Here is a 130,054-nt window from a genome sequence, read left to right as displayed (position 1 = left end):
TGTTCTGTGAGCCAAGATGCCTCCCTTACTTTCCCAACCTGACAATGCTGTGTCCCTGGGACTGGAGCTAGTTCTGACCCTTGCCATCCTAAAGTCCCCTGGCTAAATGCTAGCCCACCATTTTCCTGTGCTCATGGAATCTGTGCCAGGCTTTGTTGTAGAAGAAACTGATAACTTAGAGCCACCCAGGGATTCTCTGACTGCCTCTGACATACTATGTGGATCTTTTTTTGGAGTCAGGGGGAGTGCCAGGTATTGAACTCTGGGGCACTCAACCATGGAACTTCATCCCCAGCCCTATTTTGTATTTTATTTAGAGACAGGGTCTCACTGAGTTGCTTAGAGCCTTACTTTTTGCTGAGGCTGGCTTTGAACTCACAATCCTCCTGCCTCAGCCTCCCCAGCTGCTGAGATTACAGGTGTGCGCCACCACACGGGGTTTATATTAATCTTAACAACAGCCTTTCTTAAGCCGCTTTGGACACAGCCCTGTAGGCCATGGCCACATGTGTCATGGAGTGAATCAGATTCAAAGTCTGGGCCTCTAGTCTCAGACATGTCCCCTTTCCCACCTAACCATACTCCTGAGATCCTGCATACCTCTCTGGCCAAGCTGCCCATTTAGAAAGTGATGGCCAAAAAAAGAGATAGAACGATGAGAGATGGACAGGGAGAGGGACAGGGAGACAGAAAACACAGAGGCTGCTACAGATTTGACATTTTTCTATCAGTCAGTCCCCTAAATCATAATGGAGTGCTGAATCTCTTTTTTTCGATTCCTGTCCAATAAGCTATTTTTTAAAATTATTTTTTAGAAGTAGCTGGACACAATACCTTTATTTTTTTAAAAGAGTGAGAGAGAGGGATAGAATTTTAATGTTTTATTATTATTTTTTTTTTAGTATTTAGTGGACACAACATCTTTGTCTGTATGTGGTGCTGAGGATCGAACCCGGGCCGCACGTATGCCAGGCGAGTGCGCTACCGCTTGAGCCACATCCCCAGCCCCAATACCTTTATTTTGTTTATTTATTTTTATGTGGTGCTGGGGATCGAACCCAGGGCCTCGCACATGCTAGATGAGAGCTCTACCACTAAGCCACGATCCCAGCCCCCAATAAGCTCTTTTTTGTTGTTGTTGTTGTCGTCATTGTTTTTGGTACTGGAGATAAAACCCAGAGATGCTTTGCCACTGAGTCACATCCCCTGCCATTTTTATTTTTTGAGACCAGACCTCGCTAAGTTGTGAGGCCAGCTTTGAACATGTCTGCGCCACTGGGATTATAGGCGTAAACCTCCACACCCAGGTCACTTGTTATTTCTTTAAAATTTTAAATTATTATTGAAAGGTAATACAGGTTTAAAACAAAACAAAGCAAAACAAAACTCAAGCAGTGTACAATAAAGTTTTCCCCCACCTTGGACCCTGACACTCCAATTCTCCCCTCTAGAAGCAACCACTGTTCAGAGTTTCTTGTTTCTTTTCAAAACATCCTATGTGTGTGTGTGGGGGGGCATTCTGACACGTGATTGGGTGACTCCCGTTAAGGGCCTGAGGCGCTTTGGCTGTGTCGAAGCTTTCCCGACCCTTTCCTGATGAGAGAGCCCATCCGTGTGGGGTGTGCCTGACCACTGACCCCGGGGGACCCAATCACTGACCCTGACCTTGGAGTGCAGCCCCCCTCAACCTTCATTGGATGGAATTCTCCCCTGAATCTCTTGTTCCCCAAATAAAAGGCTACTCCCAGGCGTGTTCGCTCTCTCTCTCTCCTGCTAGCCCAGAGTAATCCTCGCTGCCCTGCTGGGCGGCTAGAGGTGGGAACCAGGGAGGTGAGCCGTCTCGGACCTAGCAATATAAATAAGGTAACTGGTTTGTGTGTTTTATTTCGATCTCTTCTAACTAACTTTATGCCTAGAACCTCATTAATGAAACCACTGCGCAGGCCGCGTGGTAGACCTATGCACATAGAAGCATGTATGTATTTAATCCCTTTGTAAAACACAAATAGCAGCATACTTTGTTTCCCTACATTATATTGTTTCCACTTGATATATCTTTGATCTTATTTGTACATGTAGATATGTCTCATCCTATTTAGCAGTTGTATAGTATTCTCTTATGGATATGTCATAATTTGTTTAAAACTCCAGTGGCAAGATGATTAGGTTGTTTCTGGTCTGTATTGTCAGCTTTTTGTCACTGTGAACAAAATACCTACAGAACAACTTGGAGGAGGAGAAGTTTATTTTGAGCTCAGAGTTTTAGAGGTTTAGTCCATGGTTGGCTGATTCCATAGCTCTGAGCCTGAGGTCAGGTGGAGCATCATGGCAGAAAAGCATAGAAGAGGAAAACTGCTTACCTCATGGTAGCCAGGAAAAGGGGGTGGGGAGAATCCAGGGTGCCAAGATAAGAGCATGTCCCCAGTGATGCACCTCCTCCAGCCACACCCCATCTGCCTACAGTTACCAACCCGTTGGTCTGTTCAAACTAGGATGGACTGATTAGGTCACAGCTCTCATAATCTAATCATTTGACCTCTGAACACTCCTGCATTAACACAGGAGCTTCAGGGGGAAGGAGACACTTCATATCCAAACCATAACATGGTCTAGGATAAACAAGGCTGCAATTAATATCTTTGTAATATTTCTTGGAACACATAAAGAAGTTTGTCAGATAAACAAATAGAAGTAGAATTGCTAGGTCAAAGATTATGTTCCACTAGATAGTTATTTTTACTTTGTCCTTCACTGAGTTGAGATCATTTTATGCTCCCATAGACACTTATGAGTGGGCCTGTTTTCCCATATCCTCCCCAATAAGTATTATTTCCAGACTTTTAATCTTGGTGTCACTTAGATTATTCATCGAACTCATTGTACTTGTGTTAAGAAATGCAGAAACGAATCAGACAGGTCTGACTTTGCTCTTGTAATAATAATAAAAAAAAGCCACAGATTTCTGGATATATTTTCAAGGTATAGCTACAAAAATGGAAGAGGGATGAAAGAGAAAGAGAGGAATTAAGAATGACCTCAAGAATTCCTGCTTCTGAGCTTCTGATAAAATGGAGTTATCAGTATTGAGAAAGGAATACTGAAGAAATGGGAATTTTTAGGGGGACAGATCAAGAATTCAGTTTTGGATCTGTTAAGTTTCAGAGGTCTATTAGACATCTAAAGTGGAGATGTCAAGTAGCTAGTGAAATATATGAATCTGTTGTTTGAAACTAGAGGTATAAATTCAGCACATGGATGATGAGTAGGAGTTTGTCAGGGTGGGGAGCAACTTAGGTGAAGGGAGCCGTTGAGCACAGGCACAGGAATTGAAAACAGCAGTTTGTCTTTGGGGAACATAAGTATCCAGCTCTCGTTGGAGCTTGAAGTGCAAGAAGGATCACAGCAATGTGGCTGCTGCTGCAGAGGTAAGTAAGCAGGAGTAGGACCTCTGGGGGTCTCATGGAGCAAACCAGGAAACCAGCCTGACCTTGAAAGTGGTGGGCAATGAATGATCAAACTGATATTTTGGAATGATCATTCTGCCTCTGAGAGAAGCAATTCAGGGAAATAAATTTGGAGATAGTTTCAACAGTCCAAGCAACAGGCATGTTGGGGGCGCTGTGCAAAGGTAACGGCAGCAGAAAAAGAGAGAAAAGACTAGGCTGGGAATACCTGTATGGCAGGACAGATATTTCTGTGACAGATTGGGAACAAGGAGCTGAGGAATCAAGAGCGGTGAGGATGATTGTTAGGTTTTTATTTTGTTTTATTTTTGTACCTGGAATTGAACATAACACAAAACCACTAAGCCATATCCCCAGCCCTTTTTTGTATTTTATTTAGAGACAGGGTCTCGCTGAGCTGCTTAGGGCCTTGCTAAGTTGCTGAGACTGGCTTTGAACTTGTGATCCTCTTGCCTCAATCTCCTGAGTCACTGGGATTACAGGTGTATGCCACTGCACCCTGCTGATTCCTAGGGTTTTTTGTTTTTGTTTTTGTTTTTGGTACTGGAGATTCAACTTAGGGGTGCTTGACCACTGAGCCACATCCCCAGCCCTATTTTGTATTTTATTTAGAGACAGGGTCTCCCTGAGCTGCTTAGCACCTAGCTTTTGCTGAGGCTGGCTTTGAACTGGCGATCCTCTTGTCCCACAAGCTGCTGGCATTACCTGCATGTGCCATGTGCCCAGCCTGATTCCTAGGTTTTTGGCTTTTGAGAGTCCAAATGATGCAGCTGTCAAACACAAGGGACAGAGGATGCAGAAGGTGGGCTCTTATAAGTTGGAGACAGAACATGAGCTCATTATAAGTCCAATTTTGGGTATCTGAGTTGGAGATGACTGAGGAGCTGCCCACCATGTAGGTGGAAATTGCATATATTGGCCAAAAATTTGTGCTTGTGATGTTGGATTAGTATTCTTTTTTTTTTTTTTAATAAAGAGAGAGAGGGGGGAGGGAGAGAAAATTTTTTTTTAGTGTTTATTTTTTAGTTTTTTTTTGGCAGACACAACGTCTTTGTATGTGGTGCTGAGGATCAAACCCGGGCCGCACGCATGCCAGGCGAGCGCGCTACCACTTGAGCCACATCCCCAGCCCCTTGGATTAGTATTAGACCCCAGTTGCTAGTTAAAGTTATTAGAAAGGAATCTGGTTTCTCCTTTCCTCTCTGTCACCAAATCCTTTTGGCTCTGCCTCCACAATGTCTTAGTTCACCCACTTGTCTCTTAACTCCACTGTGATGCCCCTGTCTTTAGCTTGCCCTGTCTTCCCTGCATCCTAAGAATCATTCCTAACTGGTCTCCCATCTCCTACTCTGGTACCCTTTTAGACTGTTTTCCAATTAGAAGCTGAGCGAGCTTTTAAAAATGCATATTTTTTAAAAAAATTAAATTATTTAAATATCTTATATCATTTTCCTCCTTAAAAATCTCCCTTGGCAGTCAGGTATGGCACACACCTATAATCCCACCATCTCTAGAGGCTGAGGCAGGAGGATTCCAATTTTGAGGTCAGCCTTAGCAATTTAGCAAGACCCTATCTCAAAATAAAAAATAAAAAATAAAAAATGCTGGGGATGTAGATCAGTGGTAGAATGTCCCTGGGTTCAGTTCTTCATACAAAACACAAATAAGCAAACCTCCTTCACACAGCAAACATATCCACACCTTTAGGAATCAGCTCACATGTCACCTTCACAAAGAAACCTTCCTTGGTGGCTCAATCCTGAGAGTGGGGTAGAGCATTACCTAGGGGCACATAACCACTAAGCCACATCCCCAGCCCTTTTATTTTTTTATTTTGAGACAGAGTCTTGCTAAGTTGCTTAGAGCCTTGCTAAGTTGTTGAGGCTGGCTTTGAACTTGGGATCCTCCTGCCTCAGCTTCCCCAGTTGCTAGGATTGCAGGCCTGAGCCACTGGGCTCAACTGAGGCAGTCAGTAACTTTTAAGGTTGGTCTTGAAGAGAGAGTATAAAAAGCAGAAGTAAGTAAGAGCATCCCATGAAGAGAACCTAGTGCTACCCCAAAATATGGAGGTGTAGAATTTGTAGAATTGCAAGACATTTATGTAACTGGAGTGAAAAATGAGAGACGATGCAGGAAGTCCAGGCCAGGTTCTGAAGGATCTTGTCTGTATCCAAAGTTGGGACTTTCTCTTGAAGTCAGCAGAGGTCTTTAGGCACAGCAGCAGAATCTCGAGGTTACTCATTTGGGAAATGAAACCAGTAGGTAATGTGGAGGATGCATTGAAGGGAGGAGAACCTGGAGGCAGTGAGGATAGGAGGCAGCTGCAGTGGTTCTGATGTGAGCTAATAAGAACTTTAAGTAAGCAATGGCAGTAGAAATGGAGGGAGGGTGGATGATTTCAGGGATAATTTGATGATGGATGGGATGTGTGGGAGAAGGGCAGAGGGTGGAGTCAAGGCTGACTCAGAAATTTCTTGCTTGGGAGATGGTAATACTGTTACCTAAGATGGAGATATGATAAGAGGAGAATATTTAAGAGAAAGTCATAAACTCAGCTAGGTGCGGTGGCCCATGCCTATAATCCCAGAAGCTCAGGAGGCTGAGGCAGGGGGATCGTGAGTTCAAAGCTAGCCTCAGCAACTTAGTGAGGCCCTAAGCAACTCAGTGAGTGAGACCCTGTCTCTAGATAAAATATAAAAAATGGGCTGGGGATGTGTCTCAGTGGTTCAGTGCCCCTGGGTTCAAACTCCAGTACAAAAAAAAAATAAAGTTATAAACTCAATATTTTAAGCAAGTTTAGTAAATTATATATAACATGCAACTTACCATTTTACCCATTTTAAATAGGCACCAAATGACACAATTTAATGGCAGTAAGTACACTCATAGTGTTGTGTAATTGCCTCTATCTAGTTCTAAAACATTTCCATTACCTCAAAAGAAACCCCAACCCTATTAAGCAGCCATTTCCTGTTCCCTTCTCTGATTATAGTTTTGCCTATTTTGGATATTTCATTTAAATAGAATCATACAATATGTGACTCCTTGTGTCTGGCTTCTTTCACTTAGAATAATGTTTTCGAGGTTCATCTACACAGGATGCATCAGGATTTCATTCTTTTTCCATGTCTCCATGTTTTTTTATTGTGGTAAAATATGTACATAAAATTTATCACTTGCAACCATTTTTAAGTATGTGGTTCATTGACAGTACATATGTATATATTGTTATACAACCTTCACCACTATCAATCTCCAGATGTTTTTCATTTTCCCAAATTGAAACTCCATACCCACTAAACACTAACTTCCCATTCCCCTCCTTCTAACCCCATACAAGTACCATTCTGGTTTTTTATTCTGGGATTGACTCCTCTAGGTACACCACGGAAGTGGGATCATAAAGCATTTGTCTTTTCCTGATTGACATATCTCATTAAATAGTGTTCAGAAGAGCCGGGCGCGGTGGCACATGCCTGTAATCCCAGCAGCTTGGGAGGCTGAGATAGGAGGATCTCAAGTTCAAAGCCAGCTTCAGGGAAAATGAGGCGCTAAGCATCTCAGTGAAACTCTGTCTCCAAATAAAATACAAAATAGGGCTGGGGATGTGACTCAGTGGTTGAGGGCCCCTGAGTTCAATTCCCATATCTAAAATAATAATAATAATTTTAAAAAATAATAATGTTCAGGTTAATTCATATGATAGCATGTGCCAGAATATCCTTTCTTTTTAAAGCTGAACAATATTTCATTGTTTGTATACAACACATTTTGTTTATCCATTCATCTGGTGACAGACACATGGACTATTTCCACCATTTGACTATTGTGAATAGAGTTTCTGTAAACATTAATGTACATGTTTTTTATTTGAACACCTGTTTTCAAATTCTGGGAGCCTATGCTTAGGAGTGAAATTGCTGGATCATATGATATTTCTATATTTAATTTATCGAAGAACTGCCAAACTCTTTTCTCATAGCACCTGTAACATTTTACATTCCCGTCAGTCATATATGAATGCACCAATTTCTCCATTTCTTTGTGAACACCTGTTGTTTTCCTTTAAAAAATTAATTATGGCCATCCTAGTGGGTATGAAGTATTATCTAATTGTGCTTTTGACTGGCATTTCCCTAAGGACTAATGATGTTGAACTTTTAAAATATGATTGTTGGCCATTTGTATATCTTTTTGGAGAAATGTTTATTCAGACCATTTTCCCATTTTTACATTGGGTTATGGAGTTGTCAGAGTTATTTATATTTTCTAGATACAGACACTTTATAAGACATACGATTTAAAATATTTTCTCCCATTTGGGGGTTGTCTTTTTATTCATTGCTGGTATTCTTTGAAGCACAAAAGTATTTTATCAATTCATTTATTTCGAGGTGCTGGAAATTAAACCCAGATCTCATGCATGCCAGGAAATTTCTTTATCTTTAGCCCACAAAAAATTTGTTTTATTTTGATAAAGTTCAATTGGTCTATTTAAAAAAAATGTTTTAGTTGTAGATGGACACAATACCTTTATTTTGTTTATTTAGTTTGTTTATGTGGTGCTGGAGATTGAACCCAGTGCCTCATGCGTGCTAGGCAAGGGCTCTACCACTGAGACACAACCCCAGCCCCAATTTGTCTATTTTTTATTTTTATTGCCTATGCCTGCTTCATTTTCATGAAATCATCACCAAATACAGTATTATGAATATTTGCTCTTATGTGTTTTCTTCGAGGAGTTTTATAGTTTTAACATTTAAGTTTAGATATCTGACCTTTGAGTTTATTTATTTATTTTTTTTTTTTTGCGGAGGGTGGGTGGGTACCAGGGATGGAACTCAGGGGCACTCAACCACTGAGCCACATCCCCAGCCCTATTTTGTATTATATTTAGAGACAGGGTATCACTGAGTTGCTTAGCGCCTCACTTTTGCTGAGGCCAGCTTTGAACTCGCAATTCTCCTGTCTCAGCCTCCCTAGCCGCTGGGATTACAGCTCCCAGCTAAGTTGATTTTTTTATGTGAGTTAAATTTGGGGTTTGGTACTCATGTGATCTATCCTCATTATTTGGCATTCTTCCCCTACCACCATTTGTTGAAAAGATGAATCCTTTCCCCATTGAGTGGTCTTGACACCTTTGTTGAAGATCAAGTAACCATACAAATAAGGGTTTATTTCTGGGTTCTCTATTATATTCCATTGATTTATCTGTCTATCCTTGTGTAAGGACCAGACTGTATCTTTGAAAAAGTAAAATTTGAAATCAGTAAAGTGAGTCCTCCAACATTTTTTCTCTTTCAAAATTGTTTTGACTACACTGGATCCCCTGCAATGCTGTATGAATTTTAGGATGGATTTTTCAATTCCTTTTAAAAGTCACCATTGGAAGATTGAGGATATAGCTCAGTGGCAGAGCACTTCCCTAGCATGTGCAAGGCTTTGGGGTTGATCCCAAGCACTGCAAAACCAAACCAAACCAAATAAAAAATACAAACCAGTATTGGGATTTGATACAAATTTGCACTGAATCTGTAGCTCACTTTGGGTAGTACTTATCAATATTGAGTCTTCTAATCCATGAACATGGATATCTTTCCTTTTTTAGGTCTTTTAAAAATTCTTGGGGCTGGGGATATGGCTTAAGCGGTAGCACGCTTGCCTGGCATGTGTGTGGCCTGGGTTTGATCCTCAGCACCACATACAAATAAAGATATTGTGTCCGCCGAAAACTAAAAATAAATAAATAAATAAATAAATATTAAAAAATTCTTTCTCTCTTTAAAAAAAAAATCTTAGTATACATGTTTTTTGGCCATCTTGGTTAAATTTCTTCCTTCTTATTTTATTCTTTTGATGCTACTGTAAATTGAATTATTTTAAAAAGTCCCCTTTTAGCTGTTTATTGTAAATACATAGAAATACAGCTGATTTTTGTGTGATGATTTTATGTCCTGCAACTTTGCTGAATTTATTAGTTCTAAATTTATTTTGTAGATTTGTGATTTTTCTTCATGTGATCATGTTACCTGTGAAAAGAGATAATTTTACTACTCCCTTTCCAATTTGTCAGACTGTTATTTTTTCTTCTTGACTGACTGTTTTGGCTAGAGATTCCAGTACTATGTCATATAGAAGTGGAAAGAGCAGACATTTTATCTTGTTCCTGATCTTAAGGACAAAGCTTTCAGTCTTCACTATTAGATATTATGTTAGCTATGTATTTTTTTAAACCTATCTATGGCCTTTATTTTTCTGGAGAAGTTCTCTTTCACTTCTAGTTTATTGAGTACTTTTTATCATGAAGAGGTGTTGGTTTTGTCAAAGATTTCTCTGCATTTGTTGAAATGCTCATGGGTTTGTTCTCCTTCATTCTATTAATTTGGTGTATTATAAGAATCAATGTTAGGGGGCTGGGTGGTGGTTCAGTGCCTAGCATGTGTAAGGCATTGGATTCAATTCTCAGCACCACATATAAATAAATGAAATAAAGGTCCATTGACAACTAAAAAATATTTTTAAAAAGTTAATTTTTGTATGTTGAATCGTCCTTAGATAAATCCCAGTTGGTCTTGGTTTGCAATCCTTTTAATATGCTGCTGGATTTTGTTAGCTAGTATATTGCTCAGGATTTTTGTATCTATGTTCATAATTCTGTAGTTTCTGTTTTTTCCTGTGATGTCTCTATCTTTGATATCAGGGTAATGATGGCCTCATAGAATGAGCTAAGAAGTATCCTCTCTTTTTTTCTCTCTTTTTTTAAGGGGGGGGGGTATCAGAGATTGAATTCAGGGGCACTAAACCACTGAGCCACATCCCCAGACCTACCTATTGTTGTTGGGTAGAGTGTTCTCTAGAGTTGCTTAGCATCTCTCCCTTACTGAGGCTGGCTTTGAACTCATGATCCTCCTGTCTCAGCCTCTCAAGCTGCTGGGATTACAGACATGTGCCATCCCACCTGGCTCCTTTTCTCTTTTTGAAGAGTTTATGAAAGATTGGGTGATTCTTCCTTAAGTGTTTGGTAGAATTCACCAATAAAAACTTTTTGTGTAGGGAAGCTTCTTTTTAAATTATTATTACTAATGTAATTTCTTGTTATAAGATGGTTCAAAAATAAAAAGAAAAAAAAAGAAAAAAAAGATGGTTCAATTTTTTTTATTTCTTCTTGATTCAATTTTGGTATTTTATGTATTTCCAGACATAGACACTTATTCATTTCATCCAGGTTATCTAATTTGTTTGCGTACAATAGTTCATAGTATTCTCTGATAAAATTTTATTTCTGTAAGGTTAGGAGTAATGTCCCTCCCTTGTTTCTGATTTTTGCAACTTGAGTTTTCTCTCTCTCTCGTCAATCTAGCTAAAGGTTTGTAAATGTTCTTAGTGTTTTCAAAGAATTAACTATGATTTTGTTGGTTTTCTACTCTTTCTATTCTCTGTTTATCCCTACAATTCATTTTTTCCTTTTATTTACTAAATTTATAATATAGTTTTATATATAAATTCATATATAGTTTATTCATTTTTTAGTTTCTTCTGGTGTTATTAATTTTTCTTTTTAAATGTAGATGTTTACATCTATAAATGCCCCTCTGGGCACTGCTTTCTCTTCATCCTTTATATTTTTGTATGTGACTTTTTTCATTTTAATTTCTCTCAAAGTATTTGCTAATATCCCTGTGATTTCTTCTTTGAATCATTTGTTGTTTAAGAGTTTGGTATTTAATTTCCACTTTGTGAATTTTCCAGTTTTTGTCTAGTTATTGATTTCTAGTTTTACACCATTGTGGTTGGAGAATATACTTTGTATTTTTCTAATCTTTTAAATTTGAGATTTGATTTATGCCTCTTTTAACAGTCTATTCTAGAGACTCTTCCTTTGTATTTGAGGAGAATGTATTTTGCTAATGTTGAGTAGAATGTTCTCTAAAATCCTAGGTCTAATTGGTTTATAGCATTGTTCAAGTCCTTTATTTCCTTGTTGATCTTCCTTTTAGTTGTTCTATCCATTACTGAAGGTGAAGTATAGAAGTTTCCAAATTTTATTGCAGAACTGTCTCTCCCTTCAATTGTGTCAATTTTTGCTTCCTCTATTTTGGAGCTTTGTGCAAATGTTTATAATTCGTCATCTTGATGAAGTGACCCTTTCAAAAACATATGATATTCTTCTTTTGTACACCCCCCCCCCAAATTTTTAAACACTTGCGATCAAACACAGGACTTTGTACTTACTAAGCAAACATTCTACAACTGAGCTATATCCCCAGCCCTTCTAATTTCATTTTGAGACAGAGCCTCACTAAGTAGTCCAGGCTAGCCTAGAACTTGTTATTCTCCTACCTTGGCTTCCTGAGTAGTGGGGATTACAGGTATATGCCACTGTGCCTGGCTACTCTTTGAACAATTTTTTACTTAAAATCTATTTTGTCTGATATTAGCATAGCCTCCCCTGCTCTCTTTTGGATACAGTTTTCATGCAGCATTTTTTTCTATCCATTTACTTTAATTTTCTTTGTTTCTTTGAATCTAAAGTGAGTCTCTTCTAAACAGCATACTGATGAATCCTGTCTTCTTTTGTTTTTGAGTCATTCTGATATTCTTTGTCTTTTCTGTGTGCTTGTTTTGTTTGTTTTGTGTTGGGGATTGAACCTCAACATGTTAGGCAAGCACTCTACCACATTCTAACACTGAGCTACATACACAGTCATATATTTTGAGATGAGATCTTATTAAGTTGCCCAGTCTGTCCTGGAATTCATGATCCTTCTGCTTCAGCCTTCTGAGTAGTCGGTATTACAGACATGTACCACTAGAACTAGTTAATCTCTGCCTTTAAATTTTTTTTAGTTGTATATGGACATAATACCTTTATTTTTATTTATTTATTTTTATATGGTGCTGAGGATCAAACCTAGTGCCTCACATGTGTGAGGCAAGCGCTCTACCACTGAGCCACAACCCCAGCCCAAAACTTTGCCTTTTAATAGGAGAGTTTAATCCATTTACATTTAAAGCAATTATTGATAAGGATTCATTTGACCATTTTGTTGTTTTCTGTGAAACTCATGTCCTTTTTTTCCCTAAATTCCTCCATTATGTCCTTCTTTTGTGTTTGTTTTTTATAGTGTACATTTTTATTCTCTTATTTCCTTTTTGTATACTTTATAATTAATTTCTTAGCTGTTAATTTTAGAATTACAATTGACATCTTAAATTAAAATAACCTAGTTTAAATTACTATGAATATAGCTTAAATACTATTCAAAAACTGTCCTCCTGTGGCACATACTTGTCATCCCAGCAACACAGGAGGCTGAGGCAGGAAGATCGCAAGTTTGAGGTCAGTCTGGACAACTTAGCAAGACCCTGTCTCAAAATGAAAAATAAAAAGAGCTGAGGATACAGCTCAGTGTGGAATAACCCGATGCTCAATTCCCACTAGTGAAAAAAAACATCCAATTCTCCTCCTATATAGCTCTATCCTTCATCCTTTATATTGTTATTGTCATAAATTACTTCTTTATACACTGTATGCCCAAGAACATAGACATAATTATTTTATATGTGGAAGAAAGGAGATATTACAAACACAAAAACACAAAGATTCTGGCTTTTATATTTACCTATATAGTTGTCTTTTTTTTTTTTCCTGCTACTAGGGATCGAAGCCAGTGGTTCTCACTGAGATACATCTCCAGTTCCTTTTATTTTTTTATTTTGAGACAGGATCTCGCTATGTTGCCCAGGCTGCCTTGAACCTGTGATCTTCCTGTCTCAGTCTCCCAAATTTCTGGGATTATAGGCGTGTACCACCATGGCCAGCTACCTATGTGTTAGTTTTCATCCAACACCCACCACCTTCCCACCCCCCCCACCCCCTCATCTTTGAGTTACTTATCTAGTGTGCTTTCACATCACTTGAAGGACTTCCTTTAACATTCCCTGGAGGGCATGTTTACAAGTGACACACTCCGTTGTTAATATCTTAATTCCTCTTTCCTTCTTGAAGGACAGTTTTTCCAAATACAGAATTCATGATTGACAGTTTCTTTTGGCACTTTCAAGTATGTCACCCCATTGTCACTTTTCTGGTGAGAAATTGGCCACTAATCTTATTGAGGATCCTTTGTACATTAGAAGTTGCTTCTTCTTCTTCTTTTTTTTTCTGCTTTCAAGATTCTCTGTTTAGCTTTGACTTTTGATGATTTAATTATAATGTATCTCAGTGTGGACCTCTTGGCTTTACCCTAGTTGGAGTTAAGTTTATCGGATGTGTGAGTTCATATTTTGTTTGTTTGTTTGTTTCTTTGTTTTCTAAATCAAATTTGGGGAGTTTTCAAATATGATTTCTTCAGATTGTCAATCTCTCTCCTTTCCTGTTAAGATGCCAATTATGATAATATTGGTATGATTTATGATGTCTAGCAAGTCTCTCAGGCTCTGCTAATTTTTCTTCATTCTTTTTCCTTTCTAGTCCTAAGATTGGGTAATTTCATTTCATTTGACCTATCTCCAAGTTCACTGCTTCTTTTATAGGTCTGCTATTGAATATATCTTGTTCATTTTTCATTTTCTTACATTAATCCTGTTTTTTATTTTATGTATTTCCTGATATTTTTATATCTTGGGGCCTTGGTGATCTGGGACAGGCAATTCCTAGAAATGATAAATGACTCATCTGCAAGTGTGCCTTTCATATGCGAAACAAATGGTCCAAAACCCATACTCCAAACCAATTCCTTTATTGAACTTTTACATTCTAAGGCACAATACCCCTGTAATAGTCACACCCTGGCCAGATAACAGACAATTTGGGACAGTCCCTAATCCCAGGAGCATGCTGAAATTATTCAAATTTGCCAGTCCTAAATCTGTTTATCCCAGTTTGCCTAGTCCTTCCCATGGAAACTACAGTAGATGCTGGGTGTGGTGGTGCATAGCTGTAATCCCAGTGACTCAGGAGGCTGAGGCAAGAGGATCACAAGTTTGAGACTAGCCTCAGCAACTTGGTGAGGCCATATTTTATTTCAAAATAAAAAGGGGTTGGGGCTGTAGCCCAGTGGTTAAGCACCCCTGGGTTCAATTCCTAATACCAAAAAAGAAAGAAAGAATATAATAAAGAAAGAACATAATAAAGGCTCTTGCCCACATTGTCTTCCTCTTTCCTCTGCCTCATGAATGACGTGAGAACTTTCCCTATGTGCTCCTGCATGGTATTTGGTGCCTCCTGTTAAGGATCACTTGATCCCAGGAGTTTGAGACCCTCCTGGGCAACATACTTATTCCTTCTTCTTCTTTTATTTTTTAGCAGTGCTGAGGATTGAACCCAAGGTCTCACACACGTTAGGCAATCACTCTACCACTGTTACAGTCCCAGCCCTAGTTCTTCCTTCCTGACAGTCATTTCCATGTCTGTATATCTTAACTGATTAAAACAAATCTTATATAAATCTTATATGTATTTTGAATATCAGTTATTGTATTTTTTAGTTCCAAAATTTCTATTTGGTTCCTTTATTTTTTTTTAAAGAGAGAGTGAGAGAGGAGAGAGAGAGAGAGAGAGAATTTTTAATATTTATTTCTTAGTTCTCGGCGGACACAACATCTTTGTTGGTATGTGGTGCTGAGGATCTAACCCGGGCCGCACGCATGACAGGCGAGCGTGCTACCGCTTGAGCCACATCCCCAGCCCCCTATTTGGTTCCTTTTTATAACTTTTTTCTACTGATATTCTTATTCTATATTTGTCTTGACACTCTTCTCTTGGTTTCCCTGAGTTCTTTGTCTATGATTTCCTTTAGTTCTTTGAGCACATTATAAACAGTTGACTTGAAGTCTTTGTCTAGTAAGCCCCAAATCTCTGCTTCCTCAGGTACAGTTTCTACTTATTTTTTTTTTCTTGTATTCTTCCTGTATACTTCCTATTTTCCTCCCCAAACAGAATATTTTGAATATTATGAGGTGGGGAGAAAGAGAGAGCGGGAGGACGGGAGGGTTGAGGAGAGGGACATGTGGGAGAGGAAAGGACAAGGATTTTATCTATCTATCTATCATCTATCTATCTATCTATCTATCTATCTATCTATCTATCTATCTATATTAGGGATTGAACCCAGGGATGCTTAACCACCAAATCACATCCCCAGACCTTTTTAATATTTTATTAGAGACAGACTCTCACTAAGTTGCTTAGGGCCTCACTAAGTTGCTGAGGCTGGGTTTGAACTTGTGATCCTCCCGTCTCAGCCTCCCCAGGCACTAGGATTACAGAGTGCACCACCATACCTGGCTATTTTCTAAAATTTTTGAGACAGGGTCTTGCTGAGTTGCTTAGGGCCTTGCTAAGTGGCTGTGGCTTTCTTTGAATTCATGATCCTCTTGCCTCAGCCTCCCAAGGTATGTGCCACCATACCTGGCTATATCCCATCTTTTTTCACCAGGTTTTTTGGCAGTTCTAGGGAAAAATAGGCTATAAAAAGCCTCCACTCTGATTTAAATTTTTTTTAATTGTAGATAGACACATACTTTTATTTTATTATTTTTATACGGTGCTTAGGATCGAACTCAGTGCCTCACACATGCTAGGGAAGTGCTCTAGCCCAGAGCCACAATCCCAGCCCCTCTACTCCGACTTTTGCACTATTTTCAACCATATGAAATCGGGTGTCTCTACGACACAAAGTTAGCTCTTGAGGCTAACTATTATGCTTGCCTGCCTCAGTCTGGCTGGGCACAGAATCACGAACCAGTCAAGCAGGAACAAAATTTTATTTTTGAAAAAGCTGCCAATACTCCCTAGGCGCCGGCAAGCCAAAAACCGGTCCACCCCCGCGTCTACCAGAACCGGGGCCCAGGACCTCCCCTGGAATTCCCTCCTACTATCCTTCCCCAACCAATGGGAACTCTCCAGGAGTCCCATAACATGAGTCCCGTAGCAGGCCAAGGTGAACAGCAGGAGTCCAATTTCCAATGTAAATCTTAACATAATCATATCATCTCAATGGCTACCTGGCGTCACCTTACAACCGAAAGTGCCATGCATCATATTATTTGCTTGTGGCTCCTAGCATCTGCCCCCTTCTGTTTAATTAAGCAACAGGCAATGTGGCTAGGGACCGTGCCTGTTAGGTATGTCCAATTCAACGTATGGTTCTTACCCGTCATCGGAAAACTGACCTCTAGGCGTCAGCCTCCTGTCTTAGGTTGATACCACTGCAACTGAATCATATCCGTCACTGACTACCGGTCCAGTATATAGCCATACCTGTGGATAGGCCTATGCAACAGTGGGGGGGTGAAGTTCTTTGCCTCACCTCAGTTGGCCCCCAAAATTAGACCATCACTAGTAGAAGGGAGGAGGATATAGAAATGCCACGACATCAAGTCAATAGACGGCTCTTTAGGAAAAATTGCATCACTGGTGACACTACAGCAAAGATACGCCAGCACTACCATAATTCGCTGCATCAACAGATAGAGCACAATGCATACAAGTGATACATAGTCCAGGCAAGTTTTGTAAGCAGTTCAAAGTGGAGGAATCTATCAATATGTCCATTTCCTCCCAAAATAAATCGACTTAGTGATTGAGCATTACTTGTTGAGTTATTATTCATTGATGCATCAGTTTATACAGTTTGTTGTGATAATTATTGAAGAAGTTGTAGTTTGGTTTCATCTTTGTCTTCACCGGCACTGGGATGAAAATAGGGATTGACAATGATGTTAAGAAAAGAGAAGAAAAAAAATGTAACATTTCAACAGGTATTAAGAAAACAACTTTTAGAACAATTTACATTATCCTGAACAGAATTATTAAATATAATGAAAAGGAAAGGTGAAAGTAAACAAACAGATCTTTTAACCTGCTTATTTGTACACATATTAAAACAGTCTTCAACAGCTGTTTACCCAAATTAAATTAAACCATTAAAATCACGTGAATAATAAAAAAAATTTGGGATCCATATTTTTATGAGCGCTCCTCATATATGATATATGGACATACGCACATAGAGACATACAACACAAAACAGAAATGTGCACACGTAACATACAACATATAAGACAATAGTAAAGGCCTTGTAGATTACCTAGGTGAAATCTCCATTGCAATGTTTAAAAACTCCATAGTCAAAAAATAAAACTGATCAGAAAAACATTAATTTATGTCTGTATGAGCTCAAAATTAAAATGGAACTTTATGATGCGGGAAAAGCAATAATAAAATAGATACTGAAAAAAGCATCCTGGTTGATCACTGTCGAAGATGTAAGAATAGCCAAGCTGGAGTTCTGGATATCAGCTGTTATGGATTTGAGTCAAATCATATTTTTCTGTAGAAATTGTTTTGGTTAATCTCTCTGGAATCCAAATCGGCTGCTGTTCCTCCTGTGGAAAAACACAGACAGAGCCCCGACTCCAGACTATCACTGGATCCGGACCTTTCCATTGTCCTGTTAGAATATCTTTCCAAAGTACCTTAGGCTTATGTACATTTTTTGGATACAAATGTCTTTCCGCAGCACTAAGTCCCGATGAATCCAAATTTAAAAAGTTTAGAGTAAAAAGGGTTATTTTAAGTTTATCTTTGGGGGATATATACCCCTTTCCAATTCCCTCCTTTTGTTTTAATAAGTACATTTTAATAGTTTGATGAGCTCTTTCAACTATGCCTTGTCCTTGTGGATTGTATGGAATTCCTGTTATGTGAGTAATGCCAAATGATGAGCAAAATTGTTTAAAAGAGGAGGAAGTATAACCAGGACCATTGTCCGTTTTTAACTGTTTTGGAACGCCCACAGTGGCAAAATTTTGTAAGCAATGAGCTATAACATCTTTAGTTTTTTCTCCGGCATGAAGGGAGCCCATCAAAAATCTGGAAGAAGCATCAACTGTAACATGTAAATATTTTAATTTTCCAAATTCTGGCAAGTGTGTGACATCCATCTGCCAAATATGGTTAGGTATCAGTCCTCTAGGATTGACTCCAAGATTAACTTGTGGTAAAAATGTCACACAATTTTGACATTTTTTTATTATATGTCTGGCTTGTTCTTTAGTTATTTTAAAACGCTTTTGTAAAGTATTAGCATTGATATGGAACCTTTTATGAAAATTTATAGCTTCTTCTATTGTGGAGAAAATATGTATGTCATGTGTAGATTTATCTGCTAGTTCATTGCCCATACTAAGGGCTCCAGGCAATCCTGTATGTGCCCTGATATGACCTATAAAGAATGGATCTTTTTGGTCCCAGATTAGACTTTGTATAGCGGAAAACAAAGAGAAAACAGTAGAAGAAGGTGAAATCCTACCAGCATCTTCAAGGGATACTATAGCATTAACTACATACTGACTATCAGAAAATAAATTAAATACAGAATCTTTAAACATCATAAAAGCTTGTAATACTGCATTAAGCTCTACGTTTTGAGCTGATTGTTTGGGTACTAAAAATGTAAAAGTTTGATCAGGAGTAACTACTGCTGCTGTACCATTGTTTGACCTATCAGTGAATATATTTGGAGCATTTATGATAGGTGTTTTTCTTGTCATTCTTGGAAAAACTACAGGATGCTTAGACCAAAAAGACAACAAAGGATTAGATGGTAAGTGATTATCAAATGAAACACTAGTTTTACACATGATGATTGCCCAAGTATTTAACTCATTAGCTAACTCATCAATTTAATCCATAGTATATGGAGTAATAATTTTATTGGGAGAAATCCCAAACACTCCCTTTGCTGCTTTTATTCCTTTGAGTATTAATTGTCCTACAGCCTCAGGATATCTAGTAAGAATAGTGTTAGGAGAACAAGATAAATGTATCCACAATAATGGACCTTCTTGCCAAAATACTCCTGTAGGATTATTTTTTTGTTGGTAGTACAATAAATAATAAAGGCAAACTTACATCAATTCTATCCAAATGCATATTTTCCATATATGTTTCAATGATTTTTAATGCTTTTCTTGCTTCAGGCGTTAACATGCGGGGTGAATTTGGATCTGATGGACCTTTTAGAATATCAAATAAAGGTCCCAACTCTCCTGTTGGTATGCCTAGATAAGGCCTTATCCAATTTATGTCTCCCAATAACTTTTGAAAGTCATTAAGTGATTTGAGTTGATCTACTCGTATTTGAATTTTTGGTGGACGGACCATGGTTGAGGATAATAGAACTCCTAAATAATTAATTTGAAGATTTAATTGTACTTTATCTATTGCTATCTCTAGATTATAATTTTTCTATAAGTTTGTAAGTGTGGCATAACATTCTAGCAATGTGTTTTTATCTTTATGTGCCAATAACACATCATCCATACAGTGAAATATTTGTAGTTCAGGATTTTGATTTCTAAGTGGCTGGATTGCTTTATTAACATAAATTTGACACATAGTTGGGCTGTTAGCCATCCCTTGAGGGAGTACTTTCCATTCATATCTCTGATCAGGACCTTCATGGTTCAGTGCAGGGATAGTAAATGCAAAATGTGGACTATCCTCGGGATGAATTGGAATTGAAAAGAAACAATCTTTAATATCTATAGCTAAAACATACCAGGTTTTTGGTAAAGCAGACAATTGGGGAATCCCTGATTGAGCAGGTCCCATAATAACCATCTCATTATTAATGGCTCTTAAATCTTGTAATAATCTCCATTTACCAGATTTCTTTTTAATGACAAAAATGGGAGTATTATGGGGGGATATGGAAGGTTGTATATGTCCTTCTGCTAATTGTTGTCTGACCAAGTCATGGACTACTTGTATCTTTTCTTTAGTCAGGGGCCACTGAGGAACCCACACTGGTCTTTCTGATTTCCAAGTAATTTTGACTGTCTCAGTGGCCCTTTCTGAAAACCCAATCCATGTCTATTTATTTCTTGATCTATTTGAATAGGTGCTGTCATACCTTGTTCTTGTTCTCTCAATCTTTTTTCTTTCCTACGCCTTGTTTAGCCCTAGTAGTGGGCGCGTTAGGATTGATGTTATTTGTTAAAGTCAATCCTAATTCATCTAGGACATCTCGTCCCCATAAATTTACGGGAAGATGATCCAATACATAGGGCTGTATAGTTCCTTCACGTCCTTCAGGATCCCTCCAATCTAATACCATAGCACTTCTATGGGGATTTGTTGCCACTCCTAGGCCTCGAAGCGTTTGAGTGGCTTGTTGTAATGGCCAATGTTTTGGCCATTCTTGACGAGATATGATGCTGAGGTCAGCACCTGTGTCCAGCAGCCCATTAAAGTCATGTCCTTGAATATTTAATTTTAGCATTGGGCGAGAATCTAAATTTAAAGACAGCATAGCCCAATCTACACCTGTGGAGCCTAATCCCTTGGAACCTCTTTCTACATTATAACTGGAAAATTTATCATGCAGGCTGGGCATTATTAATAACTGTGCTATTCTATCTCCTGGTGAAATTACTGATATACCTCTTGGAGAACTAGCTATAATTTTTATTTCACCCTCATAATCAGGATCAATTACCCCAGGACTTATCATAAGTCCTTTTAGTGTAGAAGAACTGTGACCCAATAATAAGTCTACTGTTCCCTGGGGAAGAGGTCCTTTTACTCCTGTGGGAATGATTTGAACTCCCATCTCTGGAGTTAGTACTGCTCTGGCAGAGGCGCAGATGTCCAACCCTGCACTCCCTCTAGTTTGTCTGATGAGGGATTTAATGGATAATGAGTCCTGGGCACTACCTTGATGGTGCTGCTGGGTTCCTCCATTGCCCCGTATATTTGTGGTTTTGGGCCCCGGGGCATTGGGCCCTCTAGTCCGTTTTTTGGCAATGGAGCCTGATACCTTTCTCCACGATATCGTGGGTAAACACTTGGTCCTTGTCCATTTTTTGATAACGGAATACCCTCTATGGTGGTTTGAGAACGGCATTCATTAGCCCAATGTTTCCCTCTATGGCATCGTGGGCAAATACCCGGTATTCTATTCCTTTGATACCTAGTTTTGTTAAACCCTCCTCTTATGGGGCAACTCCTTTTAAAATGTCCTGTTTGATTACAATTATAGCATGTTTTTGGCCTGGCATCTAAAGCCTGTTGTACTGCTGCTAAGACTTGCCCTTGTTCATTAATGTCTCTACATAATTTAATATATGTGTTTAAATCTTCATGTCTCCATGGTCTAATGACCTCTCTGCAGCAACGATTTGCTTGGTCATAAGTCAGTTGTTTTATAAATGGCATTGCCTGTTCTGTATTTCCAAATATTCTAGAGGCTGTCTGAATAAGCCTATCTACAAATTCAGCGTAAGGTTCATTAGTTCCTTGTATTACCTTAGATAATTGACCTTGTAAATCTCCATGCCCCTGTAAAGTGTTCCATGCCCTAACTGCATCTACAGCAATTTGTGCATATACGCCAGGGTCATATTCAATTTGCTGTCTTTGACCCTCATAAGGTCCCTTTCCTAATAACATATCTAGATTTCTTTGAGGGTAACCGGCTTCTGCATTTCGCCTAGCTGTCTCCATGCAAAATTCCTCATTGGCAACCTTCCATAACAAATATTGTCCTCCATTTAGCAGAGATTGACACATGTTAGCCCAATCTGCTGGTGTCATGTCCAAGTTGGTAACAGATTCGACCATGCTTACCATGAAGGGAGCTTGCGGCCCATAGGTTGTTACAGCCTCCTTTAATTGCTTTACTGTTTTGAAATCTAAAGCACGGTGAATTCGTTGCCCTCCTGCCTGCTCAAGTACTGGGCATGCTAATCTTTGGGGTCCTGCCTCAGAATTCCGTCCATCAACTACGGGAGTTGAGGGCCGCTCAGCTGTAGATGGAGCTGTTGGTTGAATTACGCCCTCTGGTGATAGAACGGAGTTAGTAGCAGCCTCCTGTTGTAATTCTCCACCTGATGGCTGTTTTTCCTCTAAGCTTTCTTTCTTTAAATTTTCCTCTGTCTGACTAGCTTGAGAGACCTTCTCTTTTGCTTGACCTAGCGTTTTTTCTACCATAGTTTGGACCTCTAACAATTTACTTAACAGTTTTTCGGTTTGTTTTTTACTAGATTCTAATCTACTATAAAGGTAACGTAACCCAATAAGATAGGATAAAACAAAGCCGAAGCAGAATGAAACAAAAACGGAGCAGAGAATGGTTATATCAATTTTCTCTTTCTCAGGGCCGAATAACTTCAAACCTTGAGCCAACCATTTTTCCCAGTTTGCCTGAGAAAATTCTAGGGCTAGGGAGCTTGAAATAAAAACAAAATAAATCAAAACAAGAACACATTGTTTTTTGAAATGGTCACCCATTCTGTCGCCTTCCCTCAGGGGCGAGCAATTTTACTCACCTCTAAGTTTCAGGCGTTCCCCGTCCGGGCCACCAATTGCCTCAGTCTGGCTGGGCACAGAATCACGAGCCACTCAAGCAGGAACAAAACTTTATTTTTGAAAAAGCCGCCAATACTCCGTACGCGCCGGCAAGCCAAAAATCGGTCCACCCCCGCGCGCGTCTACCAGAACTGGGGCCCAGGACCTCCTCCGGAATTCCCTCCTACTATCCTTCCCCAACCAATGGGAACTCTCCAGGAGTCCCGTAACATGAGTCCCGTAGCAGGCCAAGGTGAACAGCAGGAGTCCAATTTCCATATGAATGTAAATCTTAACATAATCATATCATCTCAATGGCTACCTGGCGTCACCTTACAACTGAAAGTGCCATGCATCATATTATTTGCTTGTGGCTCCTAGCACTTGCCATTGGATCCCCCAGCACACAGGGACCCTCCAAAATGATTTGTTAAATAAATGGAGCTTTTCAGTAGCCATTTAAAAATATTAACCTTGACCTTGGCCTCAGTGTATGGCCACATTCTTAGCTCTTTTAAATTTTTTATGTAAAGACAGGGTCTCCCTGAGTTGCTTAGGGCCTCACTAAGTTGCTGAGGCTGGCTTTGAATTTGTGATCCTCCTGCCTCAGCCTCCCAAGCTGCTGGGGTTATAGGTGTGTGCCACCATACCTGAGGAGAAAGCAAAATTCTAACTCCTACCTGCCTCCTGAGCTTAATGACAGGAGCTGTGTGCCCTTCCAGACCCTCTTTCTCCTTCTCCATAACATATGCATATTATTCTTTTTTCCCATTTAATATGTATATTTTGGAGATCTATCCACATTAGCAAAGATTTATATCTAGTTTATTGATCTCCTTTACAATACACAAAGAATACAGAGTGAAGTAAAAAAGGGAAGAGGCTTCTAACAAAAAGACCTGACTTCATTTTTACATTTCACAATACAAATAAAACTGCACTTTTCCTTTCTAATTTATCTCCTCCAAAACTATTCTCTGTCTGATAAGAATGGGGAGCAAGTCTTTGTTGTCATGCTGTTAGAAAACTTCCCGAATCATAACCCTGTGATCTCCTAGTGAAGTAGAATACATAATATAAAGACGGTCCCCTTGCAGGGCACGGTGACCCACACCTGTAATCCCAGAGACTCTGGAGGCTGAAGCAGTTAGATCACAAGTTCTAGGACAGCCTGGGCAATTTCATAAGACCCACCCTTAAAACAGAGAAGGACTGGGTGCACACTTAAGCAGCATATAAACAAAAATTGGAACAATACAGAAAAGATTATCATGGCCCCTGGGCAAGAATGACAGGCAAATCCAAGAAAGATTCCATATTAAAAATAAATAAAAAAAAGGAGGTTGGACTGGGATGTATCTCAGTGGTAAAGTATCCCTGGATTTATTTATAAATAAATAAATAAGCTCCCCTCCCTCCATTGCTGTCTGATCATCATTCCTCGCTAAGTGGGCACCATCATGGGACAAGCAGAGGTCTCATCATTTGGAGGACAGGCATCAGTGGCATGTGACTCCCATGCATGCCTTCATTCCAGGAGCAGGTTCCATAAGCATCATCCCAGGAAGAGGAGGGCCCATCACTTACATCATGACAGGGTCTTCCATGTGGGGTGCTGGCATCTTACCAGGCTGAGGAGGACTGGTGGGAGGTGGGATCTACCAAAGGAATTGCAGAGAAATGAGTAGGAGAACGCTTCCTTGTTGTTGAATACAGCCGTTGCTGCATCAATCACGCTCTGAGCCTACTCTTCCACCCATTTCTTTTTCTTTTCCGTACTGGGGATTGAACCCACGGGCATTAACCACTAAACTCAATTCCCAGCCCTTTTTATTTTTAATTTTGGAACATGGTCTTTCTAAGTTGCTTAGGACCTGGGTAAGTTTCTGAGGCTGGCTTTGAACTTGTGATCCTCCTACCTCAGTCTCTCCAACCACTGGGATTACAGGCCTGCACCACCATGCCCAGCTTCCTCCATTCATTTCTGATAGGAGTCTCTCATATTCTCTTGTGTTTCCTATCATTGCCATGTTTCTTTCTCACAGAAGAGCATCATGGGTGAGGGATATATCACAGTAGTTGCAATAAAACTTGGGCCTGTTGCTCTACAGACCATTGGCCACTTGGTTCTGTGCTGCCTGGAAAATCTGAACCTAGATTTTATATTAAACATATTACCTGGACACAAATATTATAGAAACTAAGAGCATAGACTCTAGACTTAGATGACCTTTGTTTAAATACTTGCTCTGCCACTTATTAGACAGGAATTTTGCAAATTCCTCTCATTTTCTACATCTAAAAAGGGGTAGGAGGTGGGGATAATAATAGGAGGTTTTTCATGAGGTTTTCATTTGAGATGTAAATTAAATAATTCCTGAAAGGCATGTAGTTCTGTGTTTAGTATACAGTAGCTTTCATTAAAAGACCTATTTGGAACAGGAAATCCAAATAGAAAATTAAGAAAACAATGCCTTTTACAATAACATCAAAAAGAATAAAATAGGACTGGGGGTGTAGCTCAGTGGTAGAATGCTTGCTTGCCTAGCATGTGGGAGGCCCTGGGTTTGATCCCCAGCACTACAAAAAATAAAAATATAAAATAAAATACTTAGGAATAAGACAACTCATAAAATGAAAGTAAATATTTGAAAATTATATATCTGATAAGACTAATTTGCATGATACATAAAGATCCCTATAACGCAACAACAAAATTGCAAATAACCTAACTCAAAAATGGGCACAGGCAGACATGGTGGCACATGACTGTAATTCCAATGACATGAGAGGCTAAGGCAGGAGGATTGCAAATTCAAGGCCAGCCTCAGCAACTTAGCAAGGCCCTAAGCAAATTAGCAAGATCCTATATCAAAATAAAAAATAAAAATAAAAATTTTAAAAAGAGCTGGAGATGTGGATCAGTGGTAGAGTTCCCCTGGGTTCAATCTCCAGTAAAACACCCCCTATGCATACACACACACTACACACAAAGGGCACAGGATATAGATACTTCTCCAAAGGAACAGAAATAGATAATAGATATTGTGGGGAGCCATTCTAACACGTGATTGGGTGACTCCCGTTAAGGGTCTGAGGCGCTTTGGCTATGTTGAAGCTTTCCCGGCCCTTTCCTGATGAGAGAGCCCATCCGTGTGGGGGTGTGCCTGACCACTAACCCCGGGGACCCAATCACTGACCCTGACCTTGGAGTGCAGCCACCCCTCAACCTTCATTGGATGGAATTCTCCCCTGAATCTCTTGTTCCCCAATAAAAGGCTACTCCCCGGCGTGTTCACTCTCTCTCTCTCCTGCTAGCCCTGAATAATCCTTGCTGCCCTGCTGGGCGGCTAGAGGTGGGAACCAGAGAGGTGAGCCGTCACGGACCTAGCAATATAAATAAGGTAACTGAGTCTGTGTGTTTTATCTCGATCTCATCTAGCTAACTTTATGCCTAGAACCTCATTAATGAAACCATTGCGCAGGCCACGTGGTGAAATTGGCGCCCAACGTGGGGCATTCTAGATTAGTTAGATTGAGTGGGAGCGCGCTATAAAGATAAGGGTAAAAATAAAGATAAAGGAAGAGGTGACAATTGAGTCACAAAAGTACCTGGAGATATTGAAGGAAAGAGACGTTAAATTACTTAAAATGGGAAATTCAACTTCTACAGATAAGGAAATGTAGATACATTTTAGACAGTATAATTAATCAGAAAGGAAAACAGATAAAGAAAACTCAGTTATTACAATTCTTAAAGATTGTAGGTGAATATTGTCCTTGGTTTTGTGACCAAGGGTCTCCAAATTTACTTACTTGGGAGAAATTAGGAAGAAAGTTACAGAGTCTGTCTTTCTAATGAACTACCTGGAGGCATAGAAAATATTCAGAAAACTTGGACGGCTCTAGAAGTTTGTCTTTTTGAATATATGGGCCAGAGTTCGTGGCCCCCGAAGACCTTTTAAAAGGCATTCAAAGAGCTGTTAAGTCTATTCAAATGGAAAATCAGCCTGAAGCTAAGTTAATTCCCTTTCCCTTAAGCCGTTTAAAAACAAAGGCACTAGGGGCCAAGCCAAAGGTTAGAAATGTGAACTTAAACTCGCAGCCCCATGCGGAGGATTCAGATGGCACGGATCAGCCCGCCTTCTCGCCGCCATCATTTCCTCCTAGCAGGAGCCGAACAACAATACGGGGAATTCAACAAGAGATCGCACAGTGTGACGTCACTAACGCCGACCAGGACAGCCTGCGATTTTTACCAGGACAGGGACAGAGATCCCAGACAGTTTTCTTAGGACCTTCAAAGACAGTTGAATTAGATCCTGAAACGCGGCCAAAACAAATCCCTACTGGGATTTTCGGGCCACTTCCTGATAATACTATAGGTTTAATTTTGGGACGTAATAATTTAAAGGGAGCCATTGAGGTAATACCTGGTATGATAGATTCAAAATTTAAAAGACAGTTATATGTTACTGTAAAATACAAATCCAATTATGCCCTAAGGCTCACCCCAAAGGATACTTTTGCTCAATTAATATTACTGCCTTGTGTCTCAGAAAGGCACCTGCCGGTAGATTCAGTTTCTAAACCGCCGGACAGAGTATACTGGCCACAGTTAGTACAGCAAGAACGCCCTTTATTGAAACTTAGAATTAATAATAAAAACTTCCTAGGGATAATAGACACAGGGGCTGATATCTTGGTATTGTCCAGTAGATTCTGGCCTAGGAACTGGCCTTTACATGTAGCACCAACTAACCTAGAGGGAATAGGACAGGTTTCACAGCCTGCTCAAAGTGCCAACTATCTCTGTTGGGAAGATTCCAATGGGAACAGTGGAGTATTTAAGCCTTATGTGTTAGAGTCTTTACCAGCTAACCTATGGGGAAGAGATATTTTAGCCAAAATGGGATTGTTATTAGTTACTCCAAATTCTATAAGGTCAGTTGAGGAAATTAATCAGAAGTATTTTCCTGGAGATGATAAGGAGACCCTTCAGGAAGAGTATCTGTTTACAAGCCAGTCTCCACGACAAAGATTAGTAAATGCTCCAAGCCAAGATTTTTACTAGGGGCCCTGAGTACTTCCCCGATCCCTAAGACAGCTGAAAAAATCACATGGCTCACAGAGGAGCCTATATGGATTTCTCAGAGGCCCATCTCAGGGGAAAAGCTTAAAATAATCCATAGATTAGTTGAGGAACAACTTCAGGCTGGTCATATTGAACCAACGCTTAGTCCTTGGAACACACCTATTTTTGTTATTAAGAAAAAGTCAGGAAATTGGAGATTACTACAGGATTTAAGGGCGATAAATCATGTAATTCAGCCTATGGGATCATTACAGCCAGGACTTCCCTCCCCCACAGCCATCCCTTTAGATTATAGCTTGATGGTAATAGATTTAAAAGACTGTTTTTCTCTATAAGGTTACATCCTGAAGATTGTGAAAGATTTGCTTTCACTGTCCCAGCAATTAATTTTAAGGAACCTGTTAAAAGATATTGCTGGAAGGTACTCCCTCAGGGAATGCGTAATAGTCCTACACTGTGCCAAAAAATACGTTGATCAGGCAATAGATCCCATAAGAAATAGCTTTCCTGATGCATATATTATTCATTTTATGGATGATATATTATTGGCTCATGCTAATCCAGAAGTACTTTCAGAAATTTTTACTCAGTTAGAGACTTCACTTACAGCAATGGGTTTATGTATAGCTCCTCAAAAAATTTAAAAGGTGTCTCCTTTTCAATATCTAGGTAAGATAATTCAAGGACGTACAATCCGTCCTCAAAATCTTCAGATAAGAGTTAAGGAGTTACATACCCTTAATGATTTTCAAAAACTATTAGGAGATATTAATTGGCTGAGGCCATCCTTAAAACTAACTACTTCTGAGTTAAATCCTTTATTTCAGATATTACAAGGAAATCCTTCTCCAACCTCTCACGTCAGCTAACCCTGGAGGCCAAAACAGCTCTAAGGAAAGTGGAAAATGCAATTAAAAATGCACAGCTTACTAGAATAGATCCTAAAGAAATAGTGTATTTATTAATATTTCCAATTGAACATACCCCAACAGGAGCCATATGGCAAAGATTAGGAGTTATTGAGTGGATTTATTTATCCCACTCCCCTCAAAAAACATTAATTCCTTTTCATGATTCTATAGCTCAATTAGTAATTAAAGGTAAAACTAGGATTTTACAATTAATTTGATGTGAGCCTGATATCATAATTATTCCGTTTTCTGTTCAACAGACTAATTGGCTTTTTCAAACTTCTAACTCATGGCAGATAGCTTTTGCTGATTTTCCTGGCCAGATAGATATCCATTATCCTCGTGATAAGATTGTACAATTTGCATCATTAACGTCACTTATTTTTCCAAAAATTGTATGAGCTTATCCAATAGAGGAAGCTTTATCAGTGTTCACAGATGCTTCCAACTCAGGTAAGGCAGGTTTTTTCAGCTGTGTTCACACAGAGGTAATACAAACTTCTTATACTTCTGCCCAAAGAGCAGAGCTTCAAGCTCTGATTTGTGCCTTAGATTACTTTTCAAATGAGCCTATAAATATTTCTGACAGCTTGGGTTCAATCTCCAGTAAAACACCCCCTATACATACACACACACTACACACAAAGGGCACAGGATATAGATACTTCTCCAAAGGAACAGAAATAGATAATAGATATTTCTTCAAAGAAGATAAACAAATGATAAATAAACACATAAAACATGTTAAATATAATTAGTTATTTGGGAAATGCAAATTAAAACCACAATGAGATACTATTTCCAGTATACTAGAATGGATATTATCAAAAAGATGATAAGTGGGTTGGGGGTGTGGGTCAGTAGTAGAACACTTGCCTAGCAGACTGGAGGTCCTGGGTTCAATCCCCAGTGGAAACAAACAAACAAACAAACAAAAGGGGGTAGGGGAGAAAGGAAGGAAAATTGTTGGTAAAGATGGAGAATTTGGAATTCTTGTGCATTACTGAAAGGAATATAAAATTGTACTGCCATTTTAGAAAACACTTTGGTAGTTTCTCAAAAAACTAAACTTAGAATTAAACTATAATCCAGTAATTTTACTCCTAGGAATCTACCGAAAGGATTTGAAAACAGAGACTCAGATATACACTCGTATACAAATGTCCATAGCAACATAACTCACAATAGCCAAAAGGTGAAAATAATAGAAGTGCTCATAAACACTTAGATTACAGTCTATGTACATTTTTAGTGTAATAAAAAAATAAGAAAAAATAAATAAACTAGGCAGGTCCTTCTTAAAAACAAAACAAATTTTACCATCTAGTAAGGCTAGTAAGGGGATTTGGATGTTTAAAAAAAAATTACCTATTTGATGATAGAATAGTGTATTGCCACCAGTAGATCAAAGACACATCTGTACTCATATTTCTTTTTTTTTGTTGTTGTTTTTTGTTTTTTGTTTGTTTAGTCGAAGGTCCCTTACTGGTCCTGCTTCCATGAATGGTCAAAACCAAGAGAAGGGACTGGGATTGTGGCTCAGTGGTAGGGTGCTCACCTAGCACATGTGAAGCACTGGGTTCAAACCTCAGTACCACATAAAAATGAAATAAAGATATTATGTCTACCTACAACTAAAAAATAATAAATATTAAAAAAAATAAACAAAAGAAAAGGGAGGGGAACCAGCTGGCACAGGGAGAGATCATCTCCACAATATTCCATTTATACACAGAACTAAACAGACAAGCACAGAGTCACTATTAGGGTTAGAAGTTGGCAGCATGGGATGGGGAAGAACAGGTGAGAAATAGGGGTGTCATTAAAAATATACAGCCCCCCCCCAACTGGGTGCCTGGGAGAAGACTTGGTTTGTTTCAACCCAAGAGGAATAGAATATCAAAATCAGTTTGGGAAGGCAGAATCTCAGAGATGAAGGGAGGAGGAAGGCCCAGGGGATAAGGGGGCTGTTTGGCAACTGGGGTGAAGGAAATGCCTTTCCCTGCTGGGATTCCCCCAGGCCCTCCCAGCTGGCAGGAAGTGGGCAGCTGCAACCCCCTAGGGCAGGTCTGGGACTGCCAGATGCTCAAGGTAGGAGGCTGGAGGGGGCTCACAAAGGCTTGCCCTCCAGAGAGATGATGGCCCTGCCCCCCAGTTTTTCAGCCAGGGTGCAGCAATCCTTGACCGCCTTGTAATAGTTTTGCTTGTAACTCGAGCTTGATCCCTGTCAGCTTCTTCTTGTTGAAGCCCTTGGAAATGACAGATAATTTTGCTCTTAAGGGATGCAGATCCAGGGGCCCAGAAGATAAACACCAGGTCTTCCTTCTTGCTCTCCTTGGTCTCGTAGGCTGTGTCTCATACTTGCAGCACTCTTCCCAATAGCCAAGATATGGAACCAACCTAGGTGCCCACTGACACATGGATAATGAAAACATGATTATTTACATGATGGAATATTATTCAGCCATAAAAACATGAAATTCAGTCATTTGGAACAATATGAATGGAACTGGAGGACATTAAGATAAAAACCAAATGCTGCATGTTCCTACATATTTGTGGAAGCTACAAAATTGATGTCATAGAAGTACAGAATAGAATAGTGGTTATTAGCCAGGAGCAGTGGTATACGCCTGTAATACCAGCTACCTGTGGGGGCTGAGACAGGAGGATGGCAAGTTCGAAGTCAGCCTCACAACTTTGTGAGTCCCTGTCTCAAAGAGAGAGAGAGAGAGAGAGAGAGAGAGAGAGAGAGAGAGAGAGAGAGAAGAATAGAGGTTCATAGAGTCTGGGAAGAGTGTAGGGGAGGGGAAGGAGGGATAAAAGAGGATGGTTTGTGGATATAGGGATACAGTGGATAGGAAGAATAATTTTGATGTTCTATAGCACAGCAGGGTAATTATGATTAATAACAATTAGTTGTATGTTTCAAAATAGCTAGTAAAGAGGATTTTGAATGTTTCAAACACAAAGAAATGAGATATATTTATATCTATATATATCTATATATATAGATATATAGATATCTATCTAGATATCTCTATCTATCTATCTATCTATCTATCTATATATCTGAGGTGACGTGCAAATTACCTTGATCATTATACATTGTATACATATATTGAAATGTTACACCATACCCCTTAAATTTGTACAATTACTATGTGTCAATTAAGAATAAAAATATATTTTAAAAAAGAATTGGGGAATATAGCTCAGTTGGTAGAGTGCTTGCGTAGCAAACAAAAGGCCCTGGGTTCAATCCCCAGCACCACAAATAAATAAATAAAAAAGAATTAAAATAGTGGTTGCCTTTAGACCTGAGAGTTAGGAACTGAGTGGGAAAGGGAGTTAAGAAAGTTTCTGGGTGCAGAAAGTGACTAAGGTGTTAACATTACATTTTTTCAGAACTCTTTATACTGAACTTCTGTGAATTTCACTCAATATTAAGTTTTACCTCAGTAAAAAACAAAACATGATTAGTTACTACTAATCCTTTCATTTACTGTTCTTGACATGTTTGAATAAAGTAACATTTAAAGGCCATTAAATGAGTTGGCTGTGGTGATGCAGGCCTGTAATCCCAGCCATTTGGGAGGCTGAGGCAGGTGGATCACAAGTTGGAGGCCAACTGCAGCAATTTAGCATGGCCCTCAGCAACTTAATAAGACCTGGTTTCAAAATAAAAAGAGTTGGGGAAGTAGCTCAATGGTAAAGCACTCCTGTGTTCAAACTCCAGTACTGGAAAAAAATAAATTAATTAAATGTTATACCAATTTAAGCCTTAGCTAATTTAGTTATTTTTCTCCCTCTTCTCACTTGTCTGGGGTCTTTAATCATTAAATTTAAATTTAATTTAAATTGTTAAATTTAACAATTTTTGTTTTTATGTATTTTTTAAATTTTATGTCAGTTTTCTTAATTTATGGGTTTTGTTTTGGTACTGGGATTGAACTCAGGGGCACTGGACCACTGAGCCACATCCCCAGGCCTATTTTCTAGTTTATTTAGAGACGGGGTCTCACTGAGTTGCTTAATGCCTCGATTTTGCTGAGTCTGGCTTTGAATTCGCCATTCTCCTGCTTCAGCCTCCCCTGCTGCTGGGATTATAGGCCTGCACCACTGTGCCTCGCTTAATTTATGGGTCTATGTTTGTAAATCTTTTTCTTCTTTTTGGTAGTATGAATTGAATCCATGGATGCTTTACTCCTGAGCCATATCTCCAGACAATTTTATTCTTTTGAGACAGGGTCTCCCTAAATTTCTGTGCCTTGCTAAATTGCCGGGCTGGCCTTGACTATGTGACCCTCCTGCCTCAGCCTCCTGAGTCATTGGGATTACAGACATGTGCAAACATGCCCAGTTGTTTGTCTATTCCGAACATATCTCTTCTATTCCAGGTTTAGAAACATGATCTCATATTTGTTCCATTATTTTTATAGTTTGTGTGTGTGTGTGTGTGTGTGTGTGTGAGAGAGAGAGAGAGAGAGAGAGAGAGAGAGGGAGGGAGGGAGGAGAATTTAACTATTGATTAGCTGGAGATGGTGGGCAACTTTCTTAGTATTGCCAACTCTTAGTTTTCTTATCCATTAAGTAGGGATAATACTTTGTTCTTCATATGTTTGAATAGGCCATTAAATGTTTGACCTATTTATTTATTTTTTTCTTGTTATTTTATTTTATTTTTTATTAGTTGCTGGAGACAATACAATGATCTTTGTTTGACCTATTTAGAGGGTAACAATTGCTTTATTATTATAAATATTTTTTGCAGTACTTGAACTTTGGGGTGAACTACATCCCCGGTCCTGTTTAATTTTATTTCAATTCTGGGTCACATTAAATTGCCCATGCTGGCCTCAAACTTGTGATCCCCTCCTTCCTCAGCCTCCTGAGTCACTAGGATTACAGGTGTGTGCCACTGTGCCTGGCTTCCAGTGCTGGAGATTAAGCCCAGGGCCTCTTGTATGCTAGGCAAGTGCTCTAGCACTGATGTCCACCCCCACTCTATTATGTTATTAATTGTGTGTTATGGCATTTGACATTTTACCTTAATCCTTTGTGTATCTGGCTCTTTCATTAAGCCTGTCTTCAGTGATAGGAAATATGGTTTCCTCCAGTGCCTATCCAGGTGCTTGGCATTTAGCAAGTGTTTAAATGTTTGTTTAATGAATGGATTTGTTGGTTGAATGGATGAACAACATAGAATAAAAACCAAGTACAAGATGGGCACCGTGGTACATGCCTGTAATCCCAGCGGTTTGTGGGGCTGAGGCAGGAGGATTGAGAATTCAAAGCCAACCCCAGCAATGGCCAGGTGCTAAGCAAATCAGTGAGACCCTGTCTCTAAATAAAATACAAAATAGGGCTGGGGATGTGGCTCAGAGGTTGAGTACCCCTGAGTTCAATCCCTGGTAACAACAACGACAACAACAACAACAACAACAAAAGTATAAAAGGGGAAATGAATAAATATGAAGCAGTTTTTATATGAAATTAAACACAAAACTAAAGTAAAACTAGGGCAAAGAAAAAACTTAGATGTAACTATTTAATACCTATATGGGTTCTTGTTCAAGTATGGGCTCCAAAAGGACTGAGGTTCTACTGATTGAAATAGTAGAAGTTTAAGTGAGCAGGCATTTTTCTTCAGAGAGTCTATAGTCAGATTATAGTTCCAGGAGGCCAGGGATCAGAAATACTTTGCCCACCAATGTATTCCTAGCTTGCAACATAGAACCTGGTGGCCAAGAGATGTTTATGACTGGATGAAATGCTTTCATCAGATCTTCAAGGCTTTTTTTTTGGGGGGGTGGGGGCGGTGGGTGGGGGCAGGGGGCAGGTACTAGGGATTGAACTCAAAGGCACGCAGCCACTGAGCCACATCCCGAGCCCTATTTTGTATTCTATTTAGAGACAGGGTCTCACTGAGTTGCTTAGTGCCTCACCATTGCTGAGGCTGGCTTTGAACTTGTGATCTTCCTGCCTCAGTTTACAGAGCCGCTGGGATTACAGGTGTGTGCCATCACGCCCAGTTCAAGGCTTTTCTAAATTATTTATTTATTTATATGTGGTGCTAAGAATCAAACCCAGTTCCTCACACATGCTAAACAAGTGCCCTTCTACTGAGCCACAATCCCAGCCCCTCAAAGGGTTTTTTTTTTTTTTAATCCTTCAAATAACCTAGAAGGAAAAAATAAACCAAAAAAACAGATCTCTGGGAAAAGCTTTATGCAGGCCAGAGCTCTGGGAGGAATTTATCAACATGGAATGATCAAGAAACCCTCCCTCCATCTCCTTTAAGGGACTAAGTGATTCTCAACTGGCTTTCTGATTCTCACAGGTTAGGCTGTGCCAAGCTTGATTCATAAACCGACTTCTGTCACCTACCATCTGTGTGACCTTCATTAAATTATTTAGGCTAGAGAGCAGGTTTCCATAGTAACATTCACCTTGAAGGCCTGTAGGGTGGATTTCTTCAAAAGGGATGATATAGCATTGGAGTGTTAAGGTGTACAACTAACGTTATGTCTTCTGTTCCCCCTGCCGCACGTGCTTTTTTCCCTTTGTAAAATATCTGTTCACAGGGAGGGCCATGGGGCACACCTGTAATTCCAGTGACTCCAGAGGCTGAGGCAGGAGTTAACATGTTGGAGGTCAGCCTGAGCAACTTAGCAAGAACCTAAGCCACTTAATGAGATTCTGTTTCATAATAAACATAAAAGGTGGGCTCTCCTGTAGTCCCAGTGGCTCGGAAGTCTGAGGCAGAAGGATCCCAGGTTCAAAGCCAGCCTCAGCAACAGTGAGGTGCTAAGCAACATGGTGAGACCCTGTCTCTAAATAAAATACAAAATAGGGCTGGGGATGTGGTTCAGTAATTGAATGCCCCTGAGTTCAATCCCTAGTACCTTAAATAAATAAATAAGGCTGGGAATGTAACTCAGTGGTAAACGCCCCTGGGTTCAAACTCCAGTAACAAAACAAACAAAACAGCCATTTGTTCATGGCAGTAGATGAGAATTCTCTGGACTCAAGTCCATTCCTTGTTCTAATCAGTTTGCCTCTACTAGTCCACAGAATTACTTAGTTTAGCCACATAAAAATATCAATTATGATCATTTACAAAAACTCTGTCCAAGTATGCATAATGACTTCACAATACAAGAATAATGAGGGAAATTCACATTTGCTGCTCTCCTGTGGTGTATCAGTACTATACTGGGCACTTTGATGCCTATCTTACCCTGAAATTAGACTTCTCAGTATATAAAAGAATTGACAAAGATCTAGCCAGATGGGTATTAATTTTGTAACTGGATCATAGCACGCATTTAAAAAACTGTTAACTGAATAAACTGTTTGGGTTTTTAAACTAAATTTCAAAAATGGTTAAGCATGGGCAGATGTGCTCCTAGCTTTGTAATGGGACTAGAATTTGGTGAGTTCTCTGGGGAACCTCCCTGTACAACTCCAGCATGTTTTTCTATTTTTTATTTTGAGACAGGGTCTGGCTAAGTTACATAGGGACTCACTAACTTGCTGAGGCTGGCTTTGAACTTGAGATCCTCCTGCCTCAGCCTCCAGAACCACTGGGATTAGACCAAATCGTCTGCGGACCTCACCCAGTGAACCAGAATCTTGTGGGAAAGAAATTGGTATTAGGAAACTTGGGCTGAAGTTCTGGTTGAGGCTTAACTGGATTGAGTGACTTGGGGTAAGTCTCTAGCCTCTCTGGGCCTTAGCTTAGCATATGAAAAACAAAGGAGGGGGTTATTATTGAGCTTGTTCAGTTATTGAATATTTCCCAAACTTATATTCTAAGGTTCCCTATCAGTCATGTTTATTTTTCCTTTGAGATAAAAATACTTCCTGTGCTTGGAACTTCAATGAAATCAATCAATGACATTTATAAAGCACCTATTATATACGTTCTAGGAGACTTCAGCCTCAGCAACAATTTGAGACTGTCTAAAAATTAAAATGAATGAATGAATGAATGAATGAATGAATGGAGCTGGAGATGTAGTTCTGTATGGGACTGCCCCTGGATTCAATCCTCAGAAGACTTTTTGCCGCTCAATGATTATGGTACCCTTGGCAAAAATCATTTGACCATCTATGCAAAGGTTTTTGCGCCATAAAACTTTTGCAATTGGTGGTACAGAAACCATGTGGTATCTGCCTGAAGAAAGCTATGGTTAAGATCGGTTAAATGCTCAGTATTTGTCCACTGGCTGTGTGCTCAGTGGGCACGGGGCACATGTTTTTCCACGCTTTGCCTCCATGGAACCAGTGTGACAAGCTGTCCATTCCCAAAGGGGCATGGACAGAATCAGGACTTGAACCCAGAGTTCCTGGCTCCATGTGTCATGCTATTTCAGGTCAGAGAGTCTCATCTCTAAAATGTGCTCAGAAGTGAAATGAGAAGGTCGCTACCGTGCAGCCTGGCGGCTCCAGGCTCCTAGGCACTTAGGAGTCACTAAAAGCCAGCGGCTATACTTAAGGTGCAGACTTTAAGAATTCCGAAGGTGCCAGAGCAGCGGATCTCTAACTCTCCCAGTCCGGAAGGACCGAGTTCTGAAGCGGGAGCCCCACCCCACCGGGCGGACCCTAAGTCCTTCCCCGGAACCTGGGCGCGGCTGGCCCGTGCTATTGGCGCGGGTGGAGGACGAACAACAGAAAAATGCCTGCGACGAGATTTGCGCGGAAACTCTCCAGGGTCTTTCGGGACAGGGGCCTGGACGTTCTAAGATGGCTCTACCAGTAGTTCCCTCGCCTCTCTGGCGTTTCCTCGTCTCCCGCGGAGTTGTCCCCGCCCCTTGGTCCCTCGGTTAGGTTTCCTTTTGGTAGGCCCCCACCCTGACTTAGGCGAGACGGGCAACTGCGCATGCGAGCCCCGCTGCGGGGGCGGGATGGGCGGGGAGTGGGGGGGGGAGGGAAGCGCGGAGCCGACCCCGCCCCTTCGCGGCTCCACGCGTGACGTCGCGGGGGGCGCTGGCCTCCGCCCGGCTCCGAGCGGTGAGAGCTAGCGGCGGGCGGGCCGACTCGACACCGCCAGATCCGGAAGGGATGCGGGTGTCGAGATTCTTCCTAAGGGGGCTTTGGGGAGGAGGGGAGGCCCAGGTGCCCCACCAGCCCCTGACCCCAAGGCTCTGCCCTACCCCCTCCTGTTTTTCCCTTTCCAGAAATGCCTGAATGGGTGGCTGGGCAGGAGCTGAGCATTGGTGACACCTGCATTTCCGTGGCTCCCTCCTTCTTCCTCCACCCCATACATTTAACTCCTCGAGGCTGTCGCTTCTTGTGCTTCTTGTTCGGAACAGAGTACTTTACTTGGAAGCAGGAGACAGGAGACCAGTTACAGACGCTGGCTTTACCACTTCTATGTTAAAGTCCTAGAGCTTCAGTTTCTTTCAAAATATTCTAGCCTTGCCTCACCTGGTTTTTGAAGATCAGTATGGCAGAGAAAGGAAACAGACATCTGTTGAGTACCTGCGTGGCCAAGTGAAAGCAGATAACCTGTCTGCGACATTTAATCCTATGATTTGGTGTTCTTAAAACTCCGATTAAGTTCACAGAGGTTAACTGACTTGGTTTTACATAGCTAATGAGTAGCAGAGCTACCAGACCAAGTAGCTCCAAAGGTGGGACCTTCTAGTGAAATACTCTGGCTGGAGCTGTTCTTTCACCAAACACTATCCCAGAACAGTGGCTTTCCCTTTCTCTGGCTGAGAAATCTTCCTTTCATTCTCCTTTTTCCAGCATAGAATGCTCTGCTTTACTTCTGCCTTGATTGTTTCAAAAGTGAAATTCAGCAGATATTTATTAAGTGATACAGAGAGATGAATTTTTGGAGTCAAGACCCTTGGATTCTTGTCTGGGTCCTGTCATTTATTGGCTGTGTGGTTTAGGGCAAGTGCCTTGTCTTGTCTGAGCTTTAGCTTCCCTTTGTATAAAATGGGTGAGTGCCTCCTGACCAGTGGGCTCTTGTCCAGTTCTCCCCCATTGTCCTCCGCAGGCTCTCCGCAGAGGTCCATACCCCTCTGCTCCCCATGGGCAGCTGCCAGGCAGGGCACAACTTGCATCTCTTTCTGGTCCACCACCCACCTCTGGTTTGTGCCACTTTGATCCTGCTGCTTCTTGGCCTCTCGGGCCTGGGCCTTGGTGGCTACCTCCTTACCCACAGGACTGGCCTGCGCAGCCCTGACATCCCTCAGGTGAGTATCCTCCGGCTCACCCTTCCCCTGTAGACCTGCTCCTGCTGCTGATCTCATCTCACCTCTCTCCCATCCTCCTTTTGAACACAGGACTGGGTGTCCTTTTTGAGATCTTTTGGACAGATGACCCTGTGCCCCATGAATGGGACAGTCACAGGGAAGTGGCCAGGGTCTCACGTCGTGGGCTTACTGACCACCTTGAACTTCGGAGATGGTCCAGACAGGAACAAGACCCAGACATTCCAAACAAAGATTCCGGGTAGTCAGATAGGATTGAAAGGTGAGATTGGGAAGGATTGGGGGCCCAGCATTGGAACACTGAGGGCCAGGTCCTGCCTCTGACCTCACCAACCTGGTGACCTTGGGAACTTCTCTGCACTGTAGTCACTCCTACTAAATTAAGAACTCGATACTGGGGCCAGGGTTGTGGCTCAGTGGTAGAGTGCTTGCCTAGCATGTGTGAGGCACTAGGTTCAATCTCTGGCATCACATAAAAAATAAATAAGTAAATAAACAAATAAAATAAAGGTATTGTGTCCATCTACAACTAAAACCAAAAAATTTAAAAAAAAAAAAAAAAGAACTCAATACTTATAGTGAACATGCTGTCTACAGTGTAAGTTCTCCCTCTCTCTTTTTTGGTACAGGGGATTGGACCAAGGGGCCTTAACTACTGAGCCATATCCCCAGACCTTTTTTGAATTTTATTTAGAGACAGAGTCTTACTGAGTTGCTTAAGGCCTTGCTAAGATGCTGAGGCTGGTCTTGAACTTTCAATCCTCCTCCCTCAGCCTCCCAAGCTGCTGGGATTACAGGCATGCACCACCACATCTGACTTACAGTGTGGTTTCTCTGTTTTGTCTTTCTATTTCCAGTTCTGCAGTTCTTTGATTCCATCCTTGGAATTGTGATAATATGGGCTAGGTTTGACTCAAATGTTTTTTCTCATAATCATCTCTTCTTAGAGGCACCATTTTCCCTCAGGGATATCAGAGACTATGTTCTGTTCAATTAAACTAGTATCTTAAGTGCCTATTGTATGCTTAGCATAGCTCTGTGTGCAGAATAATATTAGACACCATTATTTACCAAACAGCTTATAATCTTTGGGGAAAATGATGAGATGAATGGTCTAGTAGGCGCCATCAATTTCTGGGTGACATCTGATCTCAGTTTTCTTATCTAAAAAAATGGGGAGATAAAGCCGGGTATGGTGGCACATGCCTATAATCCCAGCAACTCAGGAGGCTGAGGCAGGAGGATTGCAAGTTCAAGGCCAGTCTCATCAACTTAATGAGGCCCTAAACAACTTAGCAAGACTCTGTCTCAAAATAAAAACTAAAAGGTTGGGGATGTGGCTTAGTGGTTTAAGCACCCCTGGGTTCAATCCCTAGTACCAAAAAAAGAGAGAGACACAGAGGAGAGAAGGGTAAAATTTTCAGATTTCAATACTCTCATTCTAAGATTCTCCTATGAGTCACATGTGTCTGTGTATGTTCAAGTGTACACGTATGTGAACAAAGAATAAGAATAAGATCTGTTTTATGCCTATCAGAATGGAGAGGAACAGCCCTGAAGGAGACTGGGGAGAGGTGATGGTGGGCGGAGGGAGCTGGCAGGGATAAAGTCCAGGAGAGTTGGTGGAGAAGGGGGTTGGAAACAAATTGCTCAAAAGCCAGGGTTTTCTCCACTCCAGCTTGTATGTCTTTTGCAGCCATCCCCAAAGATATTGGTGAAGTTGCTTGTCCACATTCCCATTCCCAGCAGGGAGCCCCTTCCTGAGGGAGCTCCCTTCCTGAGGACCACTGGAGGGTTTTAGTGATGATGAATAGCACATTTTTTTTTTTTTACCTGTGTCATTGAAAATAGACCCATAGTGCTGCAGCTTCTGCAGGCCTTTCCTTCCCTGATCTCCATGAGCCTAGGGAGTCCTCTTCCTCTTTGTCATGTGTTTGGAACTTTGGAGAAAAAATAGAATAGGCTCATTAATGGGTCCTTGGGATCTCATTGAATAAATGTTGGGGGTAGGGAACGGGCTGAATAGAATTTGCAGATTAGAGGCTGGTAGGTGTGTAAGTGTGTGTGTGTGTGTGTGTTTGTGTGTGTGTGAATTATGTTAATTTCCATAATTTAAAAATTAGGAGGTTTCACAAAAGAATCCACATTTCCAGTTCTCTCTCTCTCTCTCTCTCTCTCTCTCTCTCTCTCTCTCTCTCTCTCTCTCTCGTACCAGGAATTGAGCCCAGGGATGCTTTACCACTGAGCTACATCCCCAGCCCATTTCATTTTTCTATTTTGAGACAAGGCCTTGCTAAACTGCTGAGGCTGGCCTCAAACTTGTGATCCTTTACCTCAGCCTCCCAGGTAGCTGGGATATAGGCGTGCACACCTGACCATTTCCAGCTTCTCTAACAAAACTCACAAAAGGTTACATGGTGGCCTTTTGCTGTTTTGTAATTGGCTGCTGAGGCTGGAAATGCTAATGATAGATTGAGATGGGGTGAAGTGGTAGGTTGTTGAGGGAAGCGAGAAAAAAAAAAGAAGAATAAGGAATGTATCAGATATTTACAGACTTGGGGCAGTTTTTCCTATTCTGCCTTTTTTTTGTGTGTGTACTGGGGATTGAACACCAGGGTACTCTACCATTGAGCTGCATCCTCAGCCCTTTTTATTTCAAATTTTGAGACAGGGTCTCACTAGGTGAAACCAGGCTGGCTTCAAACTTGGGATTCTTCTGCGTCAGCTCCCCCAAGTCGTGGAATTATAGGTGTGTGCCACCATGCCTGGTAATTCTTTCTACTTTTAAAAAAACATTTAACTGCTTTATTTATTTATTTTTTAGTTGTAGTTGGATACAATACCTTTATTTCACTTATTTCTTTTTATGTGGTGCTGAGGATTGAACCCAGGGTCTCGCACGTGCGAGGCAAGTGCTCTACCCCTGAGCCACAGCCTCAGCCCTTAACTGCATTATTGAGATTTGATTCACATACCATATAATTCACCTACTTAAAGTATACATTAAAATGACTTTGAATATATTCACACTAGTGTGTGATTATCACAATTCATTTTAGAACATTTTCATCAACCAGAGACTGTTCATCCATTAACAGTCATTCTCCTTCTCTCCCCCCACCCCAATCACCCAGCCCTGAGCAACCACTAATCTACTTTCTGTCTCTGTAGATTTGCCTATTCTGGACACTTAATATGATATGTGGTCTTTTGTGACTGGCTTCTTTCACTTAGAATAAAGTTTTTAAAGTTCAGCCATTTTATAGCACGTATCAGTATTTAATTTCTTTTTATGCTGAACAACATTGAATGAATATACCACATTTTCATTTATGTGTTCATCATTTCACATTTGGGTTGTTTGTAGGTTGGGTTAATATAAATGATGTTGCTATGAACACTGTAGGTTTTGTGTGGACATGTTCTCATTTCTCTTGAAATAAACATGAGTTGGGCATGGTGGTGCATGCCTCTAATCCCAGAGACTTGGGAGACTAAAGCAGTAGGATTGCAGGTTTGAAGCCAGCCTCAGCAACTTATTTGAGACTCTGTCTCACAAAGAATTGGGGATGTAGCTTAGTAGTAAAGCACCCTTGGCTTCAATCCCTAGTATTTACCTGCGTGTGTGTGTGTGTGTGTGTGTGTGTGTGTGTACTTACAAGTAGAACATAAGATAATGCTATGGTTAATCTTTTGAGGAACTTCCCAACTGTTTTCCACACAGCTATAGCATTTTCTATTTCCACCACTATGAGATTTCCATTTTCTCTACAACCTCACCAATACTTAGTTATTATCTGTCTGTCTTATTATAGTTGTCCTAACCAGTGTGATTCTGATTTGCATTTTCTTGATGGTTAACAAGATTGATAATGATATTTCATATGCTTTTGGCCATTTATATGTATCATTTGAAGAAATATATATTCAGAGTCTTTAACTGTATTTTAAATTGGGTGATTTGTCTTAATTATTGAGGTATGAGAGTTCTTTGTGTTTTCAGTGCCACTGCACCTAGCTCCCTGTATTTTCTTCTATAGTTTTTTAATTTTTGCGTTTAGGTCTATGATCCATCTTTAGTTCATTTTATGTATGAAGCTCAACTTCATTCTTTTTGCATGTGTCTATCTTTAATTGTATAACATCATTTTTTGGAAAGATTGTTCTTTTCCCCCACTGAATGGTCTTGGCACCATATTGAAAAATCAGTTGGCCCACTGTGGTGGTGCAGGCCTGTAATCCCAGCAATTTGGGAAGCTGACGCAGGAGGATTCCGAGTTCAAGGCCAGCCTCAGCAATTTGGCAAGACCCTGTCTCAAAATAAAAAAAAATAATAATAAAATAAAAGGACTTTGGAACTAACTAGCTTATTGGTAAAGTGCCCCTGGGTCCAATCCCCAGAACCAAGAAAAAGAAAATAAATTGACCAATTGACCATGGATACATTGTTTATTTTGAGAGTCTGTTGTATTCCACTGATCTATGTCTGTCCTTATGCTAGTGCCACACTGTTTTGATTTCTGTAGCTTCATAGGAAGTTTTGAAGTCAGGAAACGTGAGTCCTTCAACTCAGTTCTTTTTCAAGATTGTCTTAGCTATTCCAGATCCCCCGAGTTTTCGCATGAATTTTAGGAATAGCTTGTTAATTTCTGTTTCTGCAAGGAAGCCCTATTCTTTTTTTTATACCTTTATTTTATTTACTTATTTTTATGTGGTGCTGCAGATCGAAACTAGGGCCTTACACATACTAGGCAAATGGCTCTATCACTGAGCTACAAACCCAGCCCTACCCTATTCTTTTAATAATGGTTAGAAACAAAGATTTTTACGGGGGTAGGAAGAATCATCTGTGATTGTATCATCCATGTAACAATTATTGAGCACTTACTAATATCAGACATGGGAAATTCAGAGATCTGTAATACATGGGTCCTCCCCTAAAGTTGCTTACAGTCTTGCAAGGATAAAGATTCGAATAGAAATAAATACCTTTCAGTATGTGAGGCAGAACGTAAGGTACAGAGGGAGTACTGAGGGGCCCATGGAGCAGGGATAGCAAAAAAGGACTTTCCCAAAGATACAGTGCCTAGGCTAAAGCCTGAGGAATGCTTAGTCACATACAGTTCAGCCAGAGGAAATGGCAAACATAAGGACAGCATGGCATGTTTAGGAACTTCCAGAGGTTCAGTTTGGCTGGTATATACAGGAGAAGGAATGTTGAATGAGTAGTAGGAGATGGGTCTGAAGACAGAGGCAAGATCCCGTGGAGGATCTTGTGTGCAACCCAAGGTAATGGGGCTTTATCCAGCACATTGGGCATACTTAAAGATTTTGACCAGGAAAGCAGTAAAACTTTATTTTATTTATTTATTTTTTAAAGATCACACTCTGTTAGCTGACAGGAAGACCAGTTAGGAAGTGACTGCAATAAAGCAGTGATGAGAAAAGCTGAGCTAAGCCAGAGTGTGAGTTGAGAGAGACATTAGAAATCTGGGATTGGTAAGACTTGGTGACTGATTCCATCGGGGTGATGTAAAGAAAGGGGAAAAGTTTTTTACCAAATTTTATACATATATTTTTCAGTGGTAATTATGGTGTCTATACTGATTTGTGTTTGTCTTTTTTTCACTTACATGTAAGTGGTTTTTCATAATACTACATGATCTTCAACATTGTGATAATGACTATAAATTGATCCATTAAATGATCAGGCCCGCATTTGTTAATGCTTTCCTTAGTAAACATCTATTATTTCCCAATTCTTGATAAAATCACAATAAATATTTTGATATGCTTTGCATTTTTGTTTTAATCCTTTCCTTAGCATTTCCATAAGTAGAATTACATAGTCAAAGAATATGCCTCCCTTGCTTTTTTTTTTTTTTTTTTTGGTAGTGGGGATTGAACCCAACAGCATTTAAACTCTGAGGCAGCCCTTTTTTATATATTTTATTTAGAGAAAGGATCTCTCTAAGTTGCTTGGGCCTCACTAAGTTGCTGAGGCTGGCTTTGAATTTGTGCTCCTCCTGCCTCAGCCCTGCAAGCTGCTGAGATTACAGGTGGATGCGGTGCTGGCTTTTTTGGGGGGCGAGGGCGGTATAGGGATTAAACCCAGGGACACTACACCACTGAGCCCCATCCCCAGCCCTATTTTGGATTTTATTTAGAGACAGGGTCTCACTGAGTTGCTTAGCGCCTCACTTGTGCTGAGGCTGGCTTTGAACTCACTATCCTCCTGTCTCAGCCTCCTGAGCCAGATGTGCTGGCTTTTTAAAATTTTTTAAAAAGATTTTTTAGATGAACACAATATTCTTATTTATTTATTTTTATGTGATGCTGAGGATCAAACCCAGTGCCTCATACATTCAAGGCAAATATACTACCACTGAGCTACAACCCCAGCCCCGTGCTGGCTTTTATAAAACTCATTTTCTTGTGGGATGAGCACATACAGAAGTCTAGAAAACAAATGTAAAAGTGGTCCGCACTTGATGGACATATTCTGAGCCCACTTAAATTGCCATAGACACAGATAAATAATAATCTAAACAGTGCCTACCTCCTCACATCTTCAAAAATTCCTGTATTCATCTTTTTAATTTTTACTAATTTAATAGGCAAAGGAATTACCTGATTCTTTTAATTTATTTTCTCCTAATTGTTAGTGAGGTTGAGTTTCTTCTAATGGATTTATTGGACATTTTCAGGTCATTGGTTTACCTGTTTGTATTCTTTGCTCATTTTTTTTTTGTATCATATTTTCTGTTTCATTTAAAAAAAATACTTATTTTTTAGTTTTAGGTGGATACAATACCTTTATTTTACATTTATGTGGTGCTAAGGATCAAACCCAGTGCCTTGTGCATGCTAGGCAAGCACTCTACCACTGAGCCACAACCCCAGCCGACCTCCCATTTCATTTTTTGAGAAACTACCATACATTTTTCCACAGTGGCTATACCATTTTACATTCCCCTCATTTTTTTGTCTTTTTCTTCTTGATTTGTACATCTTTATTCTATTAGATTGTAAACTTTTCTGTTAATTAAGTGCATTATAGGTGTTTTCAGGCAATCTGTTAACTTGATTTTTTTGTTTTTAATTTATCTTTTGTTGTATGGAAGTCCTTAGCCCTTATGAAGATGGGTATATTGTTCTTGTCCTTTACTAAAGATTTTAGATTTTCTGTCCTTTGTTGGAAGGTCTTCCTTAAAATTAGGAAATAGTCTGTATTTTCTTTTAATAATTGCTTAAAATTTATTTTAGTTTTGTACGATTATTTAATATATCTGCATTTATTTTATAGTGCGAGATAACAATCTAAATCTATGTTCTTTTCAACATGGAAATTTTCCCCAAACCATTTACTTAAAAGGCTATCCTTTCCCCACTAATTTAAAATAGAGTAGGGGCTGGGGCTGAGACTGAGTGGCAGAGTGCTTGCCTAGCATGTGTGAGGCACTGGGTTCGATCCTCAGCACCACATACGAATAAACAAATAAAATAAAGGCATTCGAATGTCCATCTACAACTGCAAAAAAAAAAAAAAAAAGATTAAATAAAATAGAGTATAAACTTTTTTTTAATCTTTATTTATTTATTATGTGGTGCTGAGTATTAAATCCAGGGCCTCACACGTTCCCAGTCCTTTTTAAAATTTTTTTTTATTTTGAGACAGGGTCTCGCTAAGGCCAGCCTCAGACTTGTGATCCTCCTGTCTCAGTCTCCAGAGTCACTGGGATTACAAACATGAGCCACTGTGCCCATCAGGTGTGAATCTTTTAATGAATTTTGGCACCTAGTGGGAGTTGCTCTCTTAAAAAGGACAGGTTAATTTATACACAATGACACGGGCAGTGTGGGTCTGCCTGTCTCACTACGATCTCGTGAGGTAGTAGTATGATGGTTGAGTTGATTTTAAACTAATTTCAGCTAATTTGTGTTTATATTGATAGGCAGCCATTTTCATTTCTCAAAGATATAAATGGCATTGTGTACAGAGTACTTTATTGAATGAGATTAATGCCAAAACTCCTGGTCTTGTAGGAAGCTTTAGGAACAAACAGAAGTCTGAAGATAGCTTCTTTTTCCCCATCTGCTCTCCTGTGCCTCTCCCAGGATCTTCTGCGGGAGAGCTGATCCTCATCACAGCCAGAGTGACCACAGAGAGGACTCCAGGAACCTGTCTATATTTTAGCACTGTTCCAGGAATCCTGCCCTCCAGCCAGCCACCCATATCCTGCTCAGAAGAGGGAGCAGGAAATTCCACCCTGAGTCCTAAGATGGGTGAGGAGTGTGTCAGAGTCTGGAGCCACGAGGGCCTTGTGCTCACCAAGCTGCTCACCTCAGTAAGTGCCTCAGGTCCATCCTCAGGATTTTGTAGAATGGTGGGTTGCTGTGTCTTTGAGGTTTCAGAAGGCTATTTTACCTAGTAGAAAAAGTACAGGCTTTATAACCCTGCCTTAGAGGCTGTGTGACTTAGGTAAGTATCTGAACCTCTCTGAGTCTGAGCTTCCCATCTGTAAAACAAAACCATATACTATATCTTCATTCTATCAAACAAGGATTGAATGAGAATGACAGCAAAGTGCTCAGCACAGTGCCCCATACATAATAGAGATTTGATAAAGGACAACTATTTACTGTTGTCTTTAATAAGATAAAACATGATCTCTATCTCAGAGGAATTCAGAAGCTGTAATAAGAGGCAGAAGGGGCTAATTGCTATCATAGAAATGTGAGCAGAGTGTTATTCAAATACCAAGTATACAGCAATTTAACTTGAACATTTACTAAGAGCACTTCCCAGGGAAGGTGGCACTTACGAAAGACAATTGTGTATAGTTGTTTATAATATACAAAGTTTATAATGTACAGAATGCTTTCAGGTTCATTATCTCATTTGATCTTAAAACAGCCTTTTGAGGTAGGTGTCATTATCCCATTTTACAGATGAGGAAACAGGTTTAAAGAGAGGGAGTGAATTGCCTAAGGCCACATAACTAGTTAAGTAGCAGAGCCAGGATTGCAATCCATGTGTTGTGTTCCATCAGGACCTTTAAAGAATGAAGGTTTAGGGGCTGGGGATGTGGCTCAAGCAGTAGCGCACTCACCTGGCATGCGTGCGGCCTGGGTTCGATCATCAGCACCACATACAAACAAAGATGTTGTGCCCGCCGATAACTAAAAAATAAATATAAAAAAAAAAAAGAATGAAGGTTTGGCTGGGGGCCTGTAATCACAACCACTCAGGAGGCTGAGGCAAAAGGATCATAACTTCGAGGCCAGCCTCAGCAACTTAGCAAGCCCTTGTCTCAAAATAAAAAAAAATAAAAAGGGCTGGGGATGTAGTTCAGTGGTAAAGCAACCCTGAGTTCAATCCCCAGGATCAAAAAAAAAAAAAAAAAAAAAAAAGAAGAATGAAGGTTTGGACAGAGAATACAGTAGAGTTCCAGAGAGGGAAGGTACAGGAGCACAGTGTTCCAAGGGATCAAAAAGTGGTCCGTTTTCTGAGGGGCTCCAAAATGAGGGGCTTAGGTGACTTAGAAGAGGCAGGAGAGACCACAGTGGCTGATGAGGCTGTGAAAGCCAGGCTGGGATGCAACACCTAGCATCATAAAGGCCAGTAAAGGCTCTGAAGGAGAGAGAAGCCCACACTAATGCTGGGTAGAAGAAACTGGCTGAGAGATGGAGGGAGACAGTTTAGATGGCTGCAGTACCCTCTGCTGTCACATTTAAAGAGACCCTGGGCGGAGCAGAACCTGGCACTGCTTGCAATCTTTCAAATGTAGATAATTGTGAATTTTCCTATCTCTAGGAGTCATTTTGAGAGTTAAGGTTGGTGGCTAGGCAAGAAATTAGTTTGTAAACCATCCAAGACAAATGTTAACTTGCATCAAAGTAATGTCTTCCCTCTAACCGCTCCCTCCCTGGGTGCTGAGAGGCCTCCCCCTCTTGGGGGCTTCTCTCCACAGCTCTTGGGCTGGGGTCAAGATGTCTTCCAAAGGGACAAGTTCCCACTGTCCCCTCTCCATCATTTCTCCTTCCCACTTTGCTCCCTCCCCTAGGAAGAGCTGGCTCTGTGTGGCTCCAGGCTGCTGGTCTTGGGCTTCTTCCTGCTGCTTCTCTGTGGCCTTCTCTGCTGTGTCACTGCTGTGTGCTTCCACCCGCGCCGGGAGTCCCACTGGTCTAGAACCCGGCTCTGAGGGCACTGGCCTAGTTCCTGCCTTGTTCTCAGGTGAGGTTCTTTACTCTAGTCCTGTGGGAATATGAGAGGGCTGGGGGTGGCAACTGTAACTGGGGTAGAACAGATCCTTGGAATCTATCCATAAATATTGCTCTGTGTGAGTCCTCAAGAAGCTCCATCTATCCTCATAGGGAATGGGAATCATTTATACCATAAGCATGCAACCTTTTTATTATTTTTCCTTTTTTTTAATTACAAAATAGTTAACATTCCTGTAGAAAAGTCCCAAAACCTCAAAAGTACAGTGTGGTAAATTATTATAAAGTAGTTACTCTTAAAATACCTGTATCCTAGAAGCCCTTATCCTCTGGTCCCTTCCTTCCTGGTAATGACCTTCTTCTCCCTAGAAGGAAGTACTATTTTGCTTTATAGCTGATCACCAAGTATGCATTCCAACTATGCATGAGATTTGGTTTTATTTATTTTTGAAGATGGAATCATACATATTATTTGGTAACTGATTTCTTTCAAGTGACATTCTGATTTTAAGATTTACCCATGACTGTAGTTCATATCCATGATTTTTGGCAAGAATGGTGAGTTAAGAGGGTTCATCTTTTATGATTCCTCCTGGATATGCATGATGTTTGCCTTGCTTTTGTCCTGAAATTCTTTTTTTTTTTGGTGGGGGGCACTACTGAGGATTGAGCTCAGTGGCATTCAACCACTAAGCCACATCTCCAGCCCTATTTTGTATTTTATTTAGAGACAGTATCTCACTGAGCTACTTAGCACCTCGCTTTTGTTGAGGCTGGCTTTGAGAGATCCTCCTGCCTCAGCCTCCCAACCTGCTGGGATTATAGGTGTGCTCTACTGTTCCTGGCTTGTCCTAAAAATTTTTTAAAAATATTTATTTATTTATTTATATGTGGTGCTGAGGATCGAACCCAGTGCCTCATACATGCAAGGCAAGTGCTCTACCACCGAGCTACAGCCCCAGCTCCCGTCCTAAAATTTTAATACAAGTTTAATATAAGTTTTGTAAATTTGATTAGAACATCTGAAAAGAATCTAATTAATAATGCCCATTTACTAGGAACACACATTTTACATGCGCTCTTCCATTTATTCATCATTGCATTTATAAAAGGTTGATTCTACTAACAAGATATTTGGAGGGAATTAGATTTACAAAGATAGCAGGGGGTGGAGGACATATCTGCTAACTAGTTCTCATGTCAACTCATCAAAGGAAAAAAATATTTCTGCAAGAAATCTTCACCCTGTCAGGTCAGTCTCTTAATTTGAGAGCCATATGTTATGCATTCAGCTCTTAAACTGTTCTCAGCTCTAGCTGCTGCTGTGCCTTAGGAAATGACTGTAGGAGGAGTGGAAACAACCCAGCCAGAGGAACTGGAAGTTCAAGATCAATTTTGCAAATTTTGCTTGGGGCCAACCCTCACTGCCCCAGACACCTACCTGGGACAGGAAATGATGGAGCCTTCTCAGGCTTGGACTGGGAAAGAAGAGCTTTCTGGCCTGTGGCAGATGCTAGGGTCCTGAGGCTGCCCCAGTGGGATTGAGTCTATACCCGTCTGTCTCTAATTGTCACTCTGTCTGCTTCTTCATCAGTCTGTACTCACCCCACCTAAGGAGTCTCTGACCTGTCCTGTTTTGTTTTCCTTTCTCTCCAGGTGTGAATCAACTTCTTGGGCCTTGATTCTGAGTCAGAAGAGACCTTACAAAAAGTGAAGAGCTAGAATTTGGGAGAAAATAAAAGGCTTTTTTTTGTGTGTGGCCTAAATTGGGGATTGGAATTGAGGTAGGAATTTTAGAGTAAACAGGCATGGGAGGTTTGGAGGGACTTTTCCCTGTTGACTCCTGAGTTTGGGATACAGGTTCGCATAGAACATATACACAACTCTTTCCAGGTTGTGACTTGGCTTTGGAAAACACCTGATTTTGATCCTAGCTCTGCCATTTTATGCCTTTCTTCCATGAAATAAAATTGATAATTACAGCTGTTTTTTGGAGGGTCAGATAGTGGAAATGCCATCACATAAACGCACTGCGACTTTGAGTAAGTCATGCAATCCTGCAGTGCCTTAGTTTCCTTAAAAAATTCGACCAATAGAATTTACCCAATATTCATATGCAAAGATTCCTCACCCTTGGGGACCCATGTCCAGGCTGGATGCTTACTAACCTCTGGACGGTCCACTTTCCCGCCTTTTCCGCTCCCGGCAGCAGCTTTCCCTTACCCCTCCCAGCTTCTACGCTGCACGCAGGCGCAAATCACGGCCTCTTTCCTTCCATCCGCACCCCTCAAAGCTTCCCCTAGCAACAGGCTCAGGCACAGAGCTAAGGCGGGGCAAACGCATGCGCCTCAGCTTTCTCCACCACCAGTCGTCGGACCGCGCGCTGGGCTCCTCCCCCTGCAAGTCTACCCCTGCTCCCCTCCTCCTCCCACCCAGGGTCCGCGTGGCGGGGCGCGCGCGCATTCTGGCTGGGTGGCTGCCTGGCTCCCGGGCACCGGCCTTAAGGAAAGAGGGGCGGGGCTGCTTCTTTGGGACCCCGCCCTCCCTGGCCCTGCGTCTCTACCGCGCCTGCGCGCTCCCGCCCGGTCTCCATCTTGGAATTGGGAGGAAGAGGGAGAGGGAGACCGGGACGAGATCGGGGCTGTGGTGCCGAGAGAGGCTTGAGACGGAGAAGAGGAGAGGGAGAGAGGGCGCGGGGACCGTCATCAGCGCCTTAGCTACAGTCTTTCAGTAGTCCTCCGGAAAGAGGAGGGGGGAGGGAGGAGTCCAGGGCGGGAGTGGGGGCTGTCACTCTCGGACCCCGGCGTGAGTGGGGCCGTGCTGCCGGACGTCCTAGGGGTGGGCCCCCTGTAGGTGGCCGAAGACCTGGGGCTCAGGCCCTTGGGTCCCAAATTTCCGGGCTTGGCCCCTTGCTTCTCAGATACCCAGGTATCAGTTCTCATATTCCAGGTAGCTTGAACTCGAGTCCCAACCTCTTTAAACCTGGGTCTCTGTTTTATAGAATTTCAAATATCTTGGGGTTCAGGCCCCCGCGTGCACCACTATTCGGGGTTCATTCCCCAGGTGTTCAAATATCGGATTCATTTTATCCCCGTGCAAATATTCGGGGTTCATACCCCACAATCAAATCCGGGATTCAGCAACTGTCGCCCTCGAGTTGGGGGAGGACTGGACCGCGAGGTCAGATCAGGTTGTCACCCCCTCCCCTCCAGGGGAGGCTTCCCGGGTCCGCCCCTCAGGAAGGGCGAAAGCCGAGGAAGAGGTGGCAAGGGGAGAGGTCTCCTTGCCCCTCTCCCTGCTTGGCAGAGCCGCTGGAGGACTCCAGGCGGAAGCGGAGGCGCTGGGGCACCATAGTGACCCCTACCAGGTGAGACATGGGGTGCAGGGGCGCGGGTCCCTGTGTCTAGCACTGAAAAGAAAGGGTGATCCTTTCTGAGAAGCTGGGCCTGGATGGGCTCTCTCCTCAGGATGGGGAAGCCTGGCTGGTCAGTGGTCAGCCTCTGCCTAGCCTTGCCTTCTGTTGCCACCCTCTGCCACTTCCTCTTTCCTTCATTGTGCCTGGTTGATGGGGAACCCAGGTGGGTGACAGGGTCTTTGATGTCAGCAGGGGTCACGCCCTAAGGTGACTGAGCTAATCAGATGGGTTTGCAGCCTTCATGTCCTCTCACCCTGTTCACTTTGCCTCTCCCAGCCACCTCTTTTCCTCCATGATTCCCTTTTTTCCTGCTCTGGGGTGTTGATTCCTATGCCTCTGAATCCCGTGGTGGGTCTGCTTATCTGCTTTTCAGGCTTGGTCTGGTTGGGTTTCTCGTCCATGCAAAGAAGTGTGGGTGGGAGGGGGTGCTTGGCAATACTCCCCCAGCTACAGTTACCTTCTTTTCTACCTCTTATTATGGTATAATCTCATATATTTGTCAGTGGGTTTATCTTTACAAAGTATTTTTGCACCCATTCTCATGTGACACCACCACCATTCACCTTTATTGCTGTCTTCCCGTTTTACAGTTAAGAACATTGAGGCCCAGAGAGGTTGCCCAAGGTCACATAGTGTCAGAATGGGGATTTTTATCCAAGAACTCCATCAAGTCTTGCTCCCCTGATCTATACCTGTTTCTTGCTATCTCTTTTCTTCTGACCTGGACTTGGCCAGGGATCCATAGGAGAATGAATTGAGGTGAGATTTAAAAATGGGAATGAAATGAGCTTCCTTTCCAGGAGGGCTGTACTCAGGAGCTTTGCCTGATTGGAGGCTCTGGCTCCTGCCTCTGCCTTATGGATTTTTGTATCCACTGTGACCTTCATCTTTACCCTGATCCCAGTCTTTGGCTTGGATTTCTAAGAAGGCTCTCTGTTCTAATAAATGAGGGCCATAGTGGCTTCTCTTAACAGTTAAAGCCAAATCCCCCAAAGGATTAAAGCCTTGTGGCAACCCTGGGGGCAGAGAAGGAAAAATCCATATGTTGAGTGTCTGCATAGTGTTCCTAAGTATAAGATCTCATTAAAATCTCACAACAGTCCCATGCTGTAATCCATTTAATGTAAGAGAAGACCGAGAAGTATTAGGAACTTATTCAAAGCCCTGTTGCTGTACATTGCAGATGGGATGTGCTAGTGGTACAGCTTAAACACAGGCAGATTTGGGGTTCCTTGTCTGCAGGGCAGAGATAACGTTATTTGTCTTAAAGGGTGGTTGTGATTTAGCACAGATCTTGATGATTGCTCAAATGTTTGTTATTGTGAGGAAGAGGACCTGTGTGATGTTTTGCCAATGGCTGGCACCCCTTTCGTGTGGCCTGGGGTTTTGGATTGGCAGTCTTGGGCTCAGTGCTGGTAAAGAGGTCAGGAAGATTCCCTTGGCAAGTTGTGAGCACCTGCCTTTGCGTGTGGGTGTGCGGTGGGGTGAGAGATGCTTGGCACCATTGCTGGCAGAAGGGAGAAGGGGGCCTGCTTTGAGCAGCCTGGAAGCTGCTGAGGGCTGGGCTGAGGGCAATCAATCAATCTCCCAGGCTATTCTGAGCCCTCAGCACCCTGGGGGCCCACTGGAGAGTCAGGCTCCCTCCTTGCCCTCCAGCTTCCAGTTGGGCTGAGGAGACAAAATTAACAACACAACAGGAAACAATGCATGACAGAATATAATTACATGCTAAAATTGTTGGGTGCTTTTAAGTAACTAAAATTCTGCCCTGGGAGTCCAGCTCTGCTGAAGGCTTCTTTGTGCCTAAATCCTGATAAGTGTTTAGCTAGGAACTTCCCCTAGAAGCCCCTCTAAGGTCCTGGTTCTAATGCCCTTCAGGAACTCTCTTTGGGTGTTTGAGTACTCTGGGAACTTTCCCCAAAAGCTGGTCAGTGGAGGCTTCCTGCAGGAGGGTGGCTGAGCTTGGAGTGGCAAGCTGAGGAAATATTGAGCATGCAGGTCTGATAAGAGGAGAAGGTCCTATTCTCTGACCTTGGATAATTCTTTTTTCCTCTGTGCCTCAGTGACTTCACCTGGGAAATGGTGATCCTGATCCTGCCCTGCTGGTTTCATAGGGCTGTTCTGAAAGCCTGGTGGTGGTGGTGGTGGGGTGAGAGATGCTTGGCACCATTGCTGGCAGAAGTGAGAAGGGTGGTGGTGGTGGTAGACCAACTTTGGGCAAGTCCCTTAACCTTTCTGAGCCTGTTTCCTAATCTGTAAAAAAGGGGTAATGATAATACTTTCCTCATAAGGTTATGGCGAGGATTGAATGAGATGATGTGTGTGAGGCGTTTACTATCCATGCCCAGTAAATGTTGTTTGTACCCAGTAAATGCCTGTACTTGGGTGTGTTGCTCAAGCAGTTGGACTGGATAAGGGGGGCAATCCATTTATATTACTGTCTTTCCTGTTCTAGAACTCCTCCTTGCTGCAGTGTCTTCTACCCTTTTTTAAGAGTGAGTCTCTTGGCCCCCATGAGCCAGTCCCCACTTACAACAATGGCCGGATTTCCACCATCTCCGGCTTGGCTGTTTCCTGTTCTTTTTCAGGGTGTGAGAGGTTGAGGGAGGAGGGGGCCGCAACATCAAGGGGAAGAGGAAGGTACATGGAAATCAGTGGGGTTTGGGACTTGGGACAGGACATGTGGGGATCTGGCAGGGAGGCCTGTTTCTCTTTGAGGGAAAATAACAGGTATAGGGAAATGGAAACTTGTTGAGAGTGGTGAGAGGATGCTTAGCTTCCCAGAGTCTTCCTACCAGTTTTAGGGACTCCAGGGACCCGGCCCCCGTGATCTGGTTGCCAGGGCAACTTCATTTTTTTTGGAGCTTTGATGTTCTTCCTAATCTCCCCTTGCCCTTCCTCAGCAGTGCCTCCCCCTCATCAGTGAATGAGGGGAGGAGGAACTTGAGGGGGCTCCTTCCTCTTCCGGAAGGCCCCGTCCTTGCTCTAAGATTCCCATCTCTATTCTCTAGGCCAGGCCCCACTCTCAGGGGCCCCAGGGGCCACCATGCCAGCCGGGGGCCGGGCCGGGAGCCTGAAGGACCCAGATGTAGCTGAACTCTTCTTCAAGGATGACCCTGAAAAGCTCTTCTCTGACCTCCGGGAAATTGGCCATGGCAGCTTTGGAGCTGTGTACTTTGTGAGTGGGGTTTTGAGAGGGTAAAGCAGGGGAGAGGACTCTATTCTTAACTCTATAGATCTCTAGACAGCCTTCCTACGCCACTCTAACCTTCCCTGCCCTCTTCAACTCAGCCAGCAAGCCTTCTCTGCCTTGTGCTCAGTGGGGGTCTTCACTACCCTCTGGTCTGATTCTCTAGGCCCGGGATGTCCGGAATAGTGAGGTGGTGGCCATCAAGAAGATGTCCTATAGCGGAAAGCAATCAAATGAGGTGAGTCAGGCTCACTAAGACCATCTTGGTTAGGAGGGAACCCCAGTTGCAAGGTGCATACTGGGTGACCTCCTTCTACTCTGGCCTCTTCCTAGAAATGGCAGGACATCATCAAGGAGGTGCGGTTCTTACAGAAGCTCCGGCATCCCAATACCATTCAGTACCGGGGCTGTTACCTGAGGGAGCACACGGCTTGGGTGAGCTGGCTCTTGTACTCTGTCCTAATGTTTATCCCTACTCAGTCTTATCTTGTCCTGGTCCAGTCTAAGTGCGCCCTGTTCAAAGATCTTTGAAAGGAGAAAGTCTTTCCTGACTACTGTATTCTTAAGGCCAACCCTTGAGTAGCAGGATTGATCTAAAAGGAGAGGTTGGTCCAAGGAATGAAATAGACTGTTAGCAGCCAGAAAAGTGCATACGGGCTTGAGGAGGTAGAGATTGAATGGGGCTTTAAAGGGATCCAGATGGGAGTAGTGGTGAGTGTCTTGGGCTCTTTCTAGGAAAGGCCTGACTGTAGGATCTCTCCTACTACCATCTCATTTTCTCTGGTTGCCCTTCCTCATGGGGTATTGCCTAAGTCAGAGATAGGTAAGGAAGCTCTGTTTTGAATCTCTGCCTAAGGGAGCTGGGCCAGGAATGGTCAGGATTTTCTGATCTAATGCTTACCCCTTCCTTAGCTGGTGATGGAATATTGCCTGGGCTCAGCTTCAGACCTTCTAGAAGGTAAGTGACAAGATAGCCAATATATGGGGATCAAAAAGAACAGAGAAGCTATAGTGGAGGGACAAAGGGAGTTTATTCCAGTCCTAAATGTGAGCTTCCTTAACTTGATATTTTCCCTCCCTCCCTCCCCCCTCATTAGTGCACAAGAAGCCCCTTCAGGAGGTAGAAATTGCAGCTGTGACCCACGGAGCACTTCAGGGCCTGGCGTATCTGCACTCCCACAACATGATTCATAGGTATAGGAGTACTGACAGTGGCTGGGTACCATCATCTGACTGACACCACTCATTTTACTGGGTTATAGTCTTCTTCGAAACTGCTAAATCCCCTGCCTTGAGACACATATTTCATCCCTGAACTTTGCCTCTGGCAGGGATGTAAAAGCTGGAAACATCCTTCTCTCAGAGCCAGGCTTAGTGAAGCTGGGGGACTTTGGCTCCGCGTCCATCATGGCACCTGCCAACTCCTTTGTGGGCACCCCATACTGGTGAGTGAGAGTGGTGGTAAGTAGAGAAAGCTGGGGTGTTGGGAGTAGGTGTTGCTGGGGTGGTTTAAAGCCTTTCTCTCCTGACAATTCTCCCAGGATGGCTCCGGAGGTAATCCTGGCAATGGATGAGGGGCAGTATGATGGCAAAGTAGATGTCTGGTCCTTGGGGATAACCTGCATCGAGCTGGGTAAGGATGTCCTCCTGGCTGCTCCCTTATCCTCTTTCTTCTCCTTTGTGTTATTATCCCCATCCTAGGAGGATGGGATCCCAAGGCCTTCCAAGCTTCTGTACATTTTGATTCTACCATGGATTCCCAATTCAAGCAACTCTCAAATTCTGCCAGTTTTTTTACCTAAATATTTTGTAGTAGTCATCACTCCTTTGAGTGTCCGCTGTGTGGCATGCACTGTGCTAGGTTCTGAGGGCATGGTAGTGAATGAGGTTCCTGCCCTCATGGAACTTACATTTGAGTTGAGAAAGCCAGACATGTTTTCTCTTTGTGTGATGAAAGCTGAATAGTGAAGCTCCAGGAGTGGTACAGACATAAAACAATGGATTTGACCTAGTTTAGGGGCTGAGGAAGGCCTCCTTATAGCAGAGATGTTTAAACAGACCCACAAGACAAATAATAGCTGCTGGAAGGGTAGAGGGAAGAAGGTTCCAGAGCAGCATGTACAGATAAGAGCAAGCACGGGCCACTGAAACAATGTAATGCAGAAGAGTAAGAAGGCTCAAGAATTAGGCCCAAGTGAGTTCATGAGCACTTATTAAAGCCATGTCAGGGTTCTCATCCCTGCATCCCACATTACTAAAGCAACCATTAAATGAGGTAAAAACTTCCAACTTATTGCCAGTTGTCCAAGAGTTGCTGTTAGTTGCTCTTACCAATAATTTCCTGGAGTGCTCTTTTCTACTACTGGTTTCTTCTCCCTTTTAGTCTGTCTTGAATACTGGTGCCAGAGAGATTTGCCTAAGCTCAGTGCAGTCATTTCACTCCCTACTCAGCCATCAGTGACTCCTCATTGCCTGCAAGACTGAAGCCAGTGGGGATCATTGATGGGGTCCTTCCTTATACCAGACAAGGGGCTCTGCTCCTAGAAGCTGGCTCTCTCCTTCACAGGATCTATCCCCTGGTTGTGAAATTTCCCACTTTCTTGCCTTGGTTTATATCAAGCCCTGTGCCTGAGATCAGATATTTGGATGTGCCATTTCCCTCCATTTCCACAGTCCATTTACTATTTGTGGCCGGGGTCAGTGGGTCATAGAAACAGGTCACATAGAAGAAAAAGCTAGATCAATTCATTGTATTCCTACTTTTTGGTAGAGACATGGATCCAGAGAAATAGTTCTACTGTTGGTGGGGCGGGAACCACATCAAGCCTAATTATAAGTAGCATACTTAGTATCAGAGAAGCATTGTGGAAGAAGATATGGCACACTAGAAACTGGCATTCCCATAGGAGGGAGGCTTAGCTCCAGCTCATTGTTAATGTAGGAATGTAGACTCAGTTTCACCAGGTCAAATTTTTTAAGAGAAATTTAGATTATTATTGAGGTATTATTCGCAATTAATTTTTAAAAATCACTGTTAAGGCCAAAAGCATAAATAACAAAACATTTTTCTGGGTCACAATTTCTAATATAAAGTCTACCTCCCAACATCCCTTTTTCCAAAAGACATTCCCTGAATTCTCTTGGAAGGTACTAGCTCAAAGGCCCATTACACTGTCAACCTTCCAGGTGTTCACCTTTTCCTCCCTTACTCTAGTTAACACCTTTAACTCAGTGTTACTTGTTCAGTTCTAATTAATCTTTTTAGATTGGAAGTTCCTTGAAGGCAAGGAAGTTCCTTGAAGACCTGAATCTTGTATTTCCTTATCTTCCTGTACCATAATATTTAGCAAGTTTTTTGTTCTTATTTGGTACCCAGTAAGTATTAGTGGGCCAATAAGTGAATGGGCTCCCTTCTGCCTGTTTTTGGTGCTTTTGTGTAGGTTATTTTCTTTGATCCCTGCTCCACCCGTGTGCAACAGAGAGGATGAGTGTTGGATTTTACAGATGAAGGTATTGAGACTGAATAGGATTATGAGCATTGCTCAAGGTCATGTAGCAAGAGAACTGGGATTTGACCCCAAGTTCTCTGTGTTCTCCTTTGCTCACATGCCATCTCTCACCTTTTACCCCTTGACCTTTTTCTAGCGGAACGGAAACCACCACTGTTTAACATGAATGCGATGAGTGCCTTATACCACATTGCACAGAATGAATCCCCCGTGCTCCAGTCAGGACACTGGTGAGGACTGGGATTCCTGGGCCCAGGGGTTAACCATGGAGTTAGGCTGCCTGGCTTATGCCCTCCTTACCTGTCTTCCATTTTCTCTGACATCTAGGTCTGAGTACTTCAGGAATTTTGTTGACTCCTGTCTTCAGAAAATCCCTCAAGACAGACCAACCTCAGAGGTTCTTCTGAAGGTGAGTGTTTGCTGGCCTACAGTATCTAGAACTGTAGCTTGGTAGAGCCGTAGAAACCCTCAGTGAAACGAGAGGTTCCCAGTTCTTCCTCTGTCAAGGACTTTTTTTTATGAGTTTCCACTTCTAGCCCCTATACCTGATAGACTTTCTGTTTTGTAAGATTTTGTCTTCCTTAATTTATGAAGTAATAATTGTGCCTTAGTTTATTAACTAATACCTTAATTTATTAAATAATAATTTGTTTTCCCATCTTTTATTAATCAAAGATGTATATAATTGCCAACCAGAGCTTCAGGTCAGCATGCGATAACAAGGGTTACCACACTGATCTGTTCTAATTCAAACCCAAAGCCCGTGTAGCCTTATCATGGGTAAATGTATGATTTCCCTTAGGTTTTGAATTGGCAAAATTAGTGGGGCCTCTTTGCTTTCACAGATCTAGGGGAACCTTAGTAGCCCTACTTGGGAACTGACTTATACTATCTAGTTTGACCTTCTTGTTTTATAATTGTGAGAAACTTTATGAGGCCTAAAGAGACCTTGTCACATGTCTAAGGTTTCATAGCATTTTGATTATTGGAGCTGAACTAGAATCCAGATCTCTTGACTTACCTATCAGCTATTCCTGGAGGAACTTGAGACTGGAGAGTAGACTGGGTGGTGGAGAAAATTGTTGGAGGAGGAGCAGTTGAGACAAGGCCAGCATCATCCCTTAGTGGGTATGGGCCTCAGGGCAGAGGAAATGCCAAGAACCATGGCTTATGGGGGAGTTAGCAGCAGCCCTCAGTGTTCTCTTTCCCCAGCACCGCTTTGTGCTCCGGGAGCGGCCACCTACAGTCATCATGGACCTAATCCAGAGGACTAAGGATGCTGTGCGGGAACTGGACAACCTGCAGTACCGCAAGATGAAGAAGATACTGTTCCAAGAGGCACCTAATGGCCCTGGCACTGAGGCCCCAGAAGAAGAGGAGGTGACCCAGCTTGCCCTGCCACCTTCCTTAACCCCCATGCTGGGCTTAGCCCCACTTTCCCACCTCTCTTCAGACCCTCAGTCTCCTTGTGCTACCTCCATGCACACTCCCTTTGTCCTTCCCCTTCCCTGCCCAACAGCCCACGCCCTGTTCACAGGAAGCAGAGCCCTACATGCACCGGGCGGGGACACTGACCAGTCTAGAGAGTAGCCACTCAGTGCCTAGCATGTCCATCAGCGCCTCCAGCCAGAGCAGCTCAGTCAACAGCCTAGCAGATGCCTCAGACAATGAGGAGGATGAGGAAGAGGAGGAAGAAGAAGAGGAGGAAGAGGAAGGCCCTGAAGCCCGAGAGATGGCCATGATGCAGGAGGGGGAACACACAGTCACCTCCCACAGCTCCATCATCCACAGGTTGCCGGTATGTAGCAGGCCTGAGGGACAAGTGGCTGAGTTCCCAGCTCTTCCTCTCTCAGCCTGATTGCTCCTCCTTTCTAAGTCTGAACAAGTCCCCTCTGATAACTCCCTTTGGGCCCAGTGTCTTCTGAACCTCAGCTATCCTTTCCACCTTACACTACTCTAGGGCTCTGATAACCTGTATGATGACCCCTACCAGCCAGAGATAACCCCAGGCCCGCTCCAACCACCTGCAGCCCCTGCTCCCACCTCCACCACCTCTTCTGCCCGCCGCCGAGCCTATTGCCGCAACCGGGACCACTTTGCCACCATCCGTACTGCCTCCCTGGTAAGTGTGACCATCCTCACTCATCTGGTTCACTGTCCTTTTATCTAACACCTGGATGTTTCAAATTAAGCCCAGCAAGGGCTGCTCCTTGTGTCCCATGATTAAATCCAGATTCTACTCTCTATTACTGTCTCTTGCCTTCTCTCGTTGGCCCTTCTGCTCTCTTCTACCAGCACACTGTTTTGGTCCCATTACCCAGTCTGGGTATTCATAGCTTAGCAAACTCTTCTGTTTTTTGTGGCCTGGCTGAATTAACATCTGGGGGTGTTCCCAGGCTTTATTAGCCAGTCAAACGCTTCATGCCCTTGTTCACAGTCACATCCAACCTGCTGTGGTACTCCTGAAAGGTGTTAGGCTAGCTTGATGAATCTCTTGCCACAGAGGGAAGGTGGATCTGCTTCACTTCGGTCATTGGCTGCCAGGCCCACCCATACCCCTGCATTTAATGTTTCCTGCTGTCTTGGAGGGAGAGGGTCAGATCCCATTTGGGAAATGAGCCACTGTGGCTCAGAGGTGCTGCTTCCCTACGCACCTATGGTGGGTCTCAAGTCCTATTAGAAAAACCTTGGTCCTCTCCTAAAGTCAATTCATGGCAATCTTTTTCACAGTTCACAGGAAAAGGTGTTAGAGTTTTCATAAAACCTAGCTTTTCATTCATGCCTTTAATAAACCTTTAGATCACATTCCCTTGAAGCTTGATTTAAGTACTGATAATCCCCTTAGAGGCCAGCCAGTCGGTAGATCTGATATGTTCTTATATCCTCTCCCTGTGGCTAGTAATTCAGCTCCTGGAGTGCTTGTTGTTTTATGAGACCATACAGAGAGGTCTGTGACTTTCAAGGTCTTGGCCAACTAAAGAGCAGTTGAGGATGGGACCAGAGGTCAAACTTTGGAGAAGACATTCAGGACCAGTATTCCTGTTCCAGCATCTCAGGATCCATATCCCAGCTTAGCTCCTGGGACCATAGTTGGCTCCTTGTGTTGCTGAAGGTGAAGATGCCAATACTTCATATTCCCAAGTATTTGAGATGCTTTCCCTATGTATCAAATTTGTCTACACAGCCCCCTGTAAGGATGTGTTATTGCCCCATGTAGCAGATAAGGTAAGAATGCTTTGAGAAGTTAACCTGCTTGAGATCATATGGTTGATAAATGGCAGAACTGGGATTTGAGCCCGGGTCTGTGTTATTCTGTGTTGTTTTATTTTTAAGTTTTGAGAACAGGGTCTCACTAAGTTGCTGAGGCTGTCCTTTAATTTGCCATCCTCCTGCCCCAGCCTCCATACTCTACCTAGCTGTCTTATTCATTTTTTTGAACTATTTTTAATTGTTCATGTTTTTGTGGGAGGTCCTGTGCCTTTTATCATATGATCTCACTAACCCATGAGTTGATAATGTCTCCATTATCCTCTTGAGGAAACAGCTGAGAGAAGCTTAAGTGTGAGGAAGGTACTCAATGAGAACAAATCCAGTGAGTCTGAAATCCATGATCTTCCTGGGAGCATGAAGGTGATGGGGCCGGGGCTGGCCTCCACTTATTCTCTCTCCCACCCAGGTCAGCCGTCAGATCCAGGAGCATGAGCAGGACTCAGCCCTGCGGGAGCAGCTGAGTGGCTACAAGCGGATGCGGCGACAGCACCAGAAGCAGCTGTTGGCCCTGGAGTCCCGGCTGAGGGGTGAACGTGAGGAGCACAGTGCACGGCTGCAGAGGGAACTCGAGGCACAGCGGGCTGGCTTTGGAGCTGAGGCTGAAAAGCTGGCCCGGCGGCACCAGGCCATTGGTGAGAAGGAGGCACGAGCTGCCCAGGCTGAGGAACGAAAGTTCCAGCAGCACATCCTTGGACAGCAGAAGAAGGAGCTAGCTGCTCTGCTGGAGGCACAGAAGCGCACCTACAAGCTTCGGAAGGAACAGCTAAAGGAGGTGGGCTAGGACTGCCACAGTGGGCAGGCTGATGGCAGGCCAAGTGGGCAGGCAGGCCATCTGTGACCCTGCTCTCCAATTGATCTCACCCAGGAGCTCCAGGAGAACCCCAGCACACCCAAGCGGGAGAAGGCCGAGTGGCTGCTGCGGCAGAAGGAGCAGCTACAACAGTGCCAGGCAGAGGAGGAAGCAGGGCTGCTAAGGCGACAGCGCCAATACTTTGAGCTGCAGTGTCGACAGTACAAGCGCAAGATGCTACTGGCCCGTCACAGCCTGGACCAGGACCTGTTGCGAGAGGTAGGGTACCCCACCTGCCCTTCTTCTCTAGCCCAGTCACAATTCCCAGAACCTCTCCTTTTTCATTTGTCACTCTTGAGTCTTCTTCCCCCTCTGCCCTCATGGTGCTGTGGGTTAGCTTCTCTTTAGTACTCCTCTTGCTTTCCATCCCCACAGATCCTACTAGAATGTCCTTAGGTCTGTGTTCCCAGATCAGACAAGAGCTGACAGCCCTCATCTTTACCCTACTCCCATCTCCCTGTGCCAGGCAGTGCTGGGCTTTTACTTGCTAAACACCAGCAAGGTTCCTTGACCAGGCCCTGGGCCCTGCCTCCCTTCTGCCTCAGGACTTGAACAAGAAACAGACACAGAAGGACTTGGAGTGTGCACTGCTGCTGCGGCAGCATGAGGCCACCCGAGAGCTGGAGCTACGGCAGCTCCAAGCCGTCCAGCGCACACGGGCTGAGCTCACCCGCCTACAGCATCAGACAGAACTGGGCAACCAACTGGAGTATAACAAGCGACGTGAGCAAGAGTTGCGGCAGAAGCATGCAGCCCAGGTTCGCCAGCAACCCAAGAGCCTCAAAGTACGTGCAGGCCAGCGCCCCCCTGGCCTCCCCATTACTGGGGCTCTGGGACCACCCAGCACAGGCACCCCTAGTCAAGAGCAGCCCTGCTCATCTGGCCAGGAGGCAGTCCTGGACCAAAGGATTCTGGGAGAGGAGGAGGAAGCAGTGCCAGAGAGAAGGATTCTGGGAAAGGAAGGGGCCACCTTGGAGCCAGAGGAGCAGAGGATTTTGGGGGAAGAATCAGGAACCCTTAGTCCTAGTCAACAAAAACATAGGAGTCCAGTTAATGATGAATATTGGGATCTGCCTGAGGAGGAGATAGAGGAGCTTAGAGTCCCCTCACTGACATCCCAGGAGAGAAGCATTATTGGCCAGGAGGAGGCTGGGGCGTGGGGGCTGTGGGGGAAGGAGGATGGGAGCCTTCTGGATGAGGAGTTTGAGCTAGGCTGGGTCCAGGGCCCAGCACTCACTCCGGTCCCTGAGGAGGAGGAGGAGGAGGAAGAGGGGGCTCCAGTTGGAACCCCTAGGGATCCTGGAGATGGCTGTCCTTCCCCAGACATCCCTCCAGAGCCTCCTCCACCACACCTGAGGCCTGGCCCTGCTAGTCAGCTCCCTGGACTCCTGTCCCACGGCCTCCTGGCTGGCCTCTCCTTTGCAGTGGGCTCCTCCTCTGGCCTCTTGCCCTTACTGCTACTACTTCTACTCCCACTGTTGGCAGCCCAGGGGGGAGGTGGCCTGCAAGCAGCTCTGCTGGCCCTTGAGGTGGGCCTGGTGGGCCTAGGGGCCTCTTACCTGCTCCTTTGTACAGCCCTGCACCTGCCCCCCAGTCTGTTCCTACTCCTGGCCCAGGGAACTGCACTAGGGGCTGTTCTGGGCTTGAGCTGGCGCCGAGGCCTTATGGGTGTGCCTCTGGGCCTTGGGGCTGCCTGGCTCCTAGCTTGGCCAGGCCTGGCTCTACCTCTTGCAGCTTTGGCAGCTGGGGGCAAGTGGGTGCGGCAGCAGGGCCCCCGGATGCGCCGGGGCATCTCTCGTCTTTGGTTGCGGGTTCTGCTGCGCCTGTCGCCCATGGCCTTCCGGGCCCTACAGGGCTGTGGGGCTGTGGGGGACCGGGGCCTATTTGCACTCTACCCCAAGACCAACAAGGATGGCTTCCGCAGCCGTCTGCCTATCCCTGGGCCTCGGAAAGGCAATCCCCGCACTGCTCAGCACCCACTAGCACTGTTGGCAAAGGTCTGGGCTCTGTGCAAAGGCTGGAACTGGCGCCTAGCTCGGGCCAGCCAGGGTTTAGCCTCCCGCCTGCCTCCCTGGGCCATCCACACACTGGCCAGCTGGGGGCTACTTCGGGGTGAAAGGCCCAGTCGGATCCCTCGGCTGCTACCACGCAGCCAACGCAGATTTGGGCCCCCTCCCTCCCGCCAGCCACCTCCAAGCACTGTAGCTGGGCGGAGATCCCGGACCCGCCAGTTCCGGGCCCTGCCTCCTTGGAGGTAACCAACTGCAGCCCAAATCTAGAGCATCAAGCATCAAGCACTTTATCTCCCACAACTCAGTGACGTTTCTCCAGTTCCTAGTCCTTCCCTCCCTTCACCTCCTCCTTCAGTATGTTCCCTCCCTCCCCTAAGCCCAGCCCTTTGACCTCTAGACAGGCAGCCAGCCTCCACTGCAGAGTCCAGAAGTCACACTTTGTGTTCTGCCCCCCTAAGTTATTGCTGTGCTCCTGCTGTGTGTGTGCTCATCCTCACCCTCATCAACGCAGGCCTGGGGCCAGGGGTGGCGCTGGGTGGGAAGAGTCATGTTTTTGTTTTTGTTTTTTTTTTCTCCTCTTTGATTTTGTTTTTCTGTCTCCCTTCCAACCTGTCCCCTTCCCCCACCAAAAAAAAAAAAGAAGAAGAAAAAAAAGACAAACACAAATAAAATATCTGAGCGGAACTATACCTTTGGCCCAGGCTGCCTCTGTCTGCTTTGTCCTGCCGCCTAGCCTCCCTGGTTTGCCCCCAATCTGGACCCTTGGCCCCCAGCTCCATGACCTCTTCACCCCATCTACGTTATCTCAAACCCTTTCACTCCTCAGTCTCATCCTCTCTGCCTCATAGCTTCATTGCACCATGACCACCACCAGCCCTGGGCTCTGGGCCCCTGAGGAACTTCCACAGAACTTGTTGGTCCCATAGTTCTCCTGTTTGTGGGTCCCTTCCAGAGAGCCCTTAGGGTCTAGGTCCTTTGGTCATCTTGTTCCCTGCCTTTTCTCCCAATCCACTGCCTACATGTTCCCTTCTGTTCGGGAGCTGCATCTCTCTCCTACATCAGGCATTAGCCTAGAGGGTTGGGGGATGGTGCTGGAAACCCTCCACAGTTGAGGGTGGTGAGCCGAGGGGCCAGGCAGAGTTATGTGGGCTCTGGGACTGGGATTGGTTGTGGGCTTGGAACGGGACCTGAATGCATAGGGGCTGGGCTGGAATGTGGATCTGGTCAGGTGGCAGCTGCTGGCCTGTTGAACTTGTCAGGCCCTTTCTGGTAATCTCCCTTTCCCCTTTCCCTTCTGTGGCTCAAAACGGAGCAGTCCCAGTCCCTTCTATCCATTTCTCCGCTGAGTGCTTCTCTTTTCCTTCCTTCTCTCTTGAGGTGCTGGACCTGGGACCTCCTGTCTGTTCTTAGTTGTGTTGCTGCCTCCTGTGGGTGTTTTGTGTTAACTCAGTCTCCTCATTCCTTTGCACATTCTTGTATTTGCTCACAAGCTGTCCCAAAGTCATGTTTTCTCCCTCTGCATGGTCAAAGCTGCTTTTGTGCACTCAGTCCTCTAAAGATTCCCTGTCTGCGAACTCTGACATTCCTCTTGGTTTCCACCCAACTCTGGACGAGCTCTTGAAACCAGTCTTGTTTTCTCCACATCTCTTGCCCGTTGAGACCTTCCTGATTTCTCTCAATACAATCCCATCTCTCCATGTCTGTCTGTATACAGCTCCCCCCGCCCCCTCTGTCTAACATGTTTTCTGTTTCTCTCCCTCTCCCTGTCTCTGCTTCTGTCTCCTCTCCTCCTTCTCTTCTCCCCCTTTCCCCTGGTTATTCCTCCTTTTTCTCCTCCTCTCCCCTCTCCCTGCCCCCATTTCCCCTTGATCCATCCACTGCACAGTCTAAGGAGCTGCAGATCAAGAAGCAGTTCCAGGAGACGTGTAAGATCCAGACTCGGCAGTACAAGGCTCTGCGGGCACACTTGCTGGAGACTACGCCCAAAGCTCAGCACAAGAGCCTCCTTAAGCGGCTCAAGGAAGAACAGACCCGAAAGCTGGCGATCTTGGCCGAGCAGTATGACCAGTCCATCTCCGAGATGCTCAGCTCACAGGCGGTGAGGCCTGGGGGCCCGGGAGGGAGCACAGTAGAGGCTGGCCTGTTTCCAGCTTAGTTATGGGCAATGGAAGGTAGGAGGTGTGAACAGAGCTGGGGCTTTGTGTACATGGGAAACCTGGATACTCTTATGTTTGTAAGTTTACTGTTTGTAAACTCCACTAACAATGGTTTATGTTATTTCATATTCTTCTCAATGGTTTTATTTCTTTTAGTATTTTCTTAAGGTCTTAACAAAGCCATCCTGCCTACTCTACCAAGAACCACCAAGGAAAATGGCTCTGATTTTTTTCCTGGGCCTGAGTTAATTTAATGTGTACACAAGGAGCAATTTACCATGAGTGTGGCCCTCAGGCCAATTAGTCAAACTTCAGTTTTGGAAGGTTGCAGTTCTAAAAACTGACCCCACACAACACTGGAGTGGGCTGCTTAAAATGCACATGAAGTGCAAAGAATCGGTCCCCCATTCTGTCACCCAGTCCCACCTCTCAGAGATGACTTATTAATGATTAAGTGTATTTAGATTTTTTTCCAATGCATTTTTGGAAAATTATATAAATACTTTAACCAAATGGAATCAATTTACATACAGTTCTCTAACATCTTTTGTCCACTTAATATTTCTTGGACATCTTTCCATGTCAGTACACATCTCATTTTTTTTTTTTTTACAGTGTAGAATTTTCCATGGTATGGCTGTACCATAATTTGTTTAACCCATCCCTTATTGGTGGACATTTAGGTTGTTTCCAGTATTTTGCTATCACAACGCTTCCGTGAACATCTCGAGCACATGTGCAAGTATACCTGGGGGATAGATTCCTGCAAGTGTAATTGCTGTGCACAGGGTATGACCATCTTCCATTTTGATAGATGTTGAGACCGCTGCTTCTTGCAACCTTAGGGCCCAGGCCTACCTAGGGCAGGGGAGGATTTTGGGGGTGGGAGAGGAGGTCCCTAAAACTCGTTCTCCCTATCCTCCAGCTCCGGCTTGATGAGACCCAAGAGGCAGAGTTCCAGGCTCTTCGGCAGCAGCTTCAACAGGAGCTGGAGCTGCTCAATGCTTACCAGAGTAAGATCAAGATCCGCACAGACAGCCAGCATGAGAGGGAGCTGCGGGAACTGGAGCAGAGAGTAGCTCTGAGGCGGGCATTGCTGGAGCAACGGGTAAGGGGCTTGGCCTCCAGGATGCGGTAGGGAGGGCAGGCTCCCTACTCTGGGACTCTAACCCCTGTTCTGGGTGCCCCAGGTGGAAGAAGAGCTGCTAGCCCTGCAGACAGGGCGCTCCGAGCGAATCCGGAGTTTGCTTGAGCGGCAGGCCCGTGAGATCGAGGCCTTCGATGCTGAGAGCATGAGGCTGGGCTTCTCCAGTATGGCTCTGGGGGGCATCCCAGCTGAGGCTGCTGCCCAGGGCTATCCAGCTCCACCCCCTGCCCCTGCCTGGCCCTCCCGCCCAGTTCCTCGCTCAGGGGCACACTGGAGCCATGGCCCTCCTCCACCAGGCATGCCCCCGCCAGCCTGGCGTCAGCCGTCGTTACTGGCTCCTCCAGGTCCCCCAAACTGGCTGGGGCCCCCAACACAGAGTGGAACACCCCGTGGTGGAGCCCTGCTGCTGCTAAGAAACAGCCCCCAGCCCTTGCGGCGGGCAGCCTCAGGAGGCAGTGGCAGTGAGAACGTGGGCCCCCCTGCTGCGGCAGTGCCTGGTCCTCTGAGTCGCAGCACCAGTGTTGCTTCCCACATCCTCAATGGTTCCTCCCACTTCTACTCCTGAAGTGCAGAGTGAATGAGCAGAGGAGTGGGGCAAGGGCAGGGGTGGGCAGAGCCTGATCCTGGCAGGCAGTAAGCTTGAGGCCCACCCAAGGGTGGTGGGGACAGGATGTTGGCTCCAGCTCCCCTCAAACCTCCTCATCTCATGAGCTTCTTGGGGCTGGCCAGTGGCCCCAGGCCAGCTTGGGTATCGGTGCCCCAAGGCTGACTGGGAACCCTGCTTCCCCACCATGGTGCCAGGGTCTCCCTCCATCACCGCCTGGGAAAGGAGGGAGATGTGCGTGTCAAATATTCATCTAGTCCCCTGGGGGAGGGGAAGGGTGGGTCTAGATATATTATATTCAGAGAACTATACTAGCCTTGCAATGGGGCCATGGACTGGGGACGACAGGGCCCCCAGACCTGGGAAGTGGCAGAGCGGGTCTGGGACCCGAAGCAGGGAGAATAGGAGGCAAGGCCTTCCTTGGAAAGAAGGATCAAGATGGGGTCTTGGGGTCAGGATGCCTGGGTCTCTCCATTCCCCCGTTGCTGTCTGACGTCCTGTGCCGTCTTGTCCTGTTGGGTTTTTTTTTTTTTTTTTTTTTAATTGGGGTCAGGGCTGGGGCGGGGGAACAAGGGAAGGACCTTGAAAAGGGCTGCTCCTGGGCCTGGGGGCAGTCATGGGAGCCCCTCTCAGCTGTGGGGCTGGCACAGAGCCCCAGGGCAAGCTTTTAATAAACTGTTGGTTATTCTAACAGATCCCAGGACTCACCCTTTCTGTCTTAGTTTTGTGAGAAGGCCTATTCAGAGGCAACTGATAGTGTTAACTTGTAATTTATTTATTTTGATACCAGGAATTGAACCCAGTGGCACTTAACCACTGAGCCACATCCACAGCCCTTTTTATTTGAGACAGGGTCTTGATAAATTGCTTAAGGGCCTTGCTAAATTGCTGAGGCTGGCATTGAACTTGCAATTCTCCTGTCTCAGCCTCTTGAGTTCACACTGGGATTACAGGCATGTGCCGTCATGTCCACCAGTTAACTTATATTTAAAAAGAAAATTTATGGGCTGGGGATATAGCTCAGTTGGTAGATTACTTGCCTCACATGCACAAGGCCCTGGGTTCAATCCCCAGCACCAGACAGAAAATTTATTGGGCTGTGTAACTAAATCCCATTAATTAATTAATTGATTGATTGATTATGGTACTGAAGATTGAACCTAGGGGCACATCATCACTAAGCTACATCTCCAGACTTTTTAATTTTTTTATTTTGAAACAGGATCTCACTAAGTTGGTGAGACTGACCTGGAACTTGTGATCCTCCTACCTCAGCCTCCTGAGTCACTGGGATTACAGGTGTGCACCACTACGCCCAGCAAAATTCCAGTGATTTTAATGACTGGATCCAGGATTTCAAGGGATGTCACCATTCTCTGCTTTCCTTTGGCAAAAATTCTCAGAAAGCCCCACTTCACACATACCCCTGGCAGCTCACACTTTTATATTTTACTTAGCAGCCTCAACAAGGAGATTTCTGACAGATGCCTGCAGGGCCCTCACTGATCAGTCAGGTCTAAGTCCTGTACCCACCCCTTTAAGGCTGACAGAATCAGCTCCTGGAAAAAGTGCCTGTGAAGTGGAAGGCATAAACACCAACTGTCCCCAAATCCATTTGTGCTTCACATCCTTTTTTTTTGGGGGGGGTTGGGGTACTGGGGGTTGAAACCTGGGACACTGTACCTGAGCAATATCCTCAGCCCTTTTCATTTCTTTTTTTTTTTTTTTTTTGAGTCAGGATCTTGCCAAGTTATGGAGGCTGGCCTAGAACTTGCAATCCAACCTCAGCCTCCTGGGTTGTTGGAATTATAGGTGGGCCCTGCTGTGCCCAGCTGTGCTTTATATTCTTAAGGCCATCTTTCTCCCAAGTGGGCATTACCAGACCTAGCTAAAAGCAGGGTCACCAGAGGGGTCCACCAACAGGTTGGAGGAAGGCTAAGCCAAACACTTCTCAGATATGGCCTGGTAGCAGACTTCGGGTGAAAGAGTCTAGAGGCTGGGATGACTTTGGGGAACCTGGGAGAAATGAAAGGGAGCTAGACCCCTGGTTACTAACAGTACCAGCTTTCTGGTCCTAAGATATAGGGAGTGAGAGTGGGGGACAGGTTCTAATGGTAATTACAAATATTCCTTTATTGAGTCTTTTAAAAAATAAATCCCTGTAAACACTTTAAACCAAGAATGTGAAGCTGAGAAGTAGTGTCTGAATAACTTATGTCCATGGGGGCTGCAGTCTTCTCTGGTCCTGGTCTGTGCAGGTTTAGAGTAGGAGGTGCCACACACACTTTGTACACATAGAAAGGGAAGCTTAGTTACTCTCTGCATCACTGCTGATGATGCCACGCATATGTGACCAGTCTGGGGGTGCCTGACGGGGCCGCTCCTCCTCTGAGTCCAGTGTTCTGCGGTACAGCTCCCCTGGCGGGACTGCTTCTCCTGAAGGGTTCCATGCTGTACGTCTGCGTGGCCGGCCTGAAGGCCAGGGTCAGGGATGGAAGATTAGTTGTCTGTGAAAATCCAACCCCATCTGCTCCTCCTCACTCTCCTTTTCATTTTCCTGGTGGCTTGGAGAAGAAGACTCACCTGAACTACTGATGATGTTGGAAACATCCAGGGAGGCTACCTCTGCTGCCTCTTCCCGCTGTTCCTTCAGGGCCCGACACTTCTCTAAGGAAGGGTTACCTGGGGCAAAAGAAGCTTGTGTCCCTTTCTCCCCAGCAGCCAGACCCCCTTGTACCTCCCAGGGCACGCACTGCCTCACCCTTCATTCCCAGGGCTTCCAGCTCAGCCCGGAGGACACTCAGACGCTCCTTGTGTGAGTGACAGGAGCCCAGCAGCTTCTTGTAGTTTCGATGAGCACCGCAGGCCCGGATGTAGCGTTTTAGCCTCATCACAGCTGGGTGGTCCTCTCCCCGGCGACCAGAGGCAGCCTATCAAGGAAAGAGTACCTGAAGACCAAGCCTGCTACCCTGAAGTCAGAGTCTCCCTCTTTACTGGTGGTGGCCTTCTGCCTCAGCTGTTCCCTCACCTTCCTGCCTTTAGGTTCTGGACTTCCATCCGAGGAGGAAGAAGAGCTTCGTGTCCTGCCTTTCTTGGAGCTCTTCTTAGATGAGCGGTTTTTCCTTTCCCCCTTGGGGCTCTCTCCTGCCTCACTGTCACTCACTTCCCTCTCCAAGTCACTCTCCTCACCGTTGACACTGCCCAGTTGGGCTGGTGATTGCACCTTCCCTTTGTCTTCTCCATCCTCATTGCTTCCGCTCTGACTCTGACCACCCTTACACTGGGTCCTGTCCTTGCTCTTCCAATGCACTAGAGGCTCCTCATCCTCCCCACTGTCCACTGCCTCTTTCTCATCCTCACTGTCCACTGCCTCTTTCTCATTCCCGCTGTCCTCCCAGTCTCTCGTTTGCCTCCCTGCCCTGCTTTTCTGCTTACAGCTTCTCCCCTCCCAAGCTGATCTTTCCCCTCCATTGCCTCTGGCTCTAGGCTTCCATTCCTCCTCCTCCACCCCCTTCTCCTCCCTGCTCTCTTTCTTCTTGGCCACAATCTCTTCCTCCTCACTCTCCTTTTCATTTTCCTGGTGGCTTGGAGCCCCTCTATTTCCCCCTGCCTTCTTTGATATTCTCTGGACAGGTTCTTCCTCACTATCCTCCCTTTCTTCTTTGGCCTGCTTCTTCCTGGCCGAGGCCTTGCCTGATGCTTGTTTGTTCTTGATCCCAGGTTTCTTCCTAGTCCTTCCCTTGTATTCTTTTTTCTCATCTTCCTCACTGCTCCCTTCCTTCCAAACCTTACTTGTTCTGACAGAACCTTCTTCCTCCTCACTATTCTCTATTCTCATATTTGCAGTCAGGTCTCCTTGCTGTTCCTCATCACTGCTCTCAACCACTTTCTTTAAGGCTCGACTTGGACCCTTCTCTTCCTTGGCTGGGCTGACTTCTGCTGCTGCCGTCCCATTCTTTGTTGGGGGTCCAAAGGAGTCAGGACTGGAGGCTGCAGAGCTGGACTCTGCAATGTGGAGAGAAAAGAGGGTTGGTATAGGTTTCTCCTGTCCATTTTCTCTCCATTTGGGATTGGTTACCTCCAGCCCTGCTCTGATAGATGGAGGGCAGTAGGAAACAGCCATGACTACACCCCAGTTTCTGGTTCCAGATGCCTGGGCCCATATAATGCCTTGGGACATAATATACAACAAATACCTTTTTTAAAAAATAACATTTTTTAAATTATCGATGGACTTTTATTTATTAATTTATATGTGGTACTGAGAATTGAACCCAGTGCCTCACGGGTGCTAGGCAAGAGCTCTACCACTGAGCCACAGCCCAGCTCAGCCCAACAAATACCTTTTGAATGAACCAGTGCAGAAGGCACAGATAGGAGGGAAGAGGCACTAACCTGACTCTGAATTGAAGCGGAACCTTTTGCTGTCTGGGTCACTGCAGGGGGTGGGAGGCCTCTTCACCTTTTTGTTAAGGTCTAGCTTCTCTTCCCTAGAACCAGCTTCATCCACCTTGAGAGCAAAAAGTATTAAGGTTGTGTCCCGCCCCACCCGGGCAATAAACCCCACCTCTGGTGGCCTCTGCCTGTGCCCTCACCTGCATCTTCAGCAGCTCTTCCTCCACCAGCCGCTTCAGCACCTGCTTCTCTTCGGGTTTCAGATGATTGCGGCCAACTTGAGCCAAGAACTTCCGCCGCACGATGGAGTGCGTGAGCGTGCTACGGAGACAAGTGTCAAGGCGCAGTCCCCGCTCCACCCCTGCCCTTTCCAACCCCAACTCCTGTCCCTTGTTCACCTGAGGTCAGGTCGGCCTCGGAAGAAACTCCGCGTGAACTCCTGCATCTCATTTTCTTGCGCCATTTTGCTCCACTTGGGATTGGCGGCTCCCGCCTTTTTTCCTGCCCGCCTTGGTCAGCGCGTTTGACAGTAGCTCGCGCACGCGCAGTGCCGCGGCACCGTAAGACCAGGTGCCGGTTGAACTTCGGTGACAGACCGCTGGGGCAGAGAACTTTGGCACACAAAACTTGTTTTCTCTGAAAAATTGAAGGGTCTCTCGACTCCTACCCTTGGTTTAAATTAATCATTTATAAAGTTCTTGTTAGAAACCGATTCGGCGCCGACAGCGTTTGGTTGTAACGTAATCAACTCGCGACGATCCCTTCCACCGTGGCGACGGACACCGACTAGACCTCTGTTATTATGAAGGTCAGAAGAAAAAAGGCATACTCTCCAAGAGACTAGGAATCTCTTTTCCTGGCTCCAAAACCCTAAGCACATTTAGAATCAGTAACGGCACCCTCCAGCGTCCGCCATCTTTATGACGTTATCGCGCCGCTGCTACGCCATCTTCAGCGCAGCCACTGGAAGCCGCGTTCCTTTCCCGGTGTTCCCCAGGAGGGCGGTCCGTGCGGACACGCTGCCTGCGCGCGGGGCACGCCGGGAGTAGTAGTCCGAGAAGGTACTGCTTTGCAGAGTCTCCGGAAGTGGGGGCGCGAGAGACCCGACGGACCCGGCCCGCCGTAGCTGGACGCCCGACGCTGGGGTGCTGCTCTGGGGCGGGTCATGAACGGGCCGGCAGACGGTGAAGTGGACTACAAAAAGAAATATCGTAATCTGAAGCGGAAGCTCAAATTTCTCATCTACGTGAGTGCTGGTGTGGGAGGTTGCGGAGTGCGAGGCCTGGGGCTGAGAGGACCTCAGTTTACCCATGTGTAAAGGGGGTGGGGCGAGCTGTCTTCGGGTTCCCGGCCCCTTTATCGACCGCTCTTGATCAGCGCCCGCCCTGCTCGTGATACAGGAACACGAGTGCTTCCAGGAGGAGCTGAGGAAGGCGCAGAGGAAATTACTGAAGGTTTCTCGGGACAAGAGGTGAGGCAAGTTGCAGGGACGAGGGCAGTGTGACTCCTAGGAATCCACCTTGTGGCCCCATCCTGGAGTAGGACCACAAATGCATGGGCTCTTAGTAGAATCCTTTGGACCCTCTAGGAGTGTCGGGAGAATATTGCTGAGATGGGAATAAACACTTCCTTCCCACTTCTTCCCTCAGTTTTCTCCTAGACCGACTTCTGCAATATGAGAACGTGGATGAAGACTCCTCTGGTGAGCAAGGTCATGAAAAACTGGAGGTAGACGTGGATTTTGGCACTTAAGCAAGTCTTCCTGGGTCCATCTTCTTAGGCATTGGAAACTGATGCAGCCTCCAGTGGTTCTTAAGCCTCCACCTCTACCATTTTTTCATTCAAGTACTTATGGAGCATCTACTGTGTTTCAAGCTCTATGTTTCAAGCTCTGTGCTTGGCGCAAGAAATATAACAGTAGCAAAGATGGACAAAGCGCTTGGTCTCTTGTAACTTTTATTCTAGTCGAGAGGAAATGAACTAGAATTTTAGGTAGCAATAAGGATTTAGATAAAAAACAGGATAATGCAGTGGTGATTTAAGTAGAACAAGAGTAGACTTTTTTTTTTTTTTTTTTTTTGGTCCAGGCTCAGATAGTAAATGTTTTAGACTTTGTGGAATATGCTTTCTTTAAGCAGTTACTCAGCTGGTGTGAAAGCAGCCTCAGCCAGTATTGACATATTTGGCTGTGTTTTGATAAAACTTTATGGACACTGAAAAGTGAATTTCATTTAGTTTCCACATGAAGTATGATTTTTCTTTTGCTTTTTTAATCACTTAAAAATCTAAAAGCCCACCAGGCACTGTGGCACATACCTGTAACACTAGTGACTTGGGAGACTGAGGCAGGAGGATTACAAGTTCCAGGGTTGACTTAGCAACTTAGTGAGTCCCTAAACAACTTAGTAAGACACTGTCTTGAAAGAAAGAAAGAAAGAAAAAGGACTGGTGGTAGCTCAGTGGAAAGTGCCACTGGATTCAGTCCCCACTAACAAAAAAAGAAAAGAAGCAGCAGCCAATTTTCTGAGTATAGGGTTAGAGCTTCCTAGGCAGAATAACAAATATAGGGGCCCTAAGCTAAGAACCAGCCAGGCTTGTCTGAGTAACAGGGATGAAGAGTATAGGGCATTGTTTTTCATATTGTTTTTAGTATTAACAATTAACAATGTTACAATACTGTTAACATATTTTACATTTTGATCAAATCTTCACATATACACTTATACAATCAAATTTAACAAAAACATTTTTAATATCACTATATGTAGTTCAACCCTGTTTTTTAGACTACTTTTTTCCCTACTTTTGAAGCTGGTTGCAAACTTCATGACCACTAGTGGATTGAAACCCATAATTTGAAAAAGCTGTAAAATAATGTTCTGTTGGACCGTACAACACCCATTATTCATTTACTACTATAGGAAAATTGTAGATAATGTTAGAAGTAGGCAGGGACCAGCGTACGTAGGTCATGACAGAAAGTTTGGCTTTATTTTAGCTCCTCATTCCGTGCTTCTCCCCACCCTAAAGTCTTTCAGTAATTTCCTGAAACTTCAGGATGGGGCCGTGAGAGAACCCAGCATGTTCATGATCAGAGGGGGTTAAATCTGGGGAGCTTTGCCAGAGATGTAAGCCTCTACTTTTATCCTAAAGGAACCCCATAGTTTGTTCAAGGAGATATCCATACATGATACTTCTCACAGAGTGTGAGGAAAACCATGACAAGTGAAAGTAGAGGGTTCTGAGAGCCAGCAATTAACTGGGCCTGAGATTCTAGATGACTTCTGAGAGAAGGTGGCATTCAATCTTGCTTTTGTGTGAAAGGAGGGTTGGGGAGTATTTATTAGTGATCAAACCCAGGGTTTGGCACATGCAAGGCAAATACTCTATCACTGAGCTACATACCTGGCCCTTTTCAATTTTGTTTTGTTTTTCAGTGGGGGTCTTGCTAAATTCCCGTGCTGGCCTTAAACTTGAGATCCTCCTGCCTCAGCCTCCCAAGAAGCTGAGATTACAGGACCATGCTATTCTACCTGACTTGAATCCACTATTTCAAAAGATTTGTCTGAGGGTCTGGGGATGTAGCTCAGTAGTAAAGTGCTTGTCTAACGTGCATGAGGCTTGGGATTCAATTCCCAGAACCACCACCAAAAAAAAAGAAAAAAGAAATCTGAGCAGAGAAATCAGCAACTGCATATATAATATTCATCACTTTTGAAGTAAATGATGGGTCTTCTAGGAAGAAGTATTGAACACAAAAAAAATTATATATTTGAGTAAAGAGGTTAGAATGATAGAGTACAGTTTTAGGAGTTGAAGTGTATAGTTTAGTGGTAGAACATGAGCTTAGCATGAGTGTGGCCTTAGGTTAGATCTCCAGGACTACACACACAGAAAAGACAGTTTTATTGGGATAGGGTTAGATTAACAGGACCCAGAGTATAGAATGTGGAGCAGGCAGGAGCTGAAGGCATCTTGGAGGCATATAGGAGAGAGTTACATAAAATAGTCAAGGAATCACAGTTAATTCAAGTCCCAGTCCTGTACCTTACTTTCTGAGCCTCAGTGACATCTGGAAAGTGGAAGTGATGGTTGTGAAGACCAGAGGCAGTAAGTGTAAAGGAGCTTGGCACGTAGTACATGTTTGGCAAATGTATTATGAAGAAGCCAGAGTAGGAAACAGATTGGGAAAGCTGTGGGTCTCCCCAGAATAGTACGTATGTGTGTGCCAGCTGGGGTGTCAGCTTCCTTCTAAAGTGATGAGGGTACAGCCCTCTGAAGTAGACTGGGAGCCCCCAGCCCCCACTGACCAGCCCTTCTCCTGCACAGACTCAGATGCCACCGCATCTTCAGAGAACAGCGAGACAGAGGGAACACCTAAGTTGTCTGACACACCAGCCCCCAAAAGGTAAGAAGCAGCCATGGGGGTGGGGGGTGGACCTGAGCCTCCCAGCTGCCTCTGACTTCCTCCTCCTTCCTTCTCCAGGAAAAGAAGCCCTCCGCTGGGGGGTGCTCCCTCCCCCTCCAGTCTCTCCCTGCCTCCTTCAACAGGGTTTCCCCTTCAGGCCTCTGGAGCCCCTTCCCCATACTTGAGCTCGGTGAGTTGGGGTCAAGGGTAGGAAGTGGTGGACTAAGATGCCTGGGAATAAGGTGGGCATCATTTGGGCAAAGGGGCCAGGCCTCCACATACAGTCACCCTAACTCTGGGAACATCTGTCTGGGTATGGCCAACAAGCATCCCTGGAGGGAGTGTTGGGGCTGCCCATCTTCTCTCTGGTGTAGGAACAGGGGACAGAATGACTGAGGAGAGCAGGTCCCAGGACATAGTCCTGCTGCTGTCCCTTCCCCTTCTATTCTCAGGAGCCCTGGGAGCCACACTCATCACCATCTCTTTTGTTTTTCCATTCTTCCTCCTGTTTGCATTTCTTCCCTTCACCCCTCACCCTGACCCATTCCATTTCCCATCTCCATCCCCCACTCCCACCAGCAGCTGGCTTCTCCCCCTTACCCCCCATTCCCTTCTGACTACCTGGCCCTGCAGCCGCCCGAGCCCAGCCCCCTGAGGCCCAAGCGGGAGAAACGACCCCGCCTGCCCCGGAAACTCAAGGTACCCTGATTTGGGGACGTTAGGGAGGGGCCCCATCGGCAGGACAGCTGTGTGAGGGAGGCTCGAGATGGGCTGGGTATCCATTTTTATTTGGAACTGCTGAGAGTCCAGCCCAGGACTAGGCACTAAGGGGCGGATCCAAGAAGTCCTGACTCAGACTTCTTTTGAGACAAATCTGGGGCAAAACCAGCCTTGGGGGGTTTGGAGTGAGGATGCCTGGGGTCCTGCCCTTACACAGTGGCAGCATGCCCAGGGTCTGCAGTGTGGTCCCAGGCAGGGTGCATTTGCACAGGTCGTGAGTGCTGTATGACACCAGGCAGCCTCAGAGCGGGGCAAAGTTGTGGGATCTAGAATTCAATTAGTACTGCCCCAGTATAACATGGTTATACAACTTTGAGCAGGTCTCTCTGATTCTGTAAGCGTTCTAGATTTTGCATCTGTAGAGTAAGTGATCAAACTAGATGGAATCATCAAGTGTTGGTGGAGCACCTGCTTCACACCAAGCACCATCCTAGGTGCTACATTACCGTAGTGAACAAAGCAGGTGGAACCCCTTCTCTTGTGGAACTCACATTCTGGCAAGATGGACAGAAGATAAACAAGATGAATAGGTGTCAGGAGAGAAAACAGTCAAGAAAAGGGAGGGGGAGCTCCAGGGTGGGTGGTCTGGGATGTACTTGAGCAGAGACTTAAAGGAAGTGAGAGCAAGCCACTAGGATCCCAGGGAAAGGGTTTCAGTCAGGGACAACCAGGCAAAAGCCCCAGGAGTGTGCATGCTTGGCTTGTTCAGGGATTTGGTGGGAGGGAAGTGGAGGAGAGTGATCACAGAGCAGGTCAAAGACGTAGGCAGTTGAAGGACAAGATGTAGGCAACTGTGAAGGGCCTTCCAGTTTCTGAAAGACTGTGGCTGGTACAGTGACTGAAATGGGAGCCACTGGAGGAGGCTGAGCAAAGGTGGCATCTGTTCCAATTTACATTTTGGTCACCTTGCCAACACTGCTATGTGGAGGCCAGCCTGGGTGCAGGGTTTAGGGACAAGTCAGGATGACAGTGATGAAGTGACCCACAGAAAACCTGGTAGCTGTGGAGAGAGTACAGAGTGAGACAGGTGTCCGTTTTAGAGCAGGGGCCACAGGTTTCCTGGGAGACCAAGTGTAGCTGTAACAGGGAGAGAGGGCCCAGCCAGACTCCAGGATGCTCGCCTGAGCAACTGGAGAAGTGGAGCGGCCTTTTTCTGAGATGGGGAGAGTTGTGGGAGGAGCAGAATCTGGAGGGAAGATGAGCTTGGTGTTAAAAGGCCACCTGGAAATGTCAGCATCGGATACATGAGCATGGGGTTCTCGGGGATGCCACTGGAAGTTTCAACACAGAGGTGGATGGGGAAGGGAAGAGGGCTGAGAGGGAGCCTCAGGAGTGATGAGGAGCCCACTGAGGGCCCAAAGTCACATTGTTCATTCAGATTGGTATCAAAGTTGAGTTGGGACCAGGGTGGATGGCTCTTGGCTCTGAAGTCAGAAGCAAAATAGGATGTTGTGTCTGGTGGTTAAGAGGGGGTGGGTTCTGGGGCTGGGGTGCAGCTCAGTGGTGCAGCACTTACCTAGCATGCCCGAGGCCCTGGGTCCCTTCCCCAACACAACAGCGGGCTGGTAGTACCCCTGCTGAAGGTTTTTACTTCTGGCCTGAAAGGCAGGAGTGGAGAAAGTAACCAGGACAGTCTGGAGCAGATGGGGGACTGTGGCAACGGCATAAGTGTGGGCAGTAGGAGGCTTCTGCTAGGAGTTGGGGCCTGAAGCAGAACAATGCCGGAGCTAAGTTCTAGATTCACAGGATCTTTCCTCTCACAACATAATGGTTGAGAGAGAGGCCCAAATCAGTCGCCGCATGTGGGGGAGGGGAGAGATCAGGGAAGTGCTCAGAGGAGAGAGAAGATTTGAGAGAACATTTGAGTGGAGAGTAAGTGAGATCTGGATAGTCCAGGCTAGTAGGAAGGGAGATGGAGACCAAGTGGAAATTGTGGCCTGTAGGAGGAGTAACGAGAGAACAATATTGAGAAAACAACAGGGTGGAGTGGGATTATAGAAAGAAAGATTGGATGCCCGGAAAAAGAGGTGGTCCGTTACTGTGAAGGGAGTCGGAGTCTCTGAAGATTGTGGGTGAGAAAGAGATGGGAGGTGGCAAGTATGAGCAGAGGTGGCACATTCAACTGGGGCCTGGCCAGGCGGGTGACATATGCCTGTAGTCCTAGCTACTCAGAAGGCTGAGGCAGGAGGATCACTTGAGCTCAGGAGTGCAAGACCAGCCTGGGCAACATAGTCAGACCCTGACTCAAAAAAAGAAAAAAAACGCTGGGGCCTGGTCTAACTTGGTAGTAGAGCACTTGCCTAGTGTGCACAAGGCCCCGGGTTGGAATCCTATCTCTTCCACCTCCCACGTGGTCTTGGGTATGTCGTTAACTCTGTGACCCTCACTTTCTTCAGTGTCCTTGGGATCATGAGAGGCTAAATGAGTAAAAGCGTGGAGATTGCAGCATAGTGCCTGAGCCCCAGCAGGCCAGAACCACATTAGTTCTTGGTCACACCGAGGAGGCCATTGAGGAAGTCCAGGCCAGGGGAGGATATGGGGAACAGGTAGGGATCAAGAGGTAGTAGCCAGAGGAGGGAGGCTCACATAGCTGCTCTTTTTAGTGTCTGTCCTGTGAGAGCTTAGCACAGTCTGGTTTTCAGAGCTGGGCCTCCAGTTTGCCATCTGTTCTGGCAGGCTCTTGTGCCTGCAGCCTGATTCACTCTAGTCCCCCATGTCACCCCAGGAGCAGAAGTCAGGGTGAGGCTCCTTGAGAAGCAGAGATCAGGCCATTAGGCCAGATGTGTTAAAGCAATTGGGAGGCCACCATGGAGTCGACATGTGACTATTTCCTGCCATATCCAGTCCAGGGCCACACTAGGCACTGCCCAGTGAGGACCTGGTAGGTCTGTTCCTTAAAACTTCCATTTCTAAGCCTCAGTAACCCTCCTCCCACCCAGGGTAGCCCTAAGGATTGGAGATCATTGACTGAAGTCACCTGGCACATTGTAGGTGCTCAGGTTGTGCCTACTAAGCATGAGGGCTGCCTCCCATACCCAGAGAATTGTTGTTAGGGAGACTTTTTGAGGACCTGCCGAGGTGGGACTGGAGGGTTGGTCAGGACAGAGGCCACTTCCCAGCCTCAGGATAAAGCAGGACTTGTGACTAATAGAGAAGGATGCTCCAGGTGGAGGGCTGGCCTGTTGTCAGGAACACTGCACTGCCTGTCCTGAGGGCAGGAGGGCCAGGGCCCTCAGGTGGAGGAGTGACATGCTCAGGTTTGTGTTCTAGAGCGAGCACTCTGGCTGCAGTGTGGAGGAGGATCTGGATCTGGGAGAGGCTGAAGGCAGGGAGTCCAGTTAGGAGGCTGGTCCCCTAGCACAGGTGAGCTGAGAGGAGGCCTGGCCCAGGCCAGTGGCTGCGGGGATCCCACGGAGGGGCCTGTCCCAGATGTAATAGAAACTTCTGGGGGGCGAAGAAGCCTCCCAGGCTCCTGGCTGGGGTGGCCTGTGATACCCTCCACTGAACCAGTGAGTCCTGCAGGAGGAGGGGGAGAACAGGCCTTGGTGGCAGGTGGAACCTGAGGGGCCCAGAGGCAGGAGGAGGTAGGCACTCCGTGCTGTCTCTGGCTCTGACTGGCTTTAATTGCTGTTACAGGGCATCCAGGGTGGCTCCCTGGAGAGGGCAGGGCCCAACCTCCCTTCCCAGTTTCCTATCAGTCACCCCACCCTCCCCCATCATCACACCTTCCATCACTGCCCCTCACTCCCAGGCACTTGCTGGTTTGGAATTTGAAGGGGCCAAGGTGGGGCAGGTCCCTGATTGCAGCACTGGCTGACTGGCTGTGTCCTTTGTCCCTTGAATGAGCCTTTGCCCCTTCCCCACTCCTCAGAACTGCCTTAAGGGGCGGTGTCTAGCCTCCTGGAGATCTGACAAGTCCTCCCTCTGTTTCTTTCCCCTGCTGCAGATGGCGGTGGGACCCCCTGACTGCCCTGTGGGCGGGCCACTGACCTTCCCTGCCCGGGGTCCTGGAGCTGGGGTTGGAGCCGCCCTGACCCCCCTGCCCCCTCCCAAGATGCCCCCTCACACAATCCTGAGCACCGTCCCGAGGCAGATGTTCAGCGATGCAGGCAGTGGAGATGATGCCCTGGACGGGGACGATGACCTGGTGATTGACATCCCGGAGTGACCACACAGCGTCTTCTGCCAAACCGCAGGCCAGCACCCCCTCCCTGTGCCAGCACACACGAGCCCCAGCTTCCTCAGAGATGTTTATTGACGCCCAGTTGCCATGCTTCGGCCACTGACACAATCAGAGAAGGCGTAAACATGCACGAGTGTCCCCCAGGAAGGTGGCAGGGGCCCTGCCCTCACATCCCAGCCCCATCTAGGGGACAGCTATTTAAATGAGTGGCCAGAAGCATCTGCTACCTCACAGGGAGGCAGAGACCCAGTGATGGCCACCCCTTTAGAAGGGCAGCTGTACAGGGCTAGGACTTTTGTGTATTAAAGGAGTGGCTCTTCTCTTGCGTGTCCTCTTCTCTTTTGGGAACATTCTCCTCTTCCAAACCTCCCCGAATCCAACCTCCTCCCGTGTGGAGAGGGGTGGGGCAGCCTGGAGAGGCTGGAGAAAGGAGCAGGGGTCCCTGGGGTGTGGCTCTGACAGCACTCCCCGCAGGTGTGCAGGCGGGGTGGTTTGCATATTTGCAGGTGATAGCGAGTCAGGCAAGAGGAAGTTGCATATGTGAATATAGATCTCCACAGTCCCTCACAAGACAGACCCACGGTCACAGAGACTCTCACACAAATAAGGTGGCGTGGGGTGGGGGCATCCCACCCTGTGTAAACGTGCAACACACTCGTGCGAGGGTTGGGTACTGGACCTGGCCCGAGGGGCCTGTGCCGGGCAGCAGCTGTCCACTCAGGTGGAGGGAGGAGCCCCAGCCGCAGGGGGCAACTCGCTGGTCAGGGTGTGCCAGCGCTCCAGAGCTGTGTCCAGCTGCTGTAGACAGTCGCTCCAGTGCTTTCGTGCCTCTCCTCGAGCGCCTGGCCCCAGGGACACACCACCTGAAGAGCAGACAGAGTCAGGGCCTGGCTTCCTGCCCATTAGTCCACCCTGGGCACCACCTCGCTGGGCTCGCCTCACCTATGAAGTCATTGGATTTGCCAATGTCGTAGTCCCAGACAGTGACTTCCAGAGTCTTGGTGGCTAGAATGGAGAGTTCCATCTCGTAGAAAAATTCCTGGGGACAAGATGAACCACACCTCCAGTGAGGCCCTTTCTAACCCCTGCTCTTGTCCCCAGTCCACTCTGATTTCAGTCCTCATTCCACACAGGATTCAGCGTGTTCCTCTGAATCTTCGTTTTTAGCTTATTGGCCTGGGGTGTGGAGAAAAGGGTTCTGATACTTGTCCCTGAGAAAAGGGTTCTGATACTTGTCCATGTTTACCTCATTAAATTCCGGGTTTAGAGTCTTCTTCTTCACACGTGTTTTATGCTTGGATTTCTTATCCACATCTGGTCTCAGGTACCTGGGGGTGGGAATGTGATTAGGGATAGGCCAACACCCAGAGGAATCTAGGGCAAGGCTCAGGGTCCCTGGGGAGGAGACAGTGGGCTATAAGAACAGGCCATGCCCCAGAGGATCTCCGGCAGGTTCAGGCTCCTGCAAAGGTGAGGGCTCACGTCTTAACATAAGGGTCAGAGTAGCCGTTGACGTCCATGGCAGCCAGGTGTGCACAGCGCATGATGCCCACCAGCAGCCCCCGGCGCCGAGAGCTGTAGCTGAGGCTCAGCAGGATGCGCCCGCGCTCCTCTAACAGCCCAGGTCCGTGCTCTGCCTGCTCCAGCTGCAGGGGACAGATACAGGGGTCTATCCAGGTCCTCCACCACCTCCCACCCAACTGTGGCCCCTGTGAGGCTCCTCACCTCCTTCAGGTAACAGGAGATGCCCCTTAGTGCCGCAGACATGGAAGAGGGTGAAGCCAGCTGAGGGGGCAAAGAGAAGCTTCTGGCAATCTGGCCTCTAGAGCTCCCTCCCCAGAAACCCCACAGCTCCCACACAGACCGGGACTTGGCGCTCAAGGCAGATGTTAAAATGCTTCTTCTGCGAAGGCTTGAGGCGGCGGAGGGGCACTCGGATCTCCCCGATAAACTCATTGTGGCTCAGCTTGTCTTCATCACAGACAGAGATCCTGGCAGGGAACTTCAGGGTCAGGGCCCCCGTACCTGAGCCCTGCTCCAGTGTGGGAGAAGGGTTCTCAGACCAGTCTCAGCTCTGCCCTAGAGCTTGCCCTGTTCCAGTGTCCCTCGCCCTTCAGGATCTGCAGAAAGCCCTCACAAATCTTAGGGACTGCCCCCATCCCCATCCAGGAGGCAAGATCTGTCTGAACCCCGCAGGTGTGTGTTGGTGGATGTGACCATAGGTGCAGGCTGTGAGAGCTACAAGGGCCTTGAGGAGTCTGGGACAGGCAACCAAGGACCCTTCACCTCCTTGGGCCCTCCTGTCCTTTCCACCTGGAGCAGGGCATCAAGCTGGCAGAGACATGTCAACCCAGCAATTAAGAAGTGAAGGTGAAAGGTAGCAGAATACAACAGTCACTAATATGGCATTATGTAAAAATGTGAATATGTAACAGATGTGATTCTGCAATCTGTATTTGGGGTGAAAATGGGAGTTCAAAACACAATTTGAGTCAAATGTATGAAAGATGATATATCATGAGCTATGTAATGCTTTAAATAATCAATAAAAAAAAATTAAAAAAAAAATTTCATCATTCATGTAGGCATTCTTTTTTGCAATGAAAATTTGTTGTCTTTACCAATAAAAGTAAAGTCTGTTTTTCTACTAAAAAAAAAAAAAAAGAAGTGAAGGTCTTTATTTCCATCTGCCCACTCTGTACTCATGCTGCTGCTGCTGTGACCAGCCATTGTGCTGAGCAGCTGTGGCATGTGGGCATGTTGAAGTCCCAGTCCAGCCACTTATTACCTACCTGTGAAGTCACTTAACTTCCCTTAGCCTCAGTTTCCATCTGTAAAATGGAGATAATGGGTACCCAAATCTGGAAGCTATGCTGAGGGTCAACTGACAAAGAAATGGAAAAACTGCTCACTGGTGAGTTCTCAGTAATTTTCGGGCCCCGTTCTCACATCTCAAACATGGTGCCAGCTTTTCTGGTTTCTGCCTCTGTCCCTCACTCCCCCAAAGTGATCTTTGTAAAACAGCCCTGACCATATCCCCTTCCCTGATGCAGACCCTTCTGTGGCTCACTCTTGTCCAAGAACAAAAACTCAGGCATCACTGCTTTCATTACCCCTGAGGGATTGCATCCCACATCTCCATCTCTTTGGAGAACATGACAGAACAAGTTCTCTGACCCTGAAAAATTCCCTCAGAGGTTTTAAGTAAACACAAGACAGGGAAGGCAGACCAAAGCACACAGATCCAACTTTGGTCAGAGCTTCTGACAAGGGGTCCCATAAAAGCTTTCTGGAGGAGGCAGAATTTGGACTGAGCTCCAAATGAGTGGGATTTAGGCTGGCAGAGAGGAAGCCGAGAGCTTCCAACAAAGTCAGGAGTTATAAAACTGACAACCAGAAGACGCTAGGTAGTCCTCTATGGGAGGAACAGCAGGAGGTACGCTGGGGGTGGCAAGGCCAGGAAAATATCTCAGCCTGCTGCTGATGGGGCTGGAGAGCCACCGATTGATCTTGAGCATCAGCAAGGTAAGGGCTTAATAGGACAAAAAGAGGTCACCCAACCAAAGAAAGTTACAATAACAGGTGTCCCAGAGGAGGTGCCAGGCTGGAATCCTTGGCAGCAGGGAGGCTGAGCCCTCACCTGAGCACCTTGTGAGTGATGTCATCGTCTGTGATCCCACTGTAGGTCAGGTCCTCATTCCACACAGGATTCAGCGTGTTCCTCTGAGTCTTTGTTTTTAGCTTATTGGCCTGGGGTGTGGAGAAAAGGGTTCTGATACTTGTCCCTGAGGCCCCTAGAGAAAGGCAGAGGCTGGGAGAATTTGGGTTGGACCCACAGACAGGACCAAATTGGGAGAAAGAGGATACTGTTACCTTGCAGGCTCCAGGCAGCAGGTGCAGCTTAACATAGGGATCAGCTAGGCCATTGAAATCCATGGGCTTGAGGCCCTGGAGGGAGGACAGCAAAGAGGATGGTGACTCCCAGCCCCTTCCCCCGCCCTCTGCAAAGCAGGATTCTGAAGGTGTGCAGCACCCAAGGGAAGGTGCCAAGGAGGCAGGAAGGAGCGGGGTCCACCCTGGGGAAGGGAAGGAAGGCTGGGACCCCACAGGGTCAGAGCCTGGCAGGCAGGGAGTGCCCACCTTGGCCCTGAGGATGCTACAGTGCAGAGTGCAGGAGGCCTGGTCATAGAGAAGGTCGAACTCCAGTGTGCCCAGGGCAGCTGCAGAAGAGGGAAAGGTGGCATGAGTCGGCATGCCAAGATAAGTGTGTGTGAGGGACCCATGGCTGGACGTGGATGTGCACGTCTCCATCTCTGTGGGCCCGTGAGTGTGTGCAAGAGGCTGAGTGGGCATGTGCATGTGTGCGTCTGGGTCCCTGGCTCCACCGCCACTGGGGCTGTGTGGGTGGTGGAGTGTCTCAGCAGAAATATTGAATATTAGCCTTGCTCAAGCTGTAATCTCCACCCGGACAGCAGCTGTGGTGGCAGCCCCACCATCCCTCATCCTTCCTCCCCGCTCCGCTAGTGCACACCCAGCAGGGCCTGTCCCCTCCCACAAGCCTGGAGGCCCCCCATTAACACCAGGAGCCCTTCAAGTCCCCAGACTCACTGGTATCGTCTGAATCATAGCTGTCCACCTCAGCTCGGTCCTCAGGCGTGGTGGCCCCAAGGAGGGCCGCAGGAGGGGCCAGAGCCAGGGGTGCCAGATGAGCTGGGGCCTCCCGGCAGCCCCCGCCCCCCGCTTCAGGTCCTGGTCCCAGGCGCGGGAAGTAGTCAGAGATCTGGCGGATAGGCCGGATTGGCCCGGGGCACACGTTGATGGCCATGTGCTCCTGGATATTGATGGTCATGCGGTCGCCCCTGCGGCCCCTCATGCAGCACCCCTGGCTGGGGGAGGAGGGTGTGAGGGCTAGAGGCGGCTGGCTGGCTGGCTGACTCCTCATACCTATGCCTGCTGGCTGAGGGCCAGGCTGAGCTTCCTGGTCTGTGGGGCCCTCTCTGGCCGCCCTTCCTAGGTGTCAAGGGAGAGGGCAACCTGTGCCAGTGAGTGGGCAGGCAGGAGGCCTGGGCCCTCCAGACCAGGAGCCTGGCTCCACAGGGGTTGAGCTGCCAGGCCACTCCCGGCACACAGAGCAGACAGATCCTGGCTCCCCTCAACCTTGCCCCCCACCTCCAGATTGTCCCTTTGTCATCTTCCAGGCTCAGTCCTCTCATGCTGGGCTCCCCTCTGTGCCTGAGCCCTGTATACCCCATAGCAACCCCCAGAGGTCCCTGCCTCTAAGCTCTGGCCATCCCCTGCACCAGGCGCAAGTCTGGTCCGGGTGTCACCCACCCCTCTGGGCTTCCACTTCCTGCTGAGCCTTCATTCTGCCCCGGGATCTGTCTGTCTGCCTGGTCCTCCTTGCCGCTGCCTCCTGTCTTTCCCGCAGCCCAAGGTGAGGACCTCAGCCTCAGATGCCTCCTCCTGACCGTGCCTCCCAAAGGGAGCCAGAAATTCAGCCGCAGGAAAGCTGCACAGCCCCGGAGCCCACAGGCTAAGGCGCTCACCCTCACCCTCACGCCCCCGGCCGGCCCAGCCCCCTGCACCTGTTTCTGTGCCTCCAACAGGTGCCAGGCACTGGGCGGCCGGCGGGCGCAGGCTGGGCGGCGGCGGCCGGCGATTCCCAGGGCGGCCAGCAAGAAGAGCGCGAGTCGGGCTGCGAGCGCCACGCCGAGCGGGAGGGAGCCGAGAAAGTGCGGGAGGAGGGGGTGAGGCGGGCGGAGGCGAGGATGCAGCCGGCGCGGCGGGGGCGGAGGGGCGCGGGCTGGGCAGGGGGTGGACTCTCCGGCTTACACCCGCCGCCCGCCACGCGCAGCCCGGGCACACTCAGGAGCGCACGCGAGTGCACACACAGACACGTGTGCTCGCGCTCCCGCACGGGCACGCGGGCTGGCACACACTCGTGTGCACGCAGGCTGGCACACACACAACTCGCCTGGGCATTCCCGTGCACACACGCCTGGACCCCACGTGTGCAAGCTCACACACATGCACCAACGAAGGCACGCGAGGGGCACACTCACCCAGGAACTTCGCATACACACACACTCGCCAACACGCGGGCTCCCTGCGCCACCAGGAATCAACCGCGAGAATTACCGGGTGTTTCCCAACTCCTCCCGGGAGACCCGGGCCCTGGCCTCGCCCCCTCGCTGCCTAACGAGCCCACAGCGCCGCCTCCCTCCCTCCCTCCCCCTCTCTCCCCTTCCTTTCGGGTCTCCCGGGCCAGACCACCAGCCTGGTTGCCATGGCAACACTGGCTCATTTCCCCCCCCCGCCCCCCATCCTCACGCCCCTCCCCCGCCGAGCTGAGAGCTCAAGAGGGAGGGAAGAGGGCGTCTGTCCTCCCCTCTGATAGCCGTAGGGGCGGGGCTTAGAGATCCGCAGTGACCTAGGGGCGGGCAGGGGAAGAGGGTCTGGTCCGCCTGCCGTCCCTGGCCCGGCATCTCCGGGTCGCCAAACTGGGCTGGGGAACCTCAGAGTCTGAAGGAGGAGACGAGACTGTGGCTTCCCCCATGCCTCCTCCATTTGGCTGTACTGGTATTTCTCCTGGTGACCCAACCCAGCCCCCAGGACCGCTGTTTCCTTCTCAGGGATGGCATCTCCTTTGGAAAACCACCCTTTCACACCCCACCCCTCTGCCATTTCCAGTTCTGCCCCTAAGATGGGCAGTGATCTGGACTCTGTCCTGAATGCCCCCAGAGCCCTGCAGTCTCCGAAGCTCTGCCACCCCACCCCCACCCAACGCTGCCCCACACCTGCCACCAGCCTGGATCCTGTAGCTTTTGATCTTCAAGATCATTTGCCCCAAACTTACCACCCCAAAAGACAAAGTCTTCACAGTGGCCTCCAAGGATCTCATCACCCACTCTACCCACCACAGGTTGGAAACCTTACCTGCAGCTCCCAGAACCCACCTTGACCCCTCAAGCCTCTGGAACTTCTCTCAGTCACACTCCACCTGGGAGACCTGCTCTTCCTTCAGGGGTCATTCTGGGTCAACTCTTCCCTAGGAACCTTCCTAGAGCACGGTGGCACCCCCCTTCCCTTCTGCCCCTCAGCTTCCAGATACCTCAGACTCTGCTCTGCTGACAATTTTGTCTGAGCCTGTTTACATTTCTGTCTCCCATCAGCCAGGGAGTTACGAATCGAGCAGGGGCTGATTCATCTCTGAGTCCCTGGTGGCCCAAACTGGTCCTGGAATTGTCAGCCTCACTCAATATTGAGACTTAAAACAGAGAATTTTGATTGCACAATTGTGAATATGCTTAACACCACCTAACTCCACACTTAAAAGTGGTTAAGGGCTGGGAGCTGGATACGTGCCTGTAATCCCATCTACCTGGAAGGGAGGCTGAGGCAGGGGGATCACAAGTTCTAAGCCAGCCTCAACCATTTAGTGACACCCTCTCTCAAAATAAAAATAAAAGTAAAAAGGACTGGGGATATAGCTCAGTGGTAGAGTGCCCCCGGAATTCCATCCCTGTACCAAAAAAAAAAAAAAAAAAAAAAAAAAAGTAAGGATGGTGCATGTGGCTCTGTGGTAGAGCAGTATTTATTTGCTTTCAAGAGGGTTCCATCCCCAACATCAAGAGAAAGTAGGAAAAGAAAAAAGAAAAAGATTAAAATGGTAACTTGTGTTACATGTAGATGTTATGGGTTTGTATTTTATCACAATGTATTTTAAAGTAAGAAAAATGTAGAGTCAAACTAAACTGAGACACCACCTTCACCTACCAATGGGCAAAATTCAAAGTGTCTTGTTAATACACAATGTGAGTGAGGCTGTGGACAAGTGAGTACTACTTCTGCAGAGGTCAGTCTGGCAGTGGATTCCAAGGGCACACATTACACATACCCTTTGACCTTGACATTCCACTTCTAAGATTTTATCCTATAGATAAGCTGACCCATGGGCAAAATAAAAGGCATTGGAAGTATATTGGAAGTATTTTTTTTTTTTTCAATCAGGGATTGAACCCAGGGGTGCTTAACCACTGAGCCACATCTCCAGCCCTTTTTGTGTTTTATTTTGAGACGGGTCTCACTGAGTTGCTTAGGGCCTTGCTAAGTTGCTGAGGCTAGCTTTGAACTTATGATCCTCCTGCCTCAGTCTCCCAAGCCACTGGGATTACAGGTGTGTGCCACTATGCCAGGCCATTTGAGGTTCTTTTTTTTTGGGGGGGTACTGGGGATTGAACTCGGGGCACTCGGCCACTGAGCCACATCCCCAGCCCTATTTTGCATTTTATTTAGAGACCAGGGTCTCACTGAGTTGCTTAGCACCTCCCTTTTGCTGTGAAGCTGGCTTTGAACTTTCCATCCTCCTGTCTCAGCCTACCGAGCCACTGGGATTACAGGCATGTGCCACAGCACCCAGTTTGGGGTTCTTAACTTCAGCATGTTTCAAAAGCTTAGAAACAACAATGTGTAAGGGATGGAACTGGTTAAATCATACCCCAGTTATGGTATGATTTCATACAATCAAATAGTATAGTATGTAGCCATGAAAAAGGAGGCGCTTATGTACATGTACAGAATCATCTCTACAATCTTGTTTTAACTTAAAAAAAAAAAAGCAAGGTGCAGAGTGACGTGTGGAATGCTGCCATCTGAGTGGTGAGAAAAAAAAAGCTTATTTGTATTTCTCTTTGCATAAATTATTTCCAGAAGACTGCACAAGAAAATGGTAATTATGGTAACCTCTGAGAAGGTTGCTGTGGGGCAGAGAAGGACAGGAATAGGATAAACTTGGTTTCCAACTTACATTCTTTTGTGTCTTTTGAATTTTATGCCACGTGCATATGTTCTTCCAAGGAATACATTAAAATTGTATATATTTGTGTGTGCCACGGATTGATCCCAGGACATTGGGCATGCTAGGAAATTGTTCTGCCACTGAGCCACATCCCCAGCCCCCAAATAAATAAATAAGGAAATATAAATATATATACATATGTGTATACATATTCAGATATATACATATGCATGTACACACACGCCCACACACACACACACACACACACACACACACACACATATATATATATATATATATAATTTTTTTGCAGTATTGAGGATTGAACCCAGGGGTGCTCTACCACTGAGCTACATCCCCAACCTTTTATATTTATATTTTTGAGACAGGATCTTTCTAACTTGCAGAGGCTGCCCTTAAATTTGCAATCCTCCTGCCTCCGTCTTCCAAAATCATGGAGATTATAAGTATGGACAACGCCCCCGGAGCCTGTTGAAGTAAGCCAGATAGGACATGGCCTTGGCGTGAACAAGGAAAAAAGTTTGGAAGCAGATCAAAGTAGGTGGACTTGAGATTTCGGTTGGAAATGGAGTCCACAGGTCTTAATTTGGAAGGATCTCTGTTTCTGTCAAGCACATCATCTCAGAGGAATGGTGAGGCCATTGGTTGAGATGGAAAGATGGGGTCAGGAGAAGGTTTGGAGTAGGAGAATCAAGAGCCTTGTTTGGGATCTATTGCGTTCAAGATGTTTTTTGGACGTAGAGAAGACTTCAAGCAGGAAGTTGGATATGGGAGTCTGGAGCTCCCAGGAGAGGTCTAGGCTGGAAATATACATTGGTGAGTCACCAGCATATAGATGGTATTTAAAGCCATGAGACTGGATGAGATCACCTAGGGAGAGAATATAGTTAGAAAAGAGAAGACCCAAAGCTGAGCTGGTGAGAGAAGAAATCTCGAAAATTGGTGAGGGTGGCTCCTGTGCTGAGAGTCAGGGATGGGGGCACCCTGCTGAGAGAGAGAGAATGAATCAAGAAGTAACCATTAAGTTTGGCAAATTAAGAAGTCACTGGTGAACTTGACCAAAGTGGCTTCAGTGGACAGGTGGGGATGAAGTCATATCAGAAGAGGTTGAAGAATACATTTACGGTGAAGGAGTGTAGACAGCAAGTGTAGACCTTTACTAGAATGATGCGCATCCATGGGTTCTCTCTCCTGTGATCCCAAGGGGAAGAAACACGTCCTAGTGATTTTTTTTTTTTTTTTTTGTGGTGCTGGAGATTGAACCCAAGACCTTGTGCATACAAGGCAAGCACTCTACCCACTGAGCTATATCCCCAGCCCTGTCCTGGTGATTCCTATAGAAGTCAGAGATGGAGTCCAGAACCCAGGAGGGCTTAACCACTAAACCCTAGTCCCACCCATCCCCCCTTTTTTGAGGTAGGTTCTCACTAAATTGCAGAGGCTGGCTTTGAACTTGGGATCCTCCTGCCTCAGCCTCCTAGACTGCTAGGATTACAGGCATGCGGCACCATGCCTGGTCTTCAATACATTTACTTAATGATTAGATAAATAGATGAACAGATAATCCGCTCATTCAAAGGTCTGGTAGAGAGAGCAGCAGTACTCTGTGGGGCGGAAACAGGAACCATCCCCACTGTCCCTCCTATGCCCTGTGACTTCGAAGAGGTAAGTGTAGGGGAAAGCAGCCCATAGGAACCAGTTCCAACGAGGCTCATTCAGGTTATTTTGCTCTCCTCTTTTCCCTGTTCTTTCCTCTCTGGGCTTTGTTGTTGTTTAGGAAATACAAGCTCTTGTGGTGAGAGACTCCCGGCTTGCCATGTGGGGAACAGGCAGGCTGGTACTTTGAGGTCCCCAAGGCAGGGAAGATAGAGAGGGACCCAGTAGAGGAAGGAGTGCCATCTGTGGGGCAGAGGCCCCCACACAAGGCTGGACATGCACCTGGCTTTGGGGCAAGCCAAGGAACTGGGTCTCTGAGAGACTGGCAGAGACAGGCATCTGTGTATTAAGTCCAAGGAGACCCTCAAATGTCCTTAGCCAGGGTGGGCTGGAACATGTCTGTGACACACCGACCTACCTGCCAATCAGAGGGGAGCTAACTCTTATAAACCAGGATGAGGGCACAGGAGTGACGATGGCTGTTGGAAAGTCACAGAGAGACTGTGGAGGGGCCCACCAGCCACCAAAGGGCAAACGGAGATACAGAGGAGTCTTCAGAGGCTCTGTGAATGTCCAGGAGACCTGCCTTGGAATGGGCCAGAGGAATTCTTCTGACGACCCCCGAAGCCACCAGTCCCCAGCTGTCCCTTTTCCTACTGCACCAGATGCAACCTGTGGGAAGAGGCAGGAGCTGGGGATGGAGGTGCAGCTGTGCCTTCCCTGGTGAGAAGAGGTGAGGTCGGCAGGCCCGGACACTGCTGCCACCTGGTGGGCAAATCCTGCTATTTCTCTTGGTCGTGGATTCCAGACTCATTCTCTGCTGAGCACTAAGGTTTGGAGGTGGGTGGGAAAGACCCCTGTGTCCCTGAACTTGGGGACACAATGCAAGCAAGGGGGAACCCCGGAAAGAGAAACACACCTCCTAGGAAGTGTGTTTTTCCTCTACTCCTTTCGCCTTTTGTGCTGTTTCTGTCTTCCATATAGTGGGACAAGGAAATTGTAGTAGTTAGATGAGTTGCTGTATACAAAGTACCTGTCATATTAATAAACACTACCTGTGGTTGACCTAAGGGACAACTGAGGTGTGTGTAGCCTTGTCTCCCACCCCCAAAATGTGCCTGTATATAAATCCATGGCCCCAGGTTTTGGAAAGATAGCCCCACCCAGTCCCAACTATATATAAGTTCTGGAGCCACCATTATTATTTTTTTTTTATTTGTGTATTTATTATTTTTTGTGGTGCTGGGGATCCAACCCAAGGCATAGCACATGCCACACACTCTGCCACTGAGCTAACCACCACTCTTTGTTGTTGGTGGTGGTGGTGGTACCAGGAATTGAACTTGGGGCACTCAATCTCAGAGCCACATCCCCAGCCCTACTGTGACAGGGTCTCACTGAGTTGCTTAGTGCCTCACTGTTGTGGAGCTGGTTTTGAGCTCATGATCCTCCTGCCTCAACCTCCCAAGCTGCTGGGATTACAGGCCTGTACCACGACGCCCAGCGGTCACCACCGCTCTTACTGTCTTATCAATCACATTGTCCTAAACTAGGAAGGTTCTGTGGGCCCCAACTGCTCCCATTCTGCTTCAGGGTTTGAGGGAATGGTCCAAGTCCTAGCACTTTGCTCCCTCCTCTCCTCTTACCCCAGAGTATGACATCAGAAAGGGTCTGAGCTGTGACATCATAGAGCCCTACCCTGTAAAAGAAGGGGTCATGAGGCGGTGGCAGTGGGTACCCATGTGGGTGTGGCTGGCTGGACGGGGGGCCATAGAAACAGGTGGGAAGCTCCCAGTGAGTGGAGGGGAGAAAAGCGGCTGGGGGATAAGGGACAATGCCCCCGAGGAACTCGAGACCAGCCCCGGGCCTTTCTCCCCCCCACACCTTCTTCTCCCATCCGCCCCGTCTCAGCCAGTGTTCGCCCCTCATGGGAATGCAGCTGACCCCAGAGGAAACAAAATTGAGAGTGGAGAGTCAGCCTCTGCCTCTGGGGTCAGGGGCAGGGGTCTGCTTGGCTGTTGTCACAGACTTTGCTCTGGACCCTAGCGCCCAGCCCAGAGTTGGCCCCAGGATCAGAGCCTCCACTCTTCATAGACAGACTTGACTTCTTTGATTACCCAGACTCGGACCAAGCCAGCATTCTGGCCCTGGCCCAGTTTATTGGAGAGAGGCCTGTGGTCTTTGTTAAATCAGGTATGACCCAGTTTGGGACAGGGGCCTCCCTCCTCGGGGGCTAAAGGAGAGCTGCCCCTGACCTTCCTTGTCCGGCAGGTTCCAGCCCTGGGCTCTTCAATCACATCCTGGTGGGAGCCCTGGTGGTGGCCTTCCTCTTCCTCCTTTTCCAGTTCTGCACCCACATGTGAGGCCTGCCCCATGCCCCTGGCCCTCCCCCTCAACCTTCCTAGGGAGAGGAGAGGTGGGAGGACCCAGGTCTGGGGGAGGCGGTATGATGGATCACCTTTTCCTATGACCTCCATACCCATAGGAGCTTCCAGAAAGGGGCCTAAGGAGCCTTGCAAGGGCCCTGGACGCAGCCTGAGTGCCCAAATCCACCCTCCTCTGCTGATAAATAAAGGTCCTGGCCTCCTCCCTCCCTGACTGCTCAGTGACCAGCTGGGGTGGGGTCGCTGCCCTCTCTTTGGTCTTTCTGCTCCACATTCCCCAGGTCCCCACCTCCTTCCTTCCCTGCCCCAAAGAACTGGGCAAAGACAGTCAAGGTGGCGTTCACGCAGACGCAGATCGTCTTTATTAGCGGTCTGTAAAGCACCTCCCAGGGTCCCCCGACCCCAGATTGGAGGAAGCCTTGAGAGGTCTGTAGCACCAGGGACATGCCAGGGCCGGAGGGCAAGATGTGCAGCCTGATGGGAAGGGGCTGGGTGCCCTTCACTGGCCCCCCGGGGTTGCTCAGCACTGGGAAGGCTGGGGGTGGGAGTAGCAGCCACCTCCCTCCCCCACCCCAGCAAATCAGTTTGAATTTGGGCAAATAAATAAAATAAATAAAATCCCTCAGGCCGGCCTCCCTGGAGAGGAGCTGTGAGGCAGCAGCCAGCCCTCAGGAGGCCCGCGGGTGAGTCAGGGTGTCCCCTCTCTCCCAGGTGTCCCGGGAGCAGAGAGGGGTTTGCAGCAGAGGGGCTGGGATGTATGTCCTTGGCAGCAGGCCACCCCCATGTCCTTGACTCCTGGTCCCCTTGAGTCCCTGTCTCCCCACAGGCCCCCCAGCCCTTGGCAGGTGGGAAGTGCGCTCCCTTCCCCTTTCCTGGCTGTCCCAGCGCAGGGGGTGCGAAGGGGCTCAGCCTGGCTCCTGAGAGAGGTCCCCTCTCTCCCTGCCTTGCGGTCACCTGCTCCTGTTCTTAGCCCCTGAAGGAAGATGCCCCTCCCCCTCTGAGTCCATCGGTCAGTCCTGGGGCTGTCAAGGCAAGGGGCCCCTGGCTCCCAACCCCCACCCACTGGCCCCAGAGCCCTGTCCCCATGTGGGGTGCAGGTGGGGAGGGTCCCCAGGCCCCACCCTCAATCCTGGGTCTGACAGGGAGAAGGTGGCGGGGAGCCTCGGGGCCGGAAGAGGCGGCAAGCCCCTCGGCAGATGAGGAAGAACCAGTAGAGCTGGGGGGCGAGCAGCAGCGCGGCGCCCAGGTTGACGTGGGCCGGGATGGCCAGGGGCACGGCCAGCAGGGGCAGCCCGGCGTGGCGCCCGTAGGCCCAGTACAGGTAGGGGAAGAGCAGCACCCGGCAGCACAGGAAGCTGAGCAGCATCAGGGCCCCGTTCACCTTGTGCAGCAGCGTGTGCTGCTGCTTATACTGCGGACAGAGCACAGGTGACAGGGTGGGGAGCAGAGGCCCTGTCCCCCCTGCGCACCCCCTGCCCATCTTCCCGCAGGTCAGAGGCCCCAGAACCACCCCCCACCGCTGCCTCCCCTCTACCCAGCCTGCTTCTCCTCCCGCACCTGACATTGTACGTTGCCTTTAAAGAGCCCCAGAGGGTCCCTGAAAGTGCCTGCCCTGCCTGGGCCCTGGGATCAGGCTCCTACGCCCTCAGGTACCCTCTCACCTGGATGAGGATCTTGCCAAGGCAGACGAAGGGGGTGCTGACCTCTGCCATCAACATGCAGCCTAGAAAGAAATCTCCCTTCCCCTGTCGCCACACCTGGGAGGAGAGGCAGGAGGGTGAGGGGCAGCCCTTCCTCTCCCCTGTCACTTAACTGGAGAATCTCAGGAGCAAAGCTGGGCGCCTTGCCTCTCTGCATCCCTCCTAGAGTCCTGCAGGTAAGATGGCGCCTCACACCACAGGGGAGGAGACAGAGGCTCAGAGACACACAGCAGAGGCTCCACAAAGTGCCACAGCTGGGCACGGTCCCGCTGGGCCAAGCTGATTCTAGACCTTTGTGCCTCCTGTGACCCGGGCTGGGCAGGTACCCAGGAAATGTCCCTCCACCACCCCATCCTGCTGGGAGGGCTCCCAGGCCCCTGCAGCTGGTGTGATGTGAAGGACAAGCCGCCCCCCCCCCCCGCCACCCCCCTTCCCACCAGGCCATCTGGCTCTGGGAGCACTCACCACAGAGATGGGGAAGCACACCAGCACCATGACAGCATGGTGGAGCACCATGAGGAACTCCTTGTGCAGGTAGCCGCGCACCACGGCCCAGGTGCTGCCCCGTGCTCTGCGTCTCCCGTCTTCGTCCCCTCCATGCCCTTTGACCTGGTGCTTGTGCCAGTGGCAGAGGAACATGGCGTAGATGTCGTAGATGAAGTAGGGCACTGCAAATTGCGTGTAGGCGGAGGAGAGCCAGTGTCTGTGGGGCAAAGAGAGGGGGAGGGATCAGGAGGGAATGGACAGCACCCGAAGCTCCACCAGAGACAGATCTCAAGGGACGCCCACAACCCTGAGATGGAAGTGAAGTCTCGGGTGAGAACACAGTGAGTTATGGATGATGGAACAGAAGGGTGGAGGGAAATAAACTTGCCTAATGTCATATAGTCACACAGCTGCTGAGTGTTGGGACTGGGATTCAAACAGACAGACCTCGGAATCCACCATGTTGCGCTCGTGCGTGCACTCGCACTCTGACGCGCGCGCGCGCTCTCTCTCTCTCTCTCTCTCTCTCTCTCTCTCTCTTTCTCTCTTTCTCTCTTTCTCTCATATACTTGGGGAAAAAGGAAAGGAGACCAGAAAACACCTATAGATCAAAGGGCAGAGATGCAAGATATGAAGAGAATCAGATTAGGACAAAGCACACAGGAAGTAAAGACCTACGGTTGAAGACCAATTGCTCATTTAGTACAGCCAAGTACTATACTAATACTGAAATCTCTACATTGTGTAAACTTATTTACTCCTCACAAAAACCCTACAAAAAGCCATACATGGTGGCACACACCTGTAATCCCAGCAACTTGGGAGGCTGAGGCAGGAGGATCACAAGCTCAAGGCCAGCCTCAGCAATTTTGTGAGGCCTTAAGCAACTTAGCAAGACCCTGTCTCAAAGTTAAAAAAAAAAAAAAAGGGCTGGGGATGTGGCTCATTGGTAAAGTGTCCCTGGGTTCATTTCTTGGTACAAAAAACAAACAAACAAACAAACAAAAATCCCTCCATAAAAAGTAAGCATGGCTTTCATCTCCATTTCACAGATGAGGAAACCGAGTCACAGAAAGGCTAAGCCAAGGAATAACCACGGGAAGCTCTCTCTCTCTCAGCCCGAAGGCAAGGTAGAGGTGCTGCCAGTGCTGCTTGTTCTGCCTGAAGGTGGCCTGATTGCTTGCTTTTTCAGGTCCTGCCAAGCATTAAGAAGAAAATGCTGAGCAAAGGTGCCGCGGACAGAGAAAGTTCTACTTATATTGAGAGTAAACAAAACCCGAGAAGCACGTGGATCTGCAACATTGCATTTTTCTTCTTGAGTCAGCACAGTGGCACTTTCTGCAGTCCTGAGACAGGTCTAAGGTGGGAGTGGAAGGTCCAAAAAAGCAGGCCTGGGGGAACCTGCCCAGCTAGCCAGGGGACAAACGCAAAGACAGCTAGAGGCACTTCACAGAGAAAGAGCCAGAGCCACACATGAGGAGCTCCTGGGGTAGAGGTCAGCTGAGGACAGAGGGTGGGCCCTGGGCAAGCTGGGTGGGAAGGGGCCAGGCAGCCCACTGGCACTGGGATGATGTCAGGGAAGAGGACTTGAGACCCATGGCGCAGTGGTTCTGGGCATGAGACGGGAGAGGCAGCTGGTCAGAAACAAAGGGCAAGTGGTTCAGGGAGAAGGTGGCAGAGGACCAAACTGGCCTCAGAGAAGTTATAGCAGGGAGCGGCCCAGAGAGCTGGCCCAGTGGACGTGATGGGGATGGGACAGATGGGACCCTGGAGTGTGGGGGAGGAGGCAGGGGGGCCCCAGGCCCTGGGATGCCATGTGGAGTGTTAAGTCCCATCCCCACCCTCTCAACAATTAGGTGCTCAGAAGTAGGAACAGCTGTTGCCCCTGGATTAACCCTGATCCTTCCTACCTACCTGAGGATTAAAGGGGGAAGGAGGGACAGGAGCAGACCTGGAGGAGGGGGAGGAAATGCAAGAACGGAAAGGTGACCTCTGGGTAAGAAGGCATGAGAAAGGGACCCTGTGGCAGGAAAGAGCATGGAGAAGGCGGGAAGAAGCCAAGTCTCTGGGCAGGGTCTGAAGAAAGAGTTAAGCCAAGAACTAACTGTTCTACTCAGGAAGAACTCACCCCCAGGAAAAGAGGAAGCAAAGTGAGAACAGGGGCACCTCTAGATCGGGGTCATCCAGACAATGTCACCTGGGGCTCCAGGGACATGAGGGAAGGAGAGCAGAACCAGTGGGGCAGGTGTCAGGGGCACCCTCGCCGCAGGCAACTTGCAGCAGCCTGTGGTCAGCCAGGACAGGCAGGTCAGCACCATGGACAGGGCCCACCACCTCCTCCTCCTCCTCCTCCTCCTCCTCCTCCTCCTCCTCCTCCTTCTCCTCCTGCCCCACCTCTCCAGCCTGGGCCTCTCTGGCAAGCACCAGGCACTGCAGCAGCTGCCTGTGCCAAATTTTGGCCTGTTCGCCCTCCCTTCCCCTTCCCCCACTGCCTGACCTCAGTGGCCTCGTGTGTCATCTCTCCTCTCTCAGGAGCTGGGGCGACACACCTGAATTCTGGGAGGAGTTAAGGGGTGAGCCCGGCCTGATAGGAGAGCGTGGCAGATGAGTTTGTTGGAAGGTGGGTCTGAGGGGTGGTGTAGGTGGAGACAGAGGAAGTGGCATTCAGAGCCCACTACCATACAAGAGGCCCGGAAGCTGACCAGGAACCGCTTTGAGGGTTCTCTTTGATCCCTACTTCTGCTCTCCGGGTTCTGACCTTTGAGGACAAGACAGGATAAATTTATCCCTGGTGTTGAGTTGAAGCTGTGGCAGTAAAACTTGCTCAGGCCCAAGTGAAGAGCATGGGGACCACTGGTGGCTCCCCAGAGGATCTTGGGTATTCTGGGATCACACACATAACAGAGGAGGGACTTGGGCAGAAGTGGGTGCGTGACACTTACTGGTCATCGATGATGTGCTTGCAGGAGGTGGAGACGATGTAGCCAGCTGTGGAGGCCATGATGGCTTGGACGGAGGACACTAACCTGGGGAGACAGAGGGAGGAGTGGCAGGTGGGAAGGCGAGTGCCTTGACATCTCCTCTTCACTAGTAGTTATTTGCTTTGGGTTTGGTCACTTCTCAGGCCATTCCTGGCTCACCTCCCAAGACGGGGCTTTCCCAGATTCACCCACCCTACCACCACCACCTCCAGAGTCCTGAGTTGCTCTGCCACTGTCCCTCAGTTTGCCCCATTCCTGGTGGCCTTCCCCTTCCCTTGGCTTGTGAATACTGAGTGGCCTTCCTCTCAGGACACAGGGAGGTCACCCTAGGTGAAACAATGCTGGGAATGTGTGGCTGAGAGCAAAGCCTCTGCCCAGGAGGGGACGCCCAGGAGGGCAAGGGGAGCCTGTGCTGTTCCTGCCCCACTTGGCTGCCCAGTCACCATGCCACGCATTACTCGGGCCTCTGGCCCTGCCGTGAACCCAAATTCCCCCTGGCCACTTTCCCACTGTCTCCTTGACTGCCACGGAGCTCCCCTCCCGGTGCTGGCCCTAATTCCAAGGTTGTAGAGAGTTCCACTGTTCACTCCTCTGTGCCTCGTCCCCAACACTCATCCTGATTCACACATGGTGCTCTAGCCCTTGTTCCCTGACATCTTATAGGAATGTTTTAGTCACATGCTGGCCCTGTTTGGGAGGTGGGAGGGTGGCTGGGAGAAGGGGAGAAAAGCAGTCTGAACACTAGTAGACCAGATGGCTGGTTTGGGGAGGTCTCCTGAGAAGGTAAGACCCCCGAAGGAAGGGAGCTTGGCAGCAGAGCCCACTGACCACCGCGGGGCTCCCCGTCCCCACAGGGGCCAAGGGTGCAGGGAGGTGATGGGGTCCCTTCTGTCCCCATAAAGCCTGAGAAGGAGAAAGGGACTGATCTGGGGAGGGGATGCCGTTTACCTGGCTGAGACAATGACCGCGTCAGCCTCCTCCCAGCGCAGCTGGGGCAGCCGCTGGAGCGTGTTCTTGGAGAGGAGGAAGAGTCCGGGGAACACCACCCCCCCAGCCACCATCGGGGTCAGCATGGTGGCTCAGGACTCGAGCAGGGAGAGGAGCGGGTCAAGAAGGGGCAGAGAGGCAGGGCTGAGGGGAGTTGGAGGTGGAGCCGGGATGCCGAGCCTGGGGAGGGAGGGAGGGAGGGAGAGGAAGGGGCACAAAGGGGACAGGGCGGGGACGGGATGGGACAAGAGAGCTGGACCAGAGGAAGAGAGAATGGGACTCTGGATCAGACTGGGGACACAGGGAGAGGGCTGGCCAGGCAGAGCAGGGAGCCCAAGGACGGGAGCAGGGAGCAGGAGAAGGCGATGAGGGATGGGAAGAAGCGACAGGGGAGGACCTGGTGAGGACCGAGAGAGAGGGGACAGGAGGAGGAGGATGCAGCTGGGGGAGGGGAGGGAGAGCCGCGGCAGGTGGGGGGGTTACGTGGGGAGACTGGGAGGGCCCGAGGAGGCGGGCTGGGGGGAGAGGTGCCAGCCCTGAAAGGAGGGAGGGGGAGGGACGGAGCCAGAGGAGCGGCGGGGCGAGTGGTCAGCGGTCAGCACTGCTCTCCCGCCACCACCGCCTCCTCTCGGCTGCCGCCACAGTCCTTGCTGCCTGGCAGGGACGCGGCACATGGCATTATAGAGAGTTCATGCCCAGCCCCCTGCCCCCTCTGTGGGGAGGGGGCGGGGGAGGGGAAGCTGCCAGCCTGGGGAGGGCGGGGGAAGGGTGGGGAAATGATGGCACCGACCAGACACCAAGAAACCGGACCTGCAGCAGCGTCTCCCATGCAGCTCTGTGCCACAGCAGCGGCTGCGACAGAGATGGGGGGAGCAGGGAAAGAGGAAGGGGGAGGCCCTTAAAGAGACAGCAGCTGCGGTACAGGGGGGCTACTGGGGACAAGGGCCATGGAAGGGATGGTTCTTCTCGAGGGAAAGAAGGTGATCTGGGGCTCCCTGGCCAGCTGGGAGGGGGCTCTAAACCCCCATGATGGGCCTGACCCCATTTCCCATCAGCACTTTGAAGTGCCTGGCATTTCCTCCTCTGCCAATGCCTCCCAAGATGTGACTGTCAGTGGCCTGCCAGGGCTCTCAGCTTAGGGGCATCTACTCCTGCCAAAGAGAGGGTTCCCTGGGGAAGGGAGCTGTAGGAAGTGGTGCATCTCAACACAGAGTCCTTCAGACCCAGAGCCCCTGCTCCACCCCCAGGAGAGAGAGGAACTGAGAAGCATGAGGCACCTTGTATGTGTCCCCAACTCAGCTGCATGGCTGCCCCATGTCCTTATCTACTGCTGGAACAGTACCAGGTGGCTGTGCTTGTCCCCTTTCTACTGGTCAGGAAATGGTCCTAGGCACTGAGTGATGCTCCCAGGGTCACAAAGTTAAGAAATGGCAGGAACTCAAAACCCGCCTGAAGCCCAGGAGGCTCACCCACATTCCTCAGGCTGCCTGGCCTCCCCTGGCTCCCTAGGTGCCCACAGCTTTCTTTTGCTCCTGGTTCCCCTTCCTCTGCCACTTCACAGAAGAGCCCAGTTTCAGAGAGGAAAAGGGTCTCAGGGATTGGCTGGACAGAGCCCCTCATTCAATGGGGGCTTTCCTAGTGAGGTCCAGTGACTTGGTCAAAGTCAACTAGGCCAATTCAGAGCTGCTCCTCACTTTCATGTGGCCCCTCTGGAGTCCTGCCTTCTGTCCTGAACCAATGGTTCTGTGGACTTCTTCAGGACATGGCACTTGATACCCAAACCATACTTTGGTCTCCAGGTTTGCCCTGAGCTGTGGCTCAATAATCAGGGCTACAGTTGGCCTTTCCCCGTCCCAAACCCCACTCCTAAAGAGGCAAAGGCTGGAATTTGCAATTTTGTGCTGCCCTCTAGTGGCCTAGAAAAGACCGGGATAAGTCTCACCTTAGGCAGGAGTTGGAAACAGTTTTAGAGACAATTTGTAGACTTAGTTCCTGACCTCAGGGCTTCACTTAAGAAAAAGGGGCCCAATTTCCTGACCTTTATTATATTCTAGGCACAGTGAGAGGCGACTTATGTTAATCTTCCCAGGTGGTGGTATTCTCAGTTTAAAAGAAGTTTAAAAAACAAAAACTTGCCAAGATAAAACAGCTATGAAAATTGGTTAGAAGCTGGATTTTGAACCAATGTTTGCTTAACCCCAGAGTCAAAAATGAGCAAAACTGCAAAAGGAACTCAGGAGGACACCAAAACTAAGGACCACAGACTTGGTCAAGGAACTGTGGTTTTACCTTGGATGAAGCAGATCAAAGCAAATAGAGACAAGGGTTTGTGCTTTTTGCGTGTGTGATTTTTTTTTCTGCCAGGCATTCACTTGGACACCCTAATGAATTCTGCCTTCTGCATACTCGCTGTCCTAACTATGGTTTGAAATAGCTCACGTTTTGTCAAATGGATCATAAATTTGCAGCTCGAGGGCTCAACAGATCCCACAGGCTTATTTATTTGTACTCAGGATTAAAGCTAGGGACCCTTTGCCATTGAGCTACATCCCCAGCTTTTTAAATTTTTTTTTTAAATTTTGCAACAGGATCTTGCTAAGTTGCTTAGGGCCTCACTAAGTTGCTGAGGTTGGCCTTGAACTTGCAATCCTCTTGCCTCAGTCTCCCCAGATGCTGGGATTACAGTACGTGCCACCATGTCAAGGCCACAAACATGTTGTTTCACCAATATGGTGTTGTCAGCAGAGTACAGAATTTTCTTAATTAAATTACTAATTTTTTGTCAATGTTCCAAAATTTGCAAATTTCACAGAAAAGCTCAACTTTGCCAGGCACGGTGGTGCATGCTGTCATCCCAGTGGCTTGGGAGGCTGAGACAGAGGATCGAGAGTTCAAAGCCAGCCTCAGCAAAAGCAAGGCACTAAGCAACTCAGTTGCTAAATAAAATACAAAATAGGGCTGGGGATAGGTCGCTCAGTGGTTGAGTGACCCTGAGCTTAATCCGAGGACCACCCACCCCTCCCCCCAAAAAAAGGAAAAAAAAAAGGAACGCTCAACTTCTAGCCTGGGGATATAGCTCAGTGATAAAGCACTTGCCTAAAATATTTGAGACCCTACATTTGATCCCTAGTAGCAAAAAAAAAAAAACAAAACTCAACCTCGTTTAAGAAAGAATCAGAACAGGTAACATAATGATTTGTGTTTTGTTTTGCAGTACATGGAGTGGAACCCAGCAGCACTTTACCACCAAGCTACATCTTCAGCCCTTTTATATTTTATTTTTTTAAATTTTGAGACAGGGTTTCAAAGTTGTCCAGGGTGGCATCAAACTTATGATCCTCCTGCCTCAGCCTCCCAAGTCACTGAGATTATAGGTACATCACATCACCCAGCCTCCAAAATGTCTTGCTGGAGTTGAGCACCCGCTATGCCCATTGGATGGAGTCCTCCAGCTCAGACATCTTTGTGTTATTTTCAGGAATTTGCAATCCCTCCTTGAGAGATGCTAATTCACATGACTCTCACCTAAACATCTCCATGAAGAAAGGAAAGGGAGTGTTATCATTATTAAACCCATTTTGAAGTGAGGAATTTGAAGCTCAGAGGCTAAAGGACTTGCAAAAGATTCCATAACCAGTGTTTTTTGGAACTGGCTTGAACTCAGGGGCACTCAACCACTGAGCCGCATCCCCAGCCCTATTCTGTATTTTATTTAGCAACTAAGTTGCTTAGTGCCTTGCGGTTGCTGAGGCTGGCTTTGAACTGGCTATCCTCCCGTCTCAGTTTCCCAAGCCACTGGGATTACAGGTGGGTGCCACAGTGGCCAGCCATAGCCAGTGTCTTTTGTTTTTGTTTTGGGGTACCAACCATTGAATTCAGGGGCACTTGAACACTGAGCCACATCCCCAGCCCTATTTTGTATTTTTATTTAGAGTCAGGCTCTCACTGAGTTGCTAAGCACCTCACTTTTTGCTGAGGCTGGTTTTGAATTTGCGATCCTCCTGCTTTAACCTCCAGAGCCGCTGGGATTATAGGTGAGCACCTCTGGGCCTGACTTATATCCAGTGTCTTTTTTTTGTGTGTGGTGCTGCAGATTGAACCCAGATCCTTGTGCATGTGAGGCAAGTACTCTACCAGCTGAGCTATATCCCCAACCCATGGCCCGTGTCTTTTGCCTCCTAACTCTGAGCTGCATCAGATCCCACATTCTCCTCCTGCTTCCACCACTACCTAGTCCTGAAATGAAGAGATCAGCTCCAGCAGCCCTGGCCCCCAGGAAAGATACTCTCACCCTGGTCTTCTTACTTGGATGCCACCAAAACAGCTTCTCTTGCCTCCATCTGCAGTTTGGTGTAGTTCTGCAGGCCCCAACGGAGGACAGCGAAGAATACTGGGAAGAAGACGCAGCCTAGTACAAAGAGCAGGGCCATACCTGTCTGAGGTAGAGAAGGGGAAAAGAAATGGTTGTGAGAACTCCTCAACCCTGCAGTGGTCCGTGAGATCCGCTCAGCTGCAGCCATTGAAAATCATTGCGTTTCTAACATCCTTCATCTGGGGTAATTGAACATCCTGGTGTTTGGTTTTGTTCTGTTTCATTTTGTTTAAATCTAGTATTATTTAATTCATTTTCCCTGCCATCCCTGAAGCTGACCTACACCTCCTAGTCCATCTCACACCTTAAAATGGCTTCTCTTTCTCCTCCACCGCAGTGATGTGCCTGCCCTTTCTTAACTCCACCCTGATCATCCTCCGTTCCTATGTCACCCTTGACTCCTCCGAGGGGCTCAGACTTCTCACAGGGTCTCACCTCTCAGCGACAAGGTGGGAGGACTGAGAGGGAGGTTGATGTTTCTCCTCAGCACCCAAAACTTGGGAAAAGGAAGGGAGGGGGTGTTCAAATTGTCAAAACACTTGAAATTTTAAAATAACATTTTAAAAAAAGAAAGCCAAAGTGTTTTTTACCCCATAAAAATGAAAAAAAGAAAAAGGAAACCCTGAAAACACGGATATTTACATAGATATTATTTTTGCCTGGCAAAGCCTCCCCTCCCACCCGCTCCGAGGAGGAGAGGAGTGGGGAAGGCGCAGGAGGGACGCAGGTGGCCGGGGCCTGCCATCCTCCATCCCTGGAGTGCTTCTGAAGGGACCTTCTCAGGCTACAAGGAAGATGTCAAACTGCAAGGGCACGAGGCTGCTCAGCCGAGGCAGTTGGAGCGACAGGAGCATCACCCTCCCATTGGCCAACCTCTTGACCCGGGTGCCCTATCGTTTATTTCTGCTGGGGCGGAAGTGGGCAGGGCGTTCTAGCACCTTGTGTAGAATTAGCCAATTAGAGTTCGTTGACGACTTGATGGACAGCGCATTTCAGAGGCGGAGCTGGAAGAAAAGGAATAGGAAGAAGAGGGAGAATAAGAAAGGTCGGTTATTGCTTTAAAAGATAGTAGAGAAGCTCATTGCCGCTTCTCATGTCTCTAATCCCAGCAGCTCTGGAGGCTGAGGCAGGAAGATCTGAAATTCAAGGACAGCCTCAGCAATTTAGTGAGGCTCTAAGCAATTTAGTGAGACCATGTCTCAAAATCAAAGAAAGCAAAAAAAAAAAAAAAAAAAAAAAAAAAACAGCCTAGAGATGTGGCTCAGTGGTTGAACGTCCCTGGGTCCAGATTGTGGTGGTGGTGGGGGGAAGGTGTGGGGCAGTAGAGAAACTGGCCCTGGAGCACCTCAGCGACAAGGGAGGCTGAGACAGGAGAATTGCAAGTTCAGCCTGGCAATTTAGGGAGACCTTGTCTCAAAAGAAAAAAAAGGACTGGGATGTAGTTCAGTGGCAGAGCACTCCTCAGTATCGCAGGTAAGTGAATACAAAAATTAAAAATGCTAAGGAAATTGTGGCTCTTCATTCCCTGAATGATGGTGAGCAGAACCTCTGTGGGTCTCGGTATCTTCCTCTGTGAGATTGAGATCATAATGATGACAGCTAATTATATTGCATTTACTGTGGGCCAGACTCTGATCTGAGTGCTTAAAAACATGAAATCATTTCTTCCAAATAACCTTGTGGGTAGGGATTATTATTGTATCTACTTTACAGTTGGGAAAACAGTGGTACAGAAAGGCTTGGTACCTACCCCAAAGTTACAGTCAGGAAGGGAATGAGGTACAGTATTTCTTTCAACCATATTTTCTGAATCTGTTGGTCTCTATAATGTTAAGCAGATATAGGAAACTCAAAAACTCATTATCCTAAAAGAATTAAAGGGTTTTTGTTTGTTTTGCTGCTGGGGATTGAACTTATATTATGAGAGTTGTTTTTTTTTTTTTTTTTTTAAGGAGGAAAAAGATACTCCTGAATACAATTTAAACATTTTAATTCATATTTTTAGAATTTATGTCTGTTAACAGTTCTTGCTACTTTTTTAATACTTATTTTTTGGTTGTAACTGGACATAATATCTTTGTTTTACTTATTTATTTTTTATGTGGCGCTGAGGTTCGAACCCAGGGCCCCCCACGTGCTAGGTGAGCGCTCTGCCTCTGAGCCACAATCCCAGCCCCCAGTTCTTGCTACTTAACTACTCAACCTCCACCATGGGCCTCTGAAGATTAAAGATTAAACCAAGAACAAGGTAAAGTTATTTAAGATGAGACCTCTGATTGCCTAACCAGTGATCAGTGTCCAGTCTCACTTTTTTCCTTTTGAATGTGTCCATTTAAAAACTACATTTCCCAGCTACTCTTGCAGTTACATGCCTGGTCAATGTGATGTAAACTGAAGTCATTATAAATGGGAGTGAGAGAAAAGTTCTTTTGTGTGTGTGTGTGTGTGTGTGTGTGTGTGTGTGTGCGCGCGCGCGCACACGCATGGGAGTGGGGGTGGGGTGGGGGTGGGGGTGGGTGGGTATTAGGGATTAAACCCAGGGTGCTCTCCCACTGATCTACATCCTCAGCCCTTTTTATTTTGAATAGGGTTTTGCTAAATTGCTAAGGCTGGCCTCTAATTTGTGATCCTCCTCCCTTAGCCTCTGGAGTTTCTAAGATTACAGGTGTGATCATTGTGCCCAGTGAAATCTCCTTTTTAAAAAGGCAGCACAGCTCACAAAGAAAGGAATCCAGATGGACTTTAAAGGTTAGGACAAGAGCCCAGTGGGTGGTGCACACCTGTGGTTCCAGCTAGTCAGAAGGCTGGGCAGGAGTTGGATCTCAGGAGTTCTAACCAACACAGTGAGATGATGTCTAAAAACAGAGAAAGGAAGGAAGGGAGGAAATGGGAGAGGAAAAGAAAGAGGAAAGAGAAAAGAAAGAAAGAAAAAAAAAGATTTCCAGAGATACTTTCTCTTTCATGACTCAGCCCATACACACTGAAAGATAACACTGAGTTGGGATTTGAAACCAGGCCAACCCATCTCTGGAGTCTGCCCTCCTCTGTGCAGGTTCATTGTGAGGATTAAATAGAGATAATGTACATAAATGACTTCCCACAGCATTCAGTTACTATCATTGCGAGCACCCAGAAGGCTGTGTGCTATAATCTCTCTACCCTCTCATTCTGCCTTCCCTACCACCTTCCAAACCATGCTCCCATTTTACTGCTGAGAAAACTGAGGCTGGGAGAGCTAGGCGACTTGTCCTAGGTGGCACAGTCAATGGCAGAGCTATGACTGCTGCCTCCCAGGTTGGGAGGGGAGGGCAGGTGGAGGAAAGCCCAGGCAGAGGCAGGAGTAAGTGGGCCAGCCCCCCTCAGGTGCTAAGGGGTACTGGTGTTGCCCTGGATGTGTGGCTTACCCTGGAAAGCAGCGTGAGGGAGGGCTGAGAGCTCTGGGGCCATGAGCCGGGAAAGGTCAGGTCCGCGTTTCACTGGATTCGGGCTCCCCTGCAGTTCTTTCTCCTGTCGTCAATATCTTCTTGTTTCAAGCCAGACAGTCCGAGGCTGCGCAGGCTTGCCTGGGAACTAAAGGGTGAGGGGAAACAGTGGTCTGCCTGTTCGCCTATTTATTTATTTTTTCTTTTCTGGGGATTGAACCCAGGGACGCTCTACTTCTGAGCTTCATCTCCAACCCTTTTCTTTATTTAAAATTTTAATCTTATTTTAAAATTATTTTTTAGATGTTGATGGACCTTTATTTTATGCATTTATTTATATGCAGTGCTGAGAATCAAACCCAGGGCCTCACACATGCTAGGCAAATGCTCTACCACTGATCCACTGATCTTTCAGCCCCAGGTACTATTTTTTTTCTTTTTTCTTTTTTCTTTTTTTTTTTTTTTTTTTTGTGTGTGTGTGTGTGGTGCTGGGGATTGAACCCAGGGCCTTGTGCATGTGAGGCAAGCAGTCTACCAACAGCCCGATTTTAATCTTATTTATTCATTTATTATTATTATTAGGTACTGGGAATTGAACCCAGGGGTGCTTAACCACTGAGCACATCCTTAGTCCCTTTTATTTTTATTTGAAACAGGGTCTCACTAAGTTGCTTAGGGCCTCACTAAGTTGTTCAGACTGGCCTTGAACTTGAGTTCCTCCTGCCTCAGCCTCCTGAGCCACTGGATTTCAGGCATGTACCACTGCATCTGGGAGAAAGAGTGGTTTAGAGTAATGGCTTTCAACTTTTTTAAAGTGACTCCCCCCCCCCCCCAGAATTACCTTTTATTTTATGAACTGAACTGAAAGCAAACTTTACCACTACTACTATTATTATTATTATTATTATTATTATTATTATTATTATTAGTTCTGGGGATCAAATCCAGGGCCTTGAGTATGCTAAGATATGCTCTACCGCTGAGAGTGGAAAATTCCCTCCACCTGGGGAACTTTCTCTCAGTACTGCCTGGTCCTTATGTGCAGCCTTTTGTGTGGTTCCCCCAAATGCTGGTCATGATTTCATAGCCCACTAGTGGGTCACAACCCATGTAGGTCAGCCTTGGGTTGACAGCAGTGTTTCTCAACTTTTTTTTCCCCCCATTACTGCTCTTTTAAGAAAACTTGAATGTGTGTGTGTGTGTGTGTGTGTGTGTGTGTGTGTGTGTGTATTTTTTCCTCCTAATTGCTGCCCATTGTGATTTTTTTTTTTTTATTGTTTTAGGCACTGAGGATTGAGCCCAGTTCTTCACACATGCAAGGGGAGCACTCTACCACTGAGTCACATTCCCAGCCCCCATCATGAAATTTTAATAACACAGATGTACTGTACATCTATTTATGTATATCTGTGCTTCATATGTTAAAGAGTAAGAATTTTTTGCCCCAAGAACAATTTTTAAGGGGTACTAGGGACTGAACACAGGGGCACTTTATCATTGAGCCACATCCTCAGCCCTTCTTGTTTTGAGACAGGATCTCACTAAGTTACATAGGGCCTTACTAGTTGCTGAGGCTAGCCTGAACTTGGGATCCTCCTACCTCAGCCTCCTGAGTTGCTGGGATTACAGGCATGCACCATGGTGCCTGACCCAAGAACCAGTTTGTGCCCTCTGAGGGGCAATGTACCCCAGTTGAGAATTCAGGAGCAACAACACACTGACAAACATTTTGAGTCCCCCTTACACACACTATCCCAATCTCCAATGAGATGTTTCCATTTTTCAAATGCATAAGTCGAGACTCAAAGGTATTTTTATTCATTATTGAAATGACTGATCATGAGACTGGGAATCGAAAACTTACCAATGTCCTCGCTTAGCTTCTTATCTTCTCCAAACCTTTGTTCCCTGATGTGCAAAATGATGGAATGGATTCAAAGAAGTGTTTCCCAAACCTCAGTTAATGGTTTTGTTTTGGTTTTTGTACTATTTGACCTAATAATAGCAAATAATTATACAACATTGACAGATGCCAGGCACCAATCTAAGCCCTTTACATATATTATCTAATAATAATAATATATTATCTAATCATAATAACTTTAGAAATACCTTCCCTGTACAGATGAACAAATTGAGGCACAGAGAGGCTATGTGACTTGCCCAAGGTCACACAAGTAGTAGTTAGTGGCAGAGACAGGACTTGAACCTAGTAATCTGAATTCTTGGGTTCCCACTTTTAACCATGTACTCTAAAAGGATACTTTTTTTTTAAATTGGGGTGGAACCCCACAGGTACTTTACTTCCAAGATACACACCCACCTTTTCTTATTTTATTTGAGACAGGGTCTCACTAGGTTGTCCTGGCTGGCCTTGAACTTCCGATTCTCTTCCCAGGGCTTCTCTGGGTGCTGGAGATCACAGGGGTGCATCACTGTCACCGGGTCTAACTAAAAGGAAAGTTTTTAATCACGATAAGAAATAGAACGCTTGTAAATAGACAAGTAACATATATACATATATAAATTGGACAGGCCATAACCTTCTATCCAGAAGATGTCCCCACTGCACATTCTGAGCTGGAGGCTGCTGTCTCTTGGTTAAAAGAAAGAGAAAAAGATAAGCACAGATAGAAAGGTGTTAAGAGGCCCTGGCAGCAGAAGGAGACTTTCTCCTGGAGCCATCTTAGAAGTGTTGAAAGGGAAGTGGATGCCGAACTGTTTGTACCACCTAAAATAAACCAAGATGGGATGCACTGTGCACACTGCACCTTGTCGGGTGTTCTAGAAGTGTGTGGGCTCCCCTGTGAAGAAAGGGAGATGGTACCAGCCAGTCCTGGCCTGGGAGTGCAGCCAGAAAGCTTTTGGCCACCACTGCATGTAAAGGGGCAGTGTAGGGTGGCACTGCCCTCTCCCCGCTCCCCCCAGCTCCCCACATCAGTCTCTCCCCCCATCCTGTCCTGGCAGACCTGCCACCGGTTTACCTGGGTCCCTGTTGCTTCAAGCTGCTGTGCTCACCCTCTTTACCTGGGCACAGCGGGCCTCTGCCTGCGGGCGCGCAGCTGTGATATCATCACAGCCTGTGAATAAGTAAACAATAAGCAGTCAGAGTGGCCTGTTCCCCACCTGACACCAAGAGAAGGCCCAATTCCCCCCACTCGTGCTCTGGGGAGAGTCTTGGCCCGGGTGCCTGGGTATTTATTATTTAGTACTTTTGTTTGTACCTGTCCCAGGTGAGGTACAATTCCAAGTGATTCCAGTCCAAAAAAAGCACAACAGAGGAGAAGGAGACAGACAGCAAGGGCCCAAGTCCCCATATGTTGGCCATGATCTTGGCCAAGTTGCAGTGCCTTTCTGAGCCCCTGTTGTGTATATACACAAAGTCCCATTGCCTGGACCTGGATCCTGGTTCTGCCCTCTCACTAGCCAAGAGTCCTTATATAAGTGACTCACCTTCTTTGAGTCCCTTGGGCTTCTTATCTATAAATGGGGACAATAACAGAGCTGCTACAAAGGGCTGCCGAGATGATTAAGTGAGAAGACATGCATAAAGCATAGTTCCTAGGTATCCATTGTGATCTCCATTAATTGTTTTGTTGTTGTTTTGCAGTTCTAGGGATCAAACCCAGGGCCTTGCTCTTATTAGGCAAGTACTCTACCACTGAGCTCTCTTGATATTTTTTAATGGTCTCTTGTCCCATGCTAGGTACTTTACAAACCCTTTCTCTAGCCATCACAAATTCTGCCAGCTTCTTGCGGAAGTCCCCACTTTCCAGGTGAGGAAGACTGAGGTCAGTGAGGTCAGTTGATCTGCCTGAGGTCACACAGGCACAATGTCAGAACTAGATTTCCAATAGCCAGATCTTGCTTGATTCTAAAGTGTCTGTTTTCCCAAGTGGGCCTCATTCTTTCCCATCTATAAAGTGGAAATAATGGCTGCTGTCACCCAGGTCTACAGGGAGGATTAAATAAGATAAGGTCTGCAGAGAGGCCTCTATTGAAGCTGGCTCAGCTCTTTGGTCCTCCAGGGTAATTACCGAGGCACAGGCCTTTCATATTTATAATCAGGAGGCTGGTGAGCTTAATCTCTAGGAGACAATGCTGCCTGCTAGCCATAGGAGGAGTCTGAAGGGTTAGATCAAAATCAGATCTGCGGGTGCTCTTCCCAGGCCCAGGCCCAAGTCTGAACAGGCTTCTTTCATCTCTGGCCTTCTCTGTGGCCAGTCTCCCACCTGGCCCAGGATCATCCAGAGCATGTCTCCCTTCCCTAAGGGCAGCACAAAAAACCTGTGATACTATCCAACATCCCCAGTTTTAACCTTCAGGGAGAGGGACACTGATGTTTATCCAGCTATTGTGAAGTCAGTTTCTCACTGCCTCCCACAAATAGTATGATGTGGGTAGAAGTGGGGCTTTGGCAGAGTGGGGTGCATACGTCACCCCTCCCACTAGCCTGCCTGGCAACAAGGCCTGGTGCACTGTCCACCTTCCTGCATAATGTATGAGCCAACAGTAGGAACAGAACACCATTAGTAGTGAGTCTGACCACTGCAGACCATGGCTGTGTCCAGAACCCTCGCCAAAGCTGACGTGTCTGTTGGCTCCGGCTGAAGAGAGGGTGGGGATATGTATCACCAGAGGCCTTTCCTGTGGCCAAGGTGGGAACTGGCCTCATCCTGATCCTCGGGGACTCTATCAAGTAAGAAGACAGCCCCGAGAAGGCAATCAGACCCTGCCTTCCAATCAACAATGGTGACATGGGGAGAGTCCTGTTTTCTGGGCTCAACCCCCCCAGGGGTCTAGGGTGGCAGAGGGAGTGGTTGGGAACCCCCTTGGTGTGGTTGAAGGTAGGAGGGGCAATTTGGAAGCCAGGGACGCAGTGCCTGGCAATTTCTGTGGCTGCCTGATGGCACAGGAAACCCCCTGGGACAGCAGCTGTGACCAGGAGGTACATCAGGGTGAAGAGCAAAAGGGGGAATGGTGTGGCATTGCAATTGGGGAGAAACACCAGGCTGCAGCATGGAGTAGGAAGTTGGGGTCTCCATGGGAGGTGCGCTTATGTGTGTGCAATCAAAGGCCAGGAGTGAGAGGGGGATCCTTGAGGGCCTTGCCAGCCAGGGCAGCACTGGCACCTGGATGACAGCACCAACACTTCTTCCTTCATGGGCAGAGTTGGATTCGGGTCATTCATAGAATCAGTGAGTATTAATTACTGTGGGATCCCCGAGGCTAGGCCAAGTGCTTGAGCTACAGAGATGAATCAGACTAGGCCCCAGCCCACAGTCTACCTGGAAAGCCAGACACTGAAGTGGAGAAGTCAAATACCTCAAGGTGATGCTTGACTAGCAGCGCCTAACTAGGGCTGTGGGAACTCAGAGCCCAAAGTATCCAACTCTGCCTGAGGTTGGCAGCAAGAACCCACTGAGGCACAACTGAGCACAGGCTTGAAGTTTGTCATGAGGAAATTTAGGGAAGGGTGTGATAGGCAAAGGGAACAGCATCTGCAAAGCTGCAGAGCTGTAAGACCCTGAGCACTAACTCAGGAACCTTCAACAGATCTTATGTGGAGCTTTAAAAGAACGGACTGGGCATCAAATCTGATTTGTTTTACACATATTATCTGATTCCCCTCCTGCAGTAGAATGCCAGCAACGTGAAGACAGGAAATTGGCCTCATTGTCAGAGCTCCAGGACCCACAGTGGTGGCTTTATCCTGGATCTAGTAGGAAGCCTTTGGAAGATTGAAAGCAGAAAAGGAACAAGATCTGATGTGTGTGGTAGGAAATAACTTTGACAATGATGTGAATGCTGAAAAAAAATAGGTGTAAGAATGGAGAAATGAGGTCAGGTTGGTAAAATATTGATAATTCCACGCAATTAACAAGTAGTTTTGATTTGCACAATATTCCTGTGAATCAGGTGGCTCCCCTTTTTGTAGATGAGGAAATAGACTCAGTCTCATTAACTTGGGCCAAGTCACACAGCAAATTGGTTCAGTAGCCCAGGGTTTCAGTCCTTCCTTTGCAGCACCCAGAATCCAGGGCGGCACCTCCAACGGCCAGCGCCTGAAGGAGATCCGACCTAGGCAGGTGACAGTTCGCTATTCCGGTTCAGTTCCAGCGGGAAAGCCCAAAGGATGGCGGTTCAGAACCCTTGGCCGAAAATCAGGCGGGAAAAGCTAGGCGGGAAGAGGGTGTTTGAGTCTCGGCGGCCGCCGTAGGCGCGGCACTCTGGTCCCTATGGCAACAGCAAGAAGCAACGCAAGGTCCCGGGCGGTGCTGGCGCCACGGCGGATTGGACCCAGCGCGGGCGCGGAATCTGTGAACTGCCGGCGGCTCCGAGGGTGCAGGTGATGGGGATGCGTGGACCGAGGGAGCCCGGGTGTGGGACCGCGGAGGGGCGTGACCTGGGCCCGGCTGGGGCCTGGGAGGAAGGCGCCGCCCCTGCATCCCAGGACCACCCACCACGGTCCAGACCAGAGCCGTTAGTGGGCCTCAGTTTCCCCACACGGGAAATGGGAGGAGGAGAGGGCGCCCGGGCCAGCGGCCCCTCTCAGCCTCTGAGCCCAGGACCTTCTTTTTCTCTGCAGCTCCTGGAGTGACTAGCGCAGCCCTGCCCCATGGACGTGAGTCCAGGCCCCTTCCCTACCCTGCTGCGGCCCCCTCCGCGCCTCAGCTCCCCTTGACTTTGCTTGCCTCCAGCTAGGGCTGGGGAAGGAGCTTTTTACCCAGCCCTTCCAGCTTAGGACAAGAGCTGGGAGAAAAACAGGGTCCTGGATGGACTAACAGCTGGAGGGCACATTTCCGGTGTTCCCAGCAAGATAAAGAGTCTACCAAGTCATCAGGGAGAGAGGGTGAAGTGGTGGCAGTGGGGTTAGAGATGGGGTCTGTTTGGAGAAGCGAACTGAAGAGAAGAGTTTTGAAGTCCTGGGAGATTCTAGAAGTATTGGATGGCGGTGAAATGGGGACGACAGGGGAAAAGGCAGGTTTGGGGGACAAGATGGTGAGTCAAGGGGTCATCCAATTGACTCTTTCTCCCTGATCTAGTGGTTGCTCCTCCCCCAGCCACCCCTGTGTCCTCCTGTGTTCCTGCTGCCCCCCCCACCTCCTTGTCACCCCCCTTCCTCTGCTTGTCCAGGCCTCCTCTAGCCCATGGGATCCAACCCAGGCTTCTGCCAGCAGCCCTCCCCTGCTGCTGCCCATTCCTGCCATCGTCTTCATTGCTGTGGGCATCTACTTGTTGCTGCTGGGCCTAGTGCTGCTGACTAGGCACTTCCTGCTGGTGAGGGGGCCGTGGGGAATAAAGGGTGGGTTCTGGAAAACGGGATGCCAGTCAATCTGCCCCTCATCTCAGACTTTTACTATGAGGCACCTTCACCCTATAGTCCCTGCGTGGATCCTTTTCGTGGGACCAGGAGTCCCTCCTCCCTGTCCCCAGGCCATCCTTATCTCGCCCCCTCCCTAAAGGGAGTTTCAGCCATCCCTACCTACCTGCTCTGCTGCTCGCAGGATCCTGAGCCCTCCCATCTCCTAGGCCCAGGGCTGCTGCGCAGACTGCAGCTCCCCCTGCAGGAAGAAAGGTGCCTTACAAGACTGTTGCTGGACCTGTGCAGAAGCCTGTGACTTCCCTCTGCCCAGCCCTGGCCGCTACCTGGATGCCTGCTGCCCCCAACCCAGCGAAGCTGTGAGTTCTCACCCTGCCCCGCAGAGCTCTGATCTAGGGATGATCTGTGCCTTTATTGTCTCTGTTCAATCACATTTGTTACTGAGCACCAACTCTAGTTGAGGCACGGTTCAGGTATTGAGCTATATGAAGACAACATAACAACACATCAGGTCCTGTCTAACGATGACGGCTACCTGCGGAAAATAGGGCAACCGGCAACCGCCAGGGAAAGGTGATCTGTGCAACATGCACAGCACGTAATCAACACTTCTGAAAATGGTAGTTAAAAGGAAAATAGCTAAACCAGGCACAGTGGCACATGCCTGTAATCCCAGCAACTCAGGAGGTTGAGGAAGGTGGATTGTAAGTTTGAGGCCAGCCTCAAGAACTTAGCGAGATCCATCTCAAAAAGTTTTTTAGAAGGGTCTGGGAACTCAGTGGTAGAGCACTCATGGGGACTGAAAAAAACAAAAAAAGGAAAAATAGCTCACAGAGCACCTGAGAGTCATTGAGTGAATATTATATCCCAGAGAACACCACTTTATTGGCATTATTATTTTTCCTAGAAACCCTGAGATCTAGGTATTTATTTCACTTTTAACTTTTAATTGATACATACTAGTTATGTGAATTGGGTGTTTATTTATTTATTTATTGTAGAGGGATTGAACCAAGGGGTTCTTAACCACTGAACCATGTCCCCAACCCTTTTTTATACTATATTTTGAGACAGGGTCTCATTGAGTTGCTTAGGGCCTTGCTAAGTTACTGAGGGTGGCTTTGAACTTGTGGTCCTCCTGCCTCAGCCTCCCAAGCCAATGGGATTACAGGCATGTGCCGCCATACCTGGCTAGTTGGGTATTTTAAAAAACTTATATATATGTTTACAAAATATTTCAAAAAGCATTACAAAAAGTATTATTTACGAAGCACACATGTAAAACCACAAGATATAAATCACTTTATAAACCAATTCTCAAATCCAAAGTGGCTACATTTTGTGTATGTCCCTCATATGCTAATATCCAGTACTATTACTGCTGCACCTTACTATTATTTGGCAAAAATGGAGTCACACCATATAGACCATATCACCACAACTGCTACCTGTCCTTTAAACTTGACATGATACCTTGGCCACCTCTCCATGCCTGAACATGTAGGTGGATAAGTATTATTATGCCCTTTCTGCAGGGGCGTAAACTGGCTTGGGAAAGTTTAATGGCTTTTCAGTGTTACCCAGCGAAGCCTTGCTTAGAAAATTGTTCCACAGTCCTAGCAGCGGCAGAATCCTCAGGGGAGAAGCCTGGCTCACCGAAGACAAGCCATTTTTACATTTGTGGGTTTAAAGATGTTTAGTGATCGACCACCTTTCTAGACAGTGATATTTTGAGCTCAGAGAATTAGACAGCAAAGCTTCTGCCCTTGGAGCGGTGACCTCCCTAGGAGGAAGTGGGGGATAAAAGAACAAGCCCCAGCAAAGTCAAAACTTGGGCTGACTGGGCTTGCTGCAAATTCCTGGCAGATGTTTTGAGTTTCAAAATAAACTGTGGGACAAGGAGCTCTCCTCTTTCAAATAATCTGCTTCTGATTCCCCAGGGATAGCCAGGAGTAGGGCCCCAGCATTACTGATGAGAGGGAAAGGGGAAGAAAAAAGACGACCTTGGGTTCTCTCTAGAAACTCCTATCTTACAGGAGATGCCCAATTACAAAGTGAGTTGTGGCCCCCTGTCCTGGGGACACAGTCCCCTTGCCTGTCTGTATGCATGAGGTAAACTGACAGGGAAGCATCTCTTCCTTAGGAGAGAGGGTGGGGTGAGATGTACTGTAAAAAAGGATTGGGTCCCCCCACCTGCCAATTCAAGGCTATAGGATTGGCAAGGCTCCAGACCTGGAGACTGTAGGGCCTGAACCTCTCCGGCTTCTGCTGGAACTGGGCAGGAAGGGATGTAGAGAGCCAAGGGCAGGCAGGGTCATTCTGTCCTTGAGCTCTTTCCTCAAAGTACACTGCAGTCCCTGTGTTCGCTAGTTTCCTTATAGTAACAATGACAGTCACAAAGGTGACAGAGCTCTGCCTGTATTACAGTTGTGGACATTTAAGCTCACAGAGGCTTAAGTGACTTGCCTGAGGTCACACAACTGGGCCAGCCAGACCACAAACCCAGGGCTCTTTTCCTTTCTCAGGAAAAAACCTGCCTGCCATGTTGCTTTCACTGGCAAATGGTGAGGATCTCATCCTTTCATTTAAAAATTCATCAAAATATTTATGAAGTCACTGTTGAGGCTTTGTGCTGAACCCCAGGGGCTCAGCAGAAACAACACAGACAAGGTCCTGGCCCTCCCAGGGCTTACATGGACAGAGAGAAATAGGCAATTACCGTAGAATGTAAGGAGGGTATGATATCGTAGGTTGATTGACAGCCATGTGTGTGATCAGAAGCAGGTGGGGGAGTTAAAGGGAAAGCCACTCACTCAGTAGGTGTGGGGTGGGACTGTAGTTTGTGACCGACCTTCTAATGAGTTCTCACATGATTTTGATTCACACCAGTGTTGAGAATTACTGTTAAGGGGAACTGGAACTACAGTGGTGAGAATGCTCCTATCAGGTATAGGCTCAGTGCTTCCCACTGACTCTCCAAGTGACCCTGTGAAGCAGGTGCTGTGTTGATTTTAGAGATGGAGAAACTGAGGTTCAGAACATGAATTAGCCAAGCTGAGATTGAAGCCTGGGCCTTTCTGAATTTCGAGCCTGAGCTGTAATCTGTAAAATGATGACTGGTCCTCACGAAGACCAAGGGAAATTCCAAAGTGAAGGAGCCTAGTTCTAGAAATGCAAGGGTTAATAGTCTTGTGGAGTCCTTGTTTAATGTACTTAAACAGCAGATTCCTTCCAGAAGCCACATGGCTGCTTGTGAGAGTCATGAAACCCATTAGCCAGTTATTAATGACTGGATCTAAACCCTTCAGTGCACAGAGCCAAGAAATGCTTTTAATACCCTGTTTCTGAGGTAAGGGCAGTATAGTTGCTCTCAGCCACCAGCTCTGTGTACAGAATGATGGTGTGGTTCTCAAAACCCACAGAGCCAACTTCATCCCCAAACTGGGACTCCCCAGAGACACCCCCAAACCACACCCTCATCAAACACACAAAAACCATTTCTCCCTTCCACTGTGACACCTCTAGCCCTCTCCCTCTGTAGACATTAGCACAGCCCAATTCAGACCCCTCTGCCTGCTGTTGGCAAATACCCTCCCCTTGCTGGAACCCTAGTGACACTGATCTCACCAGTCATCTGACACCGCACCCCGAAACCTCAGCTGTTGAAAAGGTCATTCCCCTATTCCTGGCTTGGCCCAGTCTCTGATTGAACAGTGCAACTGTGACTGTTACTCCTCAAGGAGCCAATCTTCTGTCACACAGCCATCCTGGGTGTGTCCCACTCCAGCCATTTGGCCTGCCTCCAGTCCCTGCCTGGGGCAATTGCAGATCATCCTTGTCCCAGGCAGAGGAGCAGTAAGTGGAGGGGTCAGATCTCCCTATCTGTAAGGACATGATGTTCCTTTTCCCTGACCAACAGACCTTGTTTTCCTGGAGCTTAGAAGCCCTCTTATTTTTGCATAAAGAGGGAAAAATGAAGTGTTTAGATTCATCCATTCATTCAACATTTTTCTGCATATTGGACACCTGCCAAGTTCCCTACACTGGCCCAGTGGAGGACAGGAGAAAAACTGGCCTGCCTTTGTACCCCAGAATGAAGTTGACATGCCTAGTCCTGGGAGATAGTGGGGACTGGGGCATCGTAGGCCTAAAGACTAGCTGACCCTGGTCCATCCCAGCTTTACTGTTTCTCTTGGGCAGGTCACTCCCTTCTCTGAGCCTCTATTTCCATTTTATTAAGAGGCCCACTCTTCAGGACTGTGATAATTAAAAGATATAATCTTAAATTTAAAAAAATTGAAATTTTCATTTTTCAAAGAAAACTGGAAAGTTTTAAAAATCATTCATGACTGTAGTCTGTGCCCTACACAAAGTTGGGCTCAACAATGAATGACATCCTGCAGTTGGGTCTCATGCCAAGAAAGAAGTCCATATAACCACTGCAATTCTTTTCATGATGGACAGAAAAACATGCATGCTTTCTCTTCCTATCGCCTCTCAATTGCACAAGGCCATGAGGTTGTAGCAGAACCACCTTCACTGGGACACCTCAATTCTAGCATAGACTAAGGACCCACTGGTGCTCAGCCTCCTTATATAAGCAATGGGACGAAGGAGAGAACCCGTATGTAATGGCTCCAACTCCTGAGATGAAATGCTAGAACTGCCTCATTGCTGATTTCCCAGCAGCACAGGGAATAGCTTTGTTCTCAGGAATGGTGGATGGTACTTTATTTTGGCACTGGGGATTGAATTCAGGGATCTCGAAAAAAAGAGCCATATCCCCAGCCCTATTTTATATTTATTTAAAGACCAGTCTCACTGAGTTGCTTAGCAGCTCCCTTTAGCTGAGGCTGGCTTTGAACTCACAATTCTCCTGTCTCAGCCTCCCGATCTCTGGGATTACAGGGTGGATGGTACTCTCTATACCACTAGCAGTTGCAACTTCCACAGCCCCTCTGTTTCCTTCTCCCCTTGGAGGGAAACAGACTGTGGCTCTGGTCCTCCCTCACCACTCTCTCCTCTCCTTAGGGTTGGGCTCCTCAGTGCCCCCGCTGCTGCCCGCTCTGTGACTGTGCCTGTGCCTGCCAACTTCCTGATTGCCAGAGCCTCAACTGTCTCTGCTTTGAGATCAAGCTTCGATGAGGACCCAGGATCCCTGCCCTTTGGGGAGCAGCCAGCCCCCAGGGCCCACATGCTCTGCTCCCCTCAGGGCCCCCAAGACACTTTTTCTCCAGGCCATTGGAACCACAAATGGCTCACCACTCTGGCAACTGGAGGGCCGGGTTCCCTGTAAGGCAGGGCTCAGAGAGCCCTTGGGCAGCTGGACTGCAGCTCCTTTGGAGGGTGGGAGGGAGAGAGGCTGCCCCTCTTTCCCTCCCCAAGAAAACTATTGTATTTGATTTGGAGGATGTGGGGAGCATTGCTCACCACAGACTGCATGATGGGTGGGACTCAGCTGGCCTTGAGTGTCAGGATTTAGGGGTGCCCAACCACACCCTGTTCATGGACTCTTGGTTATTTTAGGAGGTGAGTATTTGCCTGCATCTGCTCTCCCTCTTTAAAAAAAAAAAAAAAAAAAAGGAGCCACCATGAGTCCCAGAGCCACGGGGAGGAGGGAATCAGAGAAGGAGGCATGGGAGGAGGCAGGGTGGCCACCCCATCTAACTGCCTGTACTCCTTTCCCTCCCCACAGACCTCGGGTCTAAGATTGATTTCTCTTGACAACCAAGAGCTTCAGTCTAGGTCTCCAAGGAAGAAATTTCCTCTGAAGTACCGGTGAGTGGGAGGGGACCCCTCCTCCCCCTAGGGCAGACCCAAGGCTTCCTCCTCCTTCCCCCACGGAGGGCCCCGCGCTGGCTTGAATGTCAGGGGCTTCAGGTTTCCCTAAATATAGGTCCTTTGCCGGGGATCCGTGGCGGCGAAAGGGCAAGGGTTCCCGAGAAGGTCGGGGACATTTGTGTGTGGGGGGAGGGCAGGAGCTGCCTTATAACCCAGTGTCCGCCTGGCTCACTCGCCGCCGACCACGCTCTGCCTGCGCCTCCCTTTCAGCCTCGCAGCAGGTGGGCAGCTAGCCGAACTCTGTGGGGTGGGGGTGGACCGAAGGGGTCAGAATGGGGGAAGGATTCGGGAAGCTCAGTAAATATCTGGGAGCGCAGAAATCGGAAATCTGTGGATCAGCGCGGGGGTGGATTTTGTATTGGAGAAGGAATTCAGGTTCAGGGACACTTGTTTAGGCCAAGTCCTAGCCGGTTAGTTCCGCACAGTCTGGTTTTCAAGTCTGCACTAGCAGCGGGCGGAAAGCGCATGTGCCAGAGCAGGCCAGGCTGGCCTTCCCGGCCCGGAGCCCGACTCTACGCTGACGCGGGAACCCCTTGCCAGGGCGGGACCCCACACCTAGGGGAAGGCCTCGCCACGGTTCTCTGCAAGCCCAGGCCGCTCTCTTCCGCTCCCAGTGCTTCCGTTCGCCGCCCTTCTCCCCGCCTCTCTTGCGCCTGAGTTAAGGACTGGGAGGGATCAGCTCCGCACCGAGCAGGACAGCCCACGGGCGAGGCAGGCAGACGCCCGACCTCTTGATTTGGTTATGATGTGACATGCGATGCAACCACGCTGTCCGGAAGCTGGGGCTGCCCTGGCGCGGGGATGGTACCTGGGAGGAGAGAAGCCAGCCTTCGTATCTTTTGATTCTTCTATCGCTTTTCCCCCACCTCCCCATCCCCATCTCATCCCGTGCCAAAATTCCGGCTGAGTCACGGCACTCCAGAGCGCGCCAGACTGAGTGGGGGGGAAGTACAAGGGAGGGGAGGGCCCTGGCGACCCGCGGGATGTGGCCCGAGTCACGTCCTGGGGGGATGGGGGAGGGATCGTATTCTCGCTGCCTTGTCCCCTCCCAAGAGCCGCCTCCTAGCTTCGCCTTTCTGGGCGGCCTTGCGCACTGTCCCTCGCCTGCAATTGGACGCCTCCAGTCCCCGGTAAAGGAAAAAACCCAGTGGAGGGCGGAGCGGTGTCTTTAAAAGACCAGAGTCGCCTCCTCCTGCCCGCCCCCTGCGCCGCCCCCTCGGGATCTGAATAGGCTTCGTTCCTCTCGGAACGCGCCGCAGAACCCGGTTCCGGTGACGACTGCAGCGTTCGCATCTCAGTCCACCCGCCAGCCCACCGCCCTCCGCCGCCGCACCCCACAAACCCGCCCCCTTCTGTGCCAGGTGAGCGCCCCTAGCCACGTGCGAGGGTCTGGAACCATGGAGAAGGATCCTGGGGCAGTGGCGGGTCGGGCGCCTTCGCGGAGCCCCCACCCGGGGATTGTGGCCAGTATCTTCCCACTACCACCCCACAGACTTGCTCTCCAGGCCGCTACTCCCCAACCCTCTCCAGCTCTAGCTCCCTCGGTCAGCTGCGCAACGCAGCAGCACCACGCTGAGTCATGGCGGGGGAGGAAGCAGGACGAGATGAAGGACCATTACCCCAATCCCTATCTTTGCAGGGACCCCCGGTACAAAGTCGTAGGGTCCCTTTGCCTCGATAGAGATCCCGAAAGGCAAAGAGGGGTGGACGCAGCTTATACTTGCCTCAGGATTTGCACAACTGGGTGGCGGGTGATTCCTGCCCCTGGAGACCCTGAGCCCCTGGTATTGGGGGAAAACCCCTCAGCTGGGCCTGATGACCCATTAACACTTTCCCTATCTTTCCTTGTGATCTTGATTCTAAGCCTGGAACAGCTGCAGCCGTGCAAACTGGAGCATTTTTCAGGGAAGGGGTGGGGCGCTTGCCTCCCCTCAACATTCTCTTTCCCTGTATGAGCAGTGAGCACGGGCGAACCTTACCCTTCCCTCCACCTCCGACTGGGCTTGCTGGGCTGCCCTTTCCTGGGCTTTCGATTGCCTCCTACTTTTTTCCCTAACACCCTCCCCTCACCCTGGGGGGAGAAGCCTGACCTTGGGATGTCCTTGAAGCCTTGGAGCCTGGGCCAGCCCGGGGATCTTGGGCGGATTGGAAGGAACACCCTAATAGCAGTCAGGAGATCTGGGTTCTAATCTCAGACCTGCCCCCCCCCCCTCGTGGTGTGGCTGGATGTACAGATCTTTACCTTCTCTGGGACCTTTCACATGAGATTTGGGGCCCTCGGCCCTACTCATGACCTTTAAATTCTAAAATACTTCGGTTCGGTTTTGTTTCTAGGCAAGGTGACCCCATGGCAAGGCGCAAGCCAGAAGGGGCCAGCTTCAACATGACCCGCCTGTCCCTGGCTATGGCTTTTTCCTTTCCCCCAGTTGCCAGTGGGCAACCCCACTCTCAGCTGGGAAGCACCCAGCAACAAATTCAGGAGCAAACCCAGCAACAAACCCAGCAACAGACAGAGTTAGGAAAGGTACAGGAGGAGGCAGGCCTAGTATAGGGAAGTCGGGTGTAGGGGAGAGTTGGGGACAGGAAGTGCCCCAGGACCTGCCAGGGTGTGGGGCAGGGGAGGTAGGGATCGATTCCCCTGACTTCCAAGAAAGGGGCCTGTTTCACTGGGCGACCATGAGAAGTCCCAGCTAACTACTCTACCTCCATCTGTCTCCTTTACCCAGGAACCTGCTACCACCAGCACCATGCCCTACCAATACCCAGCACTGACCCCGGAGCAAAAGAAGGAGCTGTCTGAGATAGCTCGCCGCATTGTGGCTCCGGGCAAGGGCATCCTGGCAGCAGATGAGTCCACGGGTACGGTGCTGGCCCAAGACAAGAGTGGGAGGAGGGCCCAGGGTTGGAAGTGACAGGTCAATCTCTTTTATTCTCCCATGTGATGCTCCCTTCCAGGAAGCATTGCCAAGCGGCTGCAGTCCATTGGCACTGAGAACACCGAGGAGAATCGGCGCTTCTACCGCCAGCTGCTGCTGACTGCTGATGACCGTGTGAATCCCTGCATTGGGGGTGTCATCCTCTTCCATGAGACACTCTACCAGAAGGCGGATGATGGGCGTTCCTTCCCCCAAGTCATCAAATCCAAGGGTGGTGTTGTGGGCATCAAGGTGAGGGAGCAGGGCCTCAGGCTTTAAGTTTGGGAATGAATGTGAGGGAAAGGAATCCAGATTAATAGGACAGGGGATGAATATTGAGTTGGGGGTCTAAAGACTAGGGTGGAGCCTTGGTTACAGACTTTATGGTGTACTCGGATTTGTTTGTGTGTGTGTGGTGCTGGGGATCAAACCCATAGTTTCCTGCACGCTAGGCAGATACTATAGCCACAGTGGCATTCTTTTTTTTTTTTTTTTAATGTTTTTTTTTTTTTTAGTTGTACTGTTTATTTATTTTTTTTTAAAGAGAGAGTGAGAGAGGAGAAAGGGAATTTTTTTTTTAATATTTATTTTTTAGTTTTCGGCAGACACAATATCTTTGTTTGTATGTGGTGCTGAGGATCGAACCCGGGCCGCACGCATGCCAGGCGAGCGCGCTACCGCTTGAGCCACATCCCCAGCCCAAGTACTGTTTATTTTTATGTGGTGCTGAGAATCGAACCCAGGGCCTGCATGTGCTAGGCGAGTGCTCTACCGCTGAGCCACAACCCCAGCCCTGGCATTCTTAATCCTTATAATTCTAAAAGCAAGGCATTTTCCCACTTACAGGTGAAAAGCCAGAAGTTCAGGGAGGTAAAATCATTTGCTCGGCATTAGTGAGTGGTAGAGCCCAGGTGTCCTGACACCCAATCCAGTTAATATTCTTGTGGAAAAACATTCCAATGTATCACACCTTACCGGTCTGGGTGCTATAACTAAGTAAAAATATGGGCAAGCTTGGAGAGGTCAGTGAGAGATTAAGTGAGGTTGGGGTTGAGGGAGGAGGAAAAGATACTAGAGATCATTACCCTCATCCACCCCAACAGGTAGACAAGGGTGTGGTGCCCCTGGCGGGAACAAACGGCGAGACCACCACCCAAGGTGAGAACTGTTTGGATCTTTCCCCTGCCAGCCAGCGAGTGGAGATGCATCCCTCCCTCTCCCACCATATTCTGACTCCTTCGTTTTCTCTTCAGGGCTGGATGGGCTGTCTGAGCGCTGTGCCCAGTATAAGAAGGATGGAGCTGACTTTGCCAAGTGGCGCTGTGTGCTGAAGATTGGGGAACATACCCCCTCATCTCTTGCCATCATGGAAAATGCCAATGTTCTGGCCCGTTATGCCAGCATCTGCCAGCAGGTGGGACTGCAGGTCCCCAAAAGGCCACCTCCCACCTCATTTGGTCCCCGTATGGGCTAGCTTGCCCCCATCTGCCAGGATACCTACCTCCCCCAAAGTTGCTGTTCCCAATACGCACTGAACATGAGGCTGGGCCCTGGGAGGACATGCTGTAAGGCAGAGGGGCAGAATAGGGATTGCCTGGGTGGATCTGAGATGCCCGTCAGCAGTAATCCACTGAGGGCTTTGATGCCGTGCATTCCTATCATCATCAAGATAAGATCCTGGCCAATGGCTGTGAGGACCTGTGGGTGGGGTTCTAGGTGATGAGGCCTTGTGGCTACTCTGTCCCTCCCCTGACAGAATGGCATCGTGCCCATTGTGGAACCTGAGATCCTTCCTGATGGGGACCATGACTTAAAGCGCTGTCAGTATGTGACTGAGAAGGTAGGTTGCCTGTCTGCTCAGCTGGGATGGTGTGGTGGAATGGGCAGCAGAACCCAAACCTTGGGCTCACACCTTACCCGTCCACTTTGACTTTGCCCTCCTTTAGGTTCTGGCTGCTGTCTACAAGGCTCTGAGTGACCACCACATTTACCTGGAAGGCACCTTGCTGAAGCCCAACATGGTCACCCCAGGCCATGCCTGCACCCAGAAGTACTCCCATGAAGAGATTGCCATGGCAACTGTCACAGCACTGCGCCGCACAGTGCCCCCTGCCGTCCCCGGTGAGGCCTACCTCCCTTGTCTTGGCCTCCCGGAGGTAGATGAACTGTGCCTACAACCCTGGAGCCCAACTGGTCTGCTTTCCAGGGCAGTGTCTAAGGGCTTCTTCCTGTTTCCTGGGTCTCTGGCTAAAGCCCCACCCCTATTTTGGCCCTTGTTCTACAGGAATCACCTTTCTGTCTGGAGGGCAGAGTGAGGAGGAGGCATCTATCAATCTCAATGCCATCAACAAGTGTCCCCTCCTGAAGCCATGGGCTCTGACCTTCTCCTATGGCCGAGCCTTGCAGGCCTCTGCTCTGAAGGCCTGGGGTGGGAAGAAGGAGAACCTGAAGACCGCCCAGGAGGAGTACATCAAGCGAGCCCTGGTAAGGCAGGGGCAGATGGTGGCAGGGTGTGTCTGGGTGGATGGGAGGGACTCTGAGAAGAGACCTTCTCACACTGGCTCCTCTCCCCTCTTAGGCCAACAGCCTCGCCTGTCAAGGAAAGTACACCCCAAGTGGTCAGGCCGGGGCTGCAGCCAGCGAGTCCCTCTTCGTCTCTAACCATGCCTACTAAGCTGAGGCATTCTCAGGCTGTCCCCTCAACACTCCAGGCCCCTGCTCACACTCACTCTTCAAGAGGGGGCCACATGGGGCTCCAGGCTCTTTCCCATCACTCTTGCCTCCCTCGTGACTTTGGTGTGTGGTGTTTGTGTGCGCTAACTCCATCGCCCCTTCCAGCCCACTGCCAATAAACAACTATTTAAGGGGGAGTCTGTTGTTCGTGTCTTGTGGCATCTAAGGCAGGGTGGGCCAGGGGAGGTGGCTGAGCACAGAAGAGGAAAGAGCCCTAGTTTTGTGTTGATCTGTCCTGGGCAGGAAAAGGGTAGAAGGGGTGGGGTAGGGCCTTCCTCTGTTTTTTACTTACTCAGGGCTTTGAGAAAGGCTGAGAGCTTGTCAAATTTTCTTCTAGGCTCCATCCTGTCTAACTAGCAGTATATGATAAGGTTCAGAGTTGGGGACTACAGGTGTCACCACTTAAGTCTTATAAGGCTATAGTCTTGGACTCAAGGGTACAGAAGACCCCATGACAAAAGTAGCCACCACTATGAAAATGGGTGCTGATATTCCCAATTTATGCTTATCTTGCCCAAGATGCACTGTTGGACACATCTAATGTCCATCTCCTAATCAATGCTATCGAGCTCTATTTCCTTATTTTAACAGGAGATGGGTTTAGAAATAGCTTCTTAGGCCTCTCTGGACCACAGAATGCCTTGAAAAACCTGGAATCTCCCACATACCCATGCTTTGAGGATGCAAATACACACACAATGAACTACAGAGCTCAGATTCCAGGTTAAGAACTGAGCTGCTGCATTCCAAGAAGCCATAATGAGGGCCCCACATTCAGCCCCAGGCCGTGCTGTGAATCCTGTCCTATCACCCAGTCTTGGGTGTAGCAGAAACTAGACCAGTTCTAGCTGCTGCAGATCTTAGCCATAACTACGGAACTGAGTAGTCCTGCCACTTCACATATTTCTTGCAACCTCCTCACTCCCACCCTTTCCTGGTGCAGATCCTTTCCATTCCAAGCTTCCCTCAAGAAAAAAGTCTTGACCTTTCTGATCTCCCTGATCCTACAAAATTCCGACAGTGATCTACATAGCACTGACTGGATATCTACCATCTTCTAGGAATTTAAAAACTTAGTCCTTCCCTTCTGTCTGCTTATCTAAAACCAAACCAATCCTGGGCTGGAAGTGTTACCCAGTGGGAAAGCACTTGCCTAATGTGTATGTCCCTGGGTCTGATCCTCAGTACTCCCTGTCGTGTCGTTCCCCCCCCCCCCCCCCGCCAAAAAAAACA

General features: G+C 47.3%; 9 protein-coding genes and 1 long non-coding RNA gene across 28 annotated transcripts; 6 read left to right on the top strand and 4 right to left on the bottom strand.

Annotated features, from left to right (window-relative positions):
* The first annotated feature begins 37,504 nt into the window (after window positions 1-37,504).
* TMEM219 (transmembrane protein 219) lies at window positions 37,505-51,079 on the top strand. 6 transcript variants are annotated; one of them, XM_081299676.1, is made up of 6 exons: window positions 37,505-37,673; window positions 38,843-39,041; window positions 39,132-39,321; window positions 47,106-47,407; window positions 49,127-49,296; window positions 50,940-51,079. In XM_081299676.1, exons 2-5 carry the CDS (start codon window positions 38,877-38,879, stop codon window positions 49,262-49,264), a joined length of 795 nt encoding a protein of 264 aa, XP_081155802.1. In that variant the 5' UTR covers window positions 37,505-37,673; window positions 38,843-38,876; the 3' UTR covers window positions 49,265-49,296; window positions 50,940-51,079. The 6 variants fall into 6 exon arrangements, with proteins under 6 accessions (XP_081155802.1, XP_081155799.1, XP_081155801.1 ...); XM_081299673.1 differs by lacking the exon at window positions 37,505-37,673 and adding an exon at window positions 37,711-37,845; XM_081299675.1 differs by lacking the exon at window positions 37,505-37,673 and adding an exon at window positions 37,874-37,950.
* A 797-nt stretch (window positions 51,080-51,876) lies between these two features.
* Window positions 51,877-70,131, top strand: TAOK2 (TAO kinase 2). 5 transcript variants are annotated; one of them, XM_081298954.1, is made up of 19 exons: window positions 51,885-52,650; window positions 55,710-55,876; window positions 56,055-56,126; window positions 56,222-56,323; window positions 56,801-56,846; window positions 56,986-57,082; window positions 57,220-57,333; window positions 57,430-57,521; window positions 59,534-59,627; window positions 59,725-59,806; window positions 60,610-60,777; window positions 60,917-61,195; window positions 61,358-61,519; window positions 63,074-63,439; window positions 63,533-63,736; window positions 64,063-64,302; window positions 67,415-67,627; window positions 68,369-68,474; window positions 68,611-68,748. In XM_081298954.1, exons 2-19 carry the CDS (start codon window positions 55,745-55,747, stop codon window positions 68,619-68,621), a joined length of 2,580 nt encoding a protein of 859 aa, XP_081155080.1. In that variant the 5' UTR covers window positions 51,885-52,650; window positions 55,710-55,744; the 3' UTR covers window positions 68,622-68,748. The 5 variants fall into 5 exon arrangements, with proteins under 5 accessions (XP_081155076.1, XP_081155077.1, XP_081155080.1 ...); XM_081298953.1 differs by lacking the exon at window positions 68,369-68,474 and adding an exon at window positions 68,876-70,131 and having other exon boundaries at window positions 51,886-52,650; window positions 60,935-61,195; window positions 68,611-68,793; XM_081298952.1 differs by lacking the exon at window positions 68,369-68,474 and adding an exon at window positions 68,876-70,131 and having other exon boundaries at window positions 51,886-52,650; window positions 68,611-68,793.
* Window positions 70,132-71,542: 1,411 nt separating this feature from the next.
* On the bottom strand, window positions 71,543-74,754 carry HIRIP3 (HIRA interacting protein 3). The gene is made up of 7 exons (XM_081298607.1): window positions 74,230-74,754; window positions 74,032-74,152; window positions 73,832-73,946; window positions 72,465-73,441; window positions 72,198-72,366; window positions 72,020-72,118; window positions 71,543-71,908 (listed from the first exon to the last, which is right to left on the bottom strand). Exons 1-7 carry the CDS (start codon window positions 74,292-74,294, stop codon window positions 71,745-71,747), a joined length of 1,710 nt encoding a protein of 569 aa, XP_081154733.1. The 5' UTR covers window positions 74,295-74,754; the 3' UTR covers window positions 71,543-71,744.
* Window positions 74,755-74,888: 134 nt separating this feature from the next.
* Window positions 74,889-83,522, top strand: INO80E (INO80 complex subunit E). 5 transcript variants are annotated; one of them, XM_081298614.1, is made up of 8 exons: window positions 74,890-75,077; window positions 75,232-75,302; window positions 75,481-75,533; window positions 78,161-78,239; window positions 78,318-78,429; window positions 78,822-78,938; window positions 82,290-82,382; window positions 82,966-83,100. In XM_081298614.1, the coding sequence occupies exons 1-7, from the start codon at window positions 74,997-74,999 to the stop codon at window positions 82,359-82,361; spliced, it is 585 nt and encodes a 194-aa protein (XP_081154740.1). In that variant the 5' UTR covers window positions 74,890-74,996; the 3' UTR covers window positions 82,362-82,382; window positions 82,966-83,100. The 5 variants fall into 5 exon arrangements, with proteins under 5 accessions (XP_081154736.1, XP_081154740.1, XP_081154738.1 ...); XM_081298610.1 differs by lacking the exon at window positions 82,290-82,382 and having other exon boundaries at window positions 74,889-75,077; window positions 78,819-78,938; window positions 82,966-83,522; XM_081298612.1 differs by lacking the exon at window positions 82,290-82,382 and having other exon boundaries at window positions 78,873-78,938; window positions 82,966-83,522.
* On the bottom strand, window positions 83,142-88,090 carry DOC2A (double C2 domain alpha). Its single transcript, XM_081298608.1, has 10 exons — window positions 87,811-88,090; window positions 87,343-87,422; window positions 87,076-87,150; window positions 86,843-86,952; window positions 85,067-85,193; window positions 84,928-84,987; window positions 84,685-84,848; window positions 84,449-84,530; window positions 84,145-84,241; window positions 83,142-84,065 (listed from the first exon to the last, which is right to left on the bottom strand). Exons 1-10 carry the CDS (start codon window positions 88,073-88,075, stop codon window positions 83,920-83,922), a joined length of 1,206 nt encoding a protein of 401 aa, XP_081154734.1. The 5' UTR covers window positions 88,076-88,090; the 3' UTR covers window positions 83,142-83,919.
* A 7,302-nt stretch (window positions 88,091-95,392) lies between these two features.
* On the top strand, window positions 95,393-96,438 carry LOC308652324 (fertilization-influencing membrane protein; the record flags this gene model as incomplete). Its single annotated transcript, XM_081300067.1, has 4 exons — window positions 95,393-95,456; window positions 95,723-95,869; window positions 95,948-96,035; window positions 96,342-96,438. The coding sequence occupies 4 exons, from the start codon at window positions 95,393-95,395 to the stop codon at window positions 96,436-96,438; spliced, it is 396 nt and encodes a 131-aa protein (XP_081156193.1).
* Window positions 96,389-103,077, bottom strand: TLCD3B (TLC domain containing 3B). Its single transcript, XM_081297592.1, has 5 exons — window positions 102,176-103,077; window positions 101,189-101,272; window positions 98,226-98,463; window positions 97,722-97,817; window positions 96,389-97,471 (listed from the first exon to the last, which is right to left on the bottom strand). Exons 1-5 carry the CDS (start codon window positions 102,298-102,300, stop codon window positions 97,184-97,186), a joined length of 831 nt encoding a protein of 276 aa, XP_081153718.1. The 5' UTR covers window positions 102,301-103,077; the 3' UTR covers window positions 96,389-97,183.
* A 3,366-nt stretch (window positions 103,078-106,443) lies between these two features.
* LOC308650983 lies at window positions 106,444-122,352 on the bottom strand. Of its 2 annotated transcripts, XR_014022456.1 has the most exons (9): window positions 122,202-122,352; window positions 117,704-117,813; window positions 117,499-117,573; window positions 112,552-112,604; window positions 112,332-112,459; window positions 109,991-110,156; window positions 109,367-109,441; window positions 107,525-107,590; window positions 106,444-106,650 (listed from the first exon to the last, which is right to left on the bottom strand). It is a non-coding gene; the product is annotated as an uncharacterized lncRNA (long non-coding RNA). The 2 variants fall into 2 exon arrangements; XR_014022457.1 differs by lacking the exons at window positions 106,444-106,650; window positions 107,525-107,590; window positions 109,367-109,441; ... (1 more) ...; window positions 112,332-112,459; window positions 112,552-112,604 and adding an exon at window positions 116,051-116,186 and having other exon boundaries at window positions 122,202-122,346.
* Window positions 116,177-123,111, top strand: LOC308650981 (uncharacterized protein). 3 transcript variants are annotated; one of them, XM_081297593.1, is made up of 6 exons: window positions 116,177-116,357; window positions 116,598-116,633; window positions 117,146-117,289; window positions 117,542-117,691; window positions 122,364-122,861; window positions 123,028-123,111. In XM_081297593.1, exons 2-5 carry the CDS (start codon window positions 116,628-116,630, stop codon window positions 122,475-122,477), a joined length of 414 nt encoding a protein of 137 aa, XP_081153719.1. In that variant the 5' UTR covers window positions 116,177-116,357; window positions 116,598-116,627; the 3' UTR covers window positions 122,478-122,861; window positions 123,028-123,111. The 3 variants fall into 3 exon arrangements, with proteins under 3 accessions (XP_081153719.1, XP_081153721.1, XP_081153720.1); XM_081297595.1 differs by lacking the exon at window positions 117,146-117,289; XM_081297594.1 differs by lacking the exon at window positions 117,146-117,289 and having other exon boundaries at window positions 116,177-116,633.
* Window positions 123,086-128,958, top strand: ALDOA (aldolase, fructose-bisphosphate A). Of its 3 annotated transcripts, none has more exons than XM_081297587.1 (9): window positions 123,086-123,110; window positions 125,900-126,032; window positions 126,129-126,340; window positions 127,192-127,246; window positions 127,342-127,502; window positions 127,845-127,928; window positions 128,035-128,209; window positions 128,373-128,572; window positions 128,667-128,958. In XM_081297587.1, the coding sequence occupies exons 2-9, from the start codon at window positions 125,921-125,923 to the stop codon at window positions 128,760-128,762; spliced, it is 1,095 nt and encodes a 364-aa protein (XP_081153713.1). In that variant the 5' UTR covers window positions 123,086-123,110; window positions 125,900-125,920; the 3' UTR covers window positions 128,763-128,958. The 3 variants fall into 3 exon arrangements, with proteins under 3 accessions (XP_081153713.1, XP_081153711.1, XP_081153712.1); XM_081297585.1 differs by lacking the exon at window positions 123,086-123,110 and adding an exon at window positions 123,237-123,394; XM_081297586.1 differs by lacking the exon at window positions 123,086-123,110 and adding an exon at window positions 124,380-124,534.
* The last annotated feature ends 1,096 nt before the right edge of the window (window positions 128,959-130,054 follow it).

The sequence above is a fragment of the Spermophilus citellus genome (assembly GCF_964194105.1).
Source record: "Spermophilus citellus genome assembly, chromosome: 6".
In the NCBI taxonomy this organism is placed as follows: Eukaryota; Metazoa; Chordata; class Mammalia; order Rodentia; family Sciuridae; genus Spermophilus; species Spermophilus citellus.
The sequence above is the reverse complement of the archived record's forward strand: the minus strand, read 5'-3'. Positions and strand labels throughout refer to the sequence as shown.

What these genes read in the sequence shown, in the direction of transcription:
- TMEM219 (XM_081299676.1), top strand. Translation starts at nt 38,877, where the DNA reads ATGGGCAGCTGCCAGGCAGGGCACAACTTGCATCTCTTTCTGGTCCAC. An exon ending in GCAGCCCTGACATCCCTCAG is followed by an intron (nt 39,042 to 39,131) that starts GTGAGTATCCTC and finishes TTTTGAACACAG; the next exon opens with GACTGGGTGTCCTTTTTGAG. An exon ending in TCACCAAGCTGCTCACCTCA is followed by an intron (nt 47,408 to 49,126) that starts GTAAGTGCCTCA and finishes TCCCTCCCCTAG; the next exon opens with GAAGAGCTGGCTCTGTGTGG.
- TAOK2 (XM_081298950.1), top strand. Translation starts at nt 55,745, where the DNA reads ATGCCAGCCGGGGGCCGGGCCGGGAGCCTGAAGGACCCAGATGTAGCT. An exon ending in GCGGAAAGCAATCAAATGAG is followed by an intron (nt 56,127 to 56,221) that starts GTGAGTCAGGCT and finishes GCCTCTTCCTAG; the next exon opens with AAATGGCAGGACATCATCAA. An exon ending in TTTGTGGGCACCCCATACTG is followed by an intron (nt 57,334 to 57,429) that starts GTGAGTGAGAGT and finishes CAATTCTCCCAG; the next exon opens with GATGGCTCCGGAGGTAATCC.
- HIRIP3 (XM_081298607.1), bottom strand. Translation starts at nt 74,294, where the DNA reads ATGGCGCAAGAAAATGAGATGCAGGAGTTCACGCGGAGTTTCTTCCGA. An exon ending in CAGAACCTAAAGGCAGGAAG is followed by an intron (nt 72,367 to 72,464) that starts GTGAGGGAACAG and finishes TTTCCTTGATAG; the next exon opens with GCTGCCTCTGGTCGCCGGGG. An exon ending in GGAAGCCCTGGGAATGAAGG is followed by an intron (nt 72,119 to 72,197) that starts GTGAGGCAGTGC and finishes CTTTTGCCCCAG; the next exon opens with GTAACCCTTCCTTAGAGAAG.
- INO80E (XM_081298610.1), top strand. Translation starts at nt 74,997, where the DNA reads ATGAACGGGCCGGCAGACGGTGAAGTGGACTACAAAAAGAAATATCGT. An exon ending in AGCTCAAATTTCTCATCTAC is followed by an intron (nt 75,078 to 75,231) that starts GTGAGTGCTGGT and finishes CTCGTGATACAG; the next exon opens with GAACACGAGTGCTTCCAGGA. An exon ending in GCCTGCCCCGGAAACTCAAG is followed by an intron (nt 78,939 to 82,965) that starts GTACCCTGATTT and finishes CCCCTGCTGCAG; the next exon opens with ATGGCGGTGGGACCCCCTGA.
- DOC2A (XM_081298608.1), bottom strand. Translation starts at nt 88,075, where the DNA reads ATGAGGGGCCGCAGGGGCGACCGCATGACCATCAATATCCAGGAGCAC. An exon ending in TCTCCTGTTACCTGAAGGAG is followed by an intron (nt 84,849 to 84,927) that starts GTGAGGAGCCTC and finishes TGTCCCCTGCAG; the next exon opens with CTGGAGCAGGCAGAGCACGG. An exon ending in TCTGACCCTTATGTTAAGAC is followed by an intron (nt 84,531 to 84,684) that starts GTGAGCCCTCAC and finishes TCCCACCCCCAG; the next exon opens with GTACCTGAGACCAGATGTGG.
- TLCD3B (XM_081297592.1), bottom strand. Translation starts at nt 102,300, where the DNA reads ATGCTGACCCCGATGGTGGCTGGGGGGGTGGTGTTCCCCGGACTCTTC. An exon ending in GCGGTCATTGTCTCAGCCAG is followed by an intron (nt 101,273 to 102,175) that starts GTAAACGGCATC and finishes CTGTCTCCCCAG; the next exon opens with GTTAGTGTCCTCCGTCCAAG. An exon ending in AAGCACATCATCGATGACCA is followed by an intron (nt 98,464 to 101,188) that starts GTAAGTGTCACG and finishes TTTGCCCCACAG; the next exon opens with ACACTGGCTCTCCTCCGCCT.
- LOC308650981 (XM_081297593.1), top strand. An exon ending in TGACTAGGCACTTCCTGCTG is followed by an intron (nt 117,290 to 117,541) that starts GTGAGGGGGCCG and finishes CCCATCTCCTAG; the next exon opens with GCCCAGGGCTGCTGCGCAGA. An exon ending in GCCCCCAACCCAGCGAAGCT is followed by an intron (nt 117,692 to 122,363) that starts GTGAGTTCTCAC and finishes TCCTCTCCTTAG; the next exon opens with GGTTGGGCTCCTCAGTGCCC.
- ALDOA (XM_081297587.1), top strand. Translation starts at nt 125,921, where the DNA reads ATGCCCTACCAATACCCAGCACTGACCCCGGAGCAAAAGAAGGAGCTG. An exon ending in CGGCGAGACCACCACCCAAG is followed by an intron (nt 127,247 to 127,341) that starts GTGAGAACTGTT and finishes TTTTCTCTTCAG; the next exon opens with GGCTGGATGGGCTGTCTGAG. An exon ending in AGTACATCAAGCGAGCCCTG is followed by an intron (nt 128,573 to 128,666) that starts GTAAGGCAGGGG and finishes CTCCCCTCTTAG; the next exon opens with GCCAACAGCCTCGCCTGTCA.